Source organism: Callospermophilus lateralis, unplaced genomic scaffold, assembly GCF_048772815.1.
Source record: "Callospermophilus lateralis isolate mCalLat2 unplaced genomic scaffold, mCalLat2.hap1 Scaffold_281, whole genome shotgun sequence".
NCBI lineage: Eukaryota > Metazoa > Chordata > Mammalia > Rodentia > Sciuridae > Callospermophilus > Callospermophilus lateralis.
Window position 1 is genome coordinate 1,161,659 of NW_027513510.1, and position 144,179 is coordinate 1,305,837.

A 144,179-nucleotide genomic window follows, 5' to 3' on the forward strand; every position below is an offset into this window, starting at 1 on the left:
ATGAATGTTTTTGCATCTTTATGATATATATTTCATGATGAATTTTGATTGGCATATATATTGCTACTTTTTAATGTCTGTGTTTGTGTGTGTGTGTGTGTGTGTGTGTGTGTGTATATATATATGTATATATATATATATATATATATATACTCTCCATATTTTTAAAAATATGAAATATATGTGTCTTATATACACTCCCTAAATTCATTCATGTTCATGTATGTGGATTAATAATCAACTTTTCACAAGATTATTCTTAGAAATATTCATCCACCCGAAATACATATTTGTTTCCTAGTACTGAAAACTAACTTCAGTAAAAGGTGCATACAAATCCTAATATGTGTACATTAACTGACCCAGTTTAACATTAATGCATGTAGGTTCCTATGGGACATGATGTGTATTTTGACATTAATTTTTATTCCACACTGGTACATTACTATTTCATCAGTTTATGCACATCATAGTATATATATTTTATTCACTAGTTAGCAAATTTATAGGCATTTGTTTCACTTTCAATCACTTCCTGCTCCAGAACACATGTATTCCTCTATGTCTCTTGACTGGTCTATTCATGAGACTTTTTTCCAAATATATTATTTTCTATTTCCATAATCAATTTTGAACCAAAACTCACACACCCTTCATGATAAACCGTAACCCTAAGATGATCGTTAGATATATAACTGGTTGGAATGAATGATTGCATATCAATATAAAATTTCTTATAAATTTTCAGATATTTATTCAATTCATTATTTAAAGTGGATCCAGTTATATTATTTATTCACAGTATGGTCTATTCATGCATTATGTCTATATTCATAGAAACAGGGTACACCTATTTGTACCCCCATACTAATTTGTAAGTCTTCAAAATATTGCTCCCAGAATTGGTGGAAGAAATACTATTGTCACCTGATCTACATACACATTTTATTACAGAAATATTCTGGACACAAAAAGCATAGGTCACACTTACAATTGTACCAAAGCGTAAATGGAAAGTGAGCATGGATTACTAAAAACATCCATGTCCAGGTTGCCTAATGCTCTCAAATATCAATTCTATTTTTGACTACATATTTGTTTCTTCCTAAGATTATATATTCAACTTCAAACCTGTTGAAAATGTCTAAACCTATCACACAATTTATACTTTGCTTGATTTCCTAATGTCTCTATTGATATCTGATTTCCTATATTTTTCCCCAGTTCATCATTGTGACTGACTCTTCACATGTGCTTACATTTACATACACTCTCTACCCTAAATTCTATTGCTAAAGAACTTTTGGTCCAAATCCTATACTCACTCTTTTCTCTAAACCTACCAACTACCTTCCTAATCCTGCCGACTATCGGTTTTTGACTGGATGTTCTCTTCAACATTCAATATCCAAGGTGCAAGGTCCGATGCCAGTGTATATTGATTTATCTGAGACATCTGTGCTGCACATTACTCAAAGCTAAGTATCCCACTCAAGTCCCCAATGCCCTTCTGGGCTTCAAATCTTACCTAGATTTCTGCTTTCATACTTATGTTTCACATATATACTCTTTTAAACATCGCATTTTGCCAATACCATTATCCATCCCGCAGAATTATTTGTAACCCAAATTTAACAAGTTATTAACCCTAACCATACACTGTTCCCTCAGTATAACTTACTTAAGAGCAGGGACAGTGTGGGTCTTACAATATAGGAATGTAGATGATCTTCCACCTGCTGAGAACATCAAAGATCCATGGAGAAATGATCCTTGCAGAAGATATAGGCAGCTATGTAGGACCTGAGAGAGCAATAGTCATCTTCCATGGCAAACAACCTGGTCAGGATTAATTGATGGTCTGAATCAGCCTCTCTCTTCTTAATAAAGAGAAGATGGACTGAACCAGGCCTCTGTGGAGAGCTGTTCCCTGGTGCCTATGGTTGATATACCATTCTAACTTCTGAATGTGTCACAGGATGTTGGGGCAGCCTCCATCTCATGGGAACCCTGGAAGCAACTGTTAGCACAAAGTGGTTACCAAGGCAGTGAGCATATTCTGTTCCTGAAAGAAGTGACCTCACTTCACTTCCTTGGTGATGGAATTCTCTGAACCTGGGATCCAGGAAGGAAGGCACGCAGAGCCAGTCCCACTCCCAGTTCCAGTGGGCTAACTTGTTTGCTTTTCCCAAAGACATAGTCAGTCTTTCTTGGTACCCACTGATGTGAGGATGGCCAAATGCCAGCAGAGCTCTGAAGAGGGGCCTTTCCTGAGTAAGCAGGTAGTGGCTCACCGTTGGCTCCTGACAACTTCACAGAGTTAGCCAAGGAGACCAGATCTGAAACAGGACAGGCCATTTTGGGGGAACATAATATGGCCCACCAGTCAGAAGACACTCCGGATAGTCACAGACCTATTTGGGGGAAGGAAGTGCCTTTGCCGTTGTAGGTGTGAGTTTGTGGTTTTTTCTAATGTTCTGAGAATAGGTAGGAAAGGTGGTTTGTTTGGTTTGGAGTGGACTGTTTCTAGTAAGTCGTTTGACATGGTGAGTGTTTCTAAGTCTGTGTATCCCACTGTATGCGTGGTTGTAGACATTAGAAAAGAGAATGCATCAATGGATGTGTTGCCTCTAGTTGAAAGCTTCCCCGCATTCATACTGCCCAATTAATGAATGGACTGCAGCTTGCCTTATGGATGGGCAACATCTATTATCTTCTAAAGTTCCACTTTTCTTCGTGAATTCTGGCCACTCTCCAGAATAGACTCATGGTTTTGTTTCCCAAATATGTAACACCACAAGGTTCTGTGACATGGCCATGTACTGGATAGCTGAAGGGAATGGGAGCATCTAAGAAAACTCAGATTTCAGTGTGACCAGTAAAGTCTCAGTGGAGAAACCCTTCTTTGGGCCATTTGCTTACTTCTATTTCTATTACCCTGAATGTCAGGAAGGTCTTTGCCTCAGGCCACCCCTTTGTGTAGCCTGAAGAAAACTGTTTTCATATGGAAATGTATGCACATCACCAGTGGCTCTTTGCTTAATTGATTTGGATTGGGATGTGTCTGAATCAGCCTCTTGTCCTTGTATGAGGTTGTGGCTTAGATTCTCAGCACCTGATGGATCTAAAGAAAGATCCCATGTGTTTCCAAAACTAAAATGGCCAAAAGAGCAGTCATTGTGGGTGAATATTTTTGCCCTCTTGTTTTAGGTTCCTGACCTCCATCAAGTGAGAATAGGGATCCTTTGGGTCAAATGAGTTCTTGAAATCCCTGCAGAGGCTAGCCCATATTTGCTTGGGTTTTCTCATGACTCCAAATCACATAAAGAATCTATACCCTACAGCCAGTAGGCCTCAAATTGGAGAAGTGGAACACTTTAACAGCAGGAATATTTGATCATTCCTGGTTCACAGGAAGAGTGTCCAGGCCATCATGATTTTAGGCAAATGAGGGGCAAGTGAGCTTATTTGGACACTACCTTGGGCTCATAGAAACCTCCAGCTAGAGGTTATGATGAGTGTCTACATGGAAGAAGATGATGGCCCTGTGGTAGTGTTTTGATTTTAATTGTGGTCATTTTTTGGCGGATGGAAGGGATGACTGGGTTCACCTGGCCTTGAACTCTGGTGTGATTCCCCTTAGAGACTGAGTTCTGAAACTGACCTAAGAGAAGTATTGCCATGAATTGTGTTGGGATTTTAGGAGGCCACGCATGAGACTCACTCTTGGAAACTGAGATCTAGGCCCAGGGTGGTTTCCACAGAGGCCTGAGAATCTCAGCCAGGATATCACATGATTTTATTCTGAAAGACTTAGCAGCCATATTTGAGAGTCAAAACACACATGGACCTCACATTGTAGATGTCAATTGGCCTGGCTTTAGGAGACCTTTTGGCAACTGTTTGAGAAGCATTGACTGTGAGAGTTCTCCAGAGCTTTCATTGAAATGAACTTTCTCAACTCTTAATGGTTCCTGAATGAATTGAAACCCACAGTGCCTCTAACTTCACCCTTGAAAAATTGCTAGATAAATACCATGAAATTTTTGAAATTCCCATGACCAGGTGGCACTGCAGAAACTTTTGATGTCCTGTTGCTGATCATGTGTATACCAGACAGTGCCTTGTTTTTGACTGGGTTTCATGAAAATCCTGTAGAACAAGAGAAGCCAGTAATTTGGAGCCTGCTGAGTAGGGGGCCTAGAGCAGTGTTGGGCAGGTGTGTGATAAAACATCATGGTGGGGCCATGTGAATCTGCCATTGGCTTCCAAATGGCTTGTGACTGATATAGTGCAGACATCAGACCCTTATATGTAAAGGCATCTTGTTAAATGGAGAGTTTTCAGGGCAATATTCAGAATCAGGTTGCTATGGTTATTGGGGCAAGCTATGTGGGATAGAAGCCTGGTTGGTGCATTCTCCTGCAGACCCTGACCCACCACACGTGACAGAACTCCCTCCAGCACTGTATCCCAGATGAACTTTTTATGTTTTGTGAATCAAATACCAAATTCCCAGTGCAGAAACAAGAAATACCAGGAAAAGTGGAGGATGACCAAATGTCTTCACAGTCCCCACCGGGAGACACTTAGCTTCCAATGGACCCAGTTTAGCTACAAATAGAGAATTGAGCACTGCTGCCTCATGTTCATTGGAATATAAGAAACCATGTCATTCGGTCACATAGATGCAGACCCAGCTTTGATGGTCTCACTACAAAGTAAGCTAAAGCTCATGACAACAACATATATTTCAAGTGCCCAACCTCAGAAGCCGTTTCCCAAGAATTCTTAGGCCAGCAGAGTTCCTTGTTTGTGGAGTGTTTACCCTGTCCTTTACTTTTGGAAACTCCTCTACCACCTCCAAGGTTGTGAACTCCCGAGCATATTCCATTCCATATTTGTATTCATAGATTTTCACACTTTTCTACTCTAATTGTGTTTTACTTGGGGCGTAGGTAATGTCAAGGCATTGTTCTGGATGTGAGTGGGAAGATTTTTGTGTAGCACATATTTACATACACATTGGATTCATTTTTCAATTTCCATTTGAAATACTGAATCCCTGACACTATAACCCATACCCTACTAGTCTCTGACTAATAATCCTAATATGATGGTGAAAAATAAGCCAAAAAGAGAAGAAACACAAGCAGTTCAGAGGACGCATGGTGTATAGTTGGAATTGCCTTTTGCATTATATAATGTAGGAGTTATAAGTCTAGTCAATTTTTTGTTGAAATAGCTCTACATGTGTTTTTAAAATTAGCAAATATGTGAATCCCTATCTCCCTTTCTCTGTAGCCTATTCAGCACATGTATGTTTATATGCACATATAGAATTCTACCTGATATCACTCGTATACACTTGTGAGGTGGCTGAATTGGTAGATGCAAATTGAGAGAAGAGATCACTCCTCCTAAACGCTGTTGGAACTGAAAATTCAACCTATGGGTGAGCTTCCTAGTTGAAAAACATTATACATGAATCCATGTTCAGTAAAATGAATATTTTTCGATCTGTGGATTATATACTTTTCATGATGAATTTCTATTGGCATATATATTGCTACTTTTTTTTTCTTTTATTGGTTGCTCAAAACATTACAAAGCTCTTGACATATCATATTTCATACATTAGATTCAAGTGGGTTATGAACTCCCATTTTTACTCCAAATACAGATTGCAGAATCCCATTAGTTACACATCCATATTTTTACATAATGCCCTATTAGTTACTGTTGTATTCTGCTACCTTTCCTATACTCTACTATCCCCACTCCCCTATCTTCCCATCTTCTCTCTCTACCATACCTACTCTAAATCATTTCTCTCCTTGTTTATTTTCCCACAACCTCTTATATGTAATTTTGTGTAACAATAAGTGTCTCTCTCCATTACCATGCAATTTCCCTCTTCTCTCCCTTTCCCTCCCACCTCATGTTCCTGCTTAATGTTAATCTTTTCTTCATGCTCTTCCTCCCTGCTCTGTTCTTAGGTGCTCTCATTATATCAAACAAGACATTTGGCATTTGTTTTTTAGGGATTGGCTAGCTTCACTAACCATAATCTGCTCAGTGCCTTGCATTTCCCTGCAAATTCCAAGATTTGGTCATTTTTTAGTGCTGCGTAATTCTCCATAGTATATAAAAGTCACATTTTTTTATCCATTCATCTATTGAAGGGCATCTGGGTTGGTTCCACAGTGTAGCAATTGTGAATTGTGCTGCTATGAAAATCGATGTGGCAGTATCCCTGTAGTACGCTCTTTTAAGGTCTTCAGGGAATAGTTCGAGAAGGGCAATAGCTGGATCAAATGGTGCTTCCATTCCCAGATTTCCCAGGAATCTCCATACTGCTTTCCAAATTGGCCGCACCAGTTTTCAGTCCCACCAGCAATGTACAAGAGTACCCTTTTCCCCACATCCTCGCCAGCACTTGTTGTTGTTTGACTTCATTATGGCTGCCAATCTCACTGGATTGAGATGGTATTTTAGGGTGGTTTTTGTTTGCATTTCTCTTACTGCTAGAAATGGAGAGCATTTTTTCATGTACTTGTTAATTGATTCTATGTCCTCCTCTGAGAAGTTTCTGTTCAGGTCCTTGGCCCATTGGGTTATTGGTTATCTTATTGTCTAATTTTCTGAGTTCTTTGTATACTTTGTATACTCTGGATATTAGGGCTCCATGTGAAGGGTGAGGACTAAAAATTTGTTCCCATGATGTAGGCTCCATATTTACCTCTCTTATTGTTTCTCTCTTTAAGAAAAAAAAAATCAGTTTAAGTAAGTCCCATTTGTTGATTCTTATTATTAACTCTTATTCTATGGGTGTCCTATTAAGGAATTTGGAGCCTGACCACACAATATGTAGATAGGAGCCAACTTTTTATTCTATCAGACGCAGAGACTCTGATTTGAATCTAGCTCCTTGATCCACATTGAGTTAACTTTTGTGCATGGCGAGAGGAGGGGATTCAGTTTCATTTTGTTGCATATGGATTTCCAGTTTACCCAACTCTATTTGATGAAGATGCTATCCTTCCTCCATTGCAGGCCATTAGCTCCTTTATCAAATATAAGACAGTTGTAGATTTTTGGATTAGTCTCTGTGTCCTCCATTCTGTACCATTGGTCCACCCGCCTGTTTTGGTACCAGTACCATGCTGTTTTTGTTATGAATGCTCTGTAATATAGTTTGAAATCTGGTATCACTATACTGCCTGATTCACACTTCCTGCTTAGAATTGCTTTTGCTATTCTGGGTCTTTTATTTTTCCATTTGAATTTCATGATTGCTTTATCTATTTCTACAAAAAAAAATCCTTTGGGATTTTGATTGGCATTGTATTAAACCTATAGAGGACTTTTGGTAATATAGCAATTTTGATGATGTTAGTTCTGCCTATCCATGAACAGGGTGTATTTTTCCATCTTCTAAGATCTTATTCTATTTCTCTTTTTAGGGTTCTGTAGTTTGCATTATATAAATCTTTCACCTCTTTTGTTAGGTTGATTCCCAAGTATTTAATTATTTTGAAAAAATTGGGAATGCAGTGTTTTGACTCATTTTTGTTTCAGAAGTTTTGTCGCTGATATACAGAAATGCCTTTGATTTATGCATGTTGATTTTATATCCTGCCACATTGCTGCATTCATTTATTAGTTCTAGTAGTTTTTTCTGTAGACCCTTTTGGGTCTTCTATGTATAGAATCATGTCATCTACAAATAGTGATAATTTAAGTTCTTCTTTTCCTATTTTTATGCCTTTAATGTCTTTCATCTCTCTAATTGCTCTGGCCAGTTTTTCGAGAACTATATTGAATAGAAGTGGTGATAGAGGATATCTCTGCCTTGTTCCAGATTTTAAAGTGAATGCCTTCAATTTTTCTCCATTCAGAATGATGCTAGCCTGAGGCTTAACATAGTTATCTTTTACAATGTCGAGGTAAGTTCCTGTTATCCCTAGTTTTTAAAATGTTTTGAACATAAAGGAATGCTCTACTTTGTTGAATGGTTTTTCTGCGTCTATCAAGATGATCATATGGTTCTTATCTTTAAGTCTATTGATGTTGTGAATAACATTTATTGATTTCCATATATTGAAGCCTCCTTGCATCACAGGGATGAATTCAAGTTGATCATGGTGCACAATTTTTTTGATGTGCCTTTGTATCCAATTCGCCAGAATTTTAATGAGAATTTTTGCATCTAGGTTCATCAGAGATATTGGTCTGTAGTTTTCTTTCTTTGAGGTGTCTTTGTCTGGTTTCAGAATCTGGGTGATGTTGGCCTCATAGAATGAATTTGGCAGAGCTTCCAGTTTTTCTATTTCCTGAATAACTTGAAAAGTATTGGTATTAATTCTTCTTTAAAGGTTTTGTAAAACTCTGCTGTATACCCATCCGTTCCTGGGCTTTTCTTGGTTGGTAGTCTTTTGATTGCTTCTTCTACTTCATCCATTGATATTGGTCAGTTTAAATAGTGTGTTTCCTCCTGACTCAGTCTGGTCAAATCATATGACTTAAGAAATTTATCGATGTCTTCACTATTTTCTATTTTATTGGAATACAGTTTTTCAAAATAATTTCTAATTTTCTTCTGTATTTATGTAGCATCTGTTGTGATATTGCCTTTTTCATCCCGTATGTTAGTAATTTGAGTTCTCTCTCTTCTTCTCTTCGTTAGCATGGCTAAGGGTCTGTCGATCTTATTTATCTTTTTGAAGAAGCACCTTTTAGTTTTGTTAATTTTTTCAATAGTTTCTTTTGTTTCAATTTCACTATGATTTTAATTATTTCTTTCCTTCTGCTACATTTTCTGTTGTTTTGCTCTTCTTCTTCTAGGGCTTTGAGATGAAGTGTGAGCTCATTTGTTTGTTTGTTTTTTTTTCTATTTTGAGGAATGACCTCCAGGCGATGAATTTACCTCTTAAAACTTCTTTTCATTCTGTCCCATAGAATCTGATATGTTGTGTCTGTATTTTCATTTATCTCTAAGAATTTTTTGATTTCCTCCTTTATGTCTTCTGTAACCCATTGATCATTCAGTAACATATTCTTCATTTTGCATGTGATGTATGATTTTTTCTTCCTTCTTTATCATTGGTTTCCAGGTTCATTCCATTATGATCACAAAAAATTCATGGTATTATCTCCACCCCTTTATATTTACTGAGGGTTGCCCTATGGCATAACATATGGTCTATTTTTGAGAAGGATCCATGTGCTGGTGAGAAAAAAGTATATCCACTTGATGATGGTTGATATATTCTATATATGTCAGTTAAGTATAGGGTATTGATTGTGATATTGAGTTCTATAGTTTCTTTATTCAACTTTTGTTTGGAGGATCTGTCCAATGGTGAGAGAGGTGAGTTGAAGTCACCCATAATTATTGTATTGTGGTCTATTTGATTCTTGAACTTGAGGATAAATTGTTTTATGAACGTCGCAGCACCATTATTTGCTGCGTGAATATTGATAATTGTTATGTCTTGTCGGTGAATGGTTTCTTTTAACAGTATATAAAGTCCTTCCTTATCCCTTTGATTAAATTAGTCTTGAGGTCGATTTTATTCGATAGGAGGATGGCCACCCCTGCTTGCTTTCGAGGACCGTGCGCATGGTATAAATTTTCCCAATCTTTCACCTTCAGCCTGTGTATGTCTTTTCCATTCAGATGTGTCCCTTGGAGGCAACATATTGTTGGATTTGTTTTTTTTTTATTTCAAGTTACAAGCCAATGTCACTTTATTTGACAGTTTAAGCCATTGTCATTTAGAGTTACTATTGATATATGGTTTGTACTGCCACCCATGTTTTTATATATATATTTTTTAATTAGTTTGATTCTCCATGATTTGCTTTTCCCCTTCCCTCTGTCATTACTGAGGCACTTCTCACTGATGGTTTTCGTTGTTGATTTTCATTTCTTCCTCGTGTAGTGTTTTGCTCAAGATGCTTTGCAATGCTGGTTATCTGGCTGAAATTCTTTTAGCTTTTGTTTATCATGAAATATTTTTATCTCGTTGTCTTATCTTAAGCTTAATTTTGCTGGATACATAATTCTTGGTTGGCATCCATTGTCTTTCAGTGTTTGAAGTACGTTGTTCCAGGATCTTCTCACTTCCAGCGTCTATGATGAAAAATCCATTGTTAAACTTTTTGGTTTACCCCTGATTGTAATGATTGTAATCTGCCTCCTTTCTCTGGTAGCTTTTAATATTTTCTCTTTGTTCTGTATATTGGATATCTTTATAACAATGTGTCTTGGCATTGGTCTACTGTGATTTTGTGTGCTCGGTGTCCTGTAAGCATCTACAATTTGTTTATCCATTTCTATTTTTATTTCTGGAAAGTTTTCTGTAATTATTTCATTCACCAGGTTTCTCATTCCCTTGGTTTTAATCTCTGTACCTTCCTCTATCCATATGACTCATTAGTTTGTTTTTTTTATGTTATCCCATATCTCTTGAATGTTTTCTCATAATTTTTTACAGCATTTCTTTGTTGGCTAGACTTTTTTCAAGATGATATATTTTGTCTTCATTATCTGACATTCTGTCTTCTACTTGCTCTACTCTGTTAGTGATACGCTCAATTGAGTTTTTAATTTGGTTTATCATTTCCTTGATTTCTAGAATTATTGTTTGATTTTTCTAATAATCTCTATCTCCTGATAAAGATGCTTAATTTCTCATTTTATCTGTTTATGTAATTCATTTTCAATGCGTTTTATCACTGTTTGTTTTTGCTGTCTCGTATCCTCTTTAAGGTTCCATTCCATCTGTCTAAGGTATTACTTGAGTTCTTTATATGACCATTTTTCTGATGACTCTAGGTGCTCTTGAATATTTAGGCTGTCCTTCATTGTTCGTACTCCTTTTCTTCCTTGTTTTTATATGCTGCTCATGTTACTTCTTCTTCTGTTTGACTACTGAGTTACTGCTTACTCTTATAAATTTATTTGATGCTTGGGAGCAAAGATATTAGAAGGGAAGGGAGAAGTCACTAAAGAGAATGAGAGTAGGCAGGTAGAATTCAAGGAAGGGGGAATAAGAAAAATGAAAAGAAATGAAAAGACAAAAGAAAAAAATAGAAAATAAAGAAAGAAAGTTTTAAGTAATGATGATGATTAAAAAATTGAAAATTAAAATTTAAAATAATAATAATAATAATAAAATAAAAAAATTAAAAAATAAAAACATTTAAAAAAGTTAAAGAACAACAATAACAAAAATGAAAATGAAAGAAAAAAAAACAAATAAAAAAATAATAATAATACATGCAGTCCTAGAGTTCAAATAACTTCTCTTCCAGTAGGTGGAGCTGTGCGCACTGGGCCAAGCTTCTCCTCTCAATAAGTGAGAACCAATCACTGTGCAGCAGCTCTTCCTCCCAGACTGGGCGGGTCTCCAATTCTGAGTGCCTAGGGCTTTCTCTTGTGCTTCCTCAAGCCAGGCCCCACTCACCTGTGATGCTCACCACAATACTGGTTACAAGCCAGGCCTCTACTCCTGGTAGCCCTGTTTCCATGAACGCCTGGGCACACTCTCCTTGTTTGCCTTCCTCAGACCCTAAGTTTGTAGAGCTTGGGGCTGAGAACCTCCAGCGAATTTGCTTGCCCTTCAGGAGCCATGGCCCCGGTAGGTGGTGTAAGAGACCTCAATTGTCAGCACTGGTGGGAGCGGTAGCAGGGAATTCCACGCCGCGAGTCCCGAGCCAATCTTGATTCCCTAGGTCTGGGTATCACGCTCCTTGGAGAGCTGGGAGGGGCCATTACGGCAGAGGTGGGAAGGGCCCTTGAGGTTTCCCTGCGTTGTTGAGAGATATGGCAATGGGATTACACACTTGTCGCGCTGGTTTCAATGAAGTTATCTCCTCCGCCTGTGACGTCAGTTCTCTGCCATGGTGGTATCCCATTCAAATGGTGACCGTTCGTTCCCTTTGCTGGGTGACCAATGCAACAGGTGGGTCCTGACTATCTCTCCCAAGCCCCATTTCAATCCTGTGGCCACTGCCTATGAAGGCTCAGTTGGCTTTTAACTCTCAATTCAGAAAGCCCGCCCAGTTATTTCAGTGGGAATGTTAGTGCTGAGTCACAAAAACCAGACGAATCTAAGCTTGAATGCAGCCAATCCGGGCTTTGTGTGTGTTCTGAGGGGCCCAGACTGTTCACCCCAGATTCACAACAGGTCAATATTGCCTAGTGATTCTGAGCAAACAGCATTTAGACAGTTTACGACTCCCTATGCCCGCGCAGCTGAAGAGATCAGAGAGTTGATTTCTCCATGCCTGCCTTCATAATGGATCTCCTGTATTGCTACTTTTTAATATCTGTGCTTTTGTGTGTGTGTGTATATATATATGTATATATATATATATATGTATATATATATATATATATATATATATACTCTTTAGATTTTTCAAAATATGAAATATATGTGTCTTATTATGCACTCCCTAAATTCATTCATATTCATATCTGTGGATTTATAATCAACTTTCCACAAGATTATTTTCAGAAATAATCATCCACCTGAAATACATATTGTTTCCTAGTACTGAAAACTAAATTCAGTGAATGGTGCATACAAACCCTAATATTTCTACAGTTACTTAGCCAGTTTAAAATCAATGCAAGTTGATTTCTAGGGGACATGATGTGTATTTTGACTTTCATTTTTATTCAACACTTGTACGTTACTATGTCTTCAGTTTATGCAAATCATGGGATATATATTTCTGTCACAAATTAGAAAATTTATAGGCATTTGTTTCACGATCAATCACTTCCTGATTCAGAACACATGTATCCCTCCATGTTTCTTGACTGGTATTTTCATGAGACTTCTTTCCAAACACATTATTTTTGTTTAACATCATCACGTATAAAGCAAAACTCAAACACCATTCTTCATAAACCATAATCCTAATATTACCATTAGATATATAACTGGTTGGAATGAATGATTGTATATCAATATAAGATTTCTTATATATTTTCACATATCAATTCAATCCATTATTTAAAGTGGAATCAGTTACGTTATTTATTCATAGTATGGTCTATTCATGCATTATCTCTATATTAATAGACACAGGGTACACCTCTTTGTACCCCTAATACTAATGTATACGTCTTCAAAATATTGCCCCCAAAAATGGTGAAAGAAATACTCATGTCACCTGATCTACATATACATTTTATCACAGTAATATTCTGAACAAAAAAAAACATAAAAATGTAACACTTATGATTGTACAAAAGCCTAAAAGGAAAGTGAACGTGGATAACTAATAACATCCATGTCCAGGTTGCCTAATGCTCTCAAATGTCATTCCCATTCGTGACGACATATTTGTTTTTTCCTATGATTATGTATTCAAACTCAACCCTGTTGAAAATGTCTAATCCTATGACTCACTTTATACTTTGCCTGATTTTGTCATGTCTCTATTGACACCTGCTTTCCTACACATTTTCCCCAGTTCATCATTGTGACTAACTCTTCACATGTGCTGACATTTACATTCACTCTCCCAATGAAACCCTATTGCTAAAGAAGCTTTTTATTCCAAATCATATACTCACTCTTCTTCCTAAACCTACTGACTATCTTCCTAATCCTACTGACTATCCCTTTTTGACTGGATGTTCTCTTCTACATTCAATCATCCAAGGTACAAGGTCCTATGCCACTGTATTTCGATTTAACTGAGACAATTGTACAGAACATAATTCAACACTAAGTATCCAAATCAAGGGCTCAATGCCCTTCTGGGCTTCAGATCCTTCTTAGATTCCCGTTTTCATACATATATTTCACCTATATATTCTTATAAATATCGCAGGTTCCCAATCTCATTATTTATCCTGCAGAATGATTCCTAACCCAAATCGAACATATTATTAACCCTAACCATACACTAACTTTGCAGGAGAGCAGGAACAGTGTGTGTATTAAACTACAGGAATCTAGGGGATGTTCACCTGCTGAGAAACTCAAATGTTCATGCAGAAGTGATCCCTGGTGAAGATGAAGGCAGCTATGAATTACCTCAGAAAGCAAAAGTCATCTTCCATGGCAATCATCCTGGTCAGGATGAAGGGTTGTGTCTGAATCAATCTCTCTCTTCTTAATGTATAGAACATGGACCAAACCAGTCCTGTGTGGAAGCTGTTCCCGGGTGCTTATGGTTGATATAACATTCTAACTAGAGAAAGTGTCCCATGAAAATCAGGGCAGCCTCCACCTCATAGTATTTTGGAAGCAACTGTTAGGACAAAGTGGTTGCCAAGGCAGTGACATAATTCAGATCCTGAAGGAAGTGATCTCACCTCACTTCCTTGGTGATGGAACTCTCTGAACTTGAAATCCAGGAAGCCAGGCACCCAGAGACAGTCTCTGTCCTAGTCCCAGTGGTCTGACATGTTTGGATTTACCAAGGACAGAGTCAGTCTTTCTTGGTACCTACAGATGTGAGGAAGGCCAAATGCCAGGAAACCTCTGAAGAGGGGCTTTTCCTGAGAAGGCAGGTAGTGCCTCACCGCTGGCTCTTGAGAACTTCACAGAGTTGGCCAAGCAGACATGATCTGAGACAGGAGAGGTCATTTTGGAGGAACATATTATGGATCACTAGTCAGAGGATACTCCGGGGAGTCACAGACCTACTAGGGGGAAGGAGGTGCCTTTTTGGGTGTGGGTGTGAGTTTGTGGTTTTGTCTCATGTTCTGAGGATAGGTAGGAAAGGCGGTTTGTTTGGTATGGAGTGGAATATTTGTATTAAGTCCTTTGACAAGGCGAGTGTTCCTATGTGTGTGTGTATCCCACTGAGTCCATTGTTGTAGACATTAGAAAAGACAATGCATCAATGGATGTGTTCTGTCTAGTAGAAAGCTTCCCAGCATTCATCCTGCCCAATTCATGAGTGGACTCTGGCTTGCCTTATGGATGGGCAACACCTACAAGCTTCCTAATTTCCTGTTTTCTCTCTCAATTCTGGCGACTCTCCAGAATAGTATCATGGTTTTGTGTCCAAGATTTGTACCGCCTCCAAGATCTGTGACATTGCTATGTACTGGAAGCTGAAGGAAATGGCTAGCATCTCAGAAATCTCAGATATCTGTTGACCAGGAAAGTCTCAGTAAAGAAACCCTGCTTTGGTCCTTCTGCTTACCTATTGTTCTGTTGAATGTCAGGAAGTTTTTGCCTCAAGCCACCACTTTGTGAAGCCTGAAGAAAAGAGTTTTCAAATGGAAATGTAAGGGCATCACCTGTGACTCTTTGCTTAATTGCTTAGGATTGGGATATGTCTGAATCAGCCTGTTGGCCCTGTGTGAGGCTGTGGCTTAGATTCTCAGCACCTGATGGATCTAAAGATAGATCCCATGCGTGCATCCAAAACCAAAATGGCAAAAAGATCAGATATTGTTGATGAACTCTCTTGCCTTCCTCTGGTAGGTTCCTGATATTCATCAAGTGAGAATAGGGATCCTTTGGGTCAAATGAGTTCTTCAAAGCCCTGCAGAGGCTAGGCCATAGGTGCTTGATTTTCATGACTCCAATTCACTTAAAGAATCTAAACCCCAAAGCTAGAAGGCCTCAAGTTGGAGAAGCCAAGCAATATTAAAGGCAGGCCTATTTGATCACTCCTGGTTCACAGGAAGAGAGTCCAGGCCACCCTGACTTTAGGCAAATGAGGGGCAGGGAGCTTATTTTACACTGTCATGGGCTGCGTCCCTTATGGAAACCTCCAGCCAGAGGATATGATGAGTGTCTATATGGAAGAAGATGAGGGCCATGTGAGAGTGTTTGGTTTTAATTGTGGACATATGTCTGGCGGTTGGAAGAGATCACTGGGTCCACCTAGGCTTGCACTCTGGTGTGATTCCCCTTAGAGACTGAGTTCTTTTACTGATCTCAGAGAATTATTGCCAGGAATTGTGTTGGAATTTTAGATGGCCATGCATGAGAGTTGTCCTTGGAAAGTGACATCTAGGCCCAAGGTGACTTTCCACAGAGCACAGGGAATCTCAGCCAGGATATCACATGATATTATTCTTAAAGACTTGGCAGCCATATTTGAGAGTCAAAACACACATGGAACATACATTGTAGACCTCAATGGGCCTGGCTTAATCTGACTTTTCGCCACTTTTGGAAGCCTTGCCTGTAAGAATTCTCCAGAGTTTTCATTGAAATGAGCTTCCTCACCATTTAATGGTTTCTGAGTGAATTGAAATCCACAGTGCCTCCAACTTCATCCTTGAATATTGGCTAGATCAATACCATGAAATTTTTGAAATTCCCATGACCGGGTAGCTCTGGAGAACATTTGAATGTCCTGTTGCTGATCATGAGTATACAAGACAGTGCCTTGATTGACTGGGTTTTATGAAAATGGTGTTTAACAGAGATGCCAGTAAGTTGGATCCTGCTGAGTAGTTGTACTAGAGTAGTGGATGGCAGGTGTGTAATAAAACATCTGTGGTGGGGGCATGTGGATCTGCCATTGGCTTCCAAATGGATTGTGACTGACATTTTGCAGCCAGTAGACCCTTATATGTAAAAGCATATTGTTATACGGAGAGGTTTTAGGGCAATGTTCAGAATCAGGTTGCTATGGAAAATGGGGCAAGCTATGTGGGATAGAAGCCTGGTTGGTGCATTCTCCTGACTAACCTGACCCACCACACTTGACAGAACTCACTTCAGCACTGTGTCCCAGTTGAACTCCTTGTATTTCATGAAGCAAATACCAAACTCCCAGTGCAGCAGCAAGAAATACCACGAATAGTGGAGGATGACCAAATGGAATTACAGTCCACAAGGGGAGACATTTAGACCCCAGTGGCCACAGGTTACCTACAAATAGAAAATTCAGCACTGCTGCCTCATGTTCATTGGAAAATAAGAATCCATGTCATCCAGATCACATAGATGAAGACTCAGCTATGATGGTCTCACAACAAATGAAACTAATGCTCCTGACAACAGCATATATTTCATTGCCCAACCTCAGAGGCAGTTTCTCCAGATGTTAGGCTGGCAGAACTTCATGTTTGTGGAGTTTCTACCCTGTCCCTTACTTTTGGAAACTCCTCTACCACCTGCAAATTTGTTAACTCCTGAGCATTTTTCATTCCACATATGTATTCACAGATTTTCTAACTCTTCTCCTCTAATTGTGTCTTATGTGGGGCGAAGGTAATGTCAAGGCATTGTGCTGAATGAGGGTGGGAAGATTTTTGTGTAGCACATATTTGCATACACATTGGATACATTTTCCAATTTTCCATTCAAAATACTGAATCCCTGACACTAACACATACCCTACTAGACTTTGACTTCTAATCCTAATATGGTGGAGAAAAATAACCCAAACAGAATAGAAATACAAGAGGTTCACAGGAGGCATGGTGTATAGTTGGACTTGCCTTTCGTATGATAAATGGTAGGTGTTATAAATCTAGCGAATTTTAATTGAAATAGTTCTCCATGTGTTTTAAAAGTTAACAAATATGTGAATAACTGTCTCCCTTTGTCTGTAGCCTATTCATCACATGTATTTTCATATGCACATTTAGAATTCTACCTGGTATCACTCGTACATTTTGTGAGGTGGCTGGCTTGGCAGATGCAAATTGTGAGAAGAGATCACTCCTACTAAACGCTGTTGGAACTGAAAATACAACACATGAGTGAGCTTCTTAGTTGAACAACATAAATCCATGTTCATTAAAATGAATATTTTTGGATCTGTGGATGATATATTATTTCATGTGAATTTCGATTGGCATACATAATGCTACTTTTTAATGTCTGTGAGTGTATATATATATATATATATATATATATATATATATATATATATTCACTCTCCAGATTTTTCAAAATATGAAGTATATTTTTCTTATTATACACTCCCTAAATTCATTCATATTCATGTATGTGGATTTATAATCATGTTTTCACAAGAATATTCTCAGAAATATTCATCCACCTGAAATACATATTTGTTTCTTAGTACTGAAAACTAACTTCGGGGGATCATATGATGGTGGTGAAGGGAGTGCATCACCCCCATGTACCGCGTCACTGTGCGGGAGAATGACGAGTTATAACGGCTAAAATATATCTTGTTAGAAATTTCCAGCAAAATTGGGGTGCTCCAAAACCTAGTGGACATATTTCCATCTCACGAGGATCAGCTACGCGAGCTCAAACACGAGTGATTTGTCCGCATGGAGCGTCATGCTGCTTATTCAGGAAATCGGTCTGTGGCTAGAGTCTGCGGCGCGCACTGGGAAACGAAGAGATAGCAATGCAAATATACAGCAGTGTGGATTCTGTGGGCTCCTGCCAGGTATGCAATCACTGTGCTAAGTGCTGAATTCTTTGTTTGAGATGGGTAAGGATGCGGTCCAATTCGGTTCTCCACACCGGTCAGACCACAGAGGAAGCCAGTGGCCACTATCTTGGAGAGCTGATGTCACCATCCCTGTTTTTGACTGATCGAAGCTCATTCAGCTATAGAACAGGTAATTTCAGGATGCCATTCACCTTTGTGTTGCAGACAAATTACTCAGGCTCAGTGCTAAAGAACCTGCAGAAACTCCGTCTTGGAGCCTGCTCCTATTAGAACATACACAAAGCCCAGAGTGGCCGAATTCCACCTCTCAGAACTGATCTGGCCCAGGGCTAAAGAACCCGTGGAAACTGCTTCTCGGTCCGGGTCTTGCTGAATACTGTGGAGGTAAATATCAACCGAGCCTTCATAGGCAGTGGCAACAGGATTGAGACACGGCTTGTGAGGGCCGGTCAGGACTCACTCATTGCTTTGGTCACCCAGAAAGAGAACGAAATGCTGCCTTTCACATGGGATACCAACATGGCAAATTTCTGATGTCATCAGAAAGCAGCAGAGGAGATAACTTCATTGATACCAGCAGTGACAGAAACAGTTGGTCTCCTGGTGAAGAAAGTGAGTCACAAACACCCGGGTCTCTCTCACTTTGTCATCAAGCCAGAGGGGCAGAGCAGAGCAGCTGCCCACGACTGGAACAGACCCAGTGACACACCTGCATGGTAGTTACGTCAACCCAATTGGAGTAGAGGCAGAACAGAGCCGCCGCCCGTGCACAGAACAGGCCCAGCGACCCGCAGGTGTGGTAGTCACGTCACTCCAATTGGAGTAGTTGCAGAGCAGAGCCTTCTCTCACGCCTAGTAAAATCCCAGTGGGTCACCAGCATGGTAGTCACATCACCCCAATAGGAGTAGGGGCAGAGCAGAGCCTTCGCCCACGCACAGAACAGGCACAGCAACCTGCCGGCATGGTAGTCACGACACACCAATTGGAGTAGGGGCAGAGCAGAGCCACCACCCGCGCCCGCAAGGTAGCAGACCTGCACCTGACCAGAAGAAGAGGCCCAGCGGCCGGCTGGCGCGGCAGACACTTTACCATATTTGGAGTAGGGGCAGAACAGATCTGTAGCCCGGGCTCACAAGGTAGGCAGACCTGCGACCAACCGGCGGACCAGGCACAGCGGCCCGCCGGCGTGGTAGTCACGTCACCCCAATTGGAGTAGGAGTAGAGCAGTGCCGCCGCCCACGCCTGCAAGGAAGGCAGACCTGCAACTGATTGGCAGAACACCACAGGGGTCCACGGGCGTGGTAGGCACGTCACACCAATTGGAGGAAAAAATAAATAAAATGGACAGACCCCTAGCCATGCTAACGATGAGGAGAGAGAACTCAAATTACTATCATACGGGATGAAAAAGGCAATATCACAACAGATATTTCAGAAATACAGAAGATAATCAGAAATTACTTTGAATCCTTATACTCTAAAATAATAGAAGATAGTGAAGGCATCAAAAAATTTCTTAAGTCATATGATCTGACCAGAGTGAGTTAGGAGGATATAGACAACCTAAACATACCAATATCAATTGAGGAAATAAAAAAAAACCATCCAAAGATTACCAACTAAGAAAATCCCAGGACCGTGTGGGTATACAGCAGAGTTTTACAATACCTTTAAATATGAACTAATACCAATACTTTTAAAGCTATTTCAGAAAATTGAAAAAGAGGGAGATCTTCCAAATTCATTCTACGAGGCCAATATCACCCTGATTCCTAGACCAGATAGACACTTCAAAGAAAGAAGACTAAAGACCGATATCTCTAATGAACCTAAATGCAAAAATCTTAAATTAAATTCTGGCAAATCAGATACAAAAACATATCAAAAAAATGTGCACCATGATCAAGTAGGATTCATCCCTGGGATGCAAGGAGGGTTCAATATACGAAAATCAATAAATGTTATTCACCACATCAATAGACTTAAAATAAAAACCATATTATCATCTAGATAGATGCAGAAAAAGCATTCGACAAAGTACAGCATCCCTTTATGTTCAAAACTCTAGAAAAACTAGGAATAACAGGAACATTCCTCAATATTGTAAAAGCAATCTATGCTAAACCGCAGGCTAGCATCATTCTGAATGGAGAAAAATTGAAGACATTCCCTCTAAAATCTGGAACAAGACAGGGATGCCTGCTCTCACCACTTTTGTTCAATATAGTTATCAAAAGACTGGCCAGAGCAATTAGACAGATGAAAGAAATTAAAGGCATATAAATAGGAAAAGAATAACTTAAATTATCACTATTGCAGATGACATGATTCTATACCTAGCAGACCCAAAAGGTTCTACAAAGAAACTAATAGAGCTAATAAATGAATTCAGCAAAGTGGCAGGATATAAAATCAACACGCATAAATCAAAGGCATTCCTGTATATCTGAGACAAATCCTCTGAAATGGAAATGAGGACAACCACTCCATTCACAATATCCGAAAAAAAAATGGGAATCAACCTAACAAAAGAGGTGAAAGTCTTATAAAATGAAAACTACAGAACCCTAAAGAGAGAAATAGAAGATCTTAGAAGATGTAAAAATATACCCTGTTCATGGATAGGCAGAACTAACATCATCAAAATGGCGATATTACCAAAAGTTCTCTATAGGTTTAATCCAATGCCAATCAAAATCCCAAAGGCATTTCTTGTAGAAACAGAGAAAGCAATCATGAAATTCATATGAAAAAATAAAAGACCCAGAATTGCAAAACAATGCTAAGCAGGAAGTGTGAATCAGGCGGTATAGCGATACCAGACTTCAAACTATACTACAGAGCAATAGTAACAAAAATAGCATGGTACTGGTACCAAAACAGGCAGGTGGACCAATGGTACAGAATAGAGGACACAGAAACCAATCAACAAAACTACAACTATCTTATATTTGATAAAGGAGCTAAAAGCATGCAATGGAGGAAGGATAGCATCTTCAACAAATGGTGTTGGGAAAACTGAAAATACATATATAACAAAATGAAACTGAATCCCTTTTTCTCACCATGCACAAAAGTTAACTCAAAATGAATCAAGGACCTTGATATCAAATCAGAGACACACTGTCTGATAGAAGAAAAATTTGGTTACGATGTACATACTGTGGGGTTGGGCTCCAAATTCCTCAATAGGACACCTATAGTACAAGAGTTAATAACTAGAATCAACAAATGGGACTTACTCAACTAAAAAAGTTTTTTCTCAGCAAAAGAAACAATAAGAGGTAAATAGGGAGCCTACATACTGGAAAGAAATCTTTACTACTCACACTTCAGATAGAGTCCTAATATCCAGAGTATACAAAGAACTCAAAAAATTAGACAATAAGATAACAAATAACCCAATCAACAAATGGGCCAAGGACCTCAACAGACACTTCTCAGATGAGGACATACAATCAATCAACAAGTACATGAAAAAATGCTCACCATCTCCAGCAGTCAGAGAAATGCAAATCAAAACCACCCTAAGATACCATCTCACTCCAGTAAGATTAGCAGCCATTATGAAGTCAAACAACAAGAAGTGCTGGCAAGGATGTGGGAAAAGAGGTACACTTGTACATTTCTGGTGGGACTGCAAATTGGTGCAGCCAATTTGGAAAGCAGTATGGAGATTTCTTGGAAAGCTTGGAATGGAACCACCATTTGACCCAGCTATTGCCCTTCTTGGTCTATTCACTAAAGACCTAAAAAGAGCATGCTACAGGGACACTGCTACATCGATGTTCATAGCAGCACAATTCACAACAGCAAGACTGTGGAACCAACTTAGATGCCCTTCAATAGAAGAATGGATAAAAAAAATGTGGCATTTATACACAATGGATTATTACTTTGCATTGAAAAATAAAAAATCATAGAATTTGCAGGGAAATGGATTGCATTAGACTAGATTATGCTAAGTGAAGCTACACAATTCCTATAAAACAAATGCCAAATGTCATCTTTGATATAAGGAGAGTAACTAAGAACAGATAGGGATGAAGAGCATGACAAGATGATTAACATTAAACAGGGATGAGAGGAGGAAGGGAGGGAGAAGGGAAATTGCATGGAATTGGAAGGAGACCCTCTGGGTTATACAAAATTACATACAAGAGGAATTGAGGGGAAAGGGAAAAATAATACAAGGGGGAGAAATTTATTACAGTAGAGGGAGTAGAGAGAGAAGTGGGGAGGGGCGGGGAGGCCAGGGGGAATAGTAGAGGATATGAAAGGCAGCAGAATACAACAGACACTAGTATGGCAATATGTGAATCAATGGATGTGTAACTGATGTGATTCTGCAATCTGTATACAGGGTAAAAATGGGAGTTCATAACCCACTTGAATCAAAGTGTAAAATATGATATATCAAGAACTATGTAATGTTTTGAACATCCATAAATAAAAATAAAAAAAAACTCTCTTTGGTGAATAATGCATGCAATTCTAATATTTCTACAGTAACTGACCCAGTTTAACATCAATGCAAGTAGATTCCTATTGGACATGATGTGTATTTTGACGTTCACTTTTATTCAACACTGGTACATTACTATTTCATCAGTTTATGCACATAACAGGATATATATTTCATTCACAATTTAGAAAATTTATAGGCACTTGTTTCACTTTCAATCACTTCCTGCTTCAGAACACATGAATTCCTCCATATTTCTTGATTGGTCTTTTTATGAGACTTTTTTCCAAACATATTATTTTCGATTTCCATAATCACTTTTGAAACAAAACTCACACACACTTCATGATAAACAATAACCCTAAGATTACCATTAGATATATAACTGGTTGGAGTGAATGATTGTATGTCAATATATGATTTCCTATATATTTTCAGATATCAATTCAATCCATTATTTAAAGTGGAACCAGTTATAATATTTATTCACAGTATGGTCTATTCATGCATTATCTCTATATTCAAAGACACAGGGTACACCACTTTGTACCCCCAATACTAATTTATATGTCTTCAAATATTGCTCCCAGTAATGGTGGAAGAAATACTCATGTCATATGATCTACATACACATTTGATCACAATATTTTTCTGGGCACAAAATGCAAAGATCACACTTATGATTGTACCAAATCCTAAATGGAAAGTGAACATGGATTACTAAAACGATAAATGTCCAGGTTGCCTAATGCTTTCAAATGTCATTCCTATTGGTGACGACATATTTGTTTCTTCCTAAGATTATGTATTCAATCTCAACCCTATTGAAAATGTCTAATCCTATCACTCACTGTATAATTGCCTCATTTCATAATGTCTGTATTGATATTTTCCTTTTTACATATTTTCCCCAGTTCATCATGTGACTGACTCTTCACATGTGCTGAAATTTACATTCACTCTATAACAAAAACCCTATTGCTACAGAACTTTTGCCCCAAATCCTATACTCACTCTATTTCCTAAACCTACTGACTACCTTCCTAATCCCACCGACTATCTCAATTTGAGTGGATGTTCTCTTCTAAAATCAATCATCCAAGGTGTAAGGTCCTATGCCATTGATTATCGATTTATCTGAGACATCTGTGCAGAACGTAATTATAAGCTAAGTATCCTAATCAAGGGCCTAATGCCCTTCTGGGCTTCAAATCTTACCTAGATTTCTGTTTCCATACTTATATTTCACCTCTATAATCTTATAAATATCGCAGGTTCCCAATACTATTAATCATCCTTCGCAATGATTCGTAACCCAAATCGAACATGTTATTAACCCTAAGCATACACTCTTACCTTAATCTAACTTTGCAGAAGAGCAGGGACAGAGTTCGTCTTACAATACAGGAATGTAGGGTATCTTCCTCCTGCTGAGAACCTCAAATGTCCATGAAGACTTGATCCCTGGAGAAGATGTAGGCAGCTATGAAGGACCTGAGAGAGCAAATGTCATCTTCCATCGCAAACAACCTTCCCAGGATGAAGGGTTGTGTCTGAATAAGCCTCTCTCTTGTTAATGTAGAGAAGATAGACCAAACCAGGCATGTGTGGAGAGCTGTTCCGGGGTCCCTATGGTTGATATACCATTCTAACTTGTAAAAGTGTCACAGGAAGAAAGGGCAGCCTCCATCTCATAGGAGTATTGTAAGCAACAGTTAGGACAAAGTGGTTGCCAAGGCAATGACCTCAAAGAATTCCTGAAGGAAGTAATCTCACCTCACTTCCTTGGTGATGAAACTCTCTGAACTTGGAATCCGGGAAGCCAGGCACCCAGAGCCAGTCTCAGTCCCAGTCCCAGTGGTCGTATTTTTTGGATTTACCAAGGACAGAGTCAGTCTTTCTTGGTACCTACTGAGGTGAGGATGAACAAATGTCAGGAAAGCTCTAAAGAGGGGCCTTTCCTGAGAAAGCAGGTAGTGGCTCACCGCTGGCTAGTGACAACTTCACAGATTTGGCCAAGGAGACCATATGTGACACAGGACAGGCGATTTCATCAGAACATAGTTTGGCCCACCAGTCAGAGGACACTCCCAATAGTCACAGACCTACTTGGGGGAAGGAGCTTCCTTAGTGTGTGTGGGTGTGGGTTTGAGATTTTGTCTCATGTTCTGAGAATAGGTAGGAAAGGCGGTTTGTTTGGTTTGGATTGAACTGTTTCTGGTAAGTCGTTTGACAAGGCCAGTGTTTCTTTGTCTGTGTATCCCACTGTGTCCGTGGTTTTAGATATTAGAAAAGAGAATGAATCATTGGATGTGTCCTGTCTAGACTCAACTTGCCCAATTTATGAATGGACTGCGGCTTGACTTATGGGTGGACAACTCCAACAATCTTCCTAAGTTCCTGTTTTCTTCCTGAATTCTGCCCAATTTATGAATGGACTGCGGCTTGACTTATGGGTGGACAACTCCAACAATCTTCCTAAGTTCCGGTTTTCTTCCTGAATTCTGGCCACTCTCCAGAATAGGCTCATGGTTTTGTGTCCAAAATATATACCACCTCCAAGCTCTGTGACATGGCCATGTACTGGATAGCTGAAAGAAATGGGAGCATCTCAGAAAACTCAGATATCAGTTTGACCAGGAAATTCTAAGTGAAGAAACCCTGCTCTGGGCCTTTTGCTCATCAATTGTTCTGTTGCCCTGAATGTCAGGAAGGCCTTTGCCTCAGGCCACACCATTGTAGAGCCTAAAGAAACAGTTTTCAAATGGAAATGAAAGGGCATCACCTGTGGCTCTTTGCTTAATTGCTTTGGAAAGGGATGTGTCTGAATCAGTCTTTTGGCCCTGTGTGAGACTGTGGCTTAGATTCTCAGCACCTGTTGGATCTAAAGAAGGATCCCATGTGTGCATCCTAAACCAAAATGGACAAAAGAGCAGTCAGTGTGGATGAAGTCTCTCGCATTCCTCTGTAAGTGTCCTGTTCTCCATCATGTGAGAACAGTGATCATTTGGTTCAAATGTGTTCCTCAAAACCCTGCAGAGGCTAGCCCATAAGTGCTTGGTTTTTCTCAAGACTCCAATTCACATAAAGAATCTAAAACACACAGTCAGTAGGCCTCAAATTGGAGAAGCAGTGCCATATTAATGGCAGGCCTATTTGATCACTCTTGGTTCACTGGAAGGATGTCCTGGCCACCCTGATTTTAGGCAAAAGAGGGACAAGGGAGGTTATATTGGACACTGTCTTGGCTGCACCTCTTATGGAAACCTCCAGCCAGAGGTTATGATGATTGTGTAAATGGAAGAAGATGAGTGCCATGTGGAAGTGTTTTGGATTTAATTGTGGATATTTGTGTGACAGTTGGAAGACATAGCAAGGTCTACCTGGGCTTGAACTCTGGTGTGATTCCCCTTATAGACTGAGTTCAGGAACTGATCTCAGAGAAGTATTGCCATGTATTGTGTTGTGATTTAAGAGGCCATGTATGAGAGTCACCCTTGGAAACTGAGATCTAGCCCCAGAGTGGCTTTCCACAGAGCTCTGGGAATTTCAGCCAAGATATCACATGATTTCATTCGAAAGACTTGGCAGCCATAGTTGAGAGTGAAAACACACATGGACCTCATATTGTAGACCTCAATGGGCCTGGCTTAATGTGACCTTTTGGCCATTCTTTGGGAAGCCTTGCCTGTGAGGGTTCTCCAGAGCTTTCATTGAAATAATCTTGCTCACCATTTACTGGTTCCTGAATGAATTGAAACCCACAGTGCCTCCAACTTCATCCTTGAAAAATGTCTAAATAAATACCATGAAATTTTTGAAATTCCCATGACCAGGTGGCACTGGAGAACCTTTGGATGTCCTGTTGCTGATCATGGATGTACCAGACAGTGCCTTGCTTGACTGGGTTTCATGAAAATGGTGTAGAACAGAGGTGCCAGAAAGTTGCAGCCTGCTGAGAAGTGGGCCTAGAGCTTTGGTGGGCAGGAGTGTGATAAAACATCTCTGTTGGAGCAATGTGGATCTTCCATTGGCTTCCAAATGGCTTGTGGATTACACGAAGCAGCCAGCAGACCCTTGTAATTAAAGGCATCTTGTTATATGAAGAGGATTCAGGGCAATGTTCAGAATCAGGTTGCTATGGACAAGGATGCAATGTGGCAAGCTTTGAGGGATAGAAGCGTGGTTGGTGCGTTCTTCTGCAGACTCTGAACCACCGCACATGGCATAACTCCCTCCAGCACTGTGTCTCAGTTGAACTCCTTGAATTTCATGAAGCAAATACCAAACTCCCAGTTCAGCAGCAAAAACCCCACAAAAAGTGGAGGAGGACCAAATGGCTTCACAGTCCAACGGGGAGACACTTAGCCCCCAGAGGCCACAGTTTACCTAAAAAGAAGAAAATCAACACTGCTACCTCATGTTCATTGGAAAATAAGATACCATGTCCTCCACGTCACATAGAGGCAGACAAAGCTTTGATGGTCTCACTACAAAGGAAGCCAATTCTCCTGACAACAACATAATTTTCACGTTCCCAAACTCAGAGGCAGTTGCTCTAAAAGTTTTTAGGCCAGCAGAGCTCCATGTTTGTGGAGTGTTTACCCTGTCCCTTACTTTTGGAAACTCCTCTACAACCTCCAAGGTTGTGAACTCCTGGGCATTTTCCATTCCAGATATGTATTCACTGATTTTCTATCTATTCTCCTCTAACTGTGTCTTACTTGGGGTGAAGGTAATTTCAAGGCATTGTTCTGGATGAGAGTGGGAGGATATTTGTGCAGCATATATTTGCATACAAATTGGATTCAATTTCCAATTTTCCTTTTGAAATACTGAATCCCTGACACTAACCCATACCTACTAGACTCAGACAACTCATCCTAATATGATAGAGAAAAATAACACAAACCTATAGAAATACAAGCAGTTCATTGGAGGCATGTTGTATAGTTGGACTTGCATTTTGCATTATACAAGGTAGGAGTTATAAATCTGGTCAATGTTTAATAGAAAAAGATCTCCATGTGTTTTTAAAGTTATCAAATATGAGAATTCATGTTTCCCTTTCTCTTTAGCCTATTCACACTTGTATATTTATATGCATATATAGAATCCTACCAGGTATCACACGTACATCTTTGTGAGGTGGCTGACTTGGCAGATACAAATTGTGAGAAGAGATCACTCCTCCTAAACGCTGTTGGAACTGAAAATTCAACCTATAGGGAGCGTCCTAGTAGAACAACATTATACATAAACTCATGTTCAGTAAAATAAACATTTTTGCATCTGTGGATGATATATATTTACTGATGAATTTCGATTGGCATTTATATTGCTACTTTTTAATGTCTGTGAGTGTTTTTTATTTGTGTGTGTGTGTGTGTGTATACACTCTCCAGATTTTTCAAAATATGAAATATATGTGTCTAATATACACTCTCTAAATTCATTCATGTTCATGTATGTAGATTTTTAATCAACATTTCCCAAGATTATTCTCAGAAATATTCATCCACCTGAAATACATATTTGTTTCCTAGTACTGAAAACTAACTTCAGGGAATGATGCATACAAATCCTAATTATTCTACAGTAACTGACCCAGTCTAACATCAATGCAAGTAGATTCCAATGGGACATGATATGTAATTCTTTATTCATTTGTATTCGACACTGGTACATTATTATTTCTTCAGTTTTTGCACATCATAGGATATACATTTCATCCACAAGTTCACAAATTTATAGGCATTTGTTTCAAATTTAATCACTTTTTGCTTCAGAACACATGTATTGTCAGGGTTTCTTTACTGGTATTTTCATGAGTCTTCTTTCCAAACACATTATTTTCGATTTCCAAAGTCACTTTTGAAGCAAAAATCACACACTCTTCATGATAAACCAAAACACGAATATTACCATTAGATGTATAACTGCTTGGAATGAATGATTGTATATCAATATACAATTTCCTGTAATTTTTCAGATATTAGATCAATTCATTTTTTAAAGTTGAAAAAAGTTATATTATTTATTCACATTAGGGTCTATTCATGCTTTATCTCTATATTCATAGACACAGGGTACACCTCTTTGTACCCCCGATTCTAATTTTACATCTTCAATATATTGCTCGCAGAAATGGTGGAAGACATACTCATGTCACCTGATGTACATATACATTTAATCAAAGTAATATTCTGGACAAAAAAATGTAAAGGTCACATTTATGATTGTACCAAAGCCTAAATGTAAAGTGTACATGGATTACTAAAAACATCCATGTCCAGGTTGCCTAATGCTGTCAATTGTCAATCCTATTGGTGACTACATATTTGTTTCTTCCTAATTTATATATTCAAACTCAACCCTGTTGAAAATGTCTAATCCTATCACTCACTTTATACTTTGCCTGATTTCATAATGTTTCTATTGATATCTGCTTTTTTACATATTTTCCCAAGTTGATCCTAGTGACTGACACTTCATATGTGCTGACATTTACATTCACTCTATAATCGAAACCCTATTGCTAAAGAATTTTTGGTCCAAATCCTATACTCACTCTTCTTTCTAAACCTACCAACTATCTTCCTAATCCTACCGACTATCCCTTTTTGATTGGATGTTCTCTTCTACATTCAATCATCCAATGTAAAAGGTCCTATGCCATTGTATATCGAATTATCTGAGACAACTTTGCAGAGCATAATTCAAAGCTAAGTATCCCAATCAAAAGAAAAACCCTTCTGGGCTTCAAATCATACCTAGATTTCTGTTTTCATACTTATATTTCACCAGATCTTAGAGAAGACAGACCATTTCAGGGGAACATAGTATGGTCCACCTGTCAGAGGACAATCTGGATAGTCACAGACCTAATTGGGGGAAGGAGGTGCCTTTGTGGGAGTGGGTATGGGTTTATTGTTTTGTCTCATGTTCTGAGAATAGATGGGAAAGGCGGTTAGTTTGGTTTGGAGTGGACAGTTTCTATTAAGTCATTTGACAAGGCAAGTGTTTCTATGTGTATCCCACTGTGTCCGTTGTTGTAGATATTGGAAAAGAGAATGCATTAATGGATGTGTACTGTCTAGTGTAAATCTTCCCATAATTCAACCTGCCCAATATATGAATGGAGTGCAGCTTGTCTTTTTGATGTGCAACACCTGCTATCTTTCTAAGTTGCTGTTTTCTTCCTGAATTCTGGCCACTATCCAGAATAGGCTCATGGATTTGTGTCCAAAATATGTACCACCTCCAAACTCTGTGACATGGCCATGTACTGGATAGCTGAAGAGAATGACGAGCATCTCAGAAAACGCAGATATCAGTGTGACCAGGAAAGTCTCAGTGGAGAAACCCTGCTTTGGGCCTTTTGCTTACTTATTGTTGTTTTGCACTGAATGTCAGGAAGTTCTTTGCCTCAATCCACCACTTTGTGAAGCCTGAAGTAAACAGTTTTCAAATGGAAATGAATGTCATCACCTGTGGCTCTTTGCTTAATTGCTTTGGGAAGGGATGTGTCTGAATTAGTCTCTTGGCCATGTTTGTGTCTATGACTTAGATTCTCAGCACCTGATGGATCTAAAGAATGGTCCCATGTGTGCGTCCAAAACCATAATGGCAAAAAAAAAATCATTCATTATGGATGAAGTCTCTTGCCTTCCTCTGTTAATTTCCTGAACTCCATCAAGTGAAAATAGGGATTCTTTGGGTCAAATGAGTTCTTCAATTCCCTGCAGAGGTGCTTGGGTTTTCGCATAACTCCAAATCACATAAAGAATTGATACCTGAAATCAGTAGGCGTCAAATTGGAGAAACACAGAAGCATTAACGGCAGGCTTATTTGATCACTCCTCGTTCACAGAAACGGTGTCCAGGCCACCCTGACTTTAGGCAAATGAGGGGCAAGCGAGCTGATTTTGGACACTGTCTTGGCTTTTCTCATGACTCCAATTCACATAAAGAATCTACACCCCACAGTCAGAGAGCCTCAAATTGGATAAGCGGAGCAGTATTAAGGGCAGGCCTATTTGATCACTCCTGATTCACAGGAAGGGTGCCCAGGCCACCCTGAAGTTAGGCAAAAGAGGTGCAAGAAGCTTATTTTGGACATTCTCTTGGGCTGCACAACTCATGGAAAACTCCAGGAAGAGGTTATGATTAGTGTCTATATGGAAGAAGAATAGGGCCATGAGGGAGTATTTTGGTTTTAATTGTTTTCATTTGAGTCGCGGTTGGAAGAGTTGTCTGGGTCCACCTGGACTTGAACTCTGGTGTGATTCTCCTTATAGACTGAGTTCTGGAACTGACCTGAGAGAAGTATTGCCATGAATTGTGTTGGGATTTTAGGAGGCCAGGCATGAAGTTGCCATTGGAACCTGAGATCTAGGCACAGGTTGGCTTTCCACAGAACACTGGGAATCTCAGCCAGGATATTACATGATTTTATTCTGAAAGACTTGGCATGCATTATTGAGATTCAAAAACACACATGGACCTCGCTTTATAGACCTCAATTGGCCTCGCTTCATGTGACTTTTTGGCCACTCTTTGGGTAGCCTTGCCTGTGAGAGTGCTCCAGAGCTTTCCCTGAAATTAGCTTCCTAACCCTTTAATGGTTCCTGAATGAATTGCAAACCACAGTGCCTCCAACTTCATCCGTGAAAAATTGCTAGATAATTACCATGAAATTTTTAAAATTCCCATGACCAGATGTCACTGGAGGACCTTTGATGTCCTGTTGATGATCATGAATATACCAGACAGGGCCTTGATTGACTGGGTTTCAGGAAAATGGTGTAGAACAGAGATGCTGGTAGGTAGAAGCCTAGTGAGTAGTGGGCCTAGAGAAGTGTTACGCAAGTGAGTGATAAAACATCTGTGGTGGGGCCATGTGGATCTTCCATTGGCTTCCAAATGGCTTGAGAGTGACATGGTGCAGCCATCAGACCCATATACGTAAAGGCATATTTTTATATGGAGAGGTTTTAGGGCAATGTTCAGAATCATGTTGCTATTGTCAAGGGGGCAAGCTACGTGGGATAGAACCGTGGTTGGTGCATTCTCCTGGAGACCCTGCACACCACAGCTGACAGAACTCCCTTCAGCACTGTTTCCCATTTGAACTCGTTGTATTTAATGAAGCAAATACCAAACTCCCAGTGCAGCAGCAAGAAACACCACGATAATTGGAGGATGACCAAGTTGTTTCACAGTCCACACGGGGAGACACTTAGCCCTCAGTGGCCACAGTTTACCTACAAAGAGAGAATTCAGCACTGCTGCCTCATTTTTATTGAAAAATAAATAACCATGTCCTCCAGGTCACATAGATGCAGATCGAGCTTTGATTGTCTCACTACAAATAAAGCTAAAGCTCCTGAAAACAACATATATTTTAAGTGCCCAACCTTAAAGGCAGATTCTCAAAAAGTCTTTAGGCCAGCAGAGCTCCATATTTGTGGAGTGTTTACCCTGTCCCTTACTTTTGGAAACTCCTCTACCGCCTCCAAAGATGTGAAATCTGGAGCATTTTCCATTCCTGATAGGTATTCACAGATTTTCTAACTCTTCTCTTCTAATTGTGTCTTACTTGGGGCGAAGGTAATGTGAAGGCATTGTTCTGGAGGAGAGTGGGAAGAATTTTCTGTAGCATATGTTTGCATAAACATTGGATTCAGTTTTCTATTTTCCATTCAAAATACTGAATCCCTGACTCTAACCCATACCCGACCAGACTCTGACTACTAATTCTAATATGATGGAGAAAAATAACCCAAACAGAATCGAAATACAAGCAGTTCAGAGTAGGCCTGGTGTATTGTTGTACTTTTCTTTTGCATGATAAAGAGTTGGAGTTATGAATCTAGTCAATTTATTGTTGAAATAGTTGTCCATGTATTTTTAAGGTTAACAAATATGTGAATTCCTGTCTCCCTTTCTCTGTATTCTTATATGCACATATAGATTCCTCCCTGGTACCACACGTACATTCTTGTGAGGTGGCTGACTTGGCAGATACAAATTGTTAGAAGAGATCACTCCTACTAAACTTGTTGGAATTGGATATTCAACCTATGGTTGAGCTTGCTAGTTGAACAGCATTATACATAAATCCATGTTCAGTAAAATTAATATTTTTAGATCTGTGGATGATATATATTTTATAATGAATTTTGATTGACATATATTTTGCTACTTTTTTGTCTGTGTGTGTGTTTTGTATATATATATATATATATATATATATATATATATATATATATATATATATATACACTCTCCAGATTTTTCAAAATATGAAATATATGTGTCTTATATACACTCCCTAAATTCATTCATGTTTATTATGTGGATTTATAATCAACTATTCACAAGATTATTCTGAGAAATATTCATCCACCTGAAATTTGCCTAATGCTCTAAAATGTCAATCCTAATTGTGACTACATATTTGTTTCTTCCTAAGATTATATATTTAAACTCAACCCTGTTCAAAATATCTAATCCTATCACTCACTTTATACTTTGCCTGATTTTGTAATGTCTCTATTGATATCTGCTTTCCTACATATTTTCCCCAGTTCATCATTGTGACTGACTCTTCACCTGTGCTGACATTTACATTCACTCTCTAATCGAAACCCTATTGCTAAAGAAATTTTTTTCCAATTCCTATACTCACCGTTCTTCATAAAAGTACTGACTATCTTCCTAATGCTACAGACTATCGTTTTTGACTGAATGTTCTCTTCTACATTCAATCATCCAAGTAAATGTGGGGCGAGCTTCAGAGGAGGAGACCACCAACAGACTATCTCTTGCAACATCAAAGGGTTTTTTGGGTGTCCAGCATGCTGGGGCTCAGAGATCACTTGAATCGAGCAGATAGCCCTGAGAATAGCTTAAATAGAGCTTATATACATTCCCTGGAGAGGGCAGGGAGGGAATTTTATTGATGGGTCAGGGTGAGAGGGTGGTTTGCATTCAACTGGGTGAGGGAGTACATTCTGCAGTTGGGCAGTTGGGGACAGAACATTCTGGGAACAAGATTTGCAAGCATTTCTCAAGATTTCAATAGTGTTTTGTTAAGCATACAGAAAAACAAGAAGTGACAAGTACATATTTTATTAACCTTTAATTCCCCACTTCTTCTTCTGGCTACTTTTAATCATAAAAATGATCATTGGAGGGTGTCACATTCTATGTCTGCTAGTGGGGTATTACCATAAGTTTAACTCGTCCAATTTGAGCCTGGAGAAAAGAAATTACACGGTTGAGCAAACAGGATTTTATAGTTAGCAATAATATGAGGATTATTATTGGACCGGCCAGGGTTGATAAAAACGTAGTTAACCAGGAGGAGTGTGTGAACCAAGACTCAAGCCACCCTTTTTGGGCCTCTCTCTCTTGTTGATGCTCTTCAAGGTGTCTTTTAAATTTACTCATAGATTTTATTACAACTCCAGTATGGTCAGCATAAAAACAACATTCTTCCCTCAATGCAGCACAAAGGCCCCCTTCTCTAATGAAGAGGAGGTCCAACCCTCAACTGTTCTTTAAAACAACTTCAGAGAGAGAGGTTAAAGATTCATGCAAAGCTCTGATGGAGGTTTCTAATATCTTAGTTTTGCTCTATTGCTTCTTCTAATTGGGTCATTTGTTGTGTCCCATGGACAATGGCAGTGGTTCCTGTGCCCACCCGTGCAGCAACTCCTATTCCTAATAGGATGGCTAAAGTGAGGGATACAAGTTCCCAGTGGAACCGGTTGTATGCCCCCCCTATTTGATCTTCAAACGAACCTGCGTCATGATAGAGCTTTCTGGGAAACATCTGCAACATTTCAAAATAATCACATCTGTTGACCATTTCATGAAAACATAAACAATGTTTAAGTATATAGAATTATGCTGTTGTAGGGACAGACAAGGCAAGGCACCTAAGATAGCACTGAAGACAGGGAAACAGTCCTATATTGTTGCAACTGGATTCAGAGGGCATTGCTTCTGTTGTAATCAATTAATCCCCTGAAACTCAAGTTTAGGTAGTTTCAGAATTGTGTACCCTTATCTTAGAAATCTGGCCATTTCTGTGAAGCCCCAGCTGAAGGCCAGAGGACTTGTTCACATATTTTGTGAAAAACTAGTTAGGGGTTGTCTAGCTTAGAAGTACTGAGTTTTTTAGCCAGTGGCCAAGTATAACAGGGCAATACAAAAAGAGAAAGTTTATCTACATTGAACTCTTTATAGAAACTCTATGCTGAAAGTTCTAAAGTCAGTCATGGTGAAGACTTCTGGAGAAGGACATTTAAGACTTTTCTGTGGGCCTGGTACAGAGGGGGAATACGGGGAAGGTGGGGCTGAGAGAAGCTCCGAGGATCTGAGAATGAGGAAAAAGAGAGATGTAAAAGAATAATTGGAAAGGTGTTTGGGAATTTCCTAGCAAAAAACTTGAGCAGTAGAACAGGTAGAGCAGAGCAGAAAACGGGAGTGAGTATCCCAAAATCCTGTGAGGGACTTTAAATTTTAGTAACCTGTTTTCAGTGATGACAAAGCAACTTTAATGGCCATTTATATTACATCTTGGATAAGGGTCTGAGAGCTCTCCTCAGCTCGTTTGAACTTTGGGTTAGCTGGAAAGAGGACCTGGTGGGACCCGGTGTGGGCACTGACAGGAAGAGAGAGGAGTGAGTGGGTGGAGGGGTACCTCAGTACCTGCTACCTGACGAGCGGGCAATTGTCTGAGAACTGGTGGAGGTTTGGGATTCTGATCTAGTAATTGGAGGGGAGAAATCACGTTGCTGAGGTGGGAGTGACAGCAGAGAGTCTGGAGCAGAAGGCTGAGGATAAAAATCTATTGGAGAAGCATAGTTCAGGATGTGAGTGAAGGAGGGAAAGGGCTTCCACATAGGGGAATCTCCTTTCACCCTTTTGAGCACTTGCAGAAGTTAAAAAGGTCACACAAAATTTGAGGATCTAGAGACCCCTCTGAGGGCCATCCTTTTTCTGTTGTCTACTTGGTAATATGGCCAATGCTGTGTACTGAATTTGATGAAGTATTGGGGTTCCATCAGGCAGCCTCTGTATGCTCACATCTCCATGACATACAGAAGAAGTCGGTTTTTCCCCCACACAGCCGTTACTGTTTGTGGCTTTGATAGTTTCCCGGGCAAACAAGTAATCTAGGCTAGCCAACCTGCATCTGGCTCGCGTGTCCCTACATCCATAATGTTTGTTTCCATTATCTATGGTACAGAAGGGATTTAATGGTATTTTAGTGGGATTTTCTTCATCAGGGATATCCCAATAGAAAAAACCTATGGCCAGCTGACAAATGTCTGGGTGGAGAGATGGCCACCAGGTCCCTAAGGGGGATGTATGTGAGATAGATTATACACTTTTCCAGTAGGATTTGTGATCAGCCATCGCTGCTTAAAAGGCTGATGAGGGTTAGGACTACTTGTGGCCAAGGGGAGAGTATATAACCTTATCCACATGGCGAATACACAATTTGAAACTGTTACCAGTCTTTTCCAGTTTCCAGAAAGATTCTGGACAAGGAGCAGGCTTGAGATGAGAGGCATGGATCCAAGAAGTGATTCTGTATACCTTTACCACTGTAGGTGTTATAAGTAGCACCTGGTATGGTCCTTTCCAGCTGGGTTCCAGGGATGACACCTGATGTCATCTTACATACATGAAGTCTCTTATTTGATATGGATGTGGAATCCCCTGGTACACAGTTTGTTACGCAGTGGGCAGCTATTTTCACAGGTATCACTGAGTTCTTTCAAGAGCTTTAAGTCTGTCAAGCAAGAGGGTGTGGAAAGGATCCTTAGGTCTTACAGTTGGGCTTAGGACCCTTACTGGACGAGGGCCACCATAGAGAATTTCTCAGGGGGTAAGGTTACTCAAAGAAACAGAAGGATTTTTTCTTGCATGAAACATTGCATAAGTCAGGAGCACAGTCCAATCTTTTATGCTGGTCTCTAAGCTTAATTTCGTTAAGGTCTCTTCAATGGTTCTATTCATTCTTTCTACTTGTCCTGAACTCTGGGGTCTATAAGCACAATATAACTTCCAATTAATCCCCAGGTTCCTGCCTAACCCCTGACTTACCTGGGCCATGAACATCGGTCCATTATCAGATCCTATTACCAGCTTAGCTTCCTCCAATGGTAGAGAGGCTTAGTCAGCAGCAGGGGAATCACTTAGAGTGTGTTGTGTGTTAGGGGACGAGGGCAGGGGATAACGAGAGGAGGAAGAGTCCAGTAGAGTCAAATCTTGTGACTCAGGGAAAACAGAGGGTGGAGGAGGAGGAAGAGGTGAGGGTTTGAGAGATCATGTGGGAAGGAGTATGAGCAGAGGCATGGGCAAGGAAAGGCTTCACCCATGGAGGAGGAGATTTGCAGAGGTCCTGCAAAGTTAAGATATATGGCTGTTGATCAGGATGGCTATGTGGCACTGGCTGAAAGACAATATCTCTGACTTTATAAAATAGTGGGAAGTAGAAAGATCTTTCTTGGGGCCATACGACTCCAAAGATGGGCCATTCTGAGGCACAGAGAGTCTGCCAGGTCCAGCGTTTTACTAAAAAAAGAAAGATTCTGAGCCCTTAAGCGGACTTTGGTTCAGTGATCAAGGGTCAGGGACAGAGGCATTGAAGTGCTCTGTCCCATAATGAAAGGTACACAAACAGTAAAAGCAAAGACACATGACACAGATAAGACAAGACCATAAAGACAGGCAATGGACATCCAACACTGAGACCAGCAATGCGTAGCCGGCAAAACCCGATAGGATGGCAATACCGAATCTAAAAGAAAATATCACTGAGTCGATGAAGCAATTGTTCCTTGATTCTCCGAGTCCTCTGCGGGGTCCCCCAGGGAGGTGCCCTATGTCTCTGTGACACGTCTCTCAGCCACCGTCGGAGAGACCCCAGGCTCTTCATCGCCAGCAATTTTGCCAAGCCCTAACATGACACCTGAAACCAGAAAGAGGCGCCTTACTTGCTCCGAGAGGAGCCCGTTGGGGTCTCTCATCCGCCACTGCCGGAACTCGGTGGAACCTCAATATGTAAAGGTCAGGTGAGTGTTGGAGGTAGAGACTACCAAGAGACTGTCTCATGCAACAGCAAAGGGTTATTTTGAGTCCAGCTTGCTGGGGCTCACAGCTAACTTAAATAGATCAGAGAGCTCTGAGAACAGCTTATGCAGAGCTTACATACATTCCTTGGAGATGGAAGGGAGGGAAGTTTACTGATGTGTAAGGGTGAGTGGGCGGTTCGCGTGACACCGAGTGAGGCAGTACATTCTGCAGTTTGGCAGTTGGGAACATTACATTCTAGAACAAGATTAGCAAACATTTCTCAAGATTTCAACAGTGTTTTTTTAAGCATACAGAAAAACAGGAAATAGCAAGTACCTATTTTATTAACCTTTCACTACCGACTATCCCTTTTTGACTGGATGTTCCTTCTACATTAATTCATGCAAAGTACAAGGTCCTATGCCATTGTATATCGATTTATCTGAGACATCTCTGCAGAACGTAATTCAATGCTGCGTATCCCAATCAAGGGCCCAATGCCCTTCTGGCCTTCAAATCATACTTAGATTTCTTTTTTCATACATATATTACACCTATATATTCTTATACACATAGCAGGTTCCCAATACCATTATTCATCCAGCACAATGATTTCTAACCCAAATCAAACATGTTTTTAACCATAATCATACACTATTCCCTCAATCTAACTTTATAGAACAGCAGGGAAAGAGTTGATTTTACAATACAGAAATGTAGGGAAACTTCCACCTGCTGATAACCTCAAAGGCCCATGCAGAAATGATCCCTGGAGAAGATGTAGGCAGCTATGAAGGACCTGAGAGACCAAAAGTCATCTTCCATGGCAAACAACCCGGTCAGGATAAAAGGTTGTGTCTGAATCAGATTCTCTTCTTAATGTAGAGAACATGGACCAAAACAGGCCTGTGTGGAGATCTATTCCTGGGTGCCTATGGTTGATATACCATTCTAACTTGTGAAAGTGTCACAGGAAGTAGGGGCAGCCTCAATCTCATGGGACCCTTGGAAGTAACAGTTAAGACAAAGTGGTTGCCAAGACAGGGACCTCATTCAGTTCAGGAAGGAAGTGACCTCACCTCACTTCCATGGTGATGGAACTCTCTGAACTTTGGATCCAGGAAGCCAGGCACCCATAGCCAGTCCCAGTCCCAGTCCCTATGGTCTCACTTGTTTGGATTTACTAAATGCAGTCAGTCTTTCTTGGTACCTTCAGACGTGAGAAGGCCAAATGCCAGGAAAGCTCAGAAGCGGGGCTTTTCTTGAGAAAGTCGTTAGTGGCTCACCGTTGGCTCCTGAGAAGTTCACAGAGTTTGCCAAGGAGACCAGATCTGAGACAGGACAGGCCATTTCGGGGGAACGTATTATGGCCTACAAGTCAGAGGACACTCCGCATAGTCAAAGACCTACTTAGGGGAAGGAGGTGCCTTTGTGGGTGTGGTTGTGGGTTTGTGGTTTTGTCTCATTTTCTGAGAATAGGTAGGACAGTCGGTTTGTTTCATTTGAAGTGGACTGTTTCTAGTAAGTCTTTTCACAGGGCGAGTGTTTCTATGTCTGTGTATTCCACTGTTTCCGTGGTTGTAGACATTAGATAAGAGAATTCATCAATGGATGTGTCGTGTCTAGTAGAAAGCTTCTCAGCATTCATATTGCCCCGTTTATGAATGGACTGTAGCTTGCCTTATCGATGAGCAACACCTGCTACCTTCCTAAGTTTCTATTTTCGTCCTGAATTCCGGCCAATTTCAAGAATAGGCCCATGGTTTTGTGTCCAAGATATGTACCACCTCCAAGCTCTGTGAAATGGCCATGTACTGGATAGCTGTAGGTGATGGCGAGCATCTCAGAAAACTCAGATATCAGTGTGACGAGGAAAGTCTCAGAGGAGAAACCCTGCTTTGGGCCTTTTGCTTACCTATTGTTCTGTTGCCCTGAATGTCAGGAAGTTCTTTGCATCTGGCCACCCCTTTGTGAAGCCTGAAGAAAACAGTTTTCAAATGGAAATGATTGGGCATACCTGTGGCTCTTTTCTTAAGTGCTTTGAAAAGGGATGTGACTGAATCAGCCCCCTGGCCCTGTGTGTGGCTGAGGCTTAGATTCTCAGCACCTGATGGATCTAAAGAAAGTTCCCATGTTTGCATCCAAAGGAAAAATGGCAGAAAGAGCAGCCATTGGGATGAAGTCTCTCGACTTCCTCTGTAAGGTTCCTGAACTCCATCAAGTGAAAATAGGGATCCTTTGGGTCAAATGAGTTCTTCAAAACCTGCAGAGGCTAGCCCATAGGTGCTTGGTTATTTCATGACTAAAATTCACATAAAGAATCTAAACCAAACAGTCAGTAGGCCTCAAATTGGAGAATTGGAGCGGTATTAATGGCAGGCCTATTTGATCACTCCTGGTTCACAGGATGGGTGTCCAGGCCAGCTTTACTATAGGCAAATGAGGGTCAAAGGAGCTTATTTTGAACACTGTCTTGGTCTGCTCCCCTCATGGAAACCTCCAGCAAAATTATGATGAGTGTCAATATGAAAGAAGATGAGGGCCATATGGGAGTGTTCTTGTTTTAATTGTGGTAATTTGTGTGGTAGTTGGAAAAGATGACTGGGATCACCTGGGCTTGAACTCTGGTGTGATTCCCCTTAAAGAATGAGTTCTGGATCTGACCTCAGAGAATTATTGTCGTGAGTTCTCTTGGGATTTTACTAGGCCGCACGTGAGAATCGCCTTTGGAAACTGAGATCTAGGCCCAGGATGGCTTTCCACAGAGCTCGGGGATTCTGAGCCAGGATATCACATGATTTAATTCTTAAAGACTTGGCAGCCCTAGTTGAGAGTCCAAACACATATGGACCTCACATTGTACACCTCAATGTGTCTGGATTCATGTGACCTTTTGGCCAGTCGTTTGGAAGGCTTTTCTGTGAGTGTTCTCCAGAGCTTTCATTGAAATGAGCTTCCTCACCATTTAATGGTTCCTGAATTAATTGAAACCCACAGTGCCTCTAACTTCATTTTTGAAAAATGACTAGATTAATACCATAAAATTTTTGAAATTCCCATGACCAGGTGGCACTGGATAAACTTTGGATTTCCTGTTGCTGATCATGAGTGTACCAAAGAGTGCCTTGATTGACTGGTTTTCGTGAAAATGGTGTAGAACAGAGATGCCAGTAATTTGGAGCCTAATGACTAGTGGGCGTAGAGAAGTGGACTGTAGGTGTGTAAATAAATATTTTTGGTAGGACCACCTGGATCTTCCATTGGCTTCGAAAGACTTGCGACTGACATGGTGCAGGCAGGAGACCTTTATATGTAAAGGCATCTTGTCATATGGAGAGGTTTCAGGGCAATGTTCAGAATCAGGTTGCTATAGTCAAGGGGAAAGCTATGTAGGATAGAAGCCTGGTTTGTACATTCTCTTTGCATCCCTGACCAACCACACATGACAGAACTCCCTCCAGCATTTTGTCCCAGTTGAACTCCTTGTATTTCATGAAGCAAATACCAAACTCCCAGTGCAGCAGTAAGAAACACCCTGGAAAGTGGAGGATCACCAAATGGCTTCACAGTCCACACGGAAAGACACTTAGCTCCCAGTGGCCACAGTTTACCTACAAAGAGAGAATTCAGAACTGCTCCCTCATGTTCATTAGAAAATAAGGACCATGTGCTCCAGGTCATAGAGATGCAGACCCAGATTTCATGGTGTCACTACAAACGAAGCTAAATCTCCTAACAATTACATATATTTCTTGTTCCCAACCTCAGAGGAAATTTCTCAAGAAGTCTCAAGGCCAGCACAGCTCCATGTTTCTGGATTGTTTACCCTCTCCCTTACTTTTGGAAACTGTTCTACCACCTCCAGTGTTGTGAACTCCTGAGCATTTTCCATTCCACATATATATTCAGATTTTCTAACTCCTCTCCTCTAATTGTGTCTTACTTTTAGCAATGGTTATGTCAAGGCATTGTTCTGGATGAGAGAGGGAAGATTTTTGTGTATCACATTTTTGCATACACATTAGATTCATTTTCCTTTTTTCCATTTGAAATACTGAATCCCTGACACTAACCCATACCCTACTAGACTCTGACTACTAATCCTAATATCATGGAGAGAAAGAAACCTAACCGAATAGAAATACAGGCCTTTCATAGGAAGCATGGTGTATACTTCTATTTGCCTTCTGCATTATCAAGAGTATGTGTTTTAAATCTAGTCAACTTTTCATTGTAATATTTCTCCATGATTTTTTAAAATTATCACATATATAAATTCCTGTCTCCCTTTCTCTGTATCCTATTCAGCACATGTATTTTTTTTATACATATATATATAATATCCTACCTGGTATCACACGGACAATCTTGTGAGCTCCCTGATTGTGGAATATAATATTGTGAGAACAGATGACTCTCCCTAAATAATGATGGGACTGAAAATTCAACCTATGGGTGAGCTTCCTAGTGAAAAACACTATACATAAATCCATGTTCAGTAAAATGAATATTTTTGGATATGTGGATGAATTATATTTCATGATGAATTTCGATTGGCATATATATTGCTAAATATTAATGTGTGTGTGTGTGTGTATGTATTTTTTTTTAAATCTGGAAAAAAAATATATATGTGTATGTATATACATATATATATATTATATATGTATATATATGTGTATATATATATAATATATATATTATATATTATATATATAATATATATAATATATATATATATTATATATTATATATATATATATATGTATATATATTCTCCAGATTTTAAAAAAATATGAAAAATATGTGTCTTATTATACACTCCCTAAATTCATTTATATTCATGTATGTGGGTTCAAAATCCAATTTTTACAAGATTATTTTCAGCAATATTTATACACCTGTAATACATATTGGTTTCCTACTACTGAATACTAAGTTCAGTAGGTGGTGCATACAAATCCTAATATTTCTACAGTACCTGACCCAGTTTAACATCAATGCAAGTAGATTGCTATGGGACATGATGTGTATTTTGAAGTTCATTTTTACTCAACACTGGTACATTACTATTTTTTCAGTATATGGACATCATAGGATATATTTTTTCACCCACAACTTCACAAAATTATAGGCATTTGGTTCACTCTCATTTACTTACTACTTCAGAACACATGTATTCCTCCATGTTTCTTTACTGGTCTTTTCACTAGACTTCTTTCTAAACACATTATTTTTGATTCCATAATCATTTTTGAAGCAATACTCACTCTTCACGATAAACTGTAACCCTAATATTACCATTACATAACTGGTTGGAATGATTGTATATATATCAATATAAGATTTCCAATACATTTTCAGATGCAAACTCAATCCATTATTTAAAGTTGGAACCAGTTATATACTTTATTCACAATCTGGTCTATTCATGCAACATCTCAATAATGATCAACACAAGGTACACCTATTTGTATCACCAGTACTAATTTATAAGTTTCCAGAATATTACTCCCCATAATGGTGGAAGAAATACTCATGTCACCTTATCAACATATAAATTTTATCATGGTAGTATTCTGGACACAAAATGCAAAGGTCACACATATGATTGTACCAAAGCCTAAATGGAAAGTGACCATGGATTACTAAAAACATCCATGTCCAGGGTGCCTAATGCTCTCAAATGTCAATCCTATTGATTACTACATATTTGTTTTTTCCTAAGATTATATATTCAACCTCAAGCCTGTTGAAAATGTCTAATCCTATCACTCACTTTATACTTTGCCTGATTTCCTAATCTTTCTATTGATATCTGCTTTCCTACATATTTTTCCCTGTTCATCATTGTGACTTTCTCTTCAGATGTGCTGACATTTACATTCACTCTCTAACTGAAACCCTATTGCTAAAGAACTTTTGGTCCAACTCCTAGTCTCACTCTTCTTCCTAAACCTACTGACTATCTTCCTAATCCTACAGACTATCCCTTTTTGACTGGATGTTCTCTTCTACATTCAATCATCTGAGGTACACGGTCCTATGCCATTGTATATCGATTTATCTGAGACCTCGGTGCAGAACATAATTCAAGCTCAGTATACCAATCAAGGTTCTGTTGCCCTGAATGTCAGGAAGGTCTTTGCCTCAGGCCACCCCTTTGTGAAGCCTGAAGAAAAAAATTTCAAATGGAAATAAATGGGCATCACCTGTGGCTCTTTGCTTAATTGCTTTGGAAAGGGATTTGTCTGAATCTGCCTCTTGGCCCTGTGTGAGGCTGTGGCTTCGATTCTCAGCACCTGATGGATCTAAAGAAAGATCCCATCTGTGCATTCAAAACCAAAATGGCAAAAAGAGCAGTCATTGTGGATGAAGATTCTTGCCTTTCTCTGTTAGGTTCCTGACCCCCTTCAAGTGAGATTAGGGATCCTCTTTGTCAAATGAATTCTTGAATGCTCTCCAGATGTGCTTGGGTTTTCTCATGACTCCAAATCACATAAAAAATCTATACCTGACATTCAGTAAGCCTCAAATTATAGAAACAAAGCGGAATTAATGGCAGGCCTTTGTGATCACTCCTGGTTCACAGGAAGGGTGTCCAGGCCACCCTGACTTTAGGGAAATTAGAGGCAAGGGAGCTTATTCTGAAAACTGTCTTTAGTTGCAACCCTCATGGAAACTTCCATCCAGAACGTTTGATGAGGGTCTTTATGTACGAAGATGAGGGCCATGTGGTAGTTTTTTTGTTGTAATTGTGGTCATTTGTGTGGGGGTTGGAAGACATGACTTGGTCCACCTGGGCTTGAACTCTGGTGTGATTCCCCTTAGAGCCTGAGTTCTGGAACGTACCTCATAGAAGTATTGATATGAATTGTGTTGGTTTTTAGGAGGCCACGCATGATTGTCACCCTTTCAAACTGAGATCTAGGCCCAAGGTGGCTTTTCCACAGAGCAATGGGAATCTCAGCCAGGAAATCACATGATTTTATTCTGAAAGACTTCGCAGCCATTGTTGGCCCTCGGAAGCAAGAAGGAGTGGCCATACTCATATCGAATAAAATCAACTTAAAACCTAAGTTAATCAAAAGTGATAAAGAAGGACACTATATACTGTTAAGAGGCAACATTCACCAACAAGACATAACAATTATCAATTTGTATGCACCAAACAATGGTGGTGCCAAGTCATAAAACAAACTCTCCTCAAGTTCAAGAGTCATATAGGCTATAGCACAATAATTACGGGTGACTTCAGCACACAACCCTCGCCATTGGACAGATCCTCTAGAGAAAATCTGAATTAAGAAACTATAGAACTCAATAGCACAATCAATAACCTAGACTTAACCAACATATATAGAATATATCAAACATCATAAAGTGGATACATGTTCTTCTCAGCAGCACATTGGTCCTACTCAAATATAGACCATATATTATGCCATATGGAAACTCTTAGTAAATATAAAAGTATGGAGATAATACCATGCACCATATCTGATCATAATGGAATGAAACTTGAAATTAATGATTGAAGAAGGAAGGAAAAATTCTACATCACATGGAAAATGAACAATATGTTACTGAATAATCAATGGGTTACAGAAGACATAAAGGAGGAGATAAAAAATCTCTTAGATACAAATGAAAATACAGACACAACATACCGGATTCTGTGGGAAACAATGAAAGCAGTTTTAAGAGGGAAATTCATTTCTTGGAATTCTTTCCTCAAAAAAAGAAAAAAACAACAAATAAATGATCTCACACTACATCTCAAAAACCTAGAAAAAAAAGAGCAAAACAACAAATGTAGTAGAAGACAAGAAATAATTAAAATTAGAGGAGAAATCAACAAAATTGAAACAAAAAAATTGAACAAATAAAAGTTGGTTTTTTGAAAATAAATTAAATCGACAGGCCCTTAGCCATGCTAATGAAGAGAAGCAGAGAGGGAACTCAAATTACTAACATATGGGATAAAAAAGGCAATATCACAACAGACACTACAGAAATACAGAAGATAATTCGAAAGTATTTTGAAACCCTATATTCCAATAAAACAGAAGATAATGAAGATATCGATAAATTTCTTATGTCATATGATCTGCCCAGATTGAGTCCGGAAGACACACAAAATTTAAATAGACCAATAACAAAGGAAGAAATAGAAGAAACCTTCAAAAGACTACCTACCAAAAAAAACCCTGGACCAGATGGTTATACAGCAGAGTTCTACAAAACGTTCAAAGATGAATTAATACCAATACTTTTCAAGCTATTTCAAAAAATAGAAAAAGAAGGAGTTCTTCCAAATTCATTCTATGAGGCCAACATCACCCTGATCCCAAAACCAGACAAAGACACTTCAAAGAAAGAAAACTACAGACCAATATCTCTAATAAACTTGGATGCAAAAATTCTCAATAAAATCCTGGCAAATCAAATACAAAAGCACATAAAAAAATTGTGCATCATGATCAAGAGGGATTCATCCCAGGGATGCAAGGCTGGTTCAATATACGGAAATCAATAAATACTATTCACCACATCAATAGACTTAAAGAGAAGAACCATATGATCATCTTGATAGATGCAGAAAAAGCATTCTACAAAGTACAGCATCCCTTTATGTTTAAAACTCTATAAAAACTAGGAATAACAGGAACTTACCTCAACATTGTAAAAGCTATATATGCTAAACCTCAGGCTAGCATCATCGTAAATGGAGAAAAACTGAAGGCATTCCCTTTAAAATCTGGAACAAGACAGGGATGCCATCTATCACCACTTCTATTCGATTTAGTTCTTGAAATACTAGCCAGAGCAATTAGACAGACAAAAGAAATTAAAGACTTAAAAATAGAAAAAGAAGAACTTAAATTATCGCTATTTTTGGATGACATGATAATATATTTAACAGACCCAAAAGGGTCTACAAAGAAACTGCTAGAGTTAGTAAATGAATTCAGCAAAGTGGCAGGATATAAAATCAACACGCATAAATCTAAGGCATTCCTGTATATCAGCAACAAAACTTCTGAAATTTAAATGAGGAAAACCACTCCTTTTACAGTATACTCAAAGAAAATAAAAAACTTGGAAATCAACCTAACCAAAGAGGTGAAAGATTTATGCAATGAAATCTACAGAACCCTAAAGAGAGAGATAGAAGAAGATGTTAGAGGATGGAAAAGTATGCCCTGTACATGGATAGGCAGAAATAACATCATCAAAATGGCGATATTACCCAAAGTTCTCTACAGGTTTAATGCGATGCCAATCAAAAACCCAATGGCATTTCTTGTAGAAATAGATAAAATAATCATGAATTTCATATGGAAAAACAAAAGACCCAGAATAGCGAAAGCAATTCTAAGCAGGAAGTGTGAATCCAGAGTTCAAACTGTACTACAAAGCAATAGTAACAAAAACAGTGTGGTACTGGTATCAAAACAGGCAGATGGACCAATGGTACAGAATAGAGGACACAGAGACAAATCCACAAAATTACAACTTTCTTATATTTGAAAAAGGGCCTAAAAGCATGCAATGGAAGAAGGATAGTATATTCAACAAATGGTGCAGGGACAACTGGAAATTCATATGCAACAAAATGAAACTGAATCCCTTTCTCTCACAATGCACAAAAGTTAACTCAAAATGGATCAAGGAGCCAGATATAAAATCAGAGACACTGCGTCTGATAGAAGAAAAAGTTGGCTACGATGTACATACTGTGGGGTTGGGCTCCAAATTCCTTAATAGGAAACCCATAGCCCAAGAGTTAATAAAAAGAATAAACAAATGGGACTTACTTAATCTAAAGAGATCTTTCTCAGCAAGAGAAAAAATAAGAGAGGTAAATAGAGAGCCTACATCCTGGGAACAAATTTTTACCCCTTACACTTCAGATAGAGCCCTAATATCTAGAATATACAAAGAACTCAAAAAAATTAAACAATGAGATAACAAATAACCCAATCAACAAATGGGCCAAGGATCTTAACAGACACTTCACAGAGGAGGACATACAATCAATCAACAAGTACATGAAAAAATGCTCACCATCTCTAGCAGTCAGAGAAATGCAATCAAAACCACCCTAAGATACCATCTCACTCCAGTAAGATTGGCAGCCATTATGACGCCGAACAACAATAAGTGTTGGTGAGGATGTGGGGTAAAGGGTACACTTGTACACTGCTTGTGGGACTGCAAATTGGTGAGTACAATATGGAAAGCAGTATGGAGATTCCTGGGAAAGCTGGGAATGGAACCACCATTTGACCGAGATATCGCCCTTCTCAGACTCTTCCCTGAGGATTTTAATAGAGAGCAGTATAAGGATACTGCCACATCGATGATCATAGCGGCACAATTCACAATAGCTAGACTTTGGAACCAACCTAGATGCCCTTCAATAGACGAATGGATAATAAAAATGTGGCATCTATACACAATGGAGTATTACACAGCACTGAAAAATGACAAAATCATAGAATTTGCAGGGAAATGAATGGCATTAGAATAGATTATGCTAAGCGAAGCTATCCAATCCTTAAAAAACAAATGCCAAATGTTTCCTTTTATATCGAGAGAGCAAATAAGAACAGAACAGGGAGGAAGAACATGAGAAAAATATTAAAACTAAACAGAGATGAGTGGGGGGAGAGAAAGGGAGAGAGAAGGAAAAGCATATGGAAATGGTAGGAGACTACTCAATGTTACACAAAATTACATATAAGAGGTTGTGAGGCTAAAGAGGGGAAAACAAGGGAGAGAATTAAACAACAGCAGATGAGGTAGAGAGGGAAGATGGGAGGGGAGGGGGAATAGTAGGGGATAGGAAAGGTAGCAGAATACAACAATAACTAGTATGCTATTATGTAAAAACGTGAGTGTGTAACTGATGTGATTCTGCGATTTGTATTTGGGGTAAAAATGGGAGTTCATAACCCAATTGAGTCAAATGTATGAAAGATGATATATCATGAGTTTTATAATGTTTTGAACAACCAAAAATAAAAAGAATTGAATTTCCAATATTTGAGTCATTTAACAACTTTATTTTTTAATAAAATTGTCTTTTATTTGTTATCTTACTTGCTGGTATCTGCCTTTCAGTTTTAAAAAACTATGAGCTGTAGCCATTCATCCATGTAGTATGTAAAAGAAAATTTTGAGTGTCTCCATGTTACCAGATTGGCAAGGCATCAAGGTTTCCTTCACAAACAAGGTGAAGTCTTTGCCATTAGAAATTTAACATTCTGCAAAACAATTTTTTTAACTTTCCAATTAAATTTCCAAAAAAATTTAGAAAAAGAAGAATATAATCCCCACAGTAAGAAGGCCTCAAAGTGGAGAAGTGGAGCATTTACGGCAGGCCTATTTGATCACTCCTGGTTCACAGGAAGCATGTCCAATCCACCCTGACGTTAGGCAAATGAGGGGCAAGGGAGCTTATTTTGGGCACTGGTTTGGCTGTGCCCCTCATGGAAAACTCCATCCACAGGTTATGATGTGTGTCTATATGGAAGAAGATGAGAACCATGTGGGAGTGTTTTGGTTTTAATTGTGGTCATTTGTGTGGTAGTTGGAAGAGATGACTGGGTCCACCTGGGCTTGAACTCTGATGTGATTCCCCTTAGAGAATGAGATTTGGAACTAACTTCAGAGAAGTATTGCCATGAATGTTGTTGGGATTTCAGGAGGCCACACATGAGAGTCGCCCTTGGAAACTGAGGTCTAGGCCCAGGGAGGCTTTCCAGAGAGCACTGGGAATCTCAGCTAGGATATCACAGGTTTTATTCTGAAAGACTTGGCAGCCATCGTTGAGAGTCAAAACACACATGACCTCACATTGTAGACCTCAATGGGCCTGGCTTCATGTGACAATTTGGCCACTCTTTGGGAAGCCTTGCCTGTGAGAGATCTCCAGATCCTTCATTAAAATGAGCTTCCTCAACATTTAATGGATCCTGAATGAATTGAAACCCACAGTACCAACAACTTCATCTGTGAAAAATAGTTAGATAAATACCATAAAATTTTAGAAATTCTCATGACCAGGTGGCACTGGAGAACCATTGGATGTCCTGTTGCTGATCATGAGTATACCAGACAGTGCCTTGATTGACTAGGTATCATGAAAATCGTGTAGAACAGAGATGCCAGTAAGTTGGAGCCTGCTGAGTAGTGGGCCTAGAGCAGTGGTGTGCAGGTGTGTGATAAAACATCTCTGGTGGGGCCATGTGGATCTGCCATTGACTTTCAAATGCCTTGAGACAGACACGGTGCAGCCAGCAGACCCTTCTATATAAAGGCATCTTGTTATATGGAGATTTTTCACGGCAATGTTTAGAGTCAGGTTGCTATGGTCAAGGGGCAAGCTATGTGGGATAGAAGCCTAGTTGGTGCATTCTCATGCAGACACTGACCCACCACACGTGACAGAACTCCCTCCAGCACTGTGTCCCACTTGAACTCCTTGTATTTCGTGAAGCAAATACCAAACTCCCAGTGCAGCAGCAAGAAACAAAACGAAAAGTCGAGGATGACCAAATGGCTTCACAGTCCACATGGGGAGACACTTAGCCCCAGTGGCCACAATTTAGCTACAAAGAGAGAATTTAGAACTGCTGCCTCATGTTCATTGGAAAATAAGAAACCATGTCCTCCTGGTCACATAGATGCAGACCTAGCTTTGATGGTCTCACTACATCGGAAGTTAAAGCTCCTGAAATCAACATATATTTCAAGTGCCCAAGCTCAGAGGCAATTTCTCAAGAAGTGTTTAGGCCAGCAGATCTCCATGTTTGTGGAGTGTTTACCATGTCACTTACTTTTGGAAACTGCTCTATCAACTCCAAGGTTGTGAATTCCTGAGCATTTTCCATTCTAAATATATATTCACAGATTTTCTAACTCTTCTCCTCTAATTCTGACTTACTTGGGGCGAAGGGAATGTCAAGTCATTGTTCTGGATGAGAGAGAGAAGATTTTGTTTAGCACATATTTGCATAAACATTGGATTCATTTTACAATTTTCTGTTTGAAATACTGAATCCCTGACACTAACCCATACCCTACTAAACTCTGACTACTAATCCTAATATAATGGAGAAAAATAACCCAAACAGAATAGAAATACAAGCATTTCAGAGGAAGCATGGTGTATAGTTGGACTTACCTTTTGCATGATATAAGGTAGGAGTTATAAATCTAGTCAATTATTTGTTGAAATAATTCTCCATGTGTTTTTAAAGTTAAGAAATATGTGAATTCCTGTCTCCCTTTCTCTGTAGCCTATTAAGCAAATGTATTTTTATATGCACAAATAGAATCCTACCTGGTTTCACATGTACATTCTTGTGAGGTGGCTGAATTGGCAGATACAAATTGTGAGAAGAGATCACTCCTCCTAAACGCTGTTTTAACAGAAAATTCAACCCATGAGTGAGCTTCCTAGATGAACAACACTATACATATATTACTGTTCAGTAAAATGAATATTTTGGAATATGCAGATGAGTTATTTTTCATGATGAATTTCAATTGGCATATATATTGCTACATTATAATGTGTGTGTGTTTGTGTGTCTATATATATATATTCTCCAGATTTACCAAAATATGAAATATATGTGTCTTCTTATACACCGCCTGAATTCATTCATATTCAGATATGTGGATTTATAATCAACTTTTAACAAGTTTATTCTCAGAAATATACGTCCACTGAAATACATATTTGTTTCCTAGTACTGAAAACTAACTTCAGGGAAGGGTGCTTACAAATCGTAATATTTCTACAGTAACTGACCAAGTTTAACATCAATGCAAGTAGATTCCTATTGAATGTGATGTGTTTATTAAAGTTCATTTTTATTCAAACCTGGTACGTTATTATTTCTTCAGTTTATAGACATCATAAAATATATCCTTTCATTCACAAATTCACAAATTTATAAACATTTGGTTCACTTTCAATCACTTCCTCCTTCAGAACACTTATATTTCTCCATGTTTCTTGACTCGTCTTTTCACTAGACTTCTTTCTAAACACATTATTTTCGATTCCATAATCATTTTTGAAGCAAAACTCATTCACTATTCATGATAAACGGTAACCCTAAGATAACCATTAGATATGTAAGTGGTTGGAATGAATGTATGTATATCAATAAATGATTTCTTCTATTTTTTCAGATATCAATACAATCCATTATTTAAATTTGGAACCAGTCATATAATTTATTCACATTATGGTCTATTAATGCATCATCTCTATATTCATCAACACAGGGTAAGCCGATTAGTATCCCCAGTACTAATTTATATCTTTTCAAAATATTTCCCCCAGAAATGGTGGAAGAAATACTCATGGCACCTGATCTTCATATACATATTATCACAGTAATATTTTGGACACAAAATGCGAAGGTCACCCTTATGAATGTACCAAAGCCTCAATGGAATGTGAACATGGATTACTATATATATACATGTCCAGGTTGCCTAATGCTCTCAAATGTCAATCTTATTGGTGACTACAAATTTGTTTCTTCTTAAGATTATGTATTCAACCTCAAACCTGTTGAAAATCTCTAATCCTATCATGTTATACTTTGCCAGATTTCCTAATGTCTCTATTGATGTCTGCTTTCCTACATATTTTCCCCAGTTCATCATTGTGCCTGACTCTTCACATATGGTGTCATTTATATTCACTCTCTAACCAAAACCCTATTGCTAAAGAACATTTGGTCCAAATCCTAGACTCACTCTTCCTCCTAAACCTACTGACTATCTTCCTAATCCTACACACAATCCCTTTTTGACTGGATGTTCTCTTCTACATTTAATCATCTGAGGTACAGGGTCTTATGCCATTGTATATCAATTTAACTGAGACCTCGGTGCAAAACATAACTCAAGCTAAGGAACCCAATCAAGGGTCCAAATGCTTCTGGGCTTCAAATATTACCAAGATTTCTGTTTTCATACTTATGTTTTCCCTCTATATTCTTATAAATATCGCTGGTTCTCAATACAATTATTCATCCAGCAGAATGATTTCCAACCCAAATCGAACATGCTATTAACCCTGACCATACAATATTCCCTCAATCTCACTTTACAGAAGAGCAGGGACAAAGTTGGTATTACAATACAGGAAGTTAGGAGATCTTCCACCTGCTGAGTACCTCAAAATCCATGCAGAAATTATCCCTGGAGAAGATGCAGGCAGCTATGAAGGACCTGAGAGAACAAAAGTCATATTCCATGGCAAACAACATGGTCAGGATGAAAGGATGTGTCTGAGTCAGCCTCTCTATTCTTAATGTAGGGAAGATGGACCAAACCAGGCCTGTGTGGAGAGCTGTTCCCAGGTGACTATGGTTTCTATACCATTCTAACATGTGAAAGTATCACAGGAAGTAGGGCAGCCTCCATGTCAGGAGACAATAGGAAGAAACTGTTAGGACAAAGTGGTGGCCAAGACAGTGACCTCATTCATTTTCTGAAGGTAGTGACCTCACCTCACTTCCTTGGTGATGGAGGTCTCTGAATTTTGTGATCCTGGAAGCCAGGCACCCTGAGCCAGTCCCAGTCGCAGTCACAGTGGGCTCATTTCTTTGGATTTACCAAGGACAGAGTCAGTCTTTCTTGGTACCTACTGATGTAAGGGTTGCCAAATACCAAGAAAGCTCTGAAGAGGGGTCTTTCCTGAGAGCATAGGAATTGGCTCACAACTGCCTCCTTACAAATTCACAGATTTGACGAAGGAGACCAGATCTGAGACAGAAAGGCCATTTCTGGGTTACATCGTATGTCCTACCAGTCAGAGGACACTCCAGATAGTCACAGACCTACTTGGAAGAAGGAGGTGCATTTGTGGGTGTTGGTTTGTGTTTGTGGTTTTTTCTCATGATCTGAGAATAGGTAAAAAAGGAGGTTTGTTTGGTATGGAGTGGACTGTTTCTAGTAAGTCATTTGACAAGGAGACTGTTTCTGTGTCTGTGTATCCCACTGTGTTTTTCTTTGTAGATATTAGAAAAGAATATAGCTCATTGGGTGTGTCCTGTCTAGTAGAAAACTTCCCAGTATGCATCCTTCCCAATTAATGAATGGACTGAGGCTTGCCTTATCCATGGGCAACACCTGCTATCTACCTATGTTCTCATTTTTTTCCTGAATTCTGGCCACTCTAAAGATTAGTATCATGTATTTTTGTACAAGATACGTACCACCTCCAAGCTCTGTGACATAGCCATGTACTGGATAGCTGAAGGGAATGGCGAGCATCTCAGAAAACTCACATATCAGAGTAACCAGGAAAGTCTCCTAGGAGAAACCCTGCTTGGGGGCTTTTGATTACCTATTGTTCTGTTGCTCTGAATGTCAGAAAGGTCTTTGCCTCAGGCCAAACCTTAGTGAAGCCTGAAGAAAAGAGTTTTCAAATGGAAATGAATGGGAATCACCTGTGGCTTTTTACTTCATTGCTTTGGAAAGGGATTTGTCTGAATCAGCCTCTTGGCCCTGTGTGAGCCTGTGGTTTAGATTTTCAGCACCTGATGTATCTAGAGAAAGATCCCATGTGGGCATCCAAAACCAAAATGGAAAAAAAGATCATTCATTGTACATGAAGCCTATCGCCTTCCTCTGTAATATTAATGACCTCCATCAAGTGAGAATAGGGATCATTTGTGTCAAATGAGTTCTTCAAAGCCCTGCAGAGGCTGGACAATAGGTGCTTGCGTTTTCTCATGACTCCAATTCACACAAAGAATCTATACCCCACAGTCAGTAGGCCTCAAATTTGAGAAGTGGAGCAGTATTAACAGCAGTCCTATATGATCACTTCTGTTTCACAGGAATGTTGTCCAGGCCACCCTGACTTTAGGCAAATGAGGGGCAAGTGAGATTATTTTTGACACTGTCTTGGGCTGTGCCCCTCATGGAAACCTCCAGCTAGAGGTTATGATTAGTGTCTATATAAAAGAAGAAGTGGGCCCTGTGGGAGTGTTTTGGTTTTAATTGTCGTCATTTGTGTGGCAATTGGAAGAGATGCCTGGGTCCACCTGGGCTTGAACTCTGTTGTGATTCCCCTTAGAGACTGAGTTGTGGAACTGAGCTCAGAGAAGTATTGCCATGAATTGTGTTGAGATTTTTGGAGGCCACGCATGAGATTCGCCATTGGAAACTGAGATCTAGGCCCAGGGTGACTTTCCACAGAGCACTGGGAATCTCAGCCAGGATATCACAAGATTTTATTTTGAAAGATTGTCAGCCATAGTTGAGAGTCAAAACACACATGGAATTCACATTGTAGACCTCAATGGGCCTGGCTTCATGTGACCTTTTGCCCACTCTTTGGGAAGCCTTGCCTGTGAGAGTTCTCCAGACCTTTCATTGAAATGAGATTCCTCACCTTTTAATGGTTCCTGTATAAATTGAATCCCACAGTGCCTCCAACTTCATTATTGAAAAATATCTAGATAAATACCATGAATATTTTGAAATTACCATGACCAGGTTGCACTGGAGAACCTCTGGATGTCCTGTTGCTGATCATGACTGTACCAGACAGTGCCTTGATTGACTGGGTTTCATGGAAAAAGTGTAGAACATAGATGCCAGAAAGTTGGAGCCTGCAGACTAGTGGGCCTAGAGCAGTGGAGTGTAGGTGTGTGAAAAAAACATTTCTGGTGGGGCCACGTGGATCTGCCATTGGCTTAGAAATCACTTGTGACTGACATGGTACAGCCAGCAGACTGTATGTAAAGGCATCTTATTATATGGAGAGGATTCCTGCCAATGTCCAGAATCAGGTTGCTATTGTCAAGTTGAAAAGCTATGTGGGATTGAAGCCCCACTGGTGCATTTTAGTAACCCACCACACGTGAGAGTACATCCTCCAGCACTGTGTCCCAGTAAAACTCCTTGTATTTCGTGAAGCCAATACCAAACTCACAGTGCAGCAGTAAAAAACACCACGAAAGTGGATAATGACCAAATGGCTTTTCAGACAACACAGTTAGATACTTAGACCCCAGTGGCCAAAGTTTACCTACAAAGAGAGAATTCAGCACTGCTGCCTCATGTTCACTAGAAAATAAAAAACCATGTCATCCAGGTCACATAGATGGAGACCCAGAATTGATGGTCTCACTACAAAGGAAGCTAAAGCTCCTGACAACAACATATATTTTAACTGCCCAACCTCAGAGGCAGTTTCTCAAAAAGGCTAGCAGAGCTCCATGTTTGTGGAGTGTTTACCCTCTCTCTTTTTGTAACCCGTTCTACCTCCTACAAGTTTGTGAACTCCTGAGCATTTTCCTTTCCACATATGTATTCACAGATTTTCTAACTTTTCTCCACTAATTGTGTCTTATTTGGGGCGCAGGTAATGTCAAAGCATTGTTCTGGATGAGAGTGGGAAGATTTTTGTGTAGCACATATTTACATACACATTGGATTCATTTTCAATTTTCCATTTGAAATACTGAATCCTTGACACTAACCTATACCCTACTAGATTCTGACAACTAATTCTAATATAATGGAGAAAAATAACCCAAACAGAATAGAAATACTAGCACTTTCTCTGTAGCCTATTCATCACATGTATTTTTTAATGCATCTTTAGAATTCTACCTGGTATCACATGTACATTCTTGTGAGCTTGCTTATTTTGGAAGATACAAATTGTGAGAAGAGATCGCTCCCTCTAAATACTGATGGTACTGGAAATTCTACCTATGGGTGAATTTCCTAGATGAACAGTATTATGCATAAATAAATGTTCAGTAAAATGAATATTTTTGGATACGTGGATGATATCTATTTTATTATGATTTTCGAATGGCATATATATTGCTACATTTTAATGTCTGTGTATGTGAGTATCTAATTATCTATCTATCTATCTATCTATCTATCTATCTATCTATCTATATAGATATAGATATCTACTCTTTAGATTTTCCAAAATATGAAATATATGTGTCTTATTATACACTTTCTAAATTCACTCATGTGTGTGTATGTGGATTTATAATCAAATTTTTACAAAATAATTCTTAGAAATATTCATCCACCTTAAATACATATTTATTTCCTAGTACTGAAAACTAAATTCAGTGAATGGTGCATACAAATCGTAATATTTCCACAGTGACTGACCCAGTTTCACATCAATGCAAGTAGACACCTATGGGACCATGATGTGTATTTTGAAGTTCATTTTTATTCCACAGTGATACATTACTATTTCTGCAGTTTATGGACATTATAGGATATATCCTTTCATCCACAATTTCACAAATTTATAGGCATTTGGTTCACTTTCAATCACTTCCTACTTCAGAACACATGTATTCCTCCATGTTTCTTGACTGTTCTTTTCATAAGATTCTTTCCAAACACATTATTTTTGATTTCCATAATCATTTTTGAAGCAAAACTCAGACACTCTTCATGATAAACCATAATGCTAATATTACCATTAGATATATAACTGGTTAGAATGAATTTATGTATATCAATATAAAATTTTCTATATATTTTCAGATATCAATTCAATCCATTATTTAAAGTTTGAACCAGTTATATTATTTATTCACAGTATGGTCTATTAAGGCATCATCTCTATATTCATAGACCGATGGTATACCTATTGTATCCCCAATACTAATTTATAAGTCTTTAAAATATTGCTTTAAGAATTGGTGGAAGAAATACTCTAGTCACCTGATATACATACACATTTTATCACAGTAATATTCCTGACACAAAATGCAACGGACACACTTATGATTGTACCAAAGCCTATATTGAAAGTGAGCATGTATTACTAACAACATCCAAGTACTGATTAACTAATGATCTCAAATATCATTCCTATTGGTGACTACATATTTGTTTTTTCCTAAGATTAAATATTGAATCTGAACCCTGTTAAAAATGTCTTATCCTATCACTCACTTTGTACTTTGCCTGATTTCCTAATGTCTCTATTGATATCTGATTTCCTACACATTTTCCCCAGTTCATCACTGTGACTGACTCTTCAAATATGCTGACATTTACTTTCACTCTTTAACAAAAACCCTATATCTAAAGAACATTTGGTCCAACTCCTAGACTCACTGAAATGGGTTCTTCAAAGCCCTGCAGAGGGTAGCCCATAGGTGCTTGATTTTCTCATGACCCCAATTCACATAAAGAATCTATGCCCCACAGAGAGTAGGCCTCAAATTGGAGAAGTAGAGCAGTATTAATGGCAGGCCTATTTGATCACATCTGGTTCACAGGAAGGGTTTCCAGGCCACACTGAGTTTAGGCAAATAAGGGGCAAGTGAGCTTATTTTGGACACTTCCTTAGGCTGCGCCCCTCATGGAAACCTCCACCAAGAGGTTATGATGAGAGTTTATATTGAAGAAGATGAGGGCCATGTGGGAGTGTTTTGGTTTAATTGTGGTCATTTGTGTGGTGGTTGGAAGAGATGACTGGGTCCGCATGGACTTCAACTCTGGAGTGATTCCCCTTAGAGACTGAAATGAACTCAGAGAAGTATTGACATGAATTGTGTTGGGATTTTAGGAGGCCACACATGAGAGTTGCCCTTGGAGACTGAGATCTAGGCTCAGGATAGCTTTCCAAAGAGCACTGGGAATCTCAGTCAGGATATCACATGACTTTATTCAGAAAGACGTGGCAGCCATTGTTGAGAGTCAAAACACACATGGACCTCAATTGTAGACCTCAATGGGCCTGGCTTAATGTGACCTTTTGGCCACTCTATGGGAAACCTTGCCTCTGAGAGTTCTCCCGAGCTTTAATTGAAATAAGCTTCCTCACCATTTCATGGTTCCTGAATAAATTGAAAGCCACAGTGCCTCCAACTTCATCCTTGAAAATTGGCTAGATAAATACCATGAATTTTTTAAATTTCCATGAACAGATGGCACTGGAGAACCTTTGGATATCTGTTGCTGATCATGAGTGTACCAGACATTGCATTGATTGACTGGGTTTCATGAAAATGGTGAGAACAGAGGTGCCAGAAAGTTGGAGCCTGCTGATTAGTGGGCCCAGAGCAGTGGTGGGCAGGTGTATGATAAAACATCTGTCGTGGGGACACGTGGTTCTGCCATTGGTTTCCGAATGACTTGTGACTGACATGTTGCAGCCAGCAGAACCTTACAAGTAAAGGGACCTTGTTATATGGAGAGGTTTCAGGGCAATGTTCAGAATCAGGTTGCTATGGACATGGGTGCAAGCTTTTTGGGATAGAAGCCTGGTTGGTGCATTCTCCTGCAGACCCTCAACCACTACACGTGAGAGTACTCCCTCTAGCACTGTGTCCCAGTTTTTCTCCTTGTATTACGTGAAGCCAATACCAAACTCCCAGTGCAGCAGTAAGAAACACCACGAAAAGTGGAGTATGACCAAATGGCTTCACAGATCACATGGTTAGACACTTAGACCCCAGTGTCCTCAGTTTACTAACAAAGGGAAAATTCAGAACTTCTTCCTCATGTTCAATAGCATATAAGGAACCATGTCATCCAGGTCACATAGATGCCGACCCAGGTTTGATGGTCTCAATACAAAGGAAGCTAAAGCTCCTGACAACAACAAATTTTTCAAGGGCCCAAACTCAGAGGCAGTTTCTCAAAAACTCATTAGGCCACCAGAGTTCCATGTTTGTGGAGTGTTTACCCTGTACCTTACTTTTGGAAATTCCTCTACCACCTCCAAGGTTGTGAACTCCTGAGCATTTTCTTTTCCAGATATATATTCACAGATTTTCAAACTCTTCTCCACTAATTGTGTATTACTTGTGGCGAAGGAAATATCAAGGCATTGTTTTGGAGGACAGTGGGAAGATTTTTGTCTAGCAAATATTTGCATACACATTAGATTCATTTTCCTATTTTCCATTAGAAATACTGAATCCCTGTCACTAACCCATACCCTACTAGACTCTGACTACTAATCTTAATATGATGTAGAAAAAGAAACCTAACAGAATAGAAATACAGGCCGTACATAGGAGGCATGGTGTATACTAGGACTTGCCTTCTGCTTTATCAAGTGTGTGTGTTATAAATCTAGTCAACTTTTTATTGTAATACTTCTCCATGAGTTTTTAAAGTTAACACATATGTACATTTCGGTCTCCCTTTCTCTTTAGCCTATTCATCTCATGAAATTTATTATGCATATTTAGTATCCTACCTGGTATCACACGTACATTCTTGTGAGCTTGCTGTTTTAGGATGATACAGATTGTGAGAAGAGATCACTCCCCCTAAATACTGATGGAACTGAAAATTCAACATATTGGTGAATTTCCTAGATGAACAGCATTATACATAAATCCATGCTCAGTAAAAAGAATATTTTTGGATATGAGGATGATATATATTTCATAATGAATTTTGATTGGCATACATATTACTACATTTTAATGTCTGTGTTTGTATCTATCTATCTATCTATATATATATATATATATATATATATATATATATATATATTCTCCAGATTATTCAAAATATGAAATATATGTGTCTTATTATACACTCATTAATTTAACTCATGTTCCTATATGTGGATTTATAATCAAATTTTCACAAGATTATTCTCAGAAATATTCATCCACATGAAATACATATTTATTTCCCAGTACTGAAAACTAACTTTGGTGAATGGTGCTTACAAATCCTAATATTTGTACAGTAACTGACCCAGTTTAACATCAATGCAAGTAAAATCCTATGGGACATGATGTGTATTTTGAAGTTCATTTTTATTCAACACTGGTACATTACAATTTCTTCAGTTTATGGACATCATAGGATAATACTTTTCATCCACAAGTTCACAAATCTGTACGCATTTGGTTCACTTGCAATTACTTGCTGCTTCAGAACATATGTATTCCTCCATGTTTCTTGACTGTTCTTTGCATGAGATTATTTCCAAACATATTATTTTCGATTTCCATAATCATTTTTGAAGCAAAACTCCCACACTCTTCATTATAAACCATAATGCTAAAATTACCATTAGATGTATAACTGGTTAGAATGAACTTATGTATATCAATATAAGATTTCCCATATATTTTCAGATATCAATTCAATCAATTATTTAAAGTTTGATCCAGTTATATTATTTATTTACAGTATGGTCTATTAAGGCAACATCTTTATAATCATAGGCACAGGGTACACGTACTTGTGTCCCCAATACTAACTTATCAGTCTTAAAATGTTGCTTTCAGAAATAGTTGAAGAAATACTGTAGTCACCTGATATACATTTACATTTCAACACAGTAATATTCCTGACAAAAAATGCAAAGGACACCCTTATGATTGTACCAAAGCCTAAATTTAATGTGAGCATGTATTACTAACAACATCCATGTCCTGATTAACTAATGATCTCAAATATCATTCCAATTGGTGACTACATATTTGTTTCTTCCTAAGATTATATATTCAAACTCAACCATGTTAAAAACATCTTATCCTATCACTCACTTTGTACTTTCCCTGATTTCCTAATGTCTCTATTGATATCTGCTTTCCTACACATTTTCCCCAGTTCATCACTGTGACTGACTCTTCACATATGCTGACATTTACATTCACTCTCTAACCAAAACCCTATATCTAAATAACTTTTCGAACTATCTCTTTTTGTCTGGACGATCTCTTCCTCATTCAGTCATCCAAGGTACAAGGTCCTATACCATTGTATATCGATTTATCTGAGACAACTTTGCGGAAATAATTCAAAGCTAAGTATCCCAATCAAGGGCCCAATGTTCATCTGGGTTTGAAATCTTTCCTAGATTTCTGTTTTCATACTTATATTACACCTATATATGCTTGTAATATCGGAGGTTCCCAATACCATTATTCATCTCACAGAATGATTCCTAACCCAAATCGAACATGCTATTAACCCTAACCATGCACTGTTCCCTCAATTTAACTTTACGAAGAGCAGGGACAGAGTTGGTGTTATAATACAGGTAGATAGGGGATCTTCCACCTGTTGAGAACCTCAAGTTCCATGCAGAAATAAACCCTGGAGAAGATGTAGGCAGCTATGAAGAACCTGAGAGAGCAACAGATATCTTCCTTGGTAAAATACCTGGTCAGGATGAAGCGATGTGTCTGAATAAGCCTCTCTCTTCTTAATGTAGAGAAGATGGACCAAACCAGGTCTGTGTGGAGAGCTGTTAACATGTGCCTATGGTTGATATACCATTCTCTCTTGTGAATGTGACACAGGAAGTAGGGGCAGCCTCTCTCTCATGGGACCCTTGGAAGCAAATGTTAGGATAAAGTGGTTGCCAAGATAGTGACCTCATTCGGTTCCTGAAGGAAGTGACCTACCTCACTTCCTTGGTGATGGAACTCTCTGAACTTGGGATCCAGGAAGCCAGGCACTCAGAGCCAGTCCCAGTCCCAGTCCCAGTGGGTTCACTTGTTTGGATTTACCAAGGACAGAGTCGGTCTTTCTTGGTACATACTGATGTGTGGATGGCTAAATGCCAGGAAAACTCTGAAGAGGGGCCTTTCCTGAGAAAGCAGGTAGTGACTCACTGATTGATGCTGACAACTTTACAGAGTTGGTAAAGGAGACCTGATCTGAGACAGGAAAGTCCATTTCGAGGGAGCAGAGTAAGGCCCACCAGTCTGAGGACACTCTGGATAGTCACAGACCTACTTGGGTAATGGAGGTGCCTTTGTGGGTGTGGGTGTGAATTTGTAGTTTTGTATCATGTTCTGAGAATAGGTAGGAAAGGCAGTATGTTTGGTTTGGAGTGGACTGTTTTTGGTAAGTCATTTGACATGGCGAGTGTTTCTATGTTTGTGTTTCCCACTTTTTCCGTGGTTGTAGATATTAGAAAAGTGAATGCATCAATGGATGTGTCCTGTCTAGTAGAAAGCATCTCAGCACACATCCTGCCCAATTTATGAATGGACTGTGGCTTGCTTTATATGGGCAACACCTACTTCTTTCCTTAGTTCCTGTTTTCTTCCTGAATTCTGGCCACTCTCCAGAATAGGCTCATGTTTTTTTGTCCAAGATATGGACCTCTGTCGAGTTCTGTGACATGGCCATGTACTGGATAGATAAAGGGATTTGGGAGCATCTCAGAAAACTCGGATATCAGTGTGACCAGTAAAGTCTCAGTAGAGAAACCCTGCTTTGTGCCTTTTGCTAACCTACTGTTCTGTTGACCTGAATGTCAGGAAGGTCTTTTCCTCAGGCCACCAGTTTGTGAAGCCTGAAAAAACTGCTTTCAATTGGAAATGAATGAGCATCACCTGTGGCTCTTTGCTTAATTGCTTTGGAAAGGGATGTGTCTGAATCATCCTTTCGGCTCTGAGAGAGGCTGTGGCTTTGATTTTCAGCACCTGATGGATCTAAAGAAAGATCCCATGTGTGCATCCAAAACCAAAATGGCAAAAAGATCAGTCATTGTGGATGAAGTCTCTTGCTTCCTCTGTGAGGTTCCTGACCTCCATCAAGTAAGTAGAGGGATCCTTTGAGACAAATGAGTTCTTCAAAGCCCTGCAGCAGTGCTTGGGTTCTCACATGACTCCAAATCACATAAAGAATCTATACCTCACAGTCAGTAGGCTTCAAAATGAAGAAACAGAGCAGTATTACTGGCAGGCCTATTTGATCAATCCTGGTTTACAGGAAGGGTGTCCAGGAAACCCTGACTTTAGGAAAATGAGGGGAAAGGGAACTTATTTTGGACACTGTCTTGGGCTGCGCCCCTTATGGAAACCTCCAGCCAGAGGTTATGATGAATGTCTACATGGAAGAAAATGAGGGCCATGTGGGAGTATTTTGGTTTTAATTGAACATATTATTAACCCTAACCATACACTGTTCCCTCAATCTAAGTGTTCAGAAAAGCAGGAAAAGATTTGGTCTTACAATACAGGAATGCAGGGGATCTTCCACCTGCTGAGAACTTCAAAGTTCCATGCAGAAATGATCCCTGGAGAAGATGTAGGCAGCTATGAAGGACATGATAGAGCAAAAGGCATCTTCCATGGCAAACAACCTGGTCAGGATGAAGGGTTGTGTCTGAATCAGATTCTCTCTTCTTAAGGTAGAGGAGATGAACCAAACTAGGCCTTTGTGGAGAGCTGTTCCCAGGTGACTATGGTTTCTATACTATTCTAACTTGTGAAAGTGTCACAGGTAGTAGGGACATCCTCCATGTTATGAGACCTTAGGAAGCAAATGTTAGGACAAATTGGTTGCCAAGGCAGTGACCTCATTCAGTTACTAAAGGAAGTGACCTCACCTCACATCCTTGTTGATGGAACTCTCCAAATTTGGGTTCCAGGAAGCCAGGCACCAAGACCCAGTCCCAGCACCAGTTCCAGTGTTCTCACTTGTTTGGATTTTCCGAGGACAGAGTCAGTCTTTTGTGGTACCTACTTATGTGAGAATGGCCAAATTCCAGAAAAATTCTGAAGAGCGGCCCTTCCGGAGAAAACAGGTAGAGGCTCACTGCTGGCTCCTGAAAACTTCACAGAGTTGACCAAGGAGCCCAGATCTGAGACAGGACAGACAATTTCTGGGGAACATAGTATGGCCCTCCAGTCAGAGGACACTCTGGATAGTTCCAGACCTACTTGGGGGAAGGAGGTGCCTTTGTGGTTGTGGGTATGGGTTTGTGGTTTTTTCTTTTGTTCTGAGAATAGTTAGGAAACGGGGTGTGTTTGGTTTGGAGTGGAGTGTTTCTAGTTAGTCCTTTGACAAGGCGAGTGTTTTTAGGTCTGTGTATCCCACTGTGTCTGTGGTTGTAGACATTAGAAAAGAGAATGCCTCAATGGGTGTATCCTCTCAAGGAGAAAACTTCCCAGTATTCATCCGGCACAATTTATAAATGGAGTGTGGCTTGCCTTATCAATGGGCAACACCAACTATCTTCCTACGTTCCTGTTTTCTTCCTGAATTCTGGCCACTCTCCAGAATAGGCTCATGATTTTGTGTCCAATATATGAACCACTTCCAAGATCTGTGACATGGCCATATACTGGATAGCTGAAGGGAATGGCAAGCATCTCAGAAAACTCAGATATCAGTGTAGCCAGTAAAGTCTCAGTGGAGAAACCCTGCTTTGGGCCTTTTGATTACCTATTGTTATGTTGCCCTGAATATCAGGAAAGTCTTTGTCTCAGGCCACCCCTTTGTGAAGCCTGAAGAAAACAGTTTTCACATGGAAATGAATGGGCATTACCTTTGTGTTTACAATAAAACCTTCACAGATTTGGCTCTCATTAAGTTAAAAATACTTTTAGATTGCATCTCAGTGTAAAAAGTAACATGGAACTGTACATATCTTATTGATAACAAGTCCAATTATAGAACACAAATGATATACATAAATCTCCAACATGTTTTTCTTTTAAGCCTAGAATTACCATACAACCTTAGAACACCAGCTTGATACAATGGTCTTTGGAAGCTTCTACCTTACAGACTTGTATACCTGGAAGATATGAACACATTAACACCACAATTACATTGATGTTTTTGTATTAAACAAGTTTAGATTTTAAAGAAATAACATGGCACAATTTTATAAAAACAGTACTTGTTTTACCAGCTGTTTATTTTTTTAAGATTACTTGCTCAAAACTTACACATATAACCAAGTTACACAAACCTTTTTTTATTATTTACTTAAACCCTTTTAATTACTTAATCATATAGACTCTCTTATCCAGAAACACATTTTTCCTCTATTAGATCTATATCTGGAACCTTTTAGTTTCTCTTTTTCATCTACTAACCTCTTTCTGTTCACATTTCAATACAATACTTGTAAATTTCTGAATTTAGGCAGATTATTTTATAGACATCTACATTTTATTAGGGCCTTTTTGAAAACCTAGAAAACTTATAGGCCTAATTTTTAAGACATCTTTATTTTTATCTGTTTACCCAATTTGAATTAAAACATATGAATCACGTGGATCAAAGACATTTGGATACATTCTTAAATTTTTCATGAGTGCTCCTCATCTGTCAATTGTCATATCACTGCATGATATATGGACATACACACATACAGACATACCAACATACAACACGTAACACAAATGTAACACATAACACAATAGTAAAAGCCTTGTAGCTTTTTCAGGTGAAATCTCCATTGAAATGCTAAAAACTCCAGAGTCGATCAAAAATAGAACTGATCAGAAAACATTAACCCATCAGCAGAATCAAGATCATGAGCTCAAAAAAAAAAAAATACAGAATCTAAGAAAAGCAAGAGTCCTAAAAAAGATGACTGGCCAGTAATTAGTAAATACCGTATAATATAATTTTTTGGTTAGGTCTAGTTTGAGTTCAGGTAAAAAGACACATTTACTCTTTTTTATCTGTTTCCTGCTGAGTGCTGCAGGCTTCTTTTATTTGCATATCAACTTAAGTCCTGGCTGAGGTCTGGAAAACTGAAAAGACTGGAATTCATAGCAGAAACCTCAGGCCTAAGGCATTTTAGCTATAAGTCATAATTTCCAGGTTTGGATGTTGAAAATTTTGATGCAAGTTTAAGATGTAATTCTCAAAATTTTATATCTTTAGATTTTTCTACACTAGAAAAACTTGCTCACACAAAACTGAAAATAGGATCATTTTTTGATAATATTAAAGCCACCATCAGAAGAAGTTTCTATAGGATCGTTAAGCTCCTTTCTTTGTTATGAAGTTTCTAATAGTATTAAGTTACATTAAATTGGCTGAAAATTTTTTAAAAAGAACCACACACTACCATGTGTATCCGAAATTAAGCTTTAAAAATTTCCAAGACTGTTGCTAATTAATGTCATTTCAATAAGCCAGACCAACGTTTTAATTTAGTACCATTTTTTAAAATCTTACACACTGATGGGAATAGATACCATATCATAATTTATTATCTCTTCCCAAGTTAATGCACTGGTATATCTAGTGAAATTTTTTCAGGCTGCCTAGTTCAAAATTAAAACTCTTTAATTATTTTTTATCCTAAGTATTTAAGTTTCCTAGCATGAACTACCTGAAATCAATCTAAACAATTGTTTAAACCCAACTTTTAACTGTAACATAGTGCAATGCTTTAGAAACCCATTTAGATACGAGATGGTTAAAATAAAAAAAAAATCATTTTTAGATACACATTCACCCTAGATCATCCCCAAGAAAAAAATCTATAATATCAACATATTAATGCATTCATTGTCCCTTTTGTTAAGTAAACAGAGGTGGAGAAATCCTTAAAGTGCACGTAAGGAATAAGGGAGTTCCCCACAGCAAAATGGCTCTGTCAGCTGCTGGGAGTCCCTTAGCCTCACCATTTACTTACAGGATTAGTTCCTCTGGTTTGCTTTGACCCCAGGCACCAGGCATATTCTATGTCTCCCAACTTTGCAGTAGTCAGCTCCCAAAAATTTCATCCTCTGCTTGCAGTTGTTTTGAGTGCTAGGCTTCCCCAAGAGGGCAGAGTGGGGTTTATTTAAAGTCCCCTCTGGGGTGTCAAAATTTATGACTGAAGGCTTGGTTCCCATCCCAAAGCCAATTAATGCCAATTTAATAATGAGGACAGGGTTTTGAGAAAAGTTTAAGCGAGATATCAAAGTTCTTTGACCCCAGACATTTCCCTCTGCAGTGGGCATGCTCAAGCCAACTACGGGAAGAAAAAAATCACTGCTTCCGTAATCTTGCTTAACAAAGGGGAGTAAAGTTTATCAAAGTTCTTTAAAACACAGCTAAGAGAGGTGCAAAAGGTGAGAACAGAAAAACTGGCGGTTCTATTGACTTTTGGTCCCTCACAGGAGAAGCATTAGTTTAAAATTTAGCTAAAGTAACTTCCACATATGTAAGGCAGGTTGGAACTCAGGACTCTGCATCGGTCCAAACAATGCCATCACATTTAACAGAAACACAGATAAAAAGACACACAAAGACCATCATGCAGCTCCCGTTTGTTCACAACCCCAAGATCTACAATCTTGTGACTCAGGGAGAATGGAGGGAAGAGGGGAAGGAGTAGAAGTTTTGAGTGATAGGATCCTGGGTGACGGTGTCGGATTGGAGGCAGGGACCAGGAAAGGCTTCAAGGACAGAGGCATGGAATGGCTTTGTCCCATAATGAGAGTTTCTCAAACAGAGACAAGGACAATACAAACGTGACAGAAACATGTACACACAGGTAACATTTAACACGAGTTCAGAAGTAAAGATTAGAACCTAGTAACTGGCAAAACCTGATGGGTTAGACCACAAAGACAGACAGTGAATTCAACCTGAGAGAAAAAAGTAGCCAGCAAGATATGATGGGTTGGCAGCAGAGTCACCTAATGTGGGCTCATCCGTCCCTCCTCACCCAATGAGGGCACATCCATCACTCCCTGAGTCCTCCAAGGCATCCCTTGCGAGGACGTGGTCTGTGGCTTTAGGACACGTTTGTCCACCACTGACAGGGGGAACTTATGTTCTCCGCTGGCAGCCACTCTGCCAACCCAAACCAAAAACGGAAAAACGGAACCTGAACAAAAAGCTCTGAGCGATCGCAAGGAAAAATGGAAAGAAGTGACTTACTTACCCCCAGAGGTGTCTGTTGGGGTGTCCTTGTCCTATGCTGCATGATTCCCGGCCAACGCACCAAATGTAAGGATCCGGTGAACGTCGGAGGAGGACACCACCAAGAGACCGCGGCTCATGCAACAGAAAAAGGCGTTCATTGAGGATCCAATCCAGCATGGTGGGGCTACGTGCTCACTCAAGAAGGGAGAGCAGCCCAGAGCCCCGAGCAGAGGTTGAACAGTGCTTAAGTACACTTTTTGGGGAGGGCGGGACTTTACATATATCACAGTCTCCTTTAAGAAATCAACATACACCGCAGAAAAATCAAACAACAATTCCTAAACATGATTAGTTCACTCATTGGCAGGAACAGGTGAGGCAGGAGTGATAGGTCAGTTCTAAAGCGAGGTACACATTCAAACAGATTGCTTTAGGCCTTGCAATGCCTATGTGCCAGGCCACACAGGGTCCTAGGTTATTAAATAACCAGGCGGTCAGGGGGAATATTTACTGGGCAGTCGGGAATTGTACTACAAGCTACAGGAATTTCAGGTTTTGCATGTAGCATAGGAACTTAACAATACCTGGTCCTTTACATTTTAACTCAGGCCTTGCAGCTTAGAAACTTTACAAAACCCAGTCTTTACACTTCAACTTTTACACTTTAATTTCAATTTATTTTACCCTTTCAGATCACTCCTGGTGGACAAGAAGGGTGTCCAAGCCACCCTGAATTTAGGCAAATGAGTGGCAAGGGAGCTTATTTGGGACACTGTCTTGGGCTGTGCCCCTCACGGAAACCTCCAGCCAGATGTTATGATGAGTGCCTTTATAGAAGAAGAGGAGGGCCATGTGAGAGTGTTTTGGTATTAATTGTGGTCATTTGTGTGACGGTTGGAAGAGATGAGTGGGTTCACCTGGGCTTGAATTCTTGTGTGATTCCCCTTAGAGACTGACTTCTGGAACTGAACTCAGAGAAGTATTGCCATGAATTGTGGTGATATTTTAGGAGGCCAAGCATGAGAGTCGCCCATGGAAACTAAGATCAAGGCTGAGGGTGGATTTCCACAGAGCACTGAGAATTTCAGCCAAGATATCCCATGATTTTATTCTTAAAGACTTGGTAGCCATAGTTGAGAGTCAAAACACACATGGACCTCACATTGTAGACCTCAATGGGCCTGGCTATATCTAACCTTTTGGTCACTCTTTGGGAAGACTTGCCTATGAGAGTTCTCCAGAGTTTCATTCAAATGAGCTTCCTCAACATTTAATGGTTCTTGAAACCCACAGTGCATACAAACACAATAGAAATACAAGTAGTTCAGAAGAGGCATGGTGTATAGTTGGACTTGCCTTTTGCATTATGTAGGGTAGGTGTTATAAATCTAGTTAATTTTTAATTGAAATAGTTCTCCTTGTGTTTTTTAAGTTAATAAATATGTGAATTCCTCTATCCCTTTCTCTGTAGCCTATTCATCACATGTATTTTTATATAAACATATAGAATCCTACCTGGTATCACATATACATTCTTGTGAGGTGGCTGACATGGCAGATACAAATTATGACAAGAGATCACTCCTCCTAAATGCTATTGGATCTTAAAATTCAACCTAAGGGTAACCTTTCTAGTTGAACAACATTATTCATAAATCCATGTTCAGTAAAATTAATATTTTTGGATCTGTGGACGATATATATTTCATCATGAATTTCAATTGGCATATATATTGCCACTTTATAATGTCTGTGTGTGTTTTGCTCTTTGCTTAATTGCTTTGGAAAGGGATGTGTCTGAATCAGCCTCTTGGCCCTGTGTGAGGCTGTGGCTTAGATTTTCAGCACCTGATGGATCTAAAGAAAGATCCCATGGGTGCATCCAAAACCAAAATGGCCAAAAGAGCAGTTATTGTGGATGAAGACTCTCACCTTCTTCCCTAAGATTCCTGACATCCATCAAGTGAAAATAGGGATCCTTTGGGTCAAATGAGTTCTTTAAAGCCCTGCAGAGTTTAGCCCATAGGTGCTTGGGCTTTCTCATGAATCCAGTTTACATAAAGAATCTAAACCCCACAGTCAGTAGGCATCAAATTGGAGAAGCCAAGGTGTATTAACGGCAGGCGTATTTGATCACTCCTGGTTCACAGTCAGGATTTCCAGGCCACACTGACTTTAGGCAAATGAGGGGCAAGAAAGGTTATTTTGGACACTGTCTTGTGCTGTGCCCCTCATGGAAACCTCCATCCAGATGTTATGATGAGTGTCTACATGAAATAAGATAAGGGGCATGTGGGAGCATTTTGTTTTGAATTGTGGTAATTTGTTTGGTGCTTGGAACAGATGACTGGGTCCACCTGGGCTTGAACTCTGGTATGATTCCCCTTAGAGACTGAATTCTGGAAGTGACATAAGAGAAGTATTGTCATGAATTGTGTTTGGATTTTACTAGGCCATGCAACCAACATCTCAGGTATTAATTGTGGTGCAGGGAGATCTAGGTGCAGGGTGGCTTTGCCCACAGCACTGGGAATCTCAGCCTGGATATCACATGATTTTATTCTGAAATTCTTTAAAGCCACACTTGAGAGTCAAAACACATATGGACCTCACATTGTATACCTCAATGGGCCTGACTTCATGTGACCTTTTGGCCACTCTTTGGGAAGCCTTGCCTGTGAGTGTTCTCAAGATCTTTCATTGATATGAGCTTCTTCAACATTTAATGGTTCCTGAATGAATTGAAACCCACAGAGCCTCCAACTTTATCCTCGAAAAATGGCTTGATAAATACCATGAAATTTTTGAAATTCCCATCACCAGGTGGCACTGGAAAACTTTTGGATGTCCTGTTGCTGATCATGAGTGTATCAGACAGTGCCTTGACTGACTGGGTTTCATGAAAATTGTGTAGAACAGTGATGCCAGTAAGTTGGAGCCTGTTCATTAGTGGGCCTAGAGCAGTGGTGTGAAGGTGTGTGAAAAAACATGTGTGTTGGGGCATGTGGATCTGCCATTGGCTTCCAATTGCCTTGTGATTGACAGGGTACAGCCAGCAGACCCTTATATGTAAAGGCATCTTGTTATATGGATAGGTTTCTGGGAAATGTTCAGAATCAGGTTGCTATGGACAAAGGGGCAACCTATGTGGGACAGAATCCTGGTTGGTGCATTCTCATGCAGACCGTGTCCCTCCACACGTGACAGAACTCCCTCCAGCACTGTGTCCCAGTTGAACTCCTTGTATTTCATGAAGCAAATACCAAACTCCCAGTGCACCAGCAAGAAACACCACGAAAATTGGAGGATGACCAAATGGCTTCACAGTCAACCCGGGGAGACACTTACACCCCAGTGGCCATATTTTAACTACAAAAAGAGTATTCAGCACTGCTGCCTCATTTTCATTGGAAAATTAGAAACAATGTCCTTCAGGTCACATATTTGCACACCCAGATTTGATGGTCACACAACAAAGGAAGCTAAAGCTCCTGACAACAACATGTATTTTAAGAGCCCAACCTCAGAGAGTTTCTCAAGAAGTCTTTACACAAGCAGAGCTCAATGTTTGTGGAGTGTTTACCCTGTCCCTTACTATTGGAAACTCCTCTACCACCTACAAGTTTGTGAACTCCTGAGCATTTTTTATTCCTGATATGTATTTACAGATTTTCTAACTTTTCTCCTTTATTGTATCTTACTTGGAACTAAGGTAATGCCAAGGCAATCTTCTGGATGAGAGTGTGAACATTTTTGTGTAGCACATATTTGCATACCCTTTAGAGTCATTTTCCAATTTTCCATTCGAAATACTGAATCCCTGACACTAACGCATACCCTAATAAACTCTGACTACTACTCCTAATATGATGGAGAAAAATAACACAAACAGAATAGGAATACTAGCAGTTCAGAGGAATCATGGTGTATACTTGGACTTGTTTTTTGCATGATTAATTGTAGGTGTTATAAATCTAGTCAATTTTTAATTGAAATAGTTCTCCATGTGTTTTTAATGTTAACAAATATGTGAATTCCTCTCTCCCTTTCTCTGTAGCCTATTCAGCACATGTATTTTTAAATGCACATATAGAACACTACCTGGTATCACACCTATATTCTTGTGAGGAGGCTAATTTGGCAAATACAATTTGTGAGAAATGATCACTCCTGTTAAACTCTGTTGGAACTGAAAATTTAACCTAGGGGTGTGTTTCCTAGAAGAACAACATTATACATAAATCCATGTTCTAAAAGAAATAATTTTGCATCTGTGGAAGATATATATTTCATGAAAAATTTCGATTGCTAATTTATTGTCTGTGTGTGTTTTTTTGTATATATATATATACACTCTCCAGATTTTTCAAAATATGAAATATATGTGTCTTATATACACTCACTAAATTCATTCATGTTCATGTATATGGATTTATAATCAACTTTTCACAAGATCATTCTCAGAAATATTCATCCACCTGAAATACATATTGTTTGCAGTACTGAAAACTAACTTCAGTTAATGTTGCATACAAATACTAATACTTCTACAGTAACTGACCCAGTTTAACATCAATGCAAGTACATTCCTATGTGACATGATGTGTATTTTGAAATTTATTTTAATTCAACACTGGTACATTACTATTTCTTCAATTTATGCACATCATAGGATATATATTTCATCCACAAGTTAGCAAACTTATAGGCATTTGTTTCACTTTCAATCACTTCCTGTTTCAGAACACATGGATTCTTCCAGGTTTCTTGACTGGTCTTATCATGAGACTTCTTTCCAAATACATTATTTTTGATTTCCTTTATCACTTTTGAAGCAAAACTGACACTCACTTCCTGATAAACCATAACTATAATATCACCATTAGATGTATAACTGGTTGGAAGGAATGATTTCATATCAATATAGTATTTCTTATATATATTCTGATATCAGTTTAATCCATTATTTAAAGTGGAACCAGTTATATTATTTATTCACTATATGGTCTATTCATGCATTATCTCTATATTCATAGACACAGGGTACACCTCTTAGTATGCCCAATACTAATTTATTCGTCTTCTAAATATTGCTCCCAGAAATGGTGGAAGAAATACTCATGTCACCTGATCTACATATGCATGTTACCACAGTAATATTCTGGACACAAAATGCAAAAGTCACACGTATGATTGTACCAAAGCCTAAATGGAAACTGAACATGGATTACTAAAAACATCCATATCCAGGTTGCCTAATGCTCTCAAATGTCAATCCTATTGGTGACCACATTTTTGTTTCTTCCTAAGATTATATATTCAACCTCAAAACTGTTGGAAATGTCTAGTTTTTTCACTCACTTTATACTTTGCCTGATTTCCTAATGTCTCTATTGATATCTACTTTCCTACATATTTTTCCCAGTTCAACATTGTGACTGACCCTTCACATGTGCTGACATTGACATTCACTCTCTAACCAAAACCCTATTGCTAATGAACTTTGGTCCAAATCCTATACTCTATCTTCTTCCGAAACATACTGACTATCTTCCTGATCCTATCGACTATCCCTTTTTGAGTGGATGTACTCTACTACATTCAATCATCCGAGGTACAAGGTCCTATGCCATTGTATATCGATTTTTCTGAAATATGTATGCAGAACGTAATTCAAAGCTACGTGTCCCAATCTATTGCCCAATGCACTTCTGAGCTTCAAATCTTACCTAGATTTCTGTTTCCATACTTATATTTAACCACTATATTTCTATATATTGCAGGTTCCCAATACCATTATTCATCCCGCAGAATGATTCCTAACCCAAATCGAACCTGTTATTAACCCTAACCATACACTGTTGCCTCAATCTAACATTACAAAAGAGCAGGGACAGGGCTATTCTTTCAATAAGGGATGTAGGTGATCTTCCAACTGCTGAGAACCTCAAAGTTCGATGTAGAAATTATCCCTGGAGAAGATGTAGGCAGCTATGAAGGACCTGAATGAGCAAAAGCCATCTTCCATGGCAAACAACCTGCACAGGACGAAGGGATGTGTATGCATCAGACTCTCTCTTCTTAATGTAGAGAAGATGGACCTAACCAGGCCTTCGTGGAGAGCTGTTCCATGGTGTCTATTTTGATATACCATTCTAACTAGTCAAATTGTCACAGGAAGTAGGGGCACCCTCCAACTCATGGGACCATTGTAAGCAAGTGTTAGGACAAAGTTGTTGCCAAGGAAGTGGCCTCATTCAGTTCCAAAGAAAGTGACATACCTCATTTTCTTGGTGATGGAACTCTCTGAAATTGGGATGCAAGAAGCCAGGCACCAAGAGCCAGTCCCAGTCCCAGTCCCAGTGGGCTCACTTGTTTGGATTTACCAAGTACAGAGTCAGACCTTCTTGGTACCTAGTGATGTGAGGATGGCCAAATGCCAGTAGAGCTCTGAAGAGGGGCCTTTCTTGAGACAGCAGGTTGTGGCTAACCACTGGCTCCTCCCAGAATAACAGAGTTGGCCAAGGAGACAAGATCTGAGACCGGACAGGCCATTTCGAGTGGAACATAGTATGGCCCACCAGTCAGAGGACACTCCAGATAGTTAAAGACCTATTTTTGGGAAGGAGGTGCCTTTTTGGTTGTGGGTGTGAGTTTGTGGTTTTGTTTCATGTTCTGAGAATAGGTAGGAAAGGTGGTTGGTTTGGTTTGGAGTCGACTTTTTCTAGTAAGTCTTTAGACAAGGCGAGTGTTTCTATGTCTGTGTAGCCACTGTGTCCGTGGTTTTAGACATTAGAAACGAGAATGCATCAATGGAGGTGTCCTGTCTAGTAGAAAGATTCACAGCATTCATCCTGCACAATTGATTAATGGACTGTTGCTTGCCTTATGGATGGGAAACACCTACTAACTTCCTAAGTTGCTGTTTTCTTCCTGAATTCTGGCCACTCTCCAGAATAGTATCATGGTTTATTGTCCAAGATATGTACCACCTCCAAACTCTGTGACATGGCCATGTCCTTGATAGCTGAAGGGAATGGGAACATCTCAGAAAACTCAGATACCAGTGTGACCAGTAAAGTCTCAGTGGAGAAACCCTGCTTGGCTCCATTTGCTTATCTATGTTTCTGTTGCCTTGAATGTCAGGAAGGTCTTTGCCTCAGGCCACCCCTTTGTGAAGCCTGAAGAAATAGTTTTCAAATGGAAATGAATGGGCATCACCTGTGGCTCTTTGCTTAATTGCTCTGGAAAGGGATGTGTCTTAATCAGACACTAGGCCCTGTTTGAGGCTGTGGCTAAAATTCTCAGCTCCTGATAGATCTAAAGAAGATCCCATGCATGCATCCAAACTAAAATGGCAAAAAATCTGTCATTGTGGATGAAGTCTCTTGCCTTCTTCTGTTTGGTTCCTGACCTCCATCAAGTGAGAATAGGGATCCTTTGGATCAAATGAGTTCTTCAAATTCCTGCAGAACTGCTTGGGTTGTCTCATGATGCCAAATCACATAAAGAATCTATACCTGACAGTCAGTAGGCCTCAAATTGGAGAAGCAGAGCAGTATTTATGGCAGGCCTATTTGATCACTCCTGGTTCATAAGAAGGGTGAACAGGCCACCCTTACTTTGGACATATCAGGGGCAAGGGTGCATTATTTGGACACTGTCTTGGGCTGCGCCACTCTTGGAAACCTGCAGCCAGAGTTAATGATGAGTGTTTATATGGTTAAAGATAAGGGCAATGTGGGAATGTTTTGGTTTTAAATGTGGTCATTTTTGTGGCGTTTGGAATAGATGACTGGGTCCACATGGGCTTGAACTCTGGTGTGATTCCCCTTAGAAACTGAGTTCTGAAACTGACCTCAGAGAAGTATTGCCATAAGTTGTGTTGGGATTGTAGGAGGCCATGCATAAGAGTCGCCCTTGAAACCTGAGATCTAGGCCCAGGAAAGCTTTCAACAGAGCACTGAGAATCTCAGCAAGGATATCACATGATTTTATTCTGAAAAACTTGGCAGCCACAGTTAAGAGTCAAAACACACAAGGACCTCACATTATAGACCTTAAAGGGCCTGGCTTCATGTGACCTTTTGGGCACACTCTGAGAAGCCTTGCCTGTGAGAGTTCCTCAGAGCTTTCATTGAAATGAGCTTCCTCACCATTTAATGGTTCCAGGATGAATGGAAACCCCAAAGTGCCTTCAACTTCATTCTTGAAAAATGGATAGATAAATATCATAAAATTTTTGAAATTTCCAATGACCAGGTGGCACTGGATAACCATTGGATGTCCCATTGCTGATCATGAGTGTACCAGACAGTGCCTTGATTTACTGGGTTTCTTGAAAATGGTGTAGAACAGAGATGCCAGTAAGTTAGAGCGTGCTGAGTAGTGGGCCTAGAGCAGTGGTGTGCAGGTGTGTGATAATACATCTGTGGTGTGGCCATGTGGATATTACATTGGCTTCCAAATTGCTTGTGACTGACTTCGTGCAGCCATCAGACCATTATATGAAATGGCATCTTGTAATATGGAGAGGTTTCAGGGCAATGTTCAGAATCAGGTTGGTATGGTCAAGGGGGCAAGCAATGTGGGATAGAAGCCAAGTTGGGGCATTCTCCTGCAGACCCTGACCCACCACATGTTACAGGACTCCCTCCAGCTCTCCTTCCCAGTTGAATTCCTTGTATGTCGTGAAGCAAATACAAAACACCCAGTGCAGCAGCAAGAAACACCAGGAAAAGTGGAGGATGACCAAATGGCTTCAAAGTCCACATGGGGAGACACTTAGCCCCCAGTGACCACAGTTTAGCTACAAAGAGTGAATTCAGCACTGCAGCCTCATGTTCATTGGAAAATAAGAAACCATGTCCTCCAGGTCACATAGATGCAGACCAAACTTTGATGGTCTCACTACAAAGGAAGTTAAGCTCCTGACAACAACATATATTTCAACTACCCAAACTCAGAGGCAGTTTCTCAAGAAGTCTTTAGGCCAGCATAGCTCCATGTTTGTGGAGGGTTTACACTGTCCTTTACTTTTGGAAACTGTTCTACCACCTCCATAGTTGTGTAATGCTGAGCATTTTCCATTCCAGATATGTATTCACATATTTTCTAACTCTTCTCCTCTAATTGTGTCATACTATGGGCGAAGATAATTTCAAGGCATTCTTCTGGATGAGAGTGGGAATATTTTTTTGTAGCACATATTTTCATGCTTATTAGATTCATTTTCCTATTTTCTACTTGAAATACTGAATCCCTGACACTAACCCATAACCTACTATACTCTGACTACTAATCCTAATATGATGGAGAAAAATAACTCAAACAGAATAGAAATACAAGCATATCAGAGGAGGCATAGTGTATAGTTGGACACGGCTTTTGCGTGACAAAGTGTTGGTGTTATAAATCTAGTCAATTTGTAATTGATATAGTTCTCCATGTGTTTTTAAAGTTAACAAATATGTGAATTCCTCTCTCCCATTCTATGTAGCCTATTCAGCACATCTATTTTTATATGCATATATAGAATCCTACCTGGTATCACACGTACATTCTTGTCAGGTGTCTGACTTGGCAGATACAAATTGTGAGAAGTGATCACTCCTCCTAAACACTGTGGGATCTGAAAATTCATCCTCTGTGTGAGCTTCCTAGTTGAACAATATTATACATAATTTCATGTTCAGGAAAATGAATATTTTTCGATCTGTGGATGATATATATTTCATGATGAATTTGGATTGGCATATATACTACTACTTTTTAATGTGTGTGTGTGTGTGTGTGTGTGTGTGTGTATACACACTCCAGATGTTTTAAAATATTAAATATATGTGTCTTATTATACACTCCTTAATTTCATTCTAGTTCATGTATATGGATTTATAGTCAACATTTCACAAGATTATTCTCGGAAATATTCAACCACCTGAAATACTATTTGTTTCCTATTACTGAAAATTAACTTCAGTGAATCGTGAATACAAATCCTAATATTTCTACAATAATTGACCCAGTTTCTCATTAATGCAAGTAGATTCCTATGGGACATGATGTGTATTTTTATGTTCATTCTTATTCACCACTGGTATTTTACTATTTCTTCAGTTTATGCACATTATAAGATATATATTTCATCCACAAGTTACAAAATTATAGGCATTTGTTTCACTTTCAATCATTTTCTGATTCGAAACACATGTATTCCTCCATGTTTCTTGACTGGTCTTCTCATGAGACTTCTTTCCAAATACATTATTTTCGATTTCCATAATCACTTTTGAAGCAAAACTCACACACCCTTCATGATAATCCATAACCCCAATATTACCATTAGATGTATAACTGGTTGGAATGAATGATTTTGTATCAATATAATATTTCTTATATATTTTCAGATATCAATTCAATCCATGATTTAAAGTGAAACCAGTTATATTATTTATTCACTGTACAGTCTATTCATGCTTTTTCTTTATATTCATAGACACAGGGTACACCTCTTTGTAAACCCAATACTAATTTATACGTCTTCAAATTATTGGTCTCAGAAATGATGGAAGAAATACTCATGTCACCTTATCTACATATACATTTTATCACAGTAATATTTGGACACAAAAAGAAAAGGTCACACTTATGTTTGTACCAAAGCCTAAATGTAAAGTGAATATGGATTACTAAAAACATCCATGTCCAAGTTGCCTAATGCTCTCAAAAATCAATCCTATTTGTGACAATATATTTGTTTCTTCCTAAGATTATATATTCAAATTCAACCCTGTTGAAAACATCTAATCCTTTCTCTCACTTTATACTTTTCCTGATTTCATAATGTCTCTATTGATTGCTTTCCTACATATTTTCCCCAGTTCATCATTGTGACTGACTCTTCACATGTGCTGACATTTCCATTCACACTCTAATCGAAACCCTATTGCTAAGAAACTTTTGTTCCAAATCCTATAATCACTCTTCCTCCTAAACCTACTGACTATCTTCCTAATCCTACCTATTAACGCTTTCTGACTGGATGTTCTCTTCTACATTCAATAATCCAAGGTACAGGGTCTTATGCCATTGTATATCGATCTCTCTGAGACATCTCTGCAGAACATAATTCAATGCTAAGTATCACAATCCCTTGATCGCAATGCTAAGTATCACAATCCCTTGAAGCCCAATCCCCTTCTGGGCTTCAAATTTTACTTAGATTTCTGTTTTCCTACATACATTTCACCTCATTATGCTTGTACAATTATTCATCCAGCAGAATAATTTCTAACCCAAATCGAACATGTTATTAACCCTAACCATACACTGTTCCCTCAATCTAACTTTACAGACGAGCAGGGACAGAGTTGGTCTTACAATATAGGAATGTAGGGGATCTTCCACCTGCTGAGAACCACAAAATTCCATGCAGAAATGATCACTGGAGAAGATGTAGGCAGCTATGAAGGACCTGAGAGAGCAAAAGTCATCTTCCCTGGCAAACAACATGGTCAGAATGAAGGGTTGTTTCTGAATCAGCCTCTCTCTTTTTAATGTAGAGAAGATGGACCAAACCAGGCCTGTGTGGAGAGCTGCTCCCGGGTGCCTATGGTTGATATAGCATTCTAACTTGTGAAAGTGTCACAGGAAGTAGGGGCAGCCTCTTTCTCATGGTAGCCTTGGAAGCAACTGTTAGGACAAAGAGGTTGCCAAGGCAGTGATCTGATTCAGTTCCTGAAGGAAGTGACCTCACATCACTTCTTTGGTGATGGAACTCTCTGAACTTGGGATCCAGGAAGACAGGAACCCATAGCCAGTCCAGTCCCAGTCCCAGTGGTCTCCTTGTTTGGATTTACCAATGACACAGACATTCATTTTTGGTACCTACTGATGTGAGGATGTCCAAAACGCAGGAAAGCTCTGAAGAGGGGTTTTTCCTGAGAAAGCAGGTAGTGGCACACTGCTGGCTCCTGACAAATTCACAGAGTTGCACAAGGAAAGCAGGTCTGAGACAGGAAGGCCATTTATTTGGAACATACTATGGCCCACGAGTCAGTGGAAACTCCAGATAGTCACAGACCTACTTGGGGAAGGAGGTGTCTTTGTGGGTGTGGGTGGGGATTTGTGAATTTGTCTCATGTTCTGAGAATAGGTAGGAATGGCGGTTTGTTTGTTTTGGCGGGACCTGTTTGTAGTAAGTCGTTTGACAAGGCATGTGTTTGGATATCAGTGTATCCCACTGTGCCCCTGGTTGTAGACATTAGAAAAGAAAATGCATCAATGGATGAGTCCTGTTTAGTTGAAATCTTCTCAGCATTCATCCTGCCCGATTTATGAATGGACTGTGGCTTGTCTTATAGATGGGCAATACCTACTATCTTCCTAAGTTCCTGTTTTCTTCCTAAATTGTGGGCACTCTCCAGAATAGACTGATGGTTTTGTGTCCAAAATATGTACCACCTCCAAGCTCTGTGACATGGCCATGTACTACATAGCTGAAGGGAATGGTGAGCATCTCAGAAAACTCAGATATCAGTGTGACCAGGAAAGTCTCAGTGGAGAAACCCTGCTTTGGGAATTTTGCTTACCTATTGTTCTGTTGCACTGAATGTCAGGAACATCTTTGCCTCAGGCCACCCCTTTGTGAAGCATGAAGAAAACAGTTTTCAAATGGAAATAAATGGGCATCACCTGTCGCTCTTTGCTTAATTGCTTTGGAATGGGATGTGTCTGATTCAGGCTCTTGGCCCCCTGTGAGGCTGTGGCCTAGATTCTCAGAACCAGAGGGATCTAAAGAAAGATCTCTTGTGTATCCAAAACCAAAATGGCCAAAAGAGCAGTCATTGTGGATGAAGTCTCTCGAATTCTTCTAAGGATCCTGACCTCCATCAAGTGAGAATCAAGATCTTTTTGGTCAAATGAGTTTTTCAAAGCCCTGAAGAGGCTAGCCCAGAGGTGCTTGGTTTTTCTCATGACTCCATTTAACATTAAGAATCTAAACCGAAGAGTCAGTAGGCCTAAAATTGGAAAATTGAAGCAGTATTAACAGCAAGCCTTTTTGATCACTCATGGTTCACCGGAAGGGTGTCCAGGCCACCATGACTTTAGGCAAATGAGGGGCAAGGGAGCTTATTTTGGATACTGTCTTAGGCTGCGCAACTCATGAAAACCACCAGCCAGTGGTTATGATGTGTGTCTATATGGAAGAAGATGACGGCCATGTGGGAGTGTTTTGGTTTTAATTGTGGTCATTTGTGTGGCGTTTGGAAGAGATGACTGGGTCCACCTGGGATTGAACTCAGGTGTGATTTACCTTAGAGACTGAGTTCTGGAACTGACCTCAGAGAAGTATTGCCATGAATTGTGTTGGGATTTTAGCAGGCCATGCATGAGAGTCACCCTTGGAAACTGAGATCTAAGCCCAGGGTTCCTTTCCACAGAGCACTGAGAATCTCAGCAAGGATATCACATGATTTTATTTTGAAAGACTTGACAGCCATAGTTGAGAGTCAAAACACACATGGACCTCACATTGTAGACCTCAATGGGCCTGGCTTCATGTGACCTTGGGCCACTCTTTGGGAAGCCTTTCCTGTGAGAGTTCTCCAGAGCTTTCATCGAAATGAGCTTACTCAATATTTAATGGCTCCTGAATGAATTTAAACCCACAGTGCCTCCAACTTCATCCTTCAAAAATGGCTAGATAACTACCACCAAATTTTGAAATTCCCATGACCAGGTTTCACTGGAGAACCTTTGGATGTCCTGTTGCTGATCATGAGTGTACCAGAAAATGCCTTCATTGACTGCGTTTCATGAAAATGGTGTAGAACAGAGATGCCAGTAAGTTGGAGCCTGCTGAGTAGTGGGCCTAGAGCAGTTGTGTGCAGGTGTGTGACAATACATCTGTGGTGGGGTCATGTGGATCTTACATTGGCTTTCAAATGGCTTGTGACTGACATGGTAGCAGAACTTTGTATGTAAAGGCATCATGTTACATGGAGAGTTTTCAGGGCAATATTCAGAATCAAGTTCCTATGGTAAAGGGGGCAAGCAATGGGAGATAGAAGCCTGGTTGGTGCATTCTCCTGCAGACCTTGACACACCATATGTTACAGGACTCCCTCCAGCATTGTGTCCCAGTTTAACTCCTTGTATGTCATGAACCAAATACAAAACATCCACTGCAGCAGCAAGAAACACCACGAAAAGTGGAGCATGACCAAATGATTTCAAATTCCAGACGGGGAGACACTTATCCCCCAGTGGCCACAGTTTAGCTACAAAGAGTGAATTCAGCACTGCTGCCTCATGTTCATTGGACAATAAGAATTCATGTCCTCCAGGTCACAAAAATGCAGACCCAAGTTTGATGGTCTCACTACAAAGGAAGCTAAAGCTTCTGACAACAACATATATTTCAAGTACCCAACCTCATTGTCAGTATCTCCAGAAGTGTTTAGGCCAGCAGAGTTCCATGTTTGTGGAGTTTTACCCTGTCCCTAAGGTTTGGAAACGTCTTTTCCACCTCAAAGGTTGTGAACTACTGAGCATTTTCCATTCTACGTATGTATTCACAGATTTTCTAACTCTTCTCCTCTAATTGTTTCTTACATGGGGCGTGGTTATTTCAGGCCATTGTTCTGAATGAGAGTGGGAATTTTTTTGTGTGTAGCACATATTTGCATACACATTGGATTCATTTTCCAATTTTCCATTCGAAATACTGAATCCCTGACACGAACCCATACCCTACTAGACTCTGACTACTAATTCTAATATGATGCAGAAAAGTAACACAAACAGAATTGAAATACAAGCAGTTCAGACGAGGCATGGTGTATAGTTGATCTTGCCTTTTGCATGATAAATGTTAGGTGTTATAAATCCAGTCTATTTTTAATTGAAATAGATCTCCATGTGTTTTTAAAGTTAACAAATATGTGAATTCCTGTCTCCCTTTGTCTGTAGCCTATTCAGCAATGTATTTTTATATGCACATATCAAATCCTACCTGGTGTCACACCTACATTCTTGTGAGGTGACTGACTTGGGAGATACAATTTGTGAGAAGACATCACTCCTCCTAAACGCTGTTGGAACTGAAAATTCAAATAATGGGTGAGCTTCCTAGTAGAACAACATTATACATAAATCCCTGTTAAGAAAATTGAATATTTTTGGATCTGTGATTGATGTATATTTCATGGTGAATTTCGATTTGCATATATGTTGCTACATTTTAATATCTGTGTGTGTGTGTGTATACACACACACACACCCACACACTCTCCAGATTTTTCAAAATATGAAATATATGTATCTTATTTACACTCCCTAAATTCATTTATGTTCAAGTATGTGGATTTATAATCAACTTTTCACAAGATTTTTCGCAGAAATATTTATCCACCTGAAATACATATTTGTTTCCTAGTACTGAAAACTAACTTCAGTGAATGGTACATACAAATCCTGTTGATAGCCACAGCCAAGGTTCTCCAGTAAGGACCATATGTACTTTTGAACAACCAAAGGCGGGCATGGTCCCTAAGCCACATGATTGTTGTTTAAACAGAGAGGGGGAGATGTTGAGAGCCACAGCCAAAGGGGCCCCAGGAAACCTCCAACTGCCAGCAAACTTCCAGCTGCCGGCTGATGATTGGCTCACAGCGGCCCCAGCAACATCTAGCTCATTGGCTCCTCTGTGGTGATGCTCATTGCAGATGCTCATTGAGCTGTTTCCCCGCCCATTCAGACTGCCAGTGGATGATTGGCTCACAGAGGCCCCAGCAACATCTAGCTGATTGGCTCCTCTGTGGTGATGCTCAATGGGATGTTTCCTTGCCCTTCCAGACAACGGAGCTGCTCATTGGTGGACTTCTTTGGCTCCGCCCATGTGACCCAGCCAATCGGCCTCAAAAGGAGGAGGCTTGTGGTTGAGGGAGAGGCTTGTGGGAAGACTGTGGTGGCAGTTGGGCTCTGAGGGTTTTTCCTGAGAAGCTGTTTTGTTTGGTTTGTGTGGTTCTAAAAATAAAGTTCGTTTCTTTTGACAGTTGGCTCCTGAATTGTGCCCAGCCAGACTGATGATAATCATGTAAAATGTTGATTTTAAATCCACATACATGAACTTGAATGAATTTAGGGAGTGTATAATAAGACACATTTATTTCATATTTTGGAAAATCTGGAAAATCTCGTGAATATATATATATATATATATATATATATATATATATATATATATATATATATATATACACACATATATATACATATACACACACGCACAACAATAAAATGTAGCAATATATATGCCAATCAAAATTTATCATGAAATATATATCATCCACATATCTAAAAATATTCATTTTACTGAACATGGATTTATGTATGATGTTGTTCACTAGGAAGCTCACCCATAGTTTGAATTTTCAGTTCCATCAGTATTTAGGGGAAGTTATCTATTCTCATAATTTGTATATTACAAAGTCAGTGAGCTCACAAGAATGTACGTGTGTTACCAGGTAGGAGTCTATATATGCATAAAAATATACATGTTCTAAAGAGGCTACAGAGAAAAGGAGACAGGAATTTACATATGTGTTAACTTTGAAAACTCATGGAGAAATATTACAATGAAAAGTTGACTAGATTCATAACACATATCCTTGATAAAGAAGAAGGAAAATCCAAGTATACACCATGCCTCCTACAAAAGGCCTGTATTTCTATTCTATTAGGTTTCTTTTTCTCCATCATTTTAGGATAAGTAGTCAGAGTCTAGTAGGGTATGGGTTAGTGTCGGGAATTCAGTATTTCAAATGGAAAATAGGATAATGTATCCAATGTGTATGCAAATATGTGCTACACAATAATCTTCCCACTCTCACCTAGAACAATGCCTTGACATTACCTTTGCCCCAAGTGAGACACAATTAGAGGAGAAGAGTAAGAAAATCTGTGAATACATATCTGGAATGGAAAATTCTCAGGAGTTCTCAACCTGAGAGCAGGTAGAGGAGTTTCCAGAAGTAAGGAACTGGGTAAACACTCCACAACCATGGAGGTCTGCTGGAAAAAAGACTTCTGGAGAAACTGCCTCTGAGGTGTGGCACTTGAAATATATGTTGTTGTCAGTAGCTTTGTCTTCATTTGTAGTGAAACCATCAAAGCTGGGTCTGAATCTATGTGACCTGGAGAACATGGTTTCTTATTTTCCAATGAACCTGAGGCAGCAGTGCTGATTTTTCTCTTTGTAGGTAAAGAGAGGCCACTGGGCCAAAGTGTCTAACTGTGTGGACGATGAAGCCATTTAGTCATCCTTCAATTTTCATGGTGTTTCTTGGTGCTGAACTGGGAGTTTGGTATTTGCTTCAAGAAATACAAGGAGTTCAACTGGGACACAGTGTTGGAGGGAGTTCTGTGACATGTGGTGGGTCAGAGTCTCCAGGAGAACGCACCAATCCGGCTTCTATCCCACATAGCTTGCCCCCTTGACCATAGCAACCTGATTCTGAACATTGCCCTGAAACCTCTTCATATAACAAGATGCCTTTGCATATAAGGGTCTGCTGGGTGCACCATGTCAGCTAAAAGCCATTTGGAAATCAATGGCAGATCCACATGGCACCACCATAAATATTTTATCACACACCTGCACACCACAGTTCTGGGCCAAATACTCCGCAGTCTCCATCTAACCGGCATCTCTGTTCTACACCACTTTCATTATACCCAATCAATCAAGGCACTGTCTGGTACACTAATGATGAGCAACAGAACATCAAAGGTTCTCCAGTGCCACCTCATCATGCGAATTTCAAAAATTTCATGGTATTTATCTAGCCATTTTACAAGGATGAAGTTGGAGGCATTATTTGTTTCAATTCTTTCAGGAATTATTCAATGTTGAGGAAGCTCATTTCAAGGAATGTTCCGGAGAACTCTCACAGGCAAGGCTTTCCAAAGAGTGGCCAAATAGTCACATGAAGCCAGGCCAATTGAGGTCTACAATGTGAGGTCCATGTGTGTTTTGACTCTCAACTATGTCTGGCAAGTATTTCAAAATAACATCATATGATATTCTGTCTGAGATTCCCAGTGCTCTGTGGAAAGCCACACCGGGCCTAGATCTCAGTTTCAACGGGCGACTCTCATGGGTGGCCGCCTAAAATCCCAACACAAATCATGGCAATACTTCTCTGAGGTAAGTTCCAGAACTCAGTCTCTAAGGGGAATCACACCAGAGTTCAAGCCCTGGTGGACCCAGTCATCTCTTCCGACTGCCACATAAATGACCACAAGGAAAACCAAAAAACTCCCAAATGGCCCTCATCTTCTTCCATATAGACGCTCATCATAACCTCTGGCTTGACGTTTCCTTGAGGGGCACAGCCCAAGACAGTGTCCAAAATAATCTCCCTTTCCTCTCATTTGCCTAAAGTCAAGGTAGCCTGGAGACCCATTCTGTGAATCAGGAGTGATCAAATAACCCTGACTTTAGTACTGCTCTGCTTCTCTAATTTGAGGCCTACTGTCTGTGGAGTATAGATTCTTGATGTGAATTGGAGTAATGAAAAAACCCAATAACCCATTGGCTACCCTCTGCAGGGTTTTGAAGAACTCATTTGACCCAATAAATCATTATTCTCATTTTATGGAGGTCAGGAACCATACAGAGGAAGGTGAGAGACTTCATCCTCAATGAATGCTTTTTGGGCCATTTTGGTTTTTGATGTGCCTTCTGGAATGTTACATATGTTTTTTTTTTTTTTTTTGGTTTTAGTGCCTTCTGGAATGTTACATAATTTTTTTCTATAGACATTATTGCCAGAGTTCCTATCTTCATCCCAGTGCAGGTGAAATCAAAGATAATTCCAATCTACAGTTTCTGCAATAGCCATCCCTGTACTGCTTGCAGAACTTGCCTGGACACATGTGAACTCACCTAAATGCATTGTGAACTATCTGTTGGTGCAGCGACTTGTCGTAGTGTTGGGGTATATTTGCTGATGATGTCATCGGTGGTACAATTTTTCCAAAAGGAACTGTCAATTGGCTTGGTGTATCTTCCTCCCTTCTGCGTGTCATGATCGTCCAGCTAAAATTTGGGGGGGCCAACAGAGGTGAGGCAAAGAACCTCACCCACCCCCGCTGGTACAAAGACCTCTCCACAGGTGTGGCTCTATACTGGACGGGTAGTCAGTGACGGGTAAGATCCAATTGCAATGGTACCAACTTAACGGGTAAAGACCATATGTACTATTGGACAACCTAAGGCAGGCACGGTCCCTAAGCCACATGCGTGTTGTTTAAACAGAGAGGGGAAGATGTTGAGAGCCACAGCCGAAGGGGCCCCAGCAAAATTCCTGCTGCCAGCAAACTTCCAGCTGCCGGCTGATGATTGGCTCACAGCGGCCCCAGCAACAACTAGCTGATTGGCTCCTCTGCGGTGATGCTCAATGGGCTGTTTCCCTGCCCTTTCAGACCACAAAACTGCTCATTGGGGGACTTTTTTTGACTTTGCCCACATGACCCAGCCAATCGGCCTCAAGAGCAGGAGGATTGTGGGAGGCGGAGAGAGGCTCATGTGGGAGGGAGAGGTTTTGGGAAGCCAGTGGTGGCAGTTGGGGCTCTGAAGGTTTTTCCTGAGAGGCTGTTTTGTTTGGCGTGTGTGGTTCTAAAAATAAAGTTCGTTTCTTTTGGCAAGTGGCTCCTGATTGTGCCCAGCAAGACTGCGGCATTATCCTAATATTTCTACAATAACTGACCCAGTTTAACATCAATGCAAGTAGATTCCTGTGGGAGAGGACATGATGTGTATTTTGACGTTCATTTTTATGTAACAGTGGTACATTACTATTTCTTCAGTTTATGCACATCAGAGGATATATATTTGATCCACAAGTTCACAAATATATAGGCATTTGTTTCAATTTCAATCACTTTCTGCTTCAAAACACATGTATTCCTCCAGGTTTCTTGACTGGTCTTTTCATGAGACTTCTTTCCAAACACATTATTTCCGATTTCCATAATCACTTTTGAAGCAAAACTCACACATTCTTCATGAAAAACCATAATGCTGAAATAACCATTAGATATATTACTGGTTGGAATGAAGGATTGTATATCAATGTAAGATTTTCTGTATATTTTCAGATATCAATTCAATCCATTATTTAAAGTTAGAACCAGTTATAATATTTATTTACAGTATGGTCTATTCATGCATTATTTCTATAATTATAGACACAGTGTACACCATTTTTACCTCCAAAAATAATTGATACGTCTTCAAAATATTGCTCCCAGAAATGGTGGAAGAAATACTCATGTCACCTGATCTACATATACATTTTACCACAGTAGTATTCTGCACACAGAAAGAAGAGGTCAAACTTATGTTTGTACCAAAGCCTAAATGAAAAGTGAGCATGGATTACGGAAAACATCCATGTCCATGTTGCCTAATGCTCTCAAAAGTTCATCCTATTGGTGACTACATGTTTGTCTCTTCCTAAGATTATATATTCAAACTCAAGCCTGTTGAAAATGTATAATTCTATCACTCACTTTATACTTTGCCTGATATCCTAATGTCAATTGATATCTGCATTCCTACTTTTTTCCCCAGTTCATCCTTTTGACAGACTCTCCACATGTGCTGACAATTACATTCACTCTATCCGAAACCCTACAGCTAAAGATCTTTTTATCCAAATCCTATACTCACTCTTCTTTCAAAACCTACCAACTATCTTACTAATCCTACAAATTATCCCTTTTTGACTGGATGTTCTCTTCAACATTCAATAAACCAAGGTACAAGTAATTATGCCATTGTATATCGATTTATCTGAGACATCTGTGCAGAATATAATTCAAAGCTAAGAATCCCAGCTAAGGGTCCAATGCAATTCTGGGCTTCAAATATTACCTAGATGTCTGTTTTCATACTTATAATTCACTTATATTCTTATAAATATCGCACGTTCCCAATACCATAATTCATCCCGCAGAATGATTCCTAACCCAAATGGAACATGTTATTAACCCTGACTATACACTGTTCTCTCAATCTAACTTTACTGAAGAGCAGGGACAGAGTTGGTCTTTCAATACAGAAATTAGGGGATCTTCCACTTGCTGAGAACCTCCAAGGTCATTAAAGAAATGATCCCAGGATTAAATGTAGGCAGCTATGAATGACGTCAGAGAGCAAAAGTCATCTTCCATGACAAACAACCTGGTTAGCATGAAGGGATGTGTCTGAATCAACATTTCTTTTCTTAATGTATAGAAGATGGACCAAACCAGGCCTATCTGGAGAGCTTTTTTTGGGTGCCTATGGTTGATATACCATGCAAAATTGTGAAAGTTTCACTGGAAGTAGGGGCAGCCTCCAACTCATTGGACTCTTGGAAGCAACTGTTAGGACAAATTGGTTGCCAAGGCAGTAACCTGATTCAGTTCCTGAAGGAAGTGACCTACGTCACTTCCTTGGTGAAGGAATTCTCTGAACTTGGGATCCATGAAGACAGGCACCCAGAGCCAGTCCCAGTCCCAGTCCCAGTGGGCTCACTTGTTCGGTTTTACCAAGGACAGGGTCAGTCTTTCTTGGTACCTACCTATGTGAGGATAGCCAAAGGCCAGGAGAGCTCTGAAGAGGGACCTTTTCTGAGAAAGCAGGTAGTGGCTCACCGCTGGCTCCTGACCACTTCACAGAGTTGGCCAAGGAGACCAGATCTGAGTCAGGACAGGACATTTCGGGAGAACATTGTATGGCCCACCAGTCAGAGGACACTCTGGATACTCACAGACCTACTTGGGGGAAGGAGGTGCCTTTGTGGGAGTGGTTGTGGTTTTGTGGTTTTGTCACATGTTCTGAGAATAGGTAGAAAATGCGGTTTGTTTGGTTTGGATTGCACTGTTTCTAGTAAGTCGTTTGACATGTGAGTGTTTCTATGTCTGTGTATCCCACTGTGTCTGTGGTTGTAGACATTAGAAAAGAGAATGAATTAATGGATGTGTCCTGTCTAGTAGAAAGCTTCCTGGCATTCATCCTGCCCAATTGATGAATGGACCGTGGCTTGCCTTCTGGATGGGCAAAACCTACTATCTTCCTAAGATCCTGTTTTCTTCCTGAATTCTGGCCACTCTCCAGAATAGGCTCATGGTTTTGTGTCCAAGATATATACAACCTCCAAGCTCTGTGACATGACCATGTACTTGATAGCTAAAGTGAATGGGGAGCATCTCAGAAAACTCAGATATCAGTGTGACCAGAAAAGTCTCAGTGGAGAAACCCTGCTTTGGGTCTTTTGCTTACCTGTTTTTCTGTTGCCCTAAATGTCAGGAAGGTCTTTGCCTCTGGCCACCCCTTTGTGAAGCCTGAAGAAAACAGTTTTCAAATGAAAATGAATGGGCATCACCTGTTGCTCTTTGCTTAATTGCTTTGTAAAAGGATGTGTCTGAATCAGCCTCTTGGTTCTGTGTGAGGTTGTGGCTTAGATTCTCAGCACCTGATGCATCTAAAGATAGATTCCATGTGTGCATTCAAAACAGAAATGGCAAATGAGTCTCTTGCCTTCCTCTATTAGATTCCTGACCTTCATCAAGTAAGAATCAGGATCCTTTAGTTCAAATGAGTTCTTTGAACCCCTGCAGAAGTGCTTGGGTTTTCTGATGACTAGAAATCACATAAAGAATCTATACCTGACAGTCAGTAGGCCTCAAATTGGAAAAGCAGAACAGTATTAACTACATCCCTATTTGATCAGTTCTGGTTCACAGGAAGGGTGTGTAGGCCACCCTGACTTTCGGCAAATTAGGGGCAAAGGAGCTTATTTTGGACGGTGTCTTGGTCTGCGCCCCTCATGGAAACCTCCAGCGAGAGGTTATGATGAGTGTCTATATGGAAAAACATGAGGGCCATGTGGGAGTGTTTTGGTTTCAATTGTGGTCATTTGTGTGGCAGTTGGAAAAGATGACTGTGTCCACCTGGGTTTCAACTCTTGTGGGATTCCCCTTGGAGACTGAGTTCTGGAACTGACCTTAGAGAAGTATTGCCATGAATTGTGTTGGGATTTTCGGAGGCCACACATGAGAGTCACCCTTGGAAACTGAGATCTAGGCCCAGGGTGGCTTTCCACAGAGCACTGGGAATCTCAGCGAGGATATCACTTGATTATATTCTGAAAGACTTGGAAGCAATAGTTGAGAGTCAAAACACACATGGACCTCACATTGTAGACCTCAATGTGGCTGGCTTTATGTGACATTGGGCCACTCTTTCGGAAGACTTGCCTTTGAGAGTTCTCTAGAGCTTCCATTGAAATGAGCTTCCTCAACATTTAATGGTTCCTGAATGAATTGAAACCCACAGTACCTCCAACTTCATCCTTGAAAAATGGCTAGAAAATACCATGAAATTTTTGAAATTTCCATGACCAGCTGGCACTGGAAATCCATTTGATGTCCTGGTGCTTATCATGAGTATACAAGACAGTGTCTGGTTTGACTGAGTTTCATTATAATGGTGTAGAAAAGAGATGCCAGTAAGTTGGAGCCTGCTGAGTAGTGGGCCAAGAGCAGTAGAGTGTAGGTGTGTGAAAAAACATCTGTGGTGCGGCCACGTGGATCTGCCATTGGCTTAGAAATGGTTTGTGACTGACATGTGCAGCTAGCAGACCTTTGGATGTAAAGGCATCTTGTTGAATGGAGAGGTTTCAGGGCAATGTTCAGAATCATATTGCTATGGTCAAGGGGGCAACTATGTGTGATAGAAGCCTGCTTGGTACATTCTCCTGCCGATCCTGACCACAACACGTGACAGAACTCCCTGCAGCACTGTATCGCAGTTAAACTCCTTTATTTCGTAAAGTAAATACCAAACTTTCAGTGCAGCATCAAATAACATGACGAAATGTGAAGGATGATCAAATGGCTTCACAGTCCACACGGGGAGACACTTAGCCCCCAGTAGCCCCAGTTTGCCTACAAAGAGAGAATTCAGCACTGCTGCCTCGTGTTTATAGGAAAATAAAAAACCATGTTCTTCAGGTCACATAGATGCAGACTCAGCTTTGATGGTCTTACTACAAAGGAAGCTAAAGCTCCTGACAACAACATATATTTCAAGTGCCCAACCTCAGAGGCATTTTCTCAAGAAGTCTTAAGGCCGACACAGCTCCATGTTTGTGGTATTTACCCTGTCCCTTACTTTTGGAAACTCCTCTACCACCTTCAAGGTTGTGAACTCCTGAGCATTTTCCATTCCAGATATTTATTATGAACTCAAACAACAACAAGTGCTGGTGAGGATGTGGAGAAAAGGGTAAACTTGTACATTGCTGGTGGGACTGCAAATTGGTGCAGCCAAATTGGAAAGCAGTATGGAGATTTCTTGTAGAACTGGGAATGGAACCACCATTTGACACAGGTATTCCCCTTCTCAGTCTATTCCCTAAAGACCTAAAAAAATGCTACAGGGACACTGCTACATTGATGTTCATAGCAGCACAATTTACAATAGCAAGACTGTGGAACCAAACTAGATGCACTTCCATAGATGAATGGATAAAAAATGTGGCATTTATACACAATGGAATATTACTCTGCATTAAAAAATGACAAAATGATATAACTTGCAGAGAAATGGATGGCATTAGAGCAGATTATGCTAAGTGAAGCTAGCCAATCCGTAAAACCAAATGCCAAATGTCTTTATTGATATAAAGAGAGTAACTAAGAACAGAGTAGGGACGAATAGCATGAGAAGAAAATTAACATTAAACAGGGATGAGAGGAGGAAGGGAAAGGGAGAGAGAAGGGAAATTGCATGGAAATAAAAGGAGACCCTCAGGGTTATATAAATTACATACAAGAGGAGGTGAGGGAAAGGAAAAAATTATACAAGGGGGAGAAATGAATTACAGTAAAGAGGTAGAGAGAGAAGAGGGGAGGGGAGGTAAGGGGAGGGGGATAGTAGAGGTTAGGAAAGGCAGCAGAATACGACAGACACTAGTATGGCAATATGTAAATCAATGGATGTGTAACTGATGTGATTCTGCAATCTGTTTACGGGGTAAAAATGGGAGTTCATTACCTACTTGAAACACAGTGTGGAATATGATATATCAAGAACTATGTAATGTTTTGAACAAGCATAAATAAAAATTAAAAAAAAAGAAAACTAACTTTGGTGAATGGTGCAAAGAAATTCTAATATTTCTACAGTAACTGACACAGTTTAACATCAATGCGAGTAGATTCCTGTGGGACATGATGTGTATTTTGATGTTCATTTTTATTCAACACTGGTACATTACTATTTCTTCAGTTTATTCACATCATATTATAATATTTCATCCACAAGTAAGCAAATTTATCGTCATTTTTTTCAATTTCAATCACTTCCTTCTTCAGAACTCATGAATTCCTCGGTGTTCCTTGACTGGCCTTTTCATGAGACTTCTTTCCAAACACATTATTTTCGATTTCCATAATCACTTTTGAAGCAAAACTCACACAAACTTCATGATAAACCGTAACCTAATATTAACATTAGGTGTATAACTGGTTGTCATGAATGATTGCATATCAATATAAGATTTCTTATATATTTTCAGATATCAATTCAATCCATTACTTAAAGTGGAACAAGTTATATTATTTATTGAAATTAAGGTCTATTCATGCATTATCTGTATATTCATAGAAACAGGGTACACCTCTTTTTACCCCCAATGCTAATTTATACGTCTTCAAAATACTGCTCCTAGAAATGGTGGAAGAAATAATCATGTCATCTGATCTACATACACATTTTATCACAGTAATATTCTGGAAACAAAATGCAAAGGTCCCACTTAGGATTGTAAAAAAGTCTAAATGGAAAGTGAACATGGATTACTAACAACATCCATGTCCATGTTGCCTAATGCTCTCAAATGTCAATCCTATTGGTGACCTACATATTTGTTTCTTCCTAAGATTAGATATTCAATCTCTACCCTGTTGAAAATGTCTTATCCTATCACTCACTTTATACTTTGCCTGATTTCCTAATGTCTCTATTGATATCTGCTTTTCTACAAATTTTCCCCATTTCATCATTGTGTCTGATTTCTTCATATGTGCTGACATTTATATTCACTCACTGCCCGAAAAAATATTGCTAAAGAACTTTTGTTACATATCCTATACTAACTCTACTTGCTAAACATAACGACTATCTTCTTAATCCTACCGACAATCCCTTTTGACTGGATGTTCTCTTCAGCATTCAATCATCCAAGGTTCAGGTTCCTCTGCCATTGTATATCCATTTATTTGAGAGATATGTGCACAATTCAAAGCTAAATATCCCAATCAACTGCCCAAAGCCCTTCTGGGATTCAAATCTTACTTTAATTTCTGTTTTCATACATATATTTAACCTCGATATTCTTATAAATATCACAGGTTCCCAATACCATTATTCATCCAGCAGAATGATTCCTAACCCAAATCGAACATGAAATTAACCCTAACCATACACTGTTCACTCAATCTAACTTTACAGAAGAGCAGAGACAGATTGTTCTTACAATACAGGAATGTAGGGGATGCTCCACCTGTTAAGAACCTCAAAGGTCCATGCAGAAATGATCCCTGAAGAAGATGTAGGCAGCAATGAAGGACCTGAGAGACAAAAAGTCATTTTCCATGGCAAACAACCTGGTCAGGATGAAGGGTTGTGTCTGAATCAGCCTCTCTCTTCTTAATGTAGAGAAGATGGACCTAACCAGGCTTGTGTGGAGAGCTGTTCCCGGGTGCCTAAGGTTGATATACCATTCTAAGTTGTGAAAGTGTCAAAGGAAGTAGGGGCAGCCTCCATCTCATGGGACCCTTGGAAGCAACTGTTAGGACAAAGTGTTTGCCAAGGCAGTGACCTCATTCAGTTCTTGAAGGAAGTGACCTACCTCACTTCCTTGTTGATGGAACTTTCTGAACTTGGGACCGAGGAAACCAAGCACCAGAGCCAGTCCCAGTCCCAGTCCAAGTGGTCTCATTTGTTTGGAATCACCAAGGACAGAGTCAGTCTTCTTGGTACTGACTGATGTGAGGATGGCCAAATGCCAGGAAAGACATGAACACGGGCCTTTCCTGACTAAGTATGTAGTGGCTCACCCCTGGCTCCTGACTGCTTCACAGAGTTGGACAAGGAGACCAGATCTGAGACAGGACAGAACATTAACGGGGAACATAGTATGGCAAACCTGTCAGAGGACACTCCGGATAATCACAGCCCTACTTTGGGGAAGGAGGTGTCTTTTTGAGTGTGGGTGTGTGGTTTTGTCTCTTTTCTGAGAATAGGTAGAAAAGGAGGGTTCTTTGGTTTGGAGTGAACTGTTTCTAGTAAGTCGTTTTACATGGTGAGTGTTTCTATTTCTGTGTATCCCACTGTGTCCGTGGTTGTATACATTATAAAAGAGAATGCATCAATGCATGTGTCCTCTTTAGTAGAAAGCTTCCCAGTATTCATCCTGCCCATTTAATGAATGGAGCGTGGTTTCCATATCGATAGGCAACACCTACTACCTTTTTAAGTCCCTGTTTTCTTTCTGAATTCTGACAACTCTTCAGAATAGGCTCTTGGGTTTGTGTCCAAGATATGTACCACCTCCAATCTCTGTCACATGGCCATGTACTGGATATCTGAAGGGATTGGCCAACATCTCAGAAAACTCAGATATCAGTGTGACCAGAAAAGTCTCAGTGGAGAAACCCTGCTTTGGCTCTTTTGCTAACCTATTGTTCTGTTGCCCTGAATCTCAGGATGTCTTTGCCTCTGGCCACCCCTTTGGGAAGCCTGAGGAAAACATTTTTTCAAAAGGAAATGAAGGGCATCACCTGTGACTCTTTGCTTAATTGCTTTGAAAAAAGATGTGTCTGAATCAGCCTCTTGGCCCTGTGTGAGGCAGTGGCTTAGATTCTTAGCACCTGATGGATCAAAAGAAAGATCCCATGTGTCCATCCAAAACCAAAATGGCAAATATTCACTCATTGTGAATGAATTCTTTTACCTTCCTCTGTTAGGATCCTGAATTCCATCAAGGGAGAATAGGAATCCTTTGGGCCAAATGAGTTCTTCAAATCTCTGCAGAGGGGCTTGTGTTTTCTCATGACTCAAATTCACATAAAGAATCTAAACCACAGAGTCAGAAGGCCTCAAATTGAAAAAGCCGAGCAGTATTAATGGCAGGCCTATTTGATCACTCCTGGTTTACAGGAAGTGTGTCCAGGCCACCTTGATGTTAGACAAATGAGGGGAACAGGACCTTAATTTGGACACTGACTTGGGCTGTGGACCTCATTGAAAACTCCAGCCAGACGTTATAAGGAGTGTCTATATGGAAGAAGATGAGGACCATGTGGGAGTGTTTTGGTTTTAATTGTGGTCATTTGTGTGGCGGTTGGAAGAGATGACTGTTCCACTGGGCTTGAACTCTGGTGTGATTCCCCTTAGAGACTGAGTTCTTTAACTGACCTCAGAGAAGTATTGCCATGAATTGTGTTGGGATTTTAGGAGGCCACACATGAGAGTCGCCCTTGGAACCTGAGATCTAGGCCCAGGTTGGATTTCCACAGAACACTGGGAATTTCAGCCCGGATATTACATACAATTTTTCTTAAAGACTTGGCAGCCATATTTGAGTTTAAAACACACATGGACTTCACATTGTAGATCTCAATGGGCCTGGCTTCATGTGACATTTTGGCCACCCTGAGGGAAACCATGCCTGTGAGAGTGCTCCAGTGCTTTCATTGAAATTAGCTTCTTCACCATTTAATGGTTCCTGAATTAATTGAAGCCCTCAGAGCCGCAAACTTCATCCGTGAAAAATGGCTAGAAAATTACCATGAAATTTTTGATATTTTCATGTTCAGCTGGCACTGAAAAAACTTTGGATGTCCTGTTTCTGATCCTGAGTATACCAGACACTGCCTTGATTGACTTTGTTTCATGAAAATGGTGTAGAACAGATATGCCAGTAAGTTGGAGCCTGGTGAGTAGTTGGCCTAGAGCAGTGGTATGCAATTGTCTGATAAAACATCTGTGTTGTGGCCATGTGGATCAGCCATTGGCTTCCAAATGGCTTGTGACTGACATGGTGCAGCCAGCAGACCCATATATGTAAAGGCATCTTGTTATATGGAGAGGATTCACTGCAATGTTCAGAATCATATTGCTATTCTCAAGGGGGCAATCTACGTGGGATAGAACCTTGGTTGGTGCATTCTCCTGAAGACCCTGACTCACCATACCTTAAAGAACTCCCTCCACCCCCTCTGTCCCATTTTAACTCCTTGTATTTCTTGAAGTAAATACCAAACTCCCAGTGGAGCAGCGAGAAACACCACGAAAAGTGGAGGATGACCAATTGGCTTCACAGTCCACACTGAAAGAAACTTAGACCCCAGTGTCCATAGTTTACCTACAAAGAGAGAATTCAGCACCGCTGCCTCATGTTCATTGGATAATAAGAAACCATGTCCTCCAAGTAACATAGATGCAGACCCAGCTTTGATGGTCTCTCTACAAAGGAACTAAATCTCCTCAGAACATCAAATATTTCAAGTGCCCACCCTTAGAGGCAGTTTCTCAAAAAGCATTTAGGCCAGCAGAGCTGCATGTTTGTGGAATGTTTACCCTGTCCCTTACTTTTAGAATCTTCTCTACCACCTCCAAAGTTGTAAACTCCTGAGTATTCTCCATTCCAGATATATATTCACAGATTTTCTAAATCTTATCCTCTAATTGTGTCTTACTTGAGGAGAATGTAATGTCAAGGCATTGTTCTGGATGAAAGTGGGAAGAATTTTGTGTAGCACATATTTGCATACACATTGGATTCAATTTCCTATTTTCCATTAGAAATGCTGAATCCCTGAAACTAACATATACCCTATTAGACTCTGACTACTAATCCTAATATGATGGAGAAAAATAACACAAACAGAATAGAAATACAAGCAGTTTAGAGGAGGTATGTTTTATAGTTGGAGTTGCCTTTTGCATGGTATAGTGTAGCAGTTATAAATCTAGTCAATTATTTGTTGAAATAGTTCTCCATGCGTTTTTTAAGTTAACAAATAAGTGAATTCCTGTCCCCCTTTCTCTGTAGCCTATTCAGCACACGTATTTTTATATCCACATATAGAATCCTACCTGGTACCACACGTACATTCTTGTGAGGTGGCTGACGTGGCAGATACAAATTGGAAGAAGAGATCACTCCTCCTAAACGCTGCTTGAACTGATAATTCAAATGTGAGTGAGCTTCCTAGTTGAACAACATTATACATATATCCATGTTCAGTAAAATGAATATATTTGGATCTGTGAATGATATACATTTCATGGTGAATTTCGTTTGGCATATATATTGCAATTTTTAATGTCTCTCTCTCTCTATATATATATATATATATACACTCTCAAGATTTTTCAAAACATGAAATATGTGTCTTATTACACACTTCCTAAATTCATTCATATTTATGTTGTGGATTTATAATCAACTTTTCACAAGATTATTCTCAGAAATATTCATCCACCTGAAATACTTATTTGTTTCTTAGTACTGTTTCCACCCCAGATATGCATTCACGGATTTTCAAACTCTTCTACTCTAATTGTGTCTTACTTGGGGTGAAGGTAATGTAAAGGCATTGTTCTGGATGAGAGTGGGAAGATAATTGTGTAGCATATATTTTATACACATTGGATTCATTTTCCTATATTCCATTGAATATACTGAATCCCTGACAATAACCCATACCCTACTATACTCTGTCTACTAATCCAAACATGATGGAGAAAAACAACCCAAAAATAATAGAAATACAAGCAGTTTAGAGGAGGCATGGGGTATAGTTGGACTTGCCATTTGCATGATAAATGGTAGGTGTTATAAATCTAGTCAATTTTTAATTGAAACAGTTCTCCGTGTGTTGTTAAAGTTAACAAATATGTAAATTCCTCTCCCTTTCTCTGTAGCCTATTCAGCACATTTATTTTTATATGCTTATATAGAATTCTACCTGGTATCACACGTTCATTTTTGTGAGGTGACTGACTTGGCAGATACAACTTGTGAGAAGAGATCACTCCTCTAAACGCTGTTGGAACTGAAAATTCAAACTATGGGTGAGCTTTCTAGTAGAACAACATTATACATAAATCCTTGTTCAGTAAAATAAATATTTTTGCATCTGTGGATGCTATATATTTTATGATGAACTTCGATTGGCATATATATAACTACATTTAAATGTCTGTGTGTGTGTGTATTGTGTGTGTGTGTGTGTGTGTGTGTGTGTGTATATACATATATATAGACACACATATATGTATATACACATATATATAATTATGAATATATATATATATATATATATATATATACACTGTCCTGATTTTTAAAATATGAAATACATGTTTCTTAAATACACTCCCTAAGTTCATCCATGTTCAAAAATGTGGATTTATAATAAACTTTTCACAAAATTATTCTCAGAAATATTCATCCACCTGAAATACACATTTGTTTCATAGTTCTGAAAACTAACTTCAGTAAATGGTGCTTACAAATCCTAATATTTGTACAGTAACTGACCCAGATTAACATCAATCAAGTAGATTCGTATGGGACATGATGTGTATTCGGACGTTTATTTTCATTCAACACTGGTACATTACTATTTCTTCAGTTTTTACAAATCATAGGAAATATATACTTCATCCACAAGTTCACAAATTTATAAGCATTTGTTTCACAATCACTTCCTGCTTCATGAAACATGTATTCCTCCAGGTTTCTTGACTGGTCTTTTCATGAGACTTCTTTCCAAACACATTATTTTCGATTTCCATAATCACTTTTGAAGCAAAACTCACACACCCTTCATGATAAACCATAACCTTAATGTGGCCATTAGATATATAACTGGTTGGAATGAATGTTTGTATGTCAATATAAGATTTCCTGTATTTTTTCAGATATAATTTCAATCCATTATTTAAAGTCAGAACCAGATATATTATTTATTCACAGTATGGTCTATTCATGCAGTATCTCTATATGCACAGACAAAGGGTACACCTCTTTTTACCCCCATTACTAATTTATACGTCTTGAAAATGTTGCTGCCAGAAATGGTGGAAGAAAGAATCATGTCACCTGATCTACATGTACGTTTTATCACAGTAATATTCTGGACAAAAAAAGCAAAGGTCACACTTAAGATTGTAGCAAAGACTAAATGAAAAGTGAGCATGGATTACTAAACATCCATGTCCAGGTTGCCTAATGCTGTCAAATGTCAATCCTATTGGTCACTACATATTTGTTTCTTTCTTAGATTATATATTCAAACTCAACCCTGTTGAAAATATCTAATCCTATCACTCACTTTATACTTTGCCTGATTTCGTAATGTCTCTATTGATATCAGCTTTCCTAACTATTTTCCCCAGTTCATCATTGTGACAGTCTCTTCACTTGTGCTGACATTAACATTCACTGTCTACCGGAAACCCTATTGCTCAACAACATTTGGTCCAAATCCTATACTCACTCTTCTTTCTAAACCTACTGAGAATCTTCCGAATCCTACCGACTATCCCTTTTGACTGGAAGTTCTCTTCTACATTTAATCATCCATGGTACAAGGACCTAAGCCATTGTATATCGATTTACCTGACACATCAGTGCAGAACATAATTCAAAGCTACGTATCCCAATCAAGGGCCCAATGCCCTTTTGGGCTTCATATCTTAGCTAGATTTCTGTTTTCATACTTATATTTCACCTATATATTCTTGTAAATATCGCAGTTTCCCAATACCATTATTCATCGCGCAGAAAGATTCCTAATCCAAATCGACATGTTAGTTAACCTAACCATACACTATTCAGTCAATTTAACTTTACAGAAGAGCAGGGATAGAGTTGGTCTTACAATACAGGAATATAGGGGATCTTCCACATGCTGAGAAACTCAAAGTTCCATGCAGAAATGATTCCTGGATAAGTTGTAAGCAGCTATGGAGGACCTAAGAGACCAAAAGTCATCCTCCATGGCAAACAACCTGGTCAGGATGAAGGGTTGTGTCTGAATCAGCTTCTCTCTTCTTAATGTAGAGAAGATGGACCAAACCAGGCCTGTGTGGAGAGCTGTTCCCAGGTGCCAATGGTTAATATACCAATCTAACTTGTGAAAGTGTCACAGGAAGTAGGGGCAGCCTCCATCTCATGGGACCCTTGAAAGCAATTGTTAGGACAAAGTGGTTGCCACGGCAGTAACCTCATTCAGTTCCTGAATGAAGTGACCTACCTCTCTTCCTTGATGACGGATCTCTCTGAACTTGGGATCCAGGAAGCCAGGCACCCAGAGTCAGTCCCAGTTTCTTTCCCAGTGGGCTCAGTTGTTTGGAATAACCAAGGACAGAGTAAGTCTTCTTGGTACTTACTGATGTGAGGATTGCCAAATGCCAGGAGAGCTCTGAAAAGGGGAATTTCCTGAGAAAGCAGGTAGTGGCTCACCACTGGCTTTTGAAAACTTCACAGTGTTGGCCAAGGAGACCTGATCTGAGAAGGACAGGCCATTTCAAGGAAACATAGTATGGCCCATCAGTCAGAGTACATTCCAATTAGTCACAGACCTACTTGAATAAAGGAGGTGTCGTTGTGGGTGTGGTTGTGATTTTGTGGTTTAGTCTCATGTTCTGAGAATAGGTAAGAAAGGCGGTTTGTTTGTTTTGGAGTGGACTGTTTATAGTAAGTCATTTGACAAGGCGATTGTTTGTATGCCTGTGTATCCCACTGTGTCCGTGGTTGTAGACATTATAAAAGATAATGCATCAATGGATGTGTCCTGTCTAGTAGAAAGCTTGCCAACATTCATCCTGCCCAATTTATGAGTGGACTGCAGGTTGCTTTAGGGACGGGCAACACCTACTATCTTCCGGAGTTCCTGTTTTCTTCCTGAATTCTGGCCACTCTTCAGAGCAGGCTCATGGTTTTCTGTCCAAGATATGTACCACCTCCAAGCTCTGTGACATTGCCATATAATGGATAGCTGAAGGGAATAGCAAGCATCTCAGAAAACTCAGATATCAGTGTGACAAAGAAAGTCTCAGTAGAGAAACCCTGCTTTGGGCCTTTTGCTTACCTATTTTTCTGTTGCTCTGAGTGTCAGGAAGGTCTTTGCCTCAGGCCACACCTTTGTGAACCCTGAAGAAAACAGTTTTCAAATGGAAATGAATGGGCATCACCTGTGGCTCTTTGCTTAATTGCTTTGGAAAAGGATGTGTCTGAATCAGCCTCTTGGCCCTGTGTGAGGCAGTGGCTTAGATTCTTAGCACCTGATGGATCAAAAGAAAGATCCCATGTGTCCATCCAAAACCAAAATTGGAAATATTCACTCATTGTGAATGAATACTTTTACCTTCCTCTGTTAGGATCCTGAATTCCATCAAGGGAGAATAGGAATCCTTTGGGCCAAATGAGTTCTTCAAATCTCTGCAGAGGGGCTTGGTTTTTCTCATGACTCAAATTCACAGAAAGACTCTAAACCACAGAGTCAGAAGGCCTCTAATTGAAAAAGCCGAGCAGTATTAATGGCAGGCCTATTTGATCACTCCTGGTTTACAGGAAGTGTGTCCAGGCCACCTTGATGTTAGACAAATGAGGGGAACAGGACCTTAATTTGGACACTGACTTGGGCTGTGGACCTCATTGAAAACTCCAGCCAGACGTTATAAGGAGTGTCTATATGGAAGAAGATGAGGACCATGTGGGAGTGTTTTGGTTTTAATTGTGGTCACTTGTGTGGCGGTTGGAAGAGATGACTGTTCCACTGGGCTTGAACTCTGGTGTGATTCCCCTTAGAGACTGAGTTCTTTAACTGACCTCAGAGAAGTATTGCCATGAATTGTGTTGGGATTTTAGGAGGCCACACATGAGAGTCGCCCTTGGAACCTGAGATCTAGGCCCAGGTTGGATTTCCACAGAACACTGGGAATTTCAGCCCGGATATTACATACAATTTTTCTTAAAGACTTGGCAGCCATATTTGAGTTTAAAACACACATGAACCTCACATTGTAGATCTAATTGGGCCTGGCTTCATGTGACATTTTGGCCACCCTGAGGGAAACCATGCCTGTGAGAGTGCTCCAGTGCTTTCATTGAAATTAGCTTCTTCACCATTTAATGGTTCCTGAATTAATTGAAGCCCTCAGAGCCGCAAACTTCTTCCGTGAAAAATGGCTAGAAAATTACCATGAAATTTTTGATATTTTCATGTTCAGCTGGCACTGAAAAAACTTTGGATGTCCTGTTTCTGATCCTGAGTATACCAGACACTGCCTTGATTGACTTTGTTTCATGAAAATGGTGTAGAACAGATATGCCAGTAAGTTGGAGCCTGGTGAGTAGTTGGCCTAGAGCAGTGGTATGCAATTGTCTGATAAAACATCTGTGTTGTGGCCATGTGGATCAGCCATTGGCTTCCAAATGGCTTGTGACTGACATGGTGCAGCCAGCAGACCCATATATGTAAAGGCATCTTTTTATATGGAGATGATTCACTGCAATGTTCAGAATCATATTGCTATTCTCAAGGGGGCAATCTACGTGGGATAGAACCTTGGTTGGTGCATTCTCCTGAAGACCCTGACTCACCACACCTTAAAGAACTCCCTCCACCACTCTGTCCCATTTTAACTCCTTGTATTTCTTGAAGCAAATACCAAACGCCCAGTGGAGCAGCGAGAAACACCACGAAAAGTGGAGGATGACCAATTGGCTTCACAGTCCACACTGAAAGACACTTAGACCCCAGTGTCCATAGTTTACCTACAAAGAGAGAATTCAGCACTGCTGCCTCATGTTCATTGGATAATAAGAAACCATGTCCTCCAAGTAACATAGATGCAGACCCAGCTTTGATGGTCTCTCTACAAATGAACTAAATCTCCTCAGAACATCAAATATTTCAAGTGCCCACCCTTAGAGGCAGTTTCTCAAAAAGTATGTAGGCCAGCAGAGCTGCATGTTTGTGGAATGTTTACCCTGTCCCTTACTTTTAGAATCTTCTCTACCACCTCCAAAGTTGTAAACTCCTGAGTATTCTCCATTCCAGATATATATTCACAGATTTTCTAAATCTTATCCTCTATTTGTGTCTTACTTGAGGAGAATGTAATGTCAAGGCATTGTTCTGGATGAACGTGGGAAGAATTTTGTGTAGCACATATTTGCATACACATTGGATTCAATTTCCTATTTTCCATTAGAAATGCTGAATCCCTGAAACTAACATATACCCTATTAGACTCTGACTACTAATCCTAATATGATGGAGAAAAATAACACAAACAGAATAGAAATACAGGCAGTTTAGAGGAGGTATGTTTTATAGTTGGAGTTGCCTTTTGCATGGTATAGTGTAGCAGTTATAAATCTAGTCAATTATTTGTTGAAATAGTTCTCCATGCGTTTTTAAAGTTAACAAATAATGAATTCCTGTCCCCCTTTCTCTGTAGCCTATTCAGCACACGTATTTTTATATGCACATATAGAATCCTACCTGGTACCACACGTACATTCTTGTGAGGTGGCTGATTTGGCAGATACAAATTGGAAGAAGAGATCACTCCTCCTAAATGCTGCTTGAACATTTAATTCAAATGTGAGTGAGCTTCCTAGTTGAACAACATTATACATAAATCAATGTTCAGTAAAATGAATATATTTGGATCTGTGGATGATATACATTTCATGGTGAATTTCGTTTGGCATTTATATTGCAATTTTTAATGTCTCTCTCTGTTTGTGTATATAAATATGTATATATATATATATATATATATATATAGATACAATCTCAAGATTTTTCAAAACATGAAATATGTGTCTTATTACACACATCCTAAATTCATTCATATTTATGTTGTGGATTTATAATCAACTTTTCACAAGATTATTCTCAGAAATATTCATCCACCTGAAATACTTATTTGTTTCTTAGTACTGTTTCCACCCCAGATATGCATTCACGGATTTTCAAACTCTTCTACTCTAATTGTGTCTTACTTGGGGTGAAGGTAATGTAAAGGCATTGTTCTGGATGAGAGTGGGAAGATAATTGTGTAGCATATATTTTATACACATTGGATTCATTTTCCTATATTCCATTGAATATACTGAATCCCTGACAATAACCCATACCCTACTATACTCTGTCTACTAATCCAAACATGATGGAGAAAAACAACCCAAACATAATAGAAATACAAGCAGTTTAGAGGAGGCATGGGGTATAGTTGGACTTGCCATTTGCATGATAAATGGTAGGTGTTATAAATCTAGTCAATTTTTAATTGAAACAGTTCTCCGTGTGTTGTTAAAGTTAACAAATATGTAAATTCCTCTCCCTTTCTCTGTAGCCTATTCAGCACATTTATTTTTATATGCTTATATAGAATTCTACCTGGTATCACACGTTCATTTTTGTGAGGTGACTGACTTGGCAGATACAACTTGTGAGAAGAGATCACTCCTCTAAACGCTGTTGGAACTGAAAATTCAAACTATGGGTGAGCTTTCTAGTAGAACAACATTATACATAAATCCTTGTTCAGTAAAATAAATATTTTTGCATCTGTGGATGCTATATATTTTATGATGAACTTCGATTGGCATATATATAACTACATTTAAATGTCTGTGTGTGTGTATTGTGTGTGTGTGTATGTGTGTGTGTATACATATATATAGACACACATATATTTATATACACATATATATAATTATGAATATATATATATATATATATATATATATATATATATATATACACTGTCCTGATTTTTAAAATATGAAATATATGTTTCTTAAATACACTCCCTAAGTTCATCCATGTTCAAAAATGTGGATTTATAATAAACTTTTCACAAAATTATTCTCAGAAATATTCATCCACCTGAAATACACATTTGTTTCATAGTTCTGAAAACTAACTTCAGTAAATGGTGCTTACAAATCCTAATATTTGTACAGTAACTGACCCAGATTAACATCAATCAAGTAGATTCGTATGGGACATGATGTGTATTCGGACGTTTATTTTCGTTCAACACTGGTACATTACTATTTCTTCAGTTTTTACAAATCATAGGAAATATATACTTCATCCACAAGTTCACAAATTTATACGCATTTGTTTCACAATCACTTCCTGCTTCATGAAACATGTATTCCTCCAGGTTTCTTGACTGGTCTTTTCATGAGACTTCTTTCCAAACACATTATTTTCGATTTCCATAATCACTTTTGAAGCAAAACTCACACACCCTTCATGATAAACCATAACCTTAATGTGGCCATTAGATATATAACTGGTTGGAATGAATGTTTGTATGTCAATATAAGATTTCCTGTATTTTTTCAGATATAATTTCAATCCATTATTTAAAGTCAGAACCAGATATATTATTTATTCACAGTATGGTCTATTCATGCAGTATCTCTATATGCACAGACAAAGGGTACACCTCTTTTTACCCCCATTACTAATTTATACGTCTTGAAAATGTTGCTGCCAGAAATGGTGGAAGAAAGAATCATGTCACCTGATCTACATGTACGTTTTATCACAGTAATATTCTGGACAAAAAAAGCAAAGGTCACACTTAAGATTGTAGCAAAGACTAAATGAAAAGTGAGCATGGATTACTAAACATCCATGTCCAGGTTGCCTAATGCTGTCAAATGTCAATCCTATTGGTCACTACATATTTGTTTCTTTCTTAGATTATATATTCAAACTCAACCCTGTTGAAAATATCTAATCCTATCACTCACTTTATACTTTGCCTGATTTCGTAATGTCTCTATTGATATCAGCTTTCCTAACTATTTTCCCCAGTTCATCATTGTGACAGTCTCTTCACTTGTGCTGACATTAACATTCACTGTCTACCGGAAACCCTATTGCTCAACAACATTTGGTCCAAATCCTATACTCACTCTTCTTTCTAAACCTACTGAGAATCTTCCGAATCCTACCGACTATCCCTTTTGACTGGAAGTTCTCTTCTACATTTAATCATCCATGGTACAAGGACCTAAGCCATTGTATATCGATTTACCTGACACATCAGTGCAGAACATAATTCAAAGCTACGTATCCCAATCAAGGGCCCAATGCCCTTTTGGGCTTCATATCTTAGCTAGATTTCTGTTTTCATACTTATATTTCACCTATATATTCTTGTAAATATCGCAGTTTCCCAATACCATTATTCATCGCGCAGAAAGATTCCTAATCCAAATCGACATGTTAGTTAACCTAACCATACACTGTTCAGTCAATTTAACTTTACAGAAGAGCAGGGATAGAGTTGGTCTTACAATACAGGAATATAGGGGATCTTCCACATGCTGAGAAACTCAAAGGTCCATGCAGAAATGATTCCTGGAGAAGTTGTAAGCAGCTATGGAGGACCTAAGAGAGCAAAAGTCATCCTCCATGGCAAACAACCTGGTCAGGATGAAGGGTTGTGTCTGAATCAGCTTCTCTCTTCTTAATGTAGAGAAGATGGACCAAACCAGGCCTGTGTGGAGAGCTGTTCCCAGGTGCCAATGGTTGATATACCAATCTAACTTGTGAAAGTGTCACAGGAAGTAGGGGCAGCCTCCATCTCATGGGACCCTTGAAAGCAATTGTTAGGACAAAGTGGTTGCCACGGCAGTAACCTCATTCAGTTCCTGAATGAAGTGACCTACCTCTCTTTCTTGATGACGGATCTCTCTGAACTTGGGATCCAGGAAGCCAGGCACCCAGAGTCAGTCCCAGTTTCTTTCCCAGTGGGCTCAGTTGTTTGGAATAACCAAGGACAGAGTAAGTCTTCCTTGGTACCTACTGATGTGAGGATTGCCAAATGCCAGGAGAGTTCTGAAAAGGGGAATTTCCTTAGAAAGCAGGTAGTGGCTCACCACTGGCTCCTGAAAACTTCACAGTGTTGGCCAAGGAGACCAGATCTGAGAAGGACAGGCCATTTCAAGGAAGCATAGTATGGCCCATCAGTCAGAGTACATTCCAATTAGTCACAGACCTACTTGAATAAAGGAGGTGTAGTTGTGGGTGTGGTTGTGATTTTGTGGTTTAGTCTCATGTTCTGAGAATAGGTAAGAAAAGCGGTTTGTTTGTTTTGGAGTGGACTGTTTATAGTAAGTCATTTGACAAGGCGATTGTTGGTATGCCTGTGTATCCCACTGTGTCCGTGGTTGTAGACATTATAAAAGATAATGCATCAATGGATGTGTCCTGTCTAGTAGAAAGTTTGCCAACATTCATCCTGTCCAATTTATGAGTGGACTGCAGGTTGCTTTAGGGACGGGCAACACCCACTATCTTCTGAAGTTCTTGTTTTCTTCCTGAATTCTGGCCACTCTCCAGAGTAGGCTCATGGTTTTCTGTCCAAGATATGTACCACCTCCAAGCTCTGTGACATGTCCATGTACTGGATAGCTGAATGGAATAGCAAGCATCTCAGAAAACTCAGATAACAGTGTGACAAAGAAAGTCTCAGTAGAGAAACCCTGCTTTGGGCCTTTTGCTTACCTATTTTTCTGTTGCTCTGAGTGTCAGGAAGGTCTTTGCCTCAGTCCACCAATTTGTGAAGCCTTAAGAAAACAGTTTTCAAATGGAAATGAATGGTCATCACCTGTGTATCTTTGCTTAATTGCTTTGGAAAGGGATGTGTCTGAATCAGCCACTTGGCCCTGTGTGAGGCAGTGGCTTAGATTCTCAGCACCTGTTGGAACTAAAGAAAGATTCCATGTGTGCTTTCAAAACCAAAATGGCAAAAAGATCAGTCACTGTGTATGGAGTATCTTGCCTTACTCTGATAGGTTTCTGATCTCCATCAAGTGAGAATATGGATCCTTTGAGTCAAATGAGTTCTTCAAAGCCCTGGAGAGGCTAGCCCATATTAGCTTGGGTTTTTTCATTATTCCAAATCACATAAAGAATCTATACCTGACAGTCAGTAGGCCTCAAATTGGAGAAGCAGAGCAGTATTAAGGCCAGGCTTATTTTATCACTCCTGGTTCACAGGAATGGTGTCCAGGCCTTGCTGACTTTAAGCAAATAAGGGACAAGGGAGCTTGTTTTGGATACCGTCTTGTGCTGCACCCCTCATGGAAACCTCCAGCCAGAGGTTATAATGAGTGTCTATATGGAAGAAGGTGAGGACCATGTGGGAGTGTTTTGGTTTTAATTGTGTTCATTTGTGTAGCAGTTGGAAGAAATGACTGGATCCACCAGGGCTGGAACTTTGGTATGATTCCCCTTAGAGACTGAGTTCTGAAACTGACCTCAGAGAAGTATTGTCATGAATTGTATTGCGATTTTAGAATGCCACGCATGAGAGTCGCCCTTGGAAACTGAAATCTAGGCCAAGGGTGGCTTTCGACTGATCACTGGGAATCTCAGCCAGGATATCACATGATTTTATTCTGAAAGACTTGACAGGCATAGTTGAGAGTCAAAACACACATGGACATCACATTGTAGACCTCAATGGGCTGGGCTTCATGTGACCGTTTGGCTACTCTTTGGGAAGCCTTGCCTTTGAGAGTTCTCCAGAGCATTCATTGAAATGAGGTTCCTCAACATTACATGGTTCCTGAATGAATTGAAACCCACAGTTTCTCCAACTTCATCCTTGAAAAGTGGCTAGATAAACACCCTGAAATTTTTAAAACTCCCATGACCAGGTGGCACTGGAGAACCTTTGGATCTCCTGTTGCTGATCATGAGTGTACCAGACAGTGCCTTGATTGACTGGGTTTCATGAAAATGGTGAAGAACAGAGATGCCAGTAATTTGCACTGCTGAATAGTGGGCCCAGAGCAGTGGTGTGCAGGTGTGTGATAAAATATCTGAGGTGGGACCGTGTGGATTTCCAATTTACTTCCAAATGCCTTTTGGCTGCCATGGTGCATCCAGCAGAACCTTACATGTTAAGGCGTCTTATTATATGGAGAGGTTTCAAGGCAATGTTCAGAATCAGGTGGGTATGGTCAAGGAAAAAGCTATGTGAAATAGAAGCCTGGTTGGTGCATTCTCCTGCAGTTTCTGACCCACCACACGTGACAGAACTCCCTCCAGCACTGTGTCGCAGTTGAACTCCTTGTATTTCGTGAAGCAAATACCAAACTCCCAGTGCAGCACCAAGAAACACCACAAAAATGGAGGATGATCAAATGGCTTCACAGTCCACACAGGGATACACTTAGCCCCCAATGGCCACAGTTTACCTCCCAAGAGATAATTCAGCACTGCTGCCTCATGTTCATTGGAAAATAAGAAACCATGCTCTCCATTCACATAGATGCAGACCCAGCTTTGATGGTCTCACTAGAAAAGAAGCTAAACCTTCTGACAACAAAATATATTTAAAGTATCCAACCTCAGAGGCAGTTTCTCAAGAAGTCTTTAGGCTAGCAGAGCTCTATGTTTGTGGAGTGTTTACCTCTTAGACCAGGATGTAAGAAAAGAACACTGACTCCAATTAAAATCAAATTAAAGTAAGCTTATTATTTCCACTGGCTGGGCTGCCACTCCCTCCCAAAATTGCGAGAACAAGAGAGCAACCCCACCTTTACTACAGCCCAGGTTTTTAGCCCAGAAAGTTACACAAAAATGGGGTAACAGATAATAGAACTCTGACAAGCATCACACTAATGGGAGTTTACATTTTTTTTTTTTTGCTAGCCCCAACATCAAAATTTATGAGGACCATTAGAGCCTCAGAGAGGGTCATTGTCTGGCCACAAAAGGCCAATATTTATGAGGTGTGACAAAGTTTCAGAGAGGGCTGCTATCTGGTCAGAGAGCCATGCACGGGTGAGTTCAAGGCACGGGCAGTCATTCCAAGCAGGTTCAGAATTTGCAGTAATTTACAGTAAAGCCAAAATGATTTTTTCATGGCTTTGTTGCAATATGGCTCCCAATTTTAATAAAAGGTAAGGTTGTGTGTATCATTCCCCCCTTTTCTTATGTGTCCCTTTGTAATCCTTGATAGGTTAGTGGAAAAGCACTGAGGAAATTTTAATCCCTCAGTTAACAGTCACCAAAATTTTAGAACTCACCGAAAACCAGTCTCCCTGATATTACCTGACTTAATTAATTACTTATATTGATAGTCTATTTATTTTTGGCTCCATTGGTGTAAGTAGAGAGTCGTCTCTCATTTTGGCTTTTTCTCACCTGAGAAAGGGTGACATGAGTGTGCATGGCGTGAGGGACATGAGTTGCCTTTTTGAAGTCAGTTCTTTTTGAAGTCTTGTTGAGGAAGAACAGGTTGTAAAGTCATCTGGGGATGGGTTCTTCTATGAGAGAAACAAAAAACATGAGTATTGAATAAATGTTGCAGTATCTGGATCATGTCACTGTATGAAGTACCCTCACCAGTCTTTAATATCCCCAATTATCAGGACTGTGAACTTAATATTTAACTTTTAGTGATACAGTTGTCCCTCCCCATAATATGCAGTTTAATAATTTAATGTCATCTGATTTTGCAGAATCCTTTCACTTGTATGACCTCTGTGTTTAATAGAGAAACATTTAATTCTGTTACTCAGGGCTGGATAATTGTACTAGCAAACACCAAGCCTACCTGTGTAGGTTAGGAATATCTGTAGGCCTTAAACTAAAAACTTCTGCCTCTAGCAGCTCCTCTTGATAGTCTATTTTTATAGTTATCAGGCATTCCTCTCTGAGAATCCTTCTTTGTAGCCAACAGTTTTACCTATTTTGGGAGGCTAACATAAAGTGTATACCTTAAAATATTATTATTATTATTATTATTATTATTATTATTATTATTATTATTTAAAATGCCCAGGATTGGCTGTATTTTGGTTTTAACTGTCTTTGCTAAGTGTTTAAGATGAAGCAGTCAAACTGACTTTTGTTTCTATCTATTGTTAGCAGTCAGCTGAGCTTTTATGGGAGTCATTTTTTGGGAAACTTGAGAGCAGCTTCTCAGTTCTGCTAGTGCAATTTGAGCTATGTGGGTCCAGGTCTTGCTTGACCATGTGGCTTCCCTCAGAAGCATCAGGGATGTCTCCCTTTCCTGATGACTCACCTCTTTGTAGCAAATGCACTGATTGGCTTTCTGTTCTCCAGTGGTCTCATTAATCTCTCTGATCGGGAGGTTATGTGGCCCAGAGTTGCAAAGCTCATAGAGAAATCCCTTGTTCCCAGGATTCAGACTGACTCAGAGGGCAAGAGTCAAATATCGTTTTTTTTGGACCTTTTTATTTAACTTTAATTTTCAATCCTAATCTGAAACAACCAGCAAATGAATTTTAACAGCCATATATTAAGAGTACTGTGCTTTAATGTCTATAAGTTTATAATTATTTATATATTATTAATTGGGATCTTATTATTCTGTCTGTCTTGTAGTTGATGACTTATTATCTTAAATTAACCCATGTTGTGTTCTTAAAGCAACACTTCTGTAAAACACCAACAGGGAATCTTTAGATCACTTATAAGGAAATTAAAAAATAAAATTTTTTTAACAAGAGTAAAAATACTTAGTTCATGTAATAGCTACCCTGAATTTTTTGGGTGAGTTATATATTATATCATCTTTTTGAGATCCTAGTAATCTTGACAGAAAAAAAAATTTGAACATAACTTTAAATGAAATAAAATCTGACCTACTGCTTTCGTAGTCATTCTCACATGTAGTAAGATGGGACACAGAGTCTTATCTCAGGTAAGCAGGGCTCCTTATAAACCTTAAATGCTTTAGTTCTAAAGCTGATCTTTGTTTTTTAAATATCATTTTACAAAGTTTACATAAATTTTTTGAGGTCACATGAACATTAGCTCACACCATATGATATCACATTTAAAACATGAATTAAAGTACGGCTGAAAGATTTTAACCTTTACATAGATTAGGGTCTCATTAACTTAAAAATACATTTAAATTGTTCCACAATGTAAAAAGTAACATAAAACTTTACATATATTATTGATAACAGGTAAATAAATCCCCAATATATATTTTATTTACCATACAACTTCAGAACACCTGCTTGATATAATGCTCTTTTAAAGTTTCTACCTTATAGAGTTTTATAACTGGAAGATATGAGCACATTAATAGCATCACAATTACATTGATGTTTCTACATTAACCAAGTTTAGCTTTTAAAGAAATGGCAGTACAGTGCTCTAAAATAACAGTTCTTAATTAAACAGTTGTTTAATTTTTATGGTTGCCTGCTCTAGAAAATTTAAATCTTAATAAACTAAATGTTATGGGTAAACTTATGTTTAAGAAATTTTTGTCTCTTTAACACATGACTGATTTTTACAATCTTATACAGACTTTAGTACAAACTTATACAGACCTTAGTATATCAATCAGATATCAAACAAAAGTGCTCATGAATGAGTAATCCCATATCAAATTTACTTTACTTATTTATCAAAATATTAGACAAATGTTTTGAACAGTGTAAGCCATTTTTTTGATTGAAAGAAAAGTCCTGGAACATAGGCATATTAGACCTTTTGTAGACATTAATACTTTATTAGATTTTTGAACACCTAGAAAAACTTGTAAGCTTAAATTTAAAGAAATTTATATTTATCAGTTTACCCAATTTAAATTGAAACATTTAAATCACGTGAATTAAAGATCTTTGGATCCACTTTTTAAAATTGTTTTTATGAGTGCTTTTTAATATGAGTGCTCCTTATATATGTTAATTTGTGTATCATATATATGATATACGAACATATGTATACATATATAGACATACAACACATAACAAATTGTGCACACATAATAAAAGTGAAGGCCTTGTAGCTTTTCACAGGTGAAATCTCCACTGCAATGATTTAAAAATTCCACAGTTGGTCAAAGATATTACTGATCAGAAAAACCTTAACCTAGGTCTGTAGGAGCAAAATCATGAGCTCAAAAAATAAATAAAGAATCTAAGGAAAAAAATATGAGTCCTAGAAAAAATGACTGGCCAGTAATAAGGAAATACCATACAATTTACTTTTTTTTTTTCCTTAGGCCTCAAATAAGTCTCCTACTAAGCTTACAGGCTTCTTTCATTTGCATTTCAAAATAATCCCTGGCTGAGGTCTGGAAGAAGCAGGAAAAAATGGCTATTCTGAGCAGAAACCTTAGGCCTAAGGTATTTTAACCATTATTTTCAGGTTAGGATGTTGAAAATTATGATACAAGTTTAAGATACAATTCACAAAATTTTATATCTTTACAAGTTGTTTTGTCAACAGATATCATACTATGATTTAGTATCCTTGTCCAAATTAATGCACTGGTACACACAGTGACATTTTCCCAGGCTACCTAATTTAAAATTGGTGAAAAAAAGACTGAATGATTGGGAAGTTACTTGCCAACTTGGAAGTAGAGTTCTTTAGTTTTCCATCCTAAGTATTTATGTTCTCTGGCATGAATTATCTGAAACCATAAACTAAACAATTACCTAAACCCGACTTTTAACTGCAAGATTGTGAAATGCTTCAAAAACCGATTCAGATACCAGATTGGTACAATGAAACATCATCATTTAGACACAAATTCAGCTAAGATCATTTCCAAGAAACAATTTATAATATTAACACATTATTGCACATGTCTTAAAGCGCCAGAAAAAAGGCACAAGACAGGCAGAAATGAACTCCAGACAATGGCTGACAGACAGAACCCTTTAAAACAGAGCAAATAAGAGAAAAATCTCCTTCCCCAGTGGCACCACAGATGTCCCCACAAGGGGACCAAATGTTTTCACAGAGGAGCAACCTGAAATGTAAAATAAAGTGTCTCCATGGTGACTTTACTGTATTTAGTGTCCCCTTTTTGTTTTTCTCTTTTTTTAAGAAGACAGAGGCAGCATTATCCTTACAGTGCAGGGAACGAAGGAGGGAATTCCCTGAAGAAACACGGCTTTGGCAGATGCTGGGAGATACTCAGTTCTTCATTCCCCAGCAGGCATTGCCATCTGCACTGGGTGTGCTCCAGGCAGCCAGCTAGGGGCTTTTCTCATTCTGCTTAACAAATGGTGGTAAAGTTCATCACAGTTCCTTAAAACACAGTCCAAAGGGGTGTCAGGCTTACTTGCTTTGTTACCCATTTTCACGTTCAATATCCTTAAGATTTTATCACAGAAATCACAAAACAAAATGCACAAAAACAAAAAAACATATAGAATACAGAACAAAACACACACACACACAAAAAAAAAAAAAAAAAAAAAGAATCCCGGTGCCAAAACAGAAAAACAGAGGAGCAATTCAACGTCTTGCTAAAGCTCTGGGGTAGGAGCACGTGCGTGTCCCTCGGCACCTCTCTAACCTTGAAAGGAATTCCCTACAGAACGGAACAGAGGACAGAACGATTCTCATTACTGTCCTGGACAGGAGTGTATGTGAGCCTCCCCAGGCCACCTCTCTGTCATTAGAAGAGATCTCCCTTAACCAGATATAAGATGTTATCAAGGTGCCACTTACCTATGGAGGCCTCCTCCACCAGGTGCTTGCTAATAGTTTCAGTGCGGTGGTTCACTGCAGTGCTCCCCAGACCGACGGCTCACTCCAAGGCCTTGGAACATCTCAAGTTGTGCACCCCCTAGAGTGGCTCCCCAGCCCGTAGCCCTGGAGGGAAGGCCAGCTTCAGAATTTTCAGCAGTCTGGCCTTGTGATCTGGTCGGGCAGGGTCATCTCACTGGGGAACTCCAAAATGTTGGACTAGGATGCAAGAAAAGACCACTGACTCCAATTAAAATCAAATTAAGGCAAGCTTATTATTAAAACCGGCCAGGCTGCCTCTCCCTCCAAAAATGGCGGGAACAAGACAGCAACACCACCTTTCCTACAGCCCAGCTATATAGCCCAGAAAGTTACACAAAAAGGGGGTTACAGATAACAGAACTTTGAAAGCATCACACTAATGGTAGTTTACATTTTTTTTGCTGGCCCCAACATCAGAAATTATGAGGACCATTAGAGACTCAGAGAGGGTCGTTGTCTGGCCTGGGAAGGCCAATATTTATTAGGTGTCACTAATGTTTCAGAGAGCACTGTTATCTGGTCAGAGAGCCAGGCATGGATGAGTTCAAGGCACGGGCACGCATTCCAAGCAGGTTCAGAATTTGCAGTAATTTATAGTAAAGCCCAAATTATCTTTTCACGGCTTTCTGGCAAGATGGCTCCCAATTCTAATAAAAGATCAGGTTGGGTCTATCAAGCCTGTCCTTTACTTTTGGAAACTCCTCTACAACCTGCAAGGTTGTGAACTCCTGACCATTTTACATTCCAGATATGTATTCACAGATTTTCTAACTCTTGTCCTCCAACTGTGTTTTACTTGGGGTGAAGGTAATATCAAGGCATTGTTCTGGATGAGAGTGAGAAGATTTTTGTGTAGCACATATTTGCATACACATTTAGGAGATCACTCCTCCTAAACACTGTTGGAACAGAAAATTCAATCTATGGGGGAGCTTCCTAGCTGAACAACATTATACATAAATTCAAGTTCATTAAATAAATAGTTTTGGATCAGTGGATGATATATATTTCAAGATGGATTTAAATTGGCATATATATTGCTACATTTTAATGTCCATGTGACTTTTGTGTTCATAATTTTTTGTGATTTATGTGGATTTATAATCAAATTTTCACAAGATTGTTCTCAGAAATATTAATCCAACTTAAATACATACTTTTTTCCTAGTACTGAAAAGTAACTTCAGTGAATGGTGCATAAAAATCCTAATATTTCTACAGTAACTGACCCAGATTAACATCAATGCAAGTAGATTCCTATGGGACATGATGTGTATTTTGATGTTCATTTTTATTCATCACCGGTACATTACTATTTCTGCAGTTTATGCACATTATATATAGTATGATATATAATGTTCAATCACTTCCTGCTTGAGAACACATGTATTCTTACAGGTTTCTTGACTATTCTTTTCATGAGACTTCTTTCCAAACACATTATTTTTGATTTCCATAATCACTTTTGAAACAAAACTCACACACCTTTCAGGATAAACCACAACCATAATATTACCATTAGATGTATAACTGGTTGCAGTGGATGATTGTATATCAATGTGAGATTTCTTTTATATTTTCAGATATCAATTCAATCCATTATTTAAAGTGGAACCAGTTATATTATTTATTCACATGATGGTCAATTGATGCATTATCAATATATTCTATGACACAGGGTATACCCCTTTGTACCCCCAATACTAATTTATATTTCTTCAAAATAGTGCTCCCAGAAATGGTGGAAGGAATACTCATGTCACCTGATCTACATATACATTTTATCACAATAATATTCTGGACACAAAATGCAAAGGTCACACTTATGATTTTACCAAATCCTAAATGAAAAGTGAGCATGGATTAATAAAAACATCCATGTCCTGGTTACCTAATGCTCTCAAAAGTCAATCCAATTTGTGACAACATATTAGTTTCTGCCTAAGATTATATATTCAGACTCAAACCGTTGAAAATGTCTAAACAAATTACACACTTTATACTTTTACTGACTTCCTAATGTCTCTATTTATATCTGCTTTCCTACATATTTTCCCCAATTCGTCATTGTGCTGACATTTACATTCACTCTCTACCCGAAACCTTATTTGTAAAGAACTTTTGGTACAAATGCTATACTAACTCTTCTTTCTAAATCTACTGACTATCTTGCTAATCCTACAGACTATCCCTTTTTTATTGGATATTCTGTATGTTATTCAATCATCCAGTGTATAAGATCCTATTTCTTTGTATATCGATTTATCTGAGACATCTGTGCAGAATATAATTCAAAGCAAAGTATGCTACTCAAGGGCCCAATGTCCTACTTGGCTTCAAGTCTTCCCTAGATTTCTGTTTCCATACTTATATTTCACCTATATATTCTTGTAAATATCTCAGGTTCCCAATACCATTATTCATCCAGCAGAATGATTCCTAACCCAAATAGAACATGATATTAACACTAACCATACACTGTTCCCTCAATCTAACTTTACAGCAGTGCAGGGATAGAGTTGGTCTTACAATACAGGAATATAGGGGATCTTCCACCTGCTGAGAATCTCAAAGATCCATGCAGAAATTATCCCTGAAGAAGATATAGAATGCTATGAAGGACCTGAGAGACCAAAAGTCATTTTCCATGGCAAATAACCTTGTCAGGATGAAGAGATGTGTCTGAATAAGCCTCTCGCATTTTAATGTAGACAAAATGGACAAAACCAAGCCTGTGTGGAGATCTCTCCCCCAGTACCTATGGTTGATATATCATTCTAACTTGTGAAAGTGTCACAGGAAGTAGGGGCAGCCTCCATCTTATGGGACCCTAGGATGAAACTGTTAGGACAAAGTGTTTGCCAAGGCTGTGAGCTCATTCAGTTCATGAAGGAAGTGACCTACCTCACTTCTTTGTGATGGAACTCTCTGAACTTGGGATCCCGGACACCAGGCACCCAGGGCCAGGCCCAGTAACAGTCACAGAGATCTCACTTGTTTGGATTTATCATGGAAAGAGTCAGTCTTTCTTGGTACCTACAGATGTGAAGATGGCCAAATGCCAGAAAAAATCTGAAGAGGTGTCTTTCCTGAGAAAGCAGGTAGTGGCGTCTCAAAGCTGGCTCCTGACAACTTTACAGAGTGGGCCAAGGAGTCCAGATTTGAGAACAGACAGGCCATTTCGGGTGAACAAAGAATGGCTCACCAGGCAGAGGACACTCCGGTTAGTAACAGACCTTCTTGGGGGAAGGAGGTGCATTTGTGGGAATGAGTGTGGGTTTGTGGTTTTGTCTCATGTTCTGAGAATACGTAGGAAAGTTGGTTTGTTTGTTTTGGAGTGGACTGTTTCTATTAAGTCATTTGACAAGGCAAGTGTTTCTATGTCTGTGTATCCCACTTTGTCCGTGGGTGTAGACATTACAAAAGAAAATGCAACAATGGATGTGTCCTGTCTAGGAGAAAGCTTCCCAACATTCACGCTGCCCAATTTATAAAAGGACAGTGGATTGCCTTATTTGTGGGCAAGACCTGCAATCTTCCTAAGTTCCTGTTTTCTTCCTGAATTCTGGCCACTCTCCAGAATAGGCTCATGATTTTGTGACCAAGACAGGTACCACCTCCAAGCTCTGTGACTTGGCCATGTACTGGATAGCTGAAGGGAATGGCAAGAATCTCAGAAAACTCAGATATCAGTGTTACCAGGAAAAGTCTCAGTGGAGAAACCCTGCTTTGGGACTTTTGCTTACCTATTGTTCTATAGCACTAAATGTCAAGAAGGTCTTTGCCAAGGCCACCCCGTTGTGAAGCCTGAATAAAACAGTTCTCTAATGCAAATGAATGGGCATCACCTGTCCCTCTTTGAGTAATTGATTTCGAAAGGGATGTGTCTGAATCAGCCTGTTGGCCCTGTGTGAGGCTGTGGCTTAGATTCTCAGCACCTGATGGATCTAAAGAAAGATGCCATGTGTGCATCCAAAACCAAAATGGCCAAAAGAGCATTCATTATGGATGAAGTCTCTCGCCTTCCTCTGTAAGTTTCCTGACCTCCATAAGGTGAGAATAGGAATCCTTTGGGTCAAATGAGTTCTTAAAAACCCTTCAGAGTCTAGCCCATTGGTGCTTGGGTTTTCTCATGACCCCAATCCACATGAAGAATCTAAACCCCACAGTCAGTAGGCCTCAAAATGGAGAAGTGGAACAGTAATAATGGTAGGCCTATTTGATCACTCCTGGTTCACAGGAAGGGTTTCCAGGCCACCCTGACTTTAGGCAAATGACGGGCAAGGGAGCTTATTTTGGACACTGTCTTGTCCAGCGCCCCTCATAGAAACCTCCAGCTAGAGGTTATGATGAGTGTCTATGTGGAAAAGATGAGGGCCATATGGGAGTGTTTTCGTTTAAATTTTGGTCATTTGTGTGGCGATTGGAAGAAATCACTGGGTCCACCTGGGCTTGAACTCTGGTGTGAATCCCTATAGAGACTGAGTTCTGGAACTGACCTCAGAGAAGAATTGTCATGAGTTTTGTTGGGATTTTAGGAGGCCACGCATGAAAGTAGCCCTTATAAACTTAAATCAAAGCCACAGAGCACTGGGAATCTCAGCCAAGATAATCCATGATTTTCTTCTTAAAGTCTTGGCAGCCATAGTTGAGAGTTAAAACACACATGTACCACACATTGTAGACTTCAATTGGACTGGCTTCATGTGACCTTTTGTCCACTCTTTGGGAGGCCTTGCCTATGAGAGTTCTCCAGAGTTTCATTGAAATGAGCTTCCTCAACATTTAATGGTTTTTGAAACCCAAAGTTCCTCCAACTTCATCCTCGAAAAATGGCTAGATAAACACCATGAAATTTTTGAAATTCCCATGACCAGGTGGCACTGGAGAATCTTTGGATATCCTATTGCTGATCATGAGTGTATCAGACAGTGCCTTGACTGACTGGGTTTCATGAATATTGTGTAGAACAGAGATGCCAGTAAGTTGGAACCTGCAAATTAGTGGGCCTAGAGCAGTGGTGTGAAGGTGTGTGATAAAATATGTGTGGTGGGGCTATGTGGATCTGCCATTTGCTTCCAAATGGCTTGTGACTGACATGGTACAGCCAGCAGAACCTTCCATGAAAAGGCATCTTTTTATATAGGGAGATTTCAAGGCAATGTTCAGAATCAGGTTGCTATGGACAAAGGGGCAACCCATGTGGGATAAAATCCTGGTTGGTGCATTCACATGCAGACCGTGAGCTCCACATGTGACAGAACTCCCTCCAGCACTGTGTCCCAGTTGATCTCCTTGTATTTCATGAAGAAAATACCAAAGTCCCAGTGCAGCAGCAAGAACCACCACGAAAAGTGGAGGAGGACCAAATGGCTTCACAGTTCACATGGTGAGTCACTTAGCTCCCAGTGGCCATAGTTTAACTACAAAGAGAGTATTCGCACTGCTGCCTCATGTTCATTGGAAAATTAGAAACAATGTCCTCCAGGTCACATAGATGCAGACCCAGCTTTGATGGTCTCACTAGAAAGTAAGCTAAAGCTACTGACAACAACATATATTTCAAGTGCCCAACCTCAGAGGCAGTTTATCAAGAAGTCTTTAGGCCAGCAGAGCTCCATGTTTGTGGAGTGTTTACCATGTGCCTTACTTTTGGAAACTGCTCTACCACTTCCAAGGTTGTGAACTCCTGAGTATATTCCATTCCACATATGCATTCACAGATTTTCTAACTTTTCTCCTCTAATTGTGTCTTACTTGGGACGAAGTTAATGTCAAGGCATTGTTGTGGATGAGAGTGGGAAGATTTTTGTGTAGCACATATATGCATACACATTAGATTCATTTTCCAATTTTCCATTCAAAATACTTAATCCCTGACAGTAACTCATAAACTACTAGACTCTGACTGCTAATCCTAATATGATGGAGAAAACTAACCCAAACAGAATAGAAATACAAGCAGTTCAAAAAAGGCATGGTGTATAGTTGGACTTGCCATTTGCATTATGAAGGGTAGGTGTTATAAATCTAGTTAATTTTTAATTGAAATAGTTCTCCTTGTGTTTTTAAAGTTAATAAATATATAAATTCCTGTCTCCCTTTCTCTGTAGCCTATTCAGAACATGTAATTTTATATGCACATATAGAATCCTACCTGGTATCACATGTACATTCTTGTGAGGTGGCTGACTTGGCAGATACAAATTATGAGAAAAAATCACTCCTCCTAAACCCTGTTGGATCTTAAAATTCAACCTATGAGTGAGCTTCCTAGTTGAACAACATTAAACATAAATCCATGTTCAGTAAAAGAAATATTTTTGCATCTGTTGATGATATATATTTCATGATAAATTTCGATTGGCATATATATTGGTAATTTAATGTCTCTGTGTGTGTTTTTTTGTATATATATATATATATATATATATATATATATATCTCCAGATTTTTCAAAATATGAAATATATGTGTCTTATATACACTCCCTAAATTCATTCATGTTCATGTATATGGATTTATAATCAAGTATTCACAAGATTATTCTCAGAAATATTCATCCACATGAAATACATATTTGTTTCCAGTACTGAAAACTAACTTCAGTTAATGTTGCATACAAATACTAATATTTGTACAGTAACTGACCCAGTTTAACATCAATGCAAGTAGATTACTATGGGACATGATGTGTATTTTGACGTTCATTTTTATTCAACACTGGTACATTATTATTTCTTCAATTTATGCACATCATAGGATATATATTTCATCCACAAATTAGCAAACTTATAGGCATTTGTTTCACTTTCAATAACTTCCTGCTTCAGAACACATGGATTCCTCCAGGTTTCTTGTCTGGTCTTTTCATGAGACTTCTTTCCAACACATTATTTTCAACTTTCATAATCAGTTTTGAAGCAAAACTCACACACTTTTCATGACAAACCATAATCCTAATATAACGTTTAGATGTATAACTGGTTGGAATGAATGTATGTGTATCAAGATAAGATTTCCTGTATATTTTCAGATATCAATTGAATCCATTATTAAATTTGGAACCCATTTTATTATTTATTCACAGTATTGCCTATTCATGCATTATCTCTATATTCATATCACAGGGTACACCTATTTGTACCCCCAATATTAATTTGTACATTTGGACACAGAAGCAATGGTCACACTTATTATTTTACCAATGTAAATGTCAGGCGCGCATCGGAGGAAGAGACTACCAGGGACTGTCTAATGCAACAGCCAAAAGTTTATGGGGGTCCAGCATGCTGGGGCTCAGAGCTCCCTTGAATAGAGGAGAGAGCCCTGAGAACAGCTTAAGCAGAGCTTATATACTTTCCTTGGAGAGGGCAGGGAGGGAAGATTATTGATGGGTCAGGGCGAGTGGGTAGTTTGCGTGCAAATGGGTGAGGGAGTACATTCTGCAGTTTTGCAGTTGGTACAGCACATTCAGGGAACAAGATTAGCAAACAGTTTTCAAGATATCAACAGTGTTTTGTTAAGCATACCGTAAAACTGGAAGTGACAATTACCTATTCTATTTACCTTTCATTCCCCACTTTCTTTTGGTTACATTAAATCATAATAGTGATCATTGGGGATGTCACATTTTATGTCTGCTAGTGTGGTATATTGATTTCTGATTACCATAAGTTTAACTTGTCCAATTTGAGCTTGGAGAAAGGAAATTACACGGTTGAGCAAACAGGGTCCTACAGTTAGCAATAATGTGAGGATTATTAAGGGACCGGCCAGGGCTGATAAAAGCGTAGTTAACCAGGGGGACTCTGTGAACCAAGACTCAAACCACCCTTTTTGGGCCTCTCTCTCTTGTTGATGCTCTTCAATGCGTCTTCTTAATTTAATCATAGATTCTTTTACAACTCCAGTATGGTAGGCATAATAACAACATTCTTCCCTCAATGCAGGACAAAGGCCCCTTCTCTCATGAAGAGGAGGTCGAACCCTCGCCTGTTCTGTAAAACAACTTCAGAGAGAGAGGTTAAAGATTCTTGTAAAGCTGTGATGGTGGTTTTTTAATATCTTTAAGTTTTGGTGTATTGCTGCTTCTAATTGGGTCATTTGTTGTGTCCCATGGATTAGGGCAGTGGTACCTGTGCCCACCTCTGCAGCAACTACTATTCCTCATAGGATGGCTAAAGTGAAAGATACAGGTTGCCAGCAGAACCGGGTTGTATGCCCCCCTATTTGAAATTTAAATGATCCTGCCTCATGATAGAGCACTCGGGGAAACATCTGCACCATTACATAATTAATCACATCTGTTGATAATTCTATGAATAAACAATGTTTAAGTATATAGAATTATACTGTTGTAGGTATGGACAAGGCAAGGCACCTAAGATAGCACCGAAGACAGGGAAACAGTCCTATTTGGTTGCAACCGGATATAGAGGGCATTGCTTCTATTGTAATCAATTAATCCCCTGAATCCCAAGTTTTGGTAGTTTCAGAATTTTGTACCCAACATGTAAGAGAAAAGACTCAGAAATTTACAGTCTGCAGAAGTTCACAAAAAGCAGTTTTTGGTTCTGTTTTTATTTTCCTCTTCTCTGGGAAAGATAACTTTTTAAGGACATCTGGGAGGGGGAGAGCTTTTTTCTTCTCTTTTATTTTCTCCCTGCCAGCTGTTACCATGGAGCCCAGTTGGTAACTTCTTTATCTTAGAAATGTAGCCATCTCTGGAAGCCTCAGCTCAAGGCCAGAGGCCTTGTTCACATATTTTGTGAAAAACTATAAAGGGGGTGTCTAGCTTAGAAGTGCTGATTTTTCCAGCCAGTGGCCAAGTATAACAGAGCAACATGAAAAGAGGAAGTTTATGTACACTGAACTCTTTTATAGGGACTTTGTTGCTGAAAGTCCTAAAGTCAGCCACGATGAAGACTTCTGGAGAAGGCCATTTAAGATTTTTCTGTGGGCCTGGTACAGAGGGGAAGACGGAGAAGGCGGGGGGTGAGAGCAGTTCTGTGGTTCTGAGAATGAGGAAAAAGAGATATAAAAGAATAATGGGAAAAGGGTTTGGGATTTTCCTGGCAACAAAACGTGAGCAGTAGAACAGGCGGAGCAGATGGGAAGACAGGAGTGAGTATCCCAAAAAGCCTGTGAGGGACATTAAATTCTTAGTAACCTGTTTTTAGTGATGACAAAGCAACTTTAAAGGCCATTTTCATTACAACTTGGATAGGCGTCTGAGGGCACTCCTCAGCTGGTTTGAGCTTTGGGTTAGCTGGTAAGAGGACCTGGTGGGACCCGGTGTGGGCACTGACAGGAGAAGAGAGGAGTGAGTGGGTGGAAGGGTACCTCAGTACCTGCTACCTCAGCAAGGGGGCAATGGTCTGAGAACCAGCGGAGGTTTGGGTTTTTGATCTAGTAATTGGAGGGGAGAAATCAGGTTGTTGATGTGAGAGTGACAGCAGAGAGTCTGGAGCAGAAGTATCTATTGGAGAAACATAGTTCATGATGTGAGCAAAGGAGGGAAAAGGCATACACATAGGGGAATTTTCTTCCATCCTTTTGAGCACTTGCCGAAGTTGGAAAAGTCACACAGAATTTGAGGATCTAGACACCCCTCTGCGGGCCATTGGTTTTGGTTGTCTAATTGGTAATATGGCCAATGCTGTGAACTGAATTTGATGAGGAGTTTGGGTTCCACCAGGCAGCCCCTGTATGCCCACATCCCCATGACTTACGGAAGAAGACGGCTTTTCCCCCACACAGCCGTGGTTGTTTGTGGCTTTGATAGTCCACCGGGCAAACATAGTAATCTAGGCTAGCCAACCTGCATCAGGCTTGCATGTCCCTACATCCATAATGTTTGTTTCCATTATCTATGGTACGGAAGAAATTTAATGGAATTTTAATGGGATCCTCTTCATCAGAGATTTCCCAATTGGAAAGACGTATACTCAGCTGACAAATATCTGGGTGGAGAGATGGCCACCAGGTCCCTAAGGGGGCTGTATGCAAGACAGACCATACTTCTTGTCTAATAGGATTTGTGATCAGCCATCGCTGCTGAATGGGCTGATGATGGTTAGGACTAGTGGTGGCCAAGGGGAGAGTCTATACCCTTATCCACATGGACAATATGCAATTTGAAAGGGTTACCAGTCTTTTCCACTTTCAAGCCAGAGTCTGCACAGGGCGCAGGCTTGAGATGAGAATTAGGATCCAGGAAGTGATTCCGTCTACCTTTACCACTGTAGGTTTTATAAGTAGCACCTGGTATGGTCCTGTCCATCGGGGTTCCAGGGATGACACCTGAAGTCATCTTATGTAGACGAAGTCTCTTATTTGATATCGATGTGGAGTCTCCTCTTCACCAGGTTGGTAGGCAGTGGCCAGCTGGTTTGACAGGTATCGCTGAATTCTTTCAAGAGCTTTAAGTTTGTCAAGCAAGGGGGTGTGGAAGGGATCGGTAGGTCTTAGAGTTGGGGTTAGGTCCTTACTGGAGGAGGGGCCCCATAGAGAATTTCATAGGAGGTGAGGTTACTCAAAGAAACAGAGGGAGTATTTCTTGCATGAAACAGTGCATAAGGCAGGAGCATAGTCCAACCTTTGATGCCCTCTCTAAGCTTAATTTCGTTAAGGTCTCTTTAATGGTTCTATTATTTTTTTTTAACCTGTCCTGAGCTCTGGGGTCTATAAGCACAATGTAACTTCCAATTTATTCCCAGGGTCCTGGCTAACACTTTACTTACCTGGGCCATGAACGCCGGTCCATTATCAGACAATATACCCTTAGGAAGGCCGTATCATGGAAAAATATCTTTCAGGATTTTTTACCACCATTTGTGCCTTTTTTTGTGTGGAAGGCTTCAATCCATCCTCAAAATATATCTACAAACACTAGGAGATATTGAAGTCCATACCTCGCTGGCTTAATTTCAGTAAAGTCCACTTCCCAGAATTGTCCTGGTCTGGTTGTTCATAGGTGCTTTTTTGCAGGAAGCTTGGAAGGGTAAGCATTAACCTATTGACAGAACGGACAGGGTTTTGTTACCCGTTCAGTTATGTCCTTTCGCTGTGAGTCGGTTAGTGGAAAACTCTGTTCTTGATCCTTCAGGAATGCCTGCAGTATCTTTGAACCAAGGTGTGTGAATTGATGTACATTTTTAACGTAGTGTAGGGATTTCTGAAATTGCAGGCTTGGCTCAGTGAACTTGAGGAGTTCAGTGCCAGTGTTGTTAGATGTTATCAAAAGCTTGCTGGTGCTCAGGGGTCCATTGGAATTGGGCATCTCCCTTTAACAGCGGGTATAAAGGAGAAGTTAAGGACGCAAACACAGGAATCCATAACCTGCAAAACCCAGTAGTCCCAAGAAACTCTCTGTGTTGTCTGCTGCTGGGGGGGGGGGTGTATCTGCACAACCGTTTGTTTTCTGGGCTCAGTGAGCCATCGTTTACCACCCCTAAGGGAATAGCCCAGGAAGACTACTTCTTGCTGGCAAATTTGGGGTTTTTTGGAAGAAGCTCTATACCCGAGTTGAGCAAGCTTATATAATAGTGCTTGGTTCCCAGACTCACAGTTTTCCTTGGTGTTGGCTGCAGTAGCAGGTCATCCACGTATTGAAGCTGGGTGACTTCAGGGTGCATAGGTCTGAAGTTGTTGACATCTCTGTGGAGGGCTTCATCAAAGAGAGTGGGGGAGTTTTTGAACCCCTGTGAGAGTCTAGTCCATGTTAGTTTACCATATGTTCCGGTTTCTGGGTCTACCCACACAAAAGCAAACAGCAACTGACTGTCTTTATGCAGAGGCATGCAATAGATAGCATCTTTATGTCCATACCATTTCTACTCAGGGTTCAGAGTGATAAGCAGATTGTACGAATTATTTACCATGGGGTGAATGTCCTGCACTTTGTTGTTGATCTCTCTTAGGTCTTGTATGGGGGATAGTCCCCAGTTCCTGGATTTTTTACCGGTAGCAGGGGAGTGTTCCAGGCCGATTGACAGGGCCTTAGGACCCTAAGGCCAGATATTTCTGAATATGGGGCCTTATCCCATCTTTACCTTTTTTTGCTCAGAGGATGTTGTTTGACATTGATTGGGGAGGCTGAGGTTTTTAACTCCACTGTTCTTGGAGGTTGTTTCATGGCTAGGCCTAACCCAACAATTTTGCCCAGGCATCTGAGTAATCTGTTATCCATTTCTGGGGAAGCTTGCCTGTTTGATCAGTCTTGGGGTGTGTGAAAAGTGGATGTTCATCTTCGACTGACATTTATAAAGCCATGACTATAGGAGTTTTTAATGAAGGATTTAGAAATTTCATTTTGGGGCCTTCGGGGTTAAAAGTTGTTTTGGCCCGGAGCTTACTGAGCAGATCTCTGCCCATCAATGGGGCCAGGCATTCTGGGATTACTAGGAAGGAATGTTGGATTTTGTCTTTCCCCATGTCCATGGTCCTCTTAGTTGTCTAAGTCTGATATTTACTGCTGTTAGCCCTTTGAACTAGAGATCTTTTATTTGATAGAGGGCCCAGTGGGGCCTTAAGGGCTGAGTATACTGCTGCTGTATCCACTTCAAAGTTTATGGGGTCCCCTTCACTTCAAAAGTTACCCTGAGCTCGGGGAAGGGATCTGAGCCCCGACATTCTTAGTCAACCTCCAGAGTCAGAAAGGCTGTCTGGCGTGGCTTTCTCTTTCTAGGGCACTCTTTGGCTCAGTGTCCTTTTTCTTTACAGTAGGCACATTGATCTGAGGCCAAGGGTGGCCTCTGGAGGGGACCCAGGTATCACTTCTTGTCTCCCTGTTTCTTAATTTCTGGCCTATTTATTGTTGTGACCAGGACATTAGTTAATACCTTAATCTGTCTTTTTCATCTCTCATCCTCCCTTTGCTCCCTTTCGTTCTCTCTGTTTCTCTCTTATAGGATACTTTCTCGGCTACTCTGACTAAATCTCTCAAAGTCATATCTTGTAATCCATCTAAGTATTGTAACTTTCTTTTAATATCCAGATCAGCTTGCCCAATGAAAGCCATCGTGGTATATGCCTTTTGATCCTCTGCCTGAAGATCGAAAGGAGTGTATCTCCTATATGCCTCCATAATTCTCTCTAGAAACATAGAGGGATGTTCATCAGGCCCTTGAATAATCTCTCTTACCTTGGCCAAATTATTTGTTTGCCTAGCGGCCGGTTGGAAACCCACTATTAGGGCCCGGCAATAAGTGGACAGATGCTCCCTACCTTCAAAGGTGTCGGGGTCCCAGTTGGGTAAGTTCAAGGGGAAGCCGGCTTTGATTATGTTGGGAAGTTGTGTTGGTCACCCATCTGGTCCGAGGATATTTTTTTTTCTAGCTTCCAGGAAGTTTCTCTCTCATTCCTCTGTCATGAAGAGAATCCCTAGGATTTGTTGGCAGTCATCCCAAGTAGGCAGGTTTGAAAACGCCAGGGAGTTCTTTGAGTTCTTTTGGCCAGGCCAGCTTCCTCCAGGGAAGGAGGGGCTGTGTGTGTGACAAGGGGGAGTCATTTCGTGGGCGCTGGGCTGGCCTAGCTTCCTCCAGTGGCGGAGAGGCTGAGTCAGCAGCAGGGGAATCACTTAGAGGTTGTTGGGGGTTGGTGGACGAGGGCAGCGGATAAGAAGGCGAGGAGAGTCCAGTAGAGTCTTGAGACTCTGGGAGAAGAGAGGGTGGAGGAGGAGGAGCAGAGGGTTTGAGAGATAGAATCATGGTGGAAGGAGTAGGAGCGGGGGCAGAGACAAGGAAAAGCTTCACCCATGGAGGAGGAGATTTGCAGAGGTCCTGCAAAGTTGAGATATATGGCTGTTGATCTGGATGTCCATGTGGCCCCGGTTGAAATACAAAATCTCTGACTTTTCGAATTAGTGGGACGTAGATGTTTCTAGGGGCTATCCAACTCCAAAGGTGGGTCATTCTGAGGCACAGAGGGTCTGCCAGGTCCAGCGATTTACTGAAAAAGAAAGATTCTGGGCCCTTAAGCGGACATTGTTCCAGTGATCAAGGGTCAGGAAGAGAGTTGTTGAAGTTCTCTGTCCCAAAATGAGAGATACACAAACAGTGAAAGCAACGACACACTACACTGACAAGACAAGACAATAAAGTCAGGCATTGGACGTCCAATACTGAGGCCAGGCCTGAGTAGCCGGCAAAACCTGATGGGCTGGCAATACCGAATCTGAAGCAAAATATCACTGAGTCAAGGAGACTATTGTTCCTCGATTTCCTGAGTCCTCTGGGGCATCCCCCAGGGACGTGGCCTGTGGCTCTGTGACACGTATGTCAGCCTCTGTCAGAGAGAGCTCACGCTCATCACCCATAGCCATTTTGCCAAGCCCTAACCTGAAACCTAAAACCAAAAAGAGTTCCCTTACTTACCCTGAAAGGAGCCCCTTGGGGATCTTTCATCCGCCGCTGTCGGATCTTGCTGGTGCCTCCAGATGTAAAGGTCGGGCAAGCATCGGAGGAAGAGACCACCAAGAGAATGTCTCCTTCAACAGTAAATGGTTTATTATGGGTCCAGCATTCTGGGGCTCAGAGCTCACTTGAATAGAGCAGAGAGCAATGAGAACAGCTTAAGCAGAGCTTATATGCTTTCCTTGGAGAGGGCAGGGAGGGAAGTTTATTGATGGGTCAGGGCAAGTGGGTGGTTTGCGTGCAAACGGGTGAGGGTATACATTTGCAGTTTGGCAGTTGGGGACAGCACATTCTGGAAACAAGATTAGCAAACAGTCCTCAAGACTTCAACAGTGTTTTGTTAAGCATACAGAAAAACAGTAAGTAACAAGTACCTATTTTATTAACCTTTCACCAAAGCCTAAATGGAAAGTGAGCATGGATTACTAAACACATCCATGTCCAGGTTGCCTAATGCTCTCAAATCAATCCTATTGGTGACTACATATTTGTTTCTTCTTAAGATAATATATTCAACCTCAACCCTGTTGAAAATGACTAATCCTATCAGTCACTTTATATTTTGTCTGATTTCCTAATGTCTATTGATATCTGCTTTCCTACATATTTTCCCCAGTTCATCATTGTGACTGACTCTTCACATGTGCTGACATTTACATTCACTCTCTATCCGAAACCCTATTGCTAAATAACTTTTGGTCCAAATCCTATATTACTCTTTTTTCTAACATACCGACTATCTTCCTAATCCTAAAGACTATCCCTTTTTGACTGGATGATCACTTCGACAATCAATCATCCAAGGTACAAGGTCCTATGCCATTGTATATTGATTTATCTGAGACATCTTTGCAGAACATAATTCAAAGCTAAGTATCCCAATCAACAGCCCAATGCCCTTCCTGGATTCAAATCTTATCTAGATTTCTGTTTTCAAACTTATATTTCACCAATATATTTTTGTAAATATCGCAAGTTCCCAATACCATTATTCATTAAGCAGAATGATTCCTAATTCAAATCAAACATGTTATTAAGCCTAACCATACATTGTTCCCTCAAACTAACTTTACAGAAGAGCCGAGACAGAATTTGTCTTACAATACAGTAATGTAGGGGATCTCCCACCTGCTGAGAACATCAAAGGACCATGCAGAAATTATACCCTTAAGAAGTTGCAGGCAGCTATGAAGGACCTAAGAGGGAAAAAGTCATATTCCATGGCAAACAACTGGGTCAGTATGAAGAGATGTGTTTGAATCAGCCTCTCCTTTCTTAATGTAGTGAACTGATCAAACCATGCCTGTGTGGAGAGCTGTTTCCAGGTGCCTATGGTTGATATACCATTCTAACTTGTGAAAGTGTCAAAGGATGTAGGGGCAGCCTCCATTTCATGGGACCTTTCGAAGCAACTGTTAGGACAAAGTGGTGCCCAAGGTAGTGACCTCATTCAGTTCCTGAAGGAAGTGACCTCACCTCTCTTCCTTGGTCATCAAAAACTCTGAAATTGTGATGCAGGAAGCCAGGCACCCAGAGCCAGTCCCAGTCCCAGTCCCAGTGGTCTCACTTGTTTGGATTTACCAAGGACAGAGTCAGTCTTCCTTGGTACCGACTGATATGAGCATTGTCAAATGGCAGAAGATCTCTGAAGAGGGGCCTTTCCTGAGAAAGCAGGTATTGGTTCACCGCTGGCTCCTGACAACTTCACAGAGTTGGCAAAGGAGACCAGATCTGAGAAAGGGCAGGCCATTTCAGGGGAACATAGTATGGCCCACCAGTTAGAGGACACTCCGGATAGTCACAGACCTACTTGGGTTAAGGAGGTGCCTTTGTGGGTGTGGAGTGAGTTTGTGGTTTTCTCTCATGTTCTGAGAATAGGTAGGAAAGGCTGTTTGTTTGGGTTGGAGTGGCCTGTTTCTAGTAAGTCGTTTGACAAGGCTAGTGTTTCTATGTCTGAGTATCCCACTGTGTCCGTGGTTGTAGACATTAGAAAAGAGAAGGCATCAAAGGATGTGTCCTGTCTAGTAGAAAACTTCCCAGCATTCATCCTGCCTAATTAAAGAATGGACTGTGGTTTGCCTTATGGATGGGCAACACCTACTAAATTCCTAAGTTCCTGTTTTCTTCCTGAATTCTGGCCACTCTCCAGAATAGGCTCATGGTTTTGTTTCCAAGATATGTACCACCTCCAAGCTCTGAGACATGTCTATATACTTGATAGCTGTAGAGAATGGGAACATCTTAGAAAACTCAGATATCAGTGTGACCAGTAAATTTTCAGTGGACAAATCCTGCTTTGGTTCATTTGCTTACCTATGGTTCTGTTGTCCTGAATGTCGGGAAGGTCTTTGCCTCAGGCCACCCCTTTGTGAAGCCTGAAGAAAACAATTTTCAAATGGAAATAAATGGGCATCACCTGTGGTTCTTTGCTTAATTGCTTGTAAAAGGATGTGTCTAAATCAGCCTCTTGGCCCTGTATGAGGTTGTGGCTTAGATTCTCAGCACATGATGGATCTAAGGATAGATTCCATTTGTGCAATCAGAACCAAAATGGCCAAAAATCTGTCATTGTTGATGAGTCTCTTGCCTTCCTCTGTTAGGATTCTGACCTCTGTCAAGTGAGAATAGGGATCCTTTAAGTCAAATGAGTTCTTTGAAGAACTGCAGAGGTGCTTGTGTTTTCTTGTGACTCCAAATCACTTAAAGAATCTATCCCTGAGAGTCAGTAGGACTCAAATTGAAGAAGCAGAGCAGTATTCATGGCAGGCCTATTGGATCACTCCAGGTTCACAGGAAGGGTGACGATGCCACCCTGACTTTAGGCAAATGAGGGGCAAGGAAGATTATTTTGGACACTCTCTTGGGATGCGTCCCACATGAAAAACTCTAGCCAGAGGTAATGATGAGTGTCTATATGGAAGAAGGTAAGGACCATGTGGGAGTGTTTTGTTTTTAAGTGTAGTCATTCATGTGGCAGTTGGAAGAGATGACTGGATCCACCTGGGCTTGAACTCTGGTGTCATTCCCCTTAAACACTGAGTTCTGGATCAATCATCAAAGAAGTATTGCCATGAATTGTGTTGGGAATTTAGGAGGCCACACATGAGAGTCTCCGTTGGAAACTGAGATCTAGTCCTAGGGTGGCTTTCCACAGAGCACTGGGAATCTCAGCCAGGATATCACATTATTTTATTCTGAAAGACTTGGAAGCCATATTTGCTAGTCAAAACACACATGGACCTCAATTGTAGACCTCGATGGGCCTGGATTCATGTGACCTTTAGGCCACTCTTTGGGAAGCCTTGCCTGTGAGAGTTCTCCAAAGCTTTCATTGAAATGAGCTTCCTCACCATTGAATGATTCCTGAATGATTTGAAAGCCATAGTGCTTCCAACTTCATAATTGAAAATTTGCTAGATAAATACCATGAAATTTTTGAAATTCCAATGACCAGGTGGCAATGAAGAACCTTTGGATGTCCTGTTGCTGATCACGAGTGTACCAGACAGTGCCTTGATTGACTGGTTTTGATGAAAATGGTGTAAAACAGAGATCTCAGTAATTTGGATCCTGCTGAGTAGTGGGCCTAGAGCAGTAGTGAGCAAATGTGTGATAAAACATCTGAGGTGGGGCCATGTGGATCTGCCATTGGCTTCCAAATGGCTTGTGACTGACATGGTGCAGCGAGCAGACCCTTATATGTAAAGGCAACTTGTTATATGGAGAGGTTTCAGGGCAATGTTCAGAATCAGGTTGCTATGGTCAAGGGGGCATCCTATGTGGTATACAAGCCCTGTTGGTGCATTCTCCTGCAGACCCTGATCCACCACACGTGACAGAACTCGCTGCAGCACTGTGTCCCAGTTGAACTCCTTGTATTTCGTGAAGCAAATACCAAACTCCGAGTGCAGCAGGAAGAAACATTATGAAAAGTGGAGGATGATGAAATGGCTTCGCAGTCCACATGGGGAGACACTTAGCCCCCAGTGGCCACAGATTACCTACAAAGCAAGAATTCAGCACTGCTGCTTCATGTTTATTGGAAAATTATAAACCATGTCCTCCAGATCACAGAGATGAAGACCCAGCTTTGATGGTCTCACTAGAAAGGAAGCTAAAGCTCCTGACAGCAACATATATTTCAAGTGCCCAACCTAAAGGCAGTTTCTCCAGACGTCTTTAGGCAGGCAAATCTCCATGTTTGTAGAGTTTTTACACTGTCCCTTACTTTTGGAAACTCCTCTACAATCTCCAAGGTTGTGAACCCTAAGCATTTTCAATTTCAGATATGTATTCAAAGATTTTCTAACTCTTATCCTCTAATTGTGTCTTACTTGGGGTGAAGGTAATGTCAAGGCATTGTTCTGAATGAGAGTGGGAAAATTTTTTTGTAGTACACATTTGCATACACATTGATCCATTTTCCAATTTTCCATTCGAAATACTGAATCCCTGACACTAACTCATACCCTACTAGACTCTGACTACTAATCCTAATATGATGGAGAAAAATACCCCAAAAGAATGAAAATACAAGCAGTTCAGAGGAAGCATGGTGTATAGTTGGACTTCCCTCTTGCATGATAAAGGGTCGGTTTTATAAATCTACTCAATTTTTAATTGAAATAGTCCTCCATGTGTTTTTTTTAAAGAGAGAGTGAGAGAGGAGAGAGAGAATTCTATAATATTTATTTTTTAGTTATCGGTGGACACAACATCTTTGTTTTCACGTGGTGCTGAGAATCGAACCCATGCCGCACGCATGCCAGGCGAGCACGCTACCACTTGAGCCACATCCCCAGCTCTCTCCATGCGTTTTTAAAGTTAACAAATATGTGAATTCCTGTCTCCCTTTCTCTGTAGCCTACTCAGCACTTGCACTTTTTATATGCACATATAGATTCCTACTTGGTATCACACGTATATTTTTATGAGTTGGCTGACTTGGCAGAAACAAATTGTAAGAAGAGATCAGTGCTCCTAAACGCTGTTGGAACTGAAAATTCAAACTATCGGTGAGCTTCCTATTAGAACAATATTATACATAAACCCATGTTTAGTAAAATAAATATTTTTGCTTCTGTGGATGATATATATTACATGATGAATTACGATTGGCATATATATATATAGATACTTTTTAATGAATTTTTGTGGTTTTTTTGTATATATATATATATATATACACTCTACAGATTTTATAAAATATGAAATATATGTGTCTTATATACACTCCATAAATTCATTCATGTTCATGTATGTGGATTTATAATCAACATTTCACAAGATTATTCTCAGAAATAATCATCTACCTGAAATACATATTTGTTTCCCAGTGCTGAAAACTAACTTCAATCAATGGTGCTTACAAATCCTAATATTTCTGCAGTAACTGACCCAGTTTAACATCAATGCAAATAGATTCCTAGGGGACATGATGTCTATTTTGACGTTCATTTTAATTCAACACTGGTACATTACTATTTCTTCAGTTTTTGCACATCATAGGATATATATTTCATTCACAAGTTCACAAATTTATAGGAATTTGTTTCACTTTTAATCACTTTCTGCTTCAGAACACATGTATTCCTCCATGTTACTTGACTGGTCTTTTCATGAGACTTCTTTCCAAACACATTATTTTCGATTTCCATAATCAATTTTGAAGCTAAACCCACACACTCTTCAAGATAAACCATAACATTAATATTACCATTAGATGTATAAGTGGTTGGAAAGAATGTGTGTATATCAATATAAGATTTCCTGTACATTTTCACATTTCAATTCAATCCATTATTAAAGTTGGAACCAGGTATGTTATTTATTCACAGTATGGTCTATTAATGCATTATCTCTATATTCATAGACACAGTGTACACCTCTTTGTTCCCCCAATACTAATTTATACCTCTTCAAAACATTGCTTTCAGAAATGGTAGAAGAAATATTCATTTCAACTTATCTATCTATATATGTGTGTGTGTGTATATATATATATATATATATATATATATATATATATATATATGTATATATATATATTTCTTTTTTTTATCACAGTAATATTCTGGACACAAAAAACAAAGGTCACACTCATGATTGTATCAAAGCCTAAATGGAAAGTGAGCATGAATTACTAAAAACAACCATGTCCAGGTTGCCTAATGCTCTCAAATGTAAATCCTATTGGTGACTACATATTTGTTTCTTTCTAAGATTATATATTCAACTTCAAGGCTGTTGAAAATGTCTAATTCTATCACTCAGTTTATACTTTGCCTTATTTCCTTATATCTCTATTGATATCTGCTTTCCTACATATATTCCGCAGTTCATCATTGTGTCTGACACTTCACATATGCTGACATTTACATTCAATGTCTACCCGAGACCCTATTGCTAAAGAAATTTTGGTCTAAATCCTATACTCACTTTTATTTCTAAACCTACTGACTATCTTCCTAATCTTACTGATTATTGCTTTTTGACTCGATGTTCTCTTCGACAATTAATCATCCAAGGTATAAGGTCCTAAACCATTGTATTTCAATTTATCGGAGACATATATGCAGAACATAATTCAAACCTAAGAATCCCACTCAAGGACCCAATGCCCTTCTGACTTCGAATCTTACCTAGATTTCTGTTTTCATACTTACATTTCACCTATATATTCTTGTAAATATCACAGGTTCCCAATACCATTATTCATGCAGCAGAGAGATTCCTAACCCAAATCAAACATGTTATTAACCCTAAACATACACTCTTCCCTCAATCTAACTTTACAAAAGAGGAGGGACAGAGTTAGTCTTACAATACAGGAATGTAGGGGATCTTCCACCTTCTTAGAACATCAAAGGTCCATGCAGAAATGATCCCTGGAGAAGATGTAGGCAGCTATGAAGGACCTGATAGAGGAAAAGTCATCTTTTATGGTAAACAACCTGATCAGGATGAATGGATGTGTCTGAATCAACCTCTATCTTCTAAATGTAGAGAAGATGGACCAAATCAGGCCTGTGTAGAGAGCTCTTCCCAGGTGCCAATGGTTGATATACCATTCTAACTTGTGAAAGTGTGACAGAAAGTAGGGACAGACTCCATCTCATGGGACCCTTAGAAGTAACTGTTAGGACAAAGAGGTTGCCAAGGCAGTGACCTCATTCAGTTCCTGAAGGAAGTAACCTCACTTCACTTCCTTGGTGATGGAACTCTCTGAACTTGGGATCCAGGAAGAGAGGCACCCAGAGCCAGTTGCAGTCCCAGTCCCTGTGGTCTCACTTGTTTCAATTTACCAAGGACAGAGTCAGTCTTTCTTAGTACCAACAGATGTGAGGATGGCCAAATGCCAGGAAAGCTCTGAAGAAAGGCCTTTCCTGAGAAAGCAGGTATTGGTTCACCGCTGGCTCCTGACAACTGCACAGAGTTGGCCAAGGAGACCAGATTTGAGATACAACAGGCCATTTTTGGCGAATATAGTATGGCCCACCATTCAGAGGACACTCCACAAAGGAGGTGCCTTTGTGGGTGTAGGTGTGTGCATGGTTTTTTTCTCAGGTTCTGAGAAGATGTAAGAAAGGCTGTTTGTTTGAATTGGCGTGGACTGTTTCTAGTAAGTCCTTTGACAAGGCGAGTGCTTCTATGTCTGTGTATCCCACTCTGTCCGTGGTTGTAGACATTAGAAAAGAAAATGCATCAATGGATGTGTCCTGTCTAGGAGAAAGCTTCGCAACATTCATCCTGCCCGATTTATTAATGGACTGCGGCTTTCCTTATTGAAGGGCAAAACCTGCTATCTTCCAAAGTTTCTGTTTACATCCTGAATTCTGGACACTCTCCAGAATTGCCTCATTGTTTTGTGACCAAGATATGTACTACCTCAAAGCTATGTGATATGGCTATGTACTGGATAGCTGAAGGGAAAGGCGAGCATCTAGGAAAACTCAGATATCAGTGTGACCAGGAAAGTCTCAGTGGAGAAACCCTGCTTTGTGCGTTTTGTTTACCTATTTTTCTGTTCCCCTGAATTTCAGGAAGGTTTTTGCCTCAGACCACTCCTTTGTGAATATGAATTCAAAATATCAATGAGTCCAGGAGACTATCTCGTCCCCATAAATTTACGGGAAGATGATCCAATACATACGGCTGTAGAGTTCCTTCACATCCTTCAGGATCCTTCCAATCTAATACCATTGCACTTCTATGGGGATTATACGCTACTCCTAGGCCTCGAAGCGTTTGAGTGGCTTGTTGTAATGGCCAATGTTTTGGCCATTCTTGACGAGAGATGATGCTAAGGTCTGCGTCTGTATCCAGTAGCCCATTAAATTCATGCCCTTGAATATTTAGTTTTAGCATGGGGCCAGAATCTAAATTTAAAGAAAGCATAGCCCAATCTACACCTGTGGAGCCTAATCACTTGGAACCTCTTTCTACAGTACGACTGGAAAATTTTTCACGTAGGCTGGGTATTATTAGTAACTGTGCTATTCTATCTCCTGGTGAAATTACTAATATACCCTTTGGAGAACTGGCTATAATTTTTATTTCACCTTCATAGTCGAGATCAATTACCCCAGGACTTATCATAAGTCCTTTTAGAGTAGAAGAGCTGCGTCCCAATAATAAGCCTACTGTTCCTTTGGGAAGAGGTCCTTTTACCCCTGTGGAAATGAATTGAACTCCCATCTCTGCAGTTAGTACTGCTCTGGCAGAGTCACAGATGTCTAACCCTGCGCTCCCTCTGATTTGTCTTATGAGGGATCTGATGGACAATGTGTCCTGGGCACTACCCTGATGTGGTTGATGGGTTTCTCCAGTGCTGCGTATATTTGTGGTTTTGGGCCCCGGAGAATTGAGCCCCCTTGTCCATTTTTTGGCAATGGAGCTCCATGTTTTTGTCCACGATATTGTGGATAAACACCTGGTCCTTGTTCGTTTTTTGATAATGGTGTACCCTCTATGGTGGTTTGAGAACAGCATTCATTAGCCCAAAGTCTCCCTCTACGGCATCGTGGACAAATACCTGGTATTCTACTCCTTTGATACCTAGTTTTGTTAAACCCTCCTCCTATGGGACAATTCCTTTTAAAATGTCCTGTTTTTTCACAATTGTAGCATGTTCTTGGCCTGGCATCTAAAGCCTGTTTTACTGCAGCTGCCACAATTTGCCCTTGTTCATTAATGTCTCTGGCATCTAAAGCCTGTTTTACTGCAGCTTCCACGACTTGCTCTTGTTCTTTAATGTCTCTACATAATTTAATATATGTGTTTAAATCTTCATGTTTCCATGGTCTAATGATATCTTTGCACCAACGATTCGCTTGCTCATAAGCCAGTTGTTTTAGTAATGGCATTGCTTGTTGTGTATTTCCAAAAACTCTGGTAGCTGTTTGAATAAGCCTATCTACAAATTCAGCATAAGGTTCATTAGCTCCTTGTATTACCTTAGATAACTGACCTTGTAAACCTCCATTTTCTTGAAAAGTCTTCCATGCCTTAATTGCATCTATAGCAATCTGTGCATATACACCAGGATCATATGCACATTGCTGCTGCTGATCCTCATAAGGTCCCTTTCCTAACAATATATCTAGATTTCTCTGAGGATAACTAGCTGCTGCATTTTGCCTAGCCGTCTCCTTGCAAAATTCCTCATTGGCAATCTTCCATAACAGGTATTCCCTCCATTTAGCACAGCTTTATACATATTAGCCCAATCTGCTGGCTTCATGTTCATGTTGTTAATGGATTTGATAATGCTTACAGTGAAGGGTGCTTGAGGACCATAGGTTGTTACAGCCTCTGTTAGCTGCTTCACTGTTCTGAAATTTAAAACATGGTAATCTCACTGCCCTCCTGCCTCAAATACTGGGCATGTTAATATTTGAGATCTTGTCTCAGGATTCCAACTATCAACTGTGGGGGTTGGGGGCCTCCCAGCATATGGAGGTGGCCTTGTTAGTTGGACACTTACTTCCTCTGGTGATAGAAAGGTGTTAGTAGCAGTCTCCTGTAGAGGTTGTGCTGTTGGTTGGACACTTACACCCTCTGGTGATAGAAAGGTGTTAGTAGTAGTCTCCTGTTGTAACTTTCCCCCTGATGGCTTTTTCTGTTTTACACTTTCTTCCTCTGTCTGACTGGCTTGAAAGGCCTTCTCTTTTACTTGATTTTTTTCCTCTGTCTGACTAGTTCGAGAGACCTTTTCTTTTACTTGAATTTTTTCCTCTATCTGACTAACTTGAGAGACCTTCTGTTTTACTTGAATCAATATGTCTTCTCCTTCCTCTACCATTGTCTGAACTGAAGGCTTTCCACTAAGCAAACAAGGTACAAACGTCCACAATAGCAATGTGCCAACTGGCAGAGTCCCTGGGCTTTTCTTTCCTATTCTTTTTAAATCTTCACCATGATGGTTCCATTGTGATATATTTAACAACTCCTCCTGAAAAAGCCATGGGCTACATTTTTGTATTGTATCAACGTATGCCCTGACTTTTCTTGATTTTACTGAGATGCCTCCTTCCTCTAACAATTTACTGAACACTCTTTCAGTTTTTTTTTTTTTTACTAATTTCTGATCCCGTATTTCTACTATAATACAACCCAACAAGATGACACCAAACAAAACAGCTCCTCAGGAAAAGCCGTCAGAGCCCAACTGCCACCACAGGCTTCCCACAAGCCTCTCCCTCAAACACAAGTCTCCTCCTCTTGAGGCCGATTGGCTGGGTCACGTGGGCGAAGCCAAAAAGTCCCCCAATGAGCAGTTCCATGGTCTGAAAGGGCAGGGAACCAGCCCAATGTGCATCACCACAGAGGAGCCAATCAGCTAGATGTTGCTGGGGCCGCTGTGAGCCAATCATCCGCTGGCAGTCTGAAAGGTCAGGGAAACCGCTCATTGAGCATCTCAATGAGCATCACCACAGACAAGCAAATCAGCTAGATGATGCTGGGGCCGCTGTGAGCCAATCATCAGCCGGCAGATGGAAGTTTGCTGGCAGCTGCAAGTTTGCTGGGGCTCCTTTGGCTGTGGCTCTCAACAGATTATTCTCAGAAATATTCAACCACCTGACATACATATTTGTTTCCTAGTACTGAAAACTAACTTCAGTGAATGGTCCTTATATATCCTAATATTTTATAGTAACTGACCAAGTTTAACATCAATGCAGTTAGATTCCTATGGGACATGATATGTATTTTTAAGTTCATTTTTATTCCACACTGGTACATTACTATTTCTTCAGTTTATGGACATCATAGGATATATCCTTTCATCCACAAATTCACAAATTTATAGGCATGTGGTTCACTTTCAATCACTTCCTCTTTCAGAAAACATGTATTCCTCTATGATTCTTTAGTGGTCTTTTCACTAGACTTCTTTCTAAAAACATTATTTTCGATTCTATACTCATTTTTGAAGCAAAACTCACACACTCTTCATGATAAACCGTAACCCTAATATTACCATTAGATGTATAACTAGTTGGAATGAATGTATATATATCAATATAAGATTTACTATATATTTTCAAATATAATTTCAATGCATTATTTAAAGTTGGAACCAGTTATATAATTTATTCACAATATGGTCTATTCATGCATCATCTCTTATTCATCAACACAGGGTACGCCTATTTTATCCGCAATACTAATTTATAAGTTTTCAAAATATTGCTCCTCATATTGGTGGAAGAAATACTCATGTCATCTGATCTACATATATATTTTACCACAGTAATATTCTTGACACAAAATGCAAAGGTCACACTTATGATTGTACTAAAGCCTAAATTTAAAGTGAGCATGGATTACTAAAAACCTCCATGTCTAGATTCCCTAATGCGCTCAAATGTCAATCCTATTGGTGACTAAATAATTGTTTCTTCCTAAGATTATATATTCAACCTCAACCCTGTTGAAAATATCTAATCCTATCACTCACTTTATACATTGCCTGATTTCCTAATGTCTCTATTGATACATATTTACTCTCTTTCCTACATATTTTCCCCAGTTCATCATTGTGACTGACTCTTCACATGTGCTGACATTTACATTCACTCTCTAACTGAAGCCCTATTGCTAAAGAACTTTTGGTCCAACTCCTAGACTCACTCTTCTTCCTAATCCTACAGACAATCTTCCTAATCCTATGGACTATCCCTTTTGGACTGGATGATCTCTTCTAAATTCAGTCATCTGAGGTACAGCAACCTATGCCATTGTAAATCAATTTATCTGAGACCTCGGTGCAGAACATAATTCAAGCTTAGTATGCCAATCAATCGCCAAATGCCCTTCTGGGCTTCAAATCTTACCTAGATTTCTTTTTTCGTACTTATATTTCACGTCTATATTCTTATAAGTATCAGAGGTTCCCAAACCATTATTCATCCAGCAGAATGATTCCTAACCAAAATCGAACATGCTATTAACCCTAACCATACAATGTTCCGTCAATCTAACTTTACAGAAGAGGAGGGACCGAGTTGGTCTTACAATACAGGAAGGTAGGGGATCTTCCACCTGCTGAGAACCTCAAAAGTCCATGCAGAAATGATCGATGGAGAAGATTTAGGCAGCTATTTAGGACCTGAGAGAGGAAAAGTCATCTTCCATGGCAAACAACCTAGTCAGGATGAAGGGATGTTTCTGAATCAGCCTCTCTCTTCTTAATGTAGAGAAGTCGGATCAAACCAGGCCTTTGTGGAGAGCTGTTCCCAGGTGCCTATGGTTTCTATACCATTCTAATTTGTGAATGTGTCACAAGAAGTAGGGGCCGCCTCCATCTTATGAGAACCTAGGAAGCAACTGTTAGGACATATTGGTGGCCAAGTCAGTGACCTCATTCAGTTCCTGAAGGAAGTGACCTCACCTACTTCCTTGGTGATGGAATTCTCTGAATTTGGGATCCAGGAAGCCAGGCACCCAAAGCTATTACCCGTCCAAGTCCCAGTGGTCTCACTTGTTTGGATTTACCAAGGATAGAATCAGTCTTTCTAGGTACCTCTTCATGTGAAGGTGGCCAAATTCCAAGAAAGCTCTGAAGAGGGGCCTTTCCTGACAAGACTGGAATTGGCTCACCACTGCCTCCTGACAACTTCACAGAGTTGGTGAATGACACCAGATCTGAGACAGGAAAGGCCATTTCAGAGGAACATCGTATGGCCTACCAGTCAGAGGACACTCAGAAGAGTCACAGACCTACTTGGGGGAAGGAGGTGCCTGGGTGTGTGGATGTCAGTTTGTGGTTTTGTCTCATGTTCTGAGAATAGGTAGAAAAAACGTGATTTATTTCTTTTGGAATGGACTGTTTCTAATAAGTCATTTGACATGGTGAGTGTTTCTATTTCTGTGTATGCCACTGTGTCCGTGGTTGTAGACATTAGAAAAGAGAATGCATCAATGAATATGCCCTGTGTAGTAGAATGCCTCCCAGCAA